Here is a 101,525-nt window from a genome sequence, read left to right on the forward strand (position 1 = left end):
TGAAGACGTAATACAAGATATTATGTAAGTCAGAACCAGGGGACTTAAGACAACAATTAAGTGGTTCAGAGAAAAACGGTTTCAAAGATTATGACTTCCGATTTTCTCAACAGAAGTATCTACAAAAAAAAAATTATAATTTTTGGTTTGCTGTGACTCAACAAGATAACTAACTATAACTATTCATCATTGTCTCCCAAAAAATATCTAATATTCACATTTTAGGTTAAAAATGTTACTATTTACTGTTAATGCCGTACAATAAAAGCAATGTTTCTCTTTTATGTGAATATGGCACAAGAGTCCAAACTTTCTGAAGCCGGTGGGACTATGGTATTCCCGAATACAGAGTTTTCCAATAAGAGGTGTTATTTTGATATTCAATCGTAAAAGATCAATGGTTTCGTTGCTTGTGTGGCACGTAGCGCCGTCTTGTTGAAAGTAAACGTTGTCCAGATCAATACCATCCAATTCCGGCCATAAAAAATCATTAATCATCTCTCGATAGCGCAATCCATTCACCGTAACTGTTGCTCCAGCCTCATTTTTGAAAAAGCAAGGTCCAATGACTCCGCCGGACCATAAACCGCACCAAACAGTCACACGTTGAGGATAGAGAGGCTTTTCAACAATAACTCTTGGGTTTTCCGAGCCCCAGATGTGACAATTTTGCTTGTTGACGAAGCCACCGAGGTGGAAATGGGCCTCATCACTCGAGATGATTTGCATTTGATTCACTCAAGTGAATTTTATTAATTTCAATGCGTTGTTGAAGCGTGTATCGTTCCATTTTTATTAATGGCGTAGTTTCTACTTGTCAAATGTCAAAAAATGACTGCTTTAAAAGTAACATCTACCGAAATAGCGGTAATTCAAAATAACACCTCTTATTGGAAAACCCTGTAGAGGTATGTTGTGAGTTGGAAAGGGAAGCTTGCGAAGTACTATACTTTATCTTTGCAATTAATACATATATGTTTTGTTAATGTGGCAGGAAAGAAAGTGGCTGAAAACAGTATTATCGTTTTCAATTATTTGGAGTCGTAAATCAACAATTTAGAGTGAAGTACATTATTATTCCAACGTAAACTTCTCCGCAAGGTGCGATGGAATCATTTTCACATAAACTTGGTTTGAACTTCAATACTTCTCATCAAATACCAGTCACCTGTATAGTGTATATGATTAGATATAATTATTATCATCACATGGTTTAAATGAAAATTATTGTAAATGTCAAATTGGTACAGCGTGAGAAAAATAAAATTACTTTGTCGTAATATATTAAAGGTGCAGTTTTCATATTGACACTGATTCACAATATATTCAACGTCTGTCTTCTGTAGCAAAAGGAGAAGAGAGAATCCTTCCGATTCCATATTTTCATCTTTCCTCATGTACATTATTGAAAATGTGGCCAAGATGTGCAAAAATTTATCTATTTTGATTTTAAGAAAGAAATCCCTTTCAAACTGCATTCCAGATAATACTCCTCTGTTCTTAGAAAATACTTAAAAAATAAAGATAAAAAAATGATATTTGAATTTTAAGATTTTTCAGAATAGCACAGCAAAACTTATGAACAGAGGGAACAGTGTTTTCATATGAGACTGACAACTTTAGGACAGGAGATGGTCATGAGTTAGGTATTAAAAATATTTACGAACGATAGAAGGTAATATTGTCCCGAAAACTACATATCAGCTACACTTAACAACAAAAAAAAACATTATTTAACTTAATAATACATTTAAGCACAATCATTCTTTAAAAAAATGTATAAAACATACATATAAAAATGCTAGAAAAGCCTTAAGTCTCAAATTTATTCGTCATTACTTGACTTGACGGTAAAAAAAATATTACAATTTAAAACACAAAGCATAATATCTAAAGTTGGGGTGTTTCATGAAACGGTCAATCAGCGCCATTTTGTATTTTTCATTTGAAAGGTCCCAAAGGTTTTACAAGCATAACAATGTGAAGTTGTGCTTGTCAGCTGACCAAATTTTTTTCAAAAGCTGAAATGTAAATAGAATCGGTGTTTAAGAGGGCCTTTTAAATGTCACTAATTAGCCATTTGATCAATGTTACATTTGAATTTCTGAGACACCCCAACCTAATTTGAGGATATCAAATAATTAAACTGGCTTAATTTTGCGTGGTCAAAGTTTTACATTAATTATCAAAAAATATCACATAATTTCTCTTTTTTTAAAGGGGCACGAGAAAATTGACATTCAATTTATAATTGAATTGTTTATATACAATTTAGGTATAAAAATTTGAGAGGGGAAGTAGTAGAATTGATTCAAATCACATTTAGTTCATTACGTTGTCACAAATCACGGAAATATCAAGGAGATTGGAAACACTACCAAACATGGCTAAACTTACAAATTAAAAAGCACATTTTACTTAAAACTAAGGAACAATTCATGTTTCATAAGCGCACACGCATACTTAAGAAATATGTATAATATGTTTATAAAATAACCATTATAATTTTGTTCATTATATTTGTATAATATTTTTGTCTAAAAATCTACTTTACCGATTCGTCAAGAGTAAATCATCTACATTTTAAATTGAGTTTGAAAATTTTCATATAAACAAATAATAATTGATTGATTCATTCAGTAAAGACTGAAAATAATATCAAATTGTGAGTTCAAAAATAATTAATTAGTAGAGAATCTGAAATAATCCCCACTGGAATAAACCAATTTTAATTCATTTTAATGCAAAAATATGTATGTAATTTGTAATGTGTAATTTTGTCATTAGATTTAGACAAATAATGTGGAATTTCGTCAATTGTACACAAATCTAAACAATCATAATGCAAAATATTATTTATTTTTAAAGTCGTAAAAATCAGGATAATTTATGTCAAAAAAAAATTTAATATATATATACATATATATTTTGTAACAAGAATTTCAGGTCTCCTGTTTTTGTGGTCTCAATGGGGTATTGTGGGATTCGATGGAATAGATTTTGGTTTATTAAAACCAATACTTTTGTTGTAAAATTTCATAATCTATCATTACATATTTATTTGTCCAAACTAATTTAAGCTCTTTTGAAAGATTCTAATCTACACATACATACATATGTATATATGTACTAATAATACATTGAGAAAATTGTTTTTCAGAGTAACATTCTTAACTTAAACAAATGGAATATCAAAACAAAAAGAGATACATATTTCTATGCAAAAAAAATACAGACACTTATCTCTGCAGCTAAAAGAGGAACAAAGAACAAACTACTTTTTAGATAATATTGTTTTAAAAAAATCTACAATAGCAACCCCTACCAACTGCATAGATAAGTATTTCAAGCTGTAATTACATTGTCATATTTAATGGTTCATTACAAAAAGGATTGAAACGGTAATCATATAATAATAAATTGACATAAGATACAAAACATCCATCGAAAGCTTGTCTAAAATAGTTATATTTTCATTAACGTTAAAATAGTTGTTTCTATGTAGAAATTTATACATATTATTTTTGGCATCTAGAGTACAAACATTGAGCAAAGGTTATATTTTAAATTTAATTGTTAATTTTTGTAAAAATACATTAAGCCAACGACTAGTTTACCACATTGACATTTATAATTTAAGTACGGTACGTTCCAAGTTGTACGAAGGTCAAACGTTAAGATTATAATAGAAACCTTTAAAAAGTCTAGGTTATACTAAAAATATTGCCGAAGGTATTATCATTCTAAGCTATAGAATATAGTTATGTCAAACCTATATCTGGTCCCTTATTATGGGCACTATGTATGTATTAGTATTTTATCATTACAAATGTTCGGTATATTGTCAGATTAACCTTTTCACCGCATTCCCAATGTAAATAGAATAACAGTAATTTTTTTACGAGTCGTACATTACTGTTAAAATAATGCACAGATGTTAGAAAAGGATGAAAAAAAAAACACCTATTCAAGTAACATCCTTATTGTAAACATTTACAAAATACAACGATTTCATTAGCTCCTTCTTTAACCTTTCCCTTACTGTGCTAAAAAAATACACGCATTCCGGTGCTGTGTAGTCAATACACATCTCAAAATAAACGATTTAATATCGGAAAAATATGAATATTCATAGCTAATCGATTATGTTTATTATATTTTATATCAAAAGTGATAATAATTGTAATTTAATTGCTGAAAACATGAAAAAACCATCGGCAGATGCTAAAGAAACATGCGAGGGGTTCACGTCTAACGACGGTTCGCGGCCATCTGGCTAGCGGCTGGCACAAACACAGCTGTACAGTCGTAGGTATCGATGGTCTAAATCAAAAACTAAAACTGCAGAAGTGTAGATGTCTCATGTTCAGAATAGCGAATTAAAGCGGGACATCAATAGCGTGTCATTTCCTCGAACACTCTTCGCGTATTAGTATCACACGGTTGATTGTATTGGTGTATTTGTTCCCGATTTTTAACAAAAAACTCTGATTTTAATGGAATTTGAAAACTATGTGATATATTATTTTTTAATTCAGTGCATAAATGTATAACGGAGGAATACCTAAAATCTGAACCCAGAATTTATTATATTTACAGAGTTATTAAAGTTATTAGAAGCAATGTGTAGTAAATACACACCACAGATAAGGAAAGGTTAACCTGTAGGGACTGACAAGAAACTTCATTAAATAAAAAGATAATTTTCTTAGAGCCAAGACATAGATAATACGATGCTTGATAAAGCGACATTTTTTATTTTTGTCTTTAACTAACCTAGAAGAGGTAATATCCAAAGGCAAAATGAATTTAAAGGTCAACACTGCAATTGCAGTGATTTGTATCTTTCTGCACAATTCTCCAACACTGCAAATACAGGAGTCCCTAGACGAGAAAGAGGGAGAGGTTACAACGGAGTCATATTGTGGAACTAGAAGACATCGCTAAACACCCAATGGCAACCTTCTGGGGCAATCGACTGGGTTACTATCAACAGAATAAGGGGACACATGGGAGATGGTATAATGGACATAGTTCATATGAGTTTTGCAGACAATACATTATCAACAATAATAAAAAATATGGGCAGCGGTGAATAGAATAAACATCGACCAATGCAGTAAAATGAAATTACTACTTATACAATGAGTCACATAACGACGTGTCTGCTTCTTTGTCACAGTGTAAAAAATACACCCATTACAGTTGAAGAGATCGGTAGCGAGGGATTACACATATGTTTTGTGTAGAGCGGCACATCCGAATGGATGACAGAATGAGAATTGGGAGGCATTTTGGTGAAGTAATGTTGTAACATCTATTGCCGGCGAGGCGGACTCGGGATGGGAAGCGCCATATCAAAGCACCAGACACTTGGGGAACACTCCCATCTCAATGTAGTCATCTACCACCTGGAATAAATACACATTTGATTAAAAAATACATTAAAAGTAATGCTTCTTTATCTAACTACCTGATAAACCTTTCAAAAAAAGATGCAAAGAAATATTTTAATTTAATAATAATAATAATATATATGGGAAAAAAAAAATTATTTAGGAAAGTTTACACATTACATACAACTATAAATACATATTATGGTGTACATTAATTTGTAACTTTTATTTTTAAGGTTATAAAATTAGCAGAAAAATACAAACATAATATGGTGAAGGTAAAAAGAAAATAAAAGTATAGTTAGTTGAGGTTTCTCAAATACCGCCTCACTAGGCTAGCCTGTGTTGAGGCAGAATTTTTTGTGTTAGTTCCTAATACCTTTGAACATACCTATACATACTTGTATTATGTTGTATTCGCTCAATAATGTGGTGACTTCAATAACTGCGAATTTGGGTGAATGCACCGGTGAAGGCCCTATTCTTATTTTTGATCCAGGTTTTTACATTATCTTTGAAAGTTTTTTGTGAATCACATTGTTTTATGCTGTCTGGAAGTATGTTGTAGTCTTGTCGCAAAGTATTTAAAGTTTCGTTGAAAAAAACGTAGTATGTGTTATCGGTATTTGTAGTAAGTTTTTGTAAAGAAATAAAGACCGTTTCCATTTTAAAAATCAGGAAAATTTTACTAGTATAAAATTTGTATATGGCATTGTTCGTACATGTCTACACTATTTTTCTGCATAATCCCCGGCAAGTTCAATGCACTTTTTGAGTAGGGAAACAAGGTCCATGATCTCTTTGTCATAAAAATCACCCGCCACGGTTTGCAACCCTCTTTGCTTGACATCTCTTCCTGGACTTCCTCGCCCATCATGAAGCGTTTTCCGACCAAATGTTGCTTTAGCTGAAGGAAGAGTTGAAAATCACTGGGCGCCAGGTCAGGGCTAAAAGCAGGATGGCTAAGGACATCACACTTAAAAGACTGCAGGAGCACGGTGGTTACAGCTGCCACATGGGGGCGGGCGTTGTCATGCAACAAACAAACGCCGTTGCTCAACCTCCCTCTTCGCTTGTTTTATATCGCTCTTAGAAGTTTTTTTAAGGTTTCACAATAACGATCAGTGTTGATTGTGTTCCCTTTTGGCAAAAAATCAACTTTCAACTGGGCGGATCTTCTCCACATTCCGCTTCTCACATTTGGCGGGAGACTGCAGTGCAGCGTCCATCTCTAAAAGCAGCCACAGCCAGACTGGATAAACTACGTAGCCGAGCAACCGCCTGTTGTGGAAGGCGAAGTACGCGCTACTGGCTAATGTTGCCAACTATGTAGTGAAATATTTCATTCATACTACTGCAAATGACAAACGGTCATTAATTCCGTTGGAGAACCCTGGTACATGGAATATTATCAGATAAGGCCGAAAATTTGTCATAAAATTACGTTTTTAGCTATTTTTTGACCTATTAATGTAACCTAATAATGGCGTTAACACCTCGACTCCGGTGATGGGTCTGATTTGACCCAGTGTTTTTTAAATAAAAGATTTTGCCGCAAATATCTCGTTTAGGCTAATTTCCTTTTGTCTATTCTTTCATCAAATATTTACCCACATTTCGACTCAAAAATGATTAAAATCGGACACGTTTTAAAAAAGTTATTAGAATAATTTTGTATAAAAACACGCAAAAATTCCATTTCCTCTCAGTTGAATTCGAGCAGCCGATGAAACAGCATATCTCTTGCTCTGTCCTTCCGTCTTTGTCACTCACAGTCCCGCGCAGATGTTGTCAACCATTCGGGCACATTTCTAGTATTGTGATTTTTGTTTGTGACTTTGTTTAAAAAGCCTTTTAATTTCATCATTTCAGCCCGGGTCAATCTGGACCCACCATCGCCGCATGTGTTTTATTTTGAACCTTCGGGTATTACGTGTTAATGTGGAGTTTAATAGTTAAGTCAGGGATATGTTCACCTTCAAAAATGTGAAAACTTTGTCACACGTGTTTTTCTATGAAATATGATGGCCATTCAGCGTCATTTTGTTTTTTGAGAGTTGAAAGGTTCCCTTGAAGATGCCGATTCTAAGTTCATTCAGGAGCGGACAACTATCGTATTCTAAGCTTCTCGTGCTTACGCACTTTGATTCGGCGTTCAACGGGAACCTTCAAATGTCAAACAAACAAAATGGTGCTGAATGGCCATGAACTGCCTGAAGACAATGTTAGATTTGAATTTCTGCGAAATAAATCGGCCTATGTTAACGCCATAATATTAGTTAGGTATTTACAACTCCAAAAATAAAAATGCTTTACATACGAGGGTTGTCCGTAAAATAAGGTCTCCAAGTTTATTTGCAATGAATAATACATTGTTGGAAAGTCTGGACTTTCTACTATTTTTCTACATAATCCCCATTGCTATCGATGCAGTTTTGCATGCGGTGTAGCATTTTTACACTACACCGTAGCGTAAAACCTCTTCTTTCAATTCCTCGTCGGTCCTGAAATTTGTCCCACCCAGAAGTAACTTCAACACAGGAAAGAGATGATAATTACTTGGTGCTAGGTCTGGGAAGTAGGGGGGGGGGGGTGTGTGATGTTATCCCATTTCAAATGGTTGATAAGGTCGGTTGTTGCACGGGCGGTGTGTGGGGACGAGCGATGTCCTGATGAAAAAGCACTCCCTTTTCATCAACAACTTTTGTTTTGAATTGTGATAATGCAAACGTTCTGTACAAATCTTGTCAATATTAGTCAGGTATTGAATTGCACAACTAGTATTAGGGATCAATTTGCATAACTCCCAAATCGTCACCCGTTGTCAATCGTCATCTTCAAGCATTCCCCTCTTCATTGTTGCAATTATTTCGTTTGTAAATAATGGCCGTCTGGCACGCTGTTCATCATGGACATCTCTACGCCCATTTTTAAATCCTCTGCACCATTCACTCAGCTCGGGGATTTGTAGGCGGAGAACCATGCCACACGCCAGTGTTGCCGGAACCTGCGTTAAAGCATTCCTCACGACTCCGGCACCTTAGAGAACTTATTTTACGGACAACCCTCGGTATTTGTATCAATACATATATCAGTAGAATGCTACCAGCATACATTCCTTACATATTATCAAAGAGATTAATGATTATATTCAAATTAAAAAAACATTTCCAATACATAAACATTTTTATAAACTAAGGTTAATATTTCTATTTTTAACACTGTTAATTCATAGTGGAATTGCATTATAATTATTTAAAAAAACTATTTTTTTACTTTTTTTAGAATAAATTTAAAAAAACTATTTTTTTACTTTTTTTAGAATAAATTTAAAAAAACTATTTTTTTACTTTTTTTAGAATAAATTTAAAAAAACTATTTTTTTTACTTTTATTAGAATAAATTTAAAAAAACTATTTTTTTACTTTTTTTAGAATAAATTAAAAAAAACTATTTTTTTTACTTTTTTTAGAATAAAGTTAAAAAAAAGTTTTATTAAATCAGTGAATGTATCTGAACAACATTTTTTTACATAAGAATAGTAAACTTTGTATAGAAATAATAATAAATCATTGCATCACTACTGCAAATCGACAGTTAGAATTAAATAGAAGAATGTACAAACACAATAATTAAACAACAAACGAACCTGCTGCAATTTATCCTTGGTTGGTCGAGGGTGCTCCAACACGAAGCCCAGCTGCTCCAGCTTGGAGCCGTCCAGGTGCACGTGGCGGTTGAGCAGCAGCTCTGGGTTCATGGTGGGGTCCAGGGGCGTGTTAGCGATGCCCTCAGCGGAGCACGCCTCGGCCCACGACGCCAGATGCTTGTCGTTCACCTCGTCCACGACAGAGTTCAAGTCGGTCTACACGGAGAGAAACGTTCTTGTTATTATGAATTAATTGACTGAGCGTAAGTCTTGTTTTAACTCGACCGTTTTGCATTTCTTTTGCCTCTAAATTTGTTTGTACGTTCCGTTTCTGTCTCAAGTTGGTGACTGTTTTAATAGTTCAGTAAAGATTATTTTTTCAAATGTGAAATCGTTGAGTTTATTTGTACTTTCTATTCACATTTTTTTTCAATATGAAGGTTTGAAAAAAAAATTGTCATTGAAATAGTGACGTTTCTTTAGACTTGAATTGTGTAATTCCATGTTTGAAATAAAAAAAATTTAGACAAAATATATGATTTACAATTAAGTAGGTAGTTATTTGAGTACCTACTTACAAATCTTATGATTTAAGAGGAAATTTTGGTTTACTAAATAAGAAAATTAGAAGCAAACTTTTTTGGACGAGAAGTCTACTGTTACTACCAGTTACTAGGTACCTGAAAATTAAGCATTATTTTTTGGGACGTGTTACGTTTCGGTGAATTTCAGTGTTATTTTTCAGTAATAGTGATTTTATGTTACCTTTTTCAGTATTTTATAGGAAAAAAAAGCATTTATTAGTTTTGAAAATCAAAAACGAATGACAGTAGGCGGAGTTCTCAATGTGAAATTAGCTGCATGTCATTTTATGGCAATTAAAGCTTTTTAAAACCATAGACAAAGAAATATTTAAGGTACCAGATAATCATGTGAAAAATTTGAATATTTCCACTATGGATACTGGACAGTTTGGAGCAGTTGAGACTCTTCATGTTATAGATATGAAGATGGATAACAGTGACTCTTTATATCATAGAAACCAAGATAGATAACAGTGACACTTTATAATATCATGGAAATCAAGATAGATAACAGTGACACTTTATATCATAGAAATCAAGATAGATAAAAGTTTAAATTTATATTATAGAAATCAAGATAGATAACAGTGAATCTGTATATCATAGAAATCAAGATAGATAAAAGTTAAACTTTATTTCATAGAAATCAAGATAGATAACAGTGAATCTGTATATCATAGAAATCAAGATAGATTTATTTTTATTTTATTTATTTTTTATTATTTATACCCGCTAAACTGCCAAAGCAGTTTGTCAGCAGTGACTCTTTATATCATAGAAATCAAGATAGACTCTTCTTATCATAGATATCTGGGTAAATAACAAGATACATAGCAATAACATACTTTAGCAAGACTGGACATGGTGGTGCCCCAGTAGTCGTGATTGATGTTGAAGATGTCTGAGATCAAGTCGGTAACGGAGCCCTGCGTGGAGTCGCCCTTGTCCACTAGGTTGTAGATCTGCCCCACTGCCTCAGGTTTCCCGATCAAGAACCAGATGGCGCGGGCCACGTCCAGCACGGATACGGTGTTCAGCTTCAGGTCGGCGGTCCACATCAGCTTCATCATCTCACCCATCTGTTTGTAGACTGCGCCGACTAGTATCCTGGGAGCTGTAAAGATAAATATTTTTAGTAACCACTTAACTCCTGAATAAATAAATAAATGTTGAATCACTACCAAGACATGATCCCTTGCAACCATAACGCAGTATGAGGGAGACCAAGGTCTTTCCAATACAATACCAAGCAATTTACGCCCGGCTTGGAAAAAACAAACTTGTGTGGGCCTTACGCCATGCTGAGATTCTCCCATCGGTGTAGGAAAAGACCTTAACTCGTTGGGTCTTTTTATTCCTTTTAATACACAATACATCGATAGCAGTAAAAGAGTATTCTCGAGTACTTTACGGCACAAACTGAAACGGACTTCGTAATACAAACGTTATTCTATATCCTTTTGTATTACTGTGAGGTATACAATTTAAGCAGTGTTAGTAGATGGCAACATCACACTTTGCATTTAAAAGTTTACCATAAGCAATTCTATCGTTTTTGAAGGGCCCTGTTGAAAAAAACAATGAACACGGGAAACCAATGGATGTTTAAATGATTAATATTCTAAAAAAACAATACTTATTTCACATATAACTAAATATGTTTACTAAAAACATTTATTCATTACTGGTCTTTCTTGTTTTCGAAGATTTTCTGCATTTTCCTATTTGCTCCCGAATTTCATTTTTCTTTATGTAAATGGAATTCAACATGGACTCCACGATTCCTAAACGCTTAGCTGAATCAATGCGTTTTTTAGTATAATCTTTTTCCACTTCTTCGATAATTTTTAATCGTTCTTGAAGAATGCACCCTTTTTCACCGGACGGTTCATTTTGAAATGCTCGGACCCTAGATAAGTAAAAAAATATAGCATGCGCCCATACTACTGCTGTTTGAATGTTTGACGATAAATAGACGAATGCCAGGAGCAGCCGCTGGCGGCAGAAGCGACTGAATCGTTATCTCTCTCTCTCTTTCGCATGTTCCCCTCATTGTATACAGTACTGTTGATCGAAACCAAGCATTTACCTATGAAATATGGTTTTAAAATGTATGTTCATATTTTAATAACAATCGTGCGAGTAAAATTGTGTACAAAAAAACTGCACGATTTAAACGATGAATGTGGTAAGATGATGTAGAGAGGAATGATCTCTAATTGCATGCTTTGTTTGACATAAATCCAGTACTAGAAGAAATAAACGATAAATGCGGAAAAACAATCATTTGAGATTTCACTGTACATAATAACTTAATCTTAATTATTCAGTTTGTACAAATTTGAGTCTAAATCATTATATTGTACCATTTATACAATGTATAAGCTATGCCATAAACCATGTAAATTCATCATACGATATAAAAACATATTGAATTTTTGATCCACTAAAATTTTGAAAGTATGGAGATCTCCCGACGAGTACAGGAGGTTATGATGATGTCCTCGAGCGTGAGACTCTGGTACAAAGAAATTTATTTGAGCTAGAATCTGATTGTTAGACATACATATATGCATTTATTAGAAGAAAAAAATATTTAAGCAGAGCAACACCTTAGATAGATGGATACATCCAGAGTAACGTCCGTAGAGATGTTTTTTTTTTTTTTTGGAATCTAATGTACATTAGTTTGCGTGGGGACATCCGACTCCAAAACACTTAAGACCAGTGTGCTATATGATAACCGCAGTGTTTGCATGTTATGAAACAAATACGAATTTCTGATTACGAAGCCTAGAAGCTTGTACACTCTACTTATTAAATTGTTGATGTTGAATCGAAACTTACTTAAGCTCCTCCTATCTCCTGGGCCGTAAACGACAGCCGGCCTCACAATGGTATACTTCAAATCTGGTGCAAGACTTTTGAGCTCGGTCTCCACTTGACTCTTCCATTTGGAGACATAGGTCCACGGCTCTACCGGGCCGTCTTCTTTGTGACATACCTGAAATAGAATTTGTATTTAATTTCTCTACAATATCATATTTCTTTGACGTGATGCAGCTATGATTATGCGCACTATTCACAAACGGATCTGCTCGGCAGACAGATCACACACACGCGGATATCCGGAGTGTTTTCCAAATCTTCATATAGCAGTGATGGCATGTCTTGCGGTGGAAACTTCCATAGATCTTGGGAAATTTTTGAATTTTGATTTTGTGAATCTAAAACGAACGTCGCCCACCCAAGGATACGAAAATATTCAGTGGGAATTCAGTACCTGAGTACTCCTGTGTCGTACCTCGTGTCGGACACATGGACAGAGCGCCGATGGACCGAGCTGATCTGTCCGTCGCAGGAATACAGGGGCAGATGTCCGCGTGTGAGTAGATCCGCAGATCCGTGTGTGAATTAAAGATAATGCTCAATCATTTTTATATCTTCTATTTCAGTTGATCACTGTTACTGTTCAAAGCTTCAAGGTGACTGGTGTTAGTGCGGTTGTGAACTGTGGCCTACTAATTGATAATGTAACCTTTTCACTGCTGTACATGCAGCCCGAAGTGACCTCCACATAGCGGGGGACTTTGAGGCGCGCGCTCTCGCGGGCAGCGTTGAGGCTCAGCGTGAGAATGCCCTCCTTGTAGACGGGGTCCGTCTGGCCGGGCTTGGTCTCGCCGGCGCAGTTGATGACGGCCGCCCACGTGGTGAAGTCGGGGCCCGGTTCCAGGGCGGCTGCGCATGATGCTGAAACAATTTTTTTTCATATAATATGTGCCAGTAGCAGCTCATGACTTTTAGGTTTGATAGAGTGCTAAGATAGAAAAATTTGAAATTATTTATGTTGTTTAGTTAAAAACGTTTCTTTTTTTGTTTGAAGATTTTCAGGAAATTTCAGTTCGCTGCATCGTTTTCCTAAAATCTTCATACAAAGAACACAATTTTCGAAAAAAAAACAAAAAGTTTTTGGCTACAACAATATCAATAATACCGAATTTTTCAATATTATCTTTCAATTTTTTTGTATAATTATTAGTAGGCTGACAGCTGTTTCGCCTTCCGAAGGCATTATCAAACTGTGATGAAGCCATTTACAGAGAATCTATTTATATTACTAATCAATAAGGGCATTGGTAATAAAAATAAAAGCAATTTGATTTTCATTATAATGAAAATAATGTCTTCGGAAGGCGAAACAGCTATCACGCATAATAATAATTACACAGCAGAAATTGTTGGATTTTTTTTTTTTTTTTAATAAATTAATTAATAATACTATTAAATTGTAAAAAACCCAAAATTAAAATGGTGTTCTGCAAATTAAATTTGAAAACAATAAATTATTTAAAAAAAAATTATGCACATAATTTATTATATGTTGGCCTTGTTGTGGTTTTACGACAATAAGCCTCGGGGATCCCATTTCTACAGCTATCAGTCTACTTTCATTTGTAACTTCATTATTCATTGACAGGAGGCCCTGAGGAAAATAATTTCCCTTAGGTCAATCTCGTCATCTTTGGGGAAGCTGTGTGGAGGATCTTTTGGAGAAGGAGAGAATATGGGTCTTGAAGAGCAAATAGCTCAACACCTAATCTCATGTGACGAATATCAATTTATCATGTTTCGAGAAGGAATCAATGTTCATCGGAGCATCTTCCATTGAAATACCGGTAGAATAAGAACAGAATTCCCACCCAACACCTCTGCTCTAAAGATTGCAATCCATTTTTTAAGGTAGGGGAATCTACCAAACGGACCCCCCGTTTCTGCGATTCGATAGTATTTTGGATTTGGGGCTGATAATTGTCCAAACAAGCAAAGCTAACAGTTCACAATGGAGTGCTGGTATCAACCCTTATGTATGGAAGGAACATGAAGGCATGGAAATAGCATAGGAAGGATGAAAGTAGATTGAACCCTGTTTGAGGTTAAGAAGTTGCTGAGACAATTTTCAAGAGAAGCGTCATTAACAAAACTAATTTTGTGAAAGCTAGTATGGAAATGGTTATTAGGTGTCAATGACTACAAATAATTCCATCATAATAGCACATTTTTAACATATGTATTTAGGCAGACCTTTCAAGCTGCTGCCACACGCAAAGCTCACATCAAAAGTTAATGTACAGCGCATCATCTTTTCTACCGACACACAACGCTATCAAATATTTCTTCCTATGGTAGGAGAGGGGGTCAGTTGCATTCGAGAGCGGCCGAGGAACATAATTTCATCTGTCAAAGTGACAACTTTACTTACTGACAGCTTGAGCACGTTTTCGAAATGGATGATACTTGTCGCCTATTGCTGGATCTGTTGGACAGCTCATCCTCAGATGATGATGCCGCCAACTATATAATTATAAATGCTATTTATAAACTTTTTAGATTTTAAACAATCTGCGCGTAAATAGCGCATTTTCACATAGCCTGACATAACCTCTCCGTCGAATCAGGAAATTCGCAGTTCGCACGCCGATCGACGAAAGCGACATATAATAAATTATTGTAAAATAAGCTCACGTCGATTTCCAAAAATATCGAAGGCAAAGGCGGCAAGGACCAACACCAGGGCAGGGAACGAGAAGAGAGCACGAGAGCTGACGAGAGCAAACCAGATTACCCAGGAAAACAATAATTGTTTCAATTATTGAAAACAATCAACAAACGAACAAACTAGAAGCTTCTCTATGTAGGTATCAGGCCGTCCAACTTTATCAAAAACCGAATGATATTACCATATAAACATACTGAGTTAAAAATATGATTAATTTTGAAAGGGCGAAAATTTGTTTACTTCAAATTCAAATATTGATTATTTATTTATTTATTTATTTATTTAAACGCCCATTGGGCTTTTACATACATTGTTATTAGTGTTATTACATTAACTATGTGACATTGACATTGACATTTTAAATATATGTTAAGTATGTTTGCCAAATAAGGTTTTTTTTATGTTTCTAAATTTACTAGCACACATGACGATATGAGCTAACATAATAAATAAGAAATGCATTATTAGGCTGCTTATGTCATGGCTGTCAAAGGGAACACGGAACTTAGTTGGTAGCTCCGTAATTAAAATGACCCCCTCTCCTTTTTACGACGGAGAGGGGGACGCATAACTTTTCAAATATCGCGTCGGGAGCGGTTACGTAAAATAAATTCGGTTAGCGAAGTTCAGAACCACACTTATAGCGCGTTATCTTTTTACGTGTGTCGGGTCTGTATGGGATTGTATGGCGAGCGCTATTGTGCTTTATATTATCTGTTGATGTGAGCTTTGCGTGTGGCAGCACCATAACCCATTAGAATAAACTAATAACCTTCAAAACAATATGAATATTATAATGAGAAAAATTATTATAAATTCACATCACATAACAAATTGACATACAAGTCATGTGTATCAAACAATTGCGCTGCCATTTTATATACTATTGTTTTAAGTATAATCTTCTCGCCACACGTGAATGAACAATAATAATCAACGATAATTTAATGTTGTGACTTTCATTGAACCACTTCAAGGGCACACATCAGATCAGGGTAGTGCCCAAACATAAATGAAGAAAATTAAAACATCTTAACCTGATCGAGCTGAAATTCGACAGAGAGACTTATTGTCGATGACAATGCATTCTATCAACTTTTGTTGGCACACACACACACATTTGGATGACATTATTAGAAAAGATTATATTAAGTAAAATCACTTGATGAAACTTTTAGAAAAGATTATATTAAGTAAAATCGTGCATCAAATTAAACCAATTATATCAACATTTCAACATGGTTTTATGCCAGACGTCATCTAACTTATTGCTTTACGAAAATTTTATTTCTAATGCACTGTCCAAGGGTCTTCAAGTTGATACAATTTATACTGACTTTAGCAAAGCCTTTGATACTGTTTCTCATCGCATTTTAATGGAAAAATTAGAACACTTGGGAATAAGCGGCAACTTTCTCGAATGGCTTAGAAGTTACTTATCATACAGAAAATTATCTGTAAAAATTGCTTCCACAACTTCTTACACTTTTTTTGCCTTAAGTGGGGTCCCCCAAGGTTCCCACCTAGGACCAATTCTTTTCCTACTATTTATTAATGACATTTCACTAATTTTCGATAATATTCACTTTCTTCTATTCGTTGACGATCTAAAGATGTTTAAACGATCGGTAATTCTTTTGATTGTTTAACTCTACAAATGAACTTAAATAAACTTTATGAATGGTGCATCGTAAACAAATTACATCTTAATATCAACAAATGCCAAACGATCAGTTACCATAGATCTAAAACCCCTTTATTATTCGACTACTCAATTAACAATGCCAATCTAAAAAGAGTCTTTGAATTCAATGACCTTGGAGTTATCTTTGACTCCAAATTACGCTTCTTGAATCACATTAATAGTATTACCAGTAAGGGATTACAAATGCTTGGATTTATTCTCAGAATCGCTAAAGACTTGAATAACATAAAAACTATAAAATTACTATACACGTCTCTGGTTAGAAGTCAGGTTGAATACAATTCAACCATTTGGTGTCCTCATTTCAACCCTCATTGTTTACAAATTGAAAAAATTCAAAATAAATTTTTACGTTTTATCAATTTCAAAATTGGTATTCCTATTATTGAAATCAATTATGTCAATTTACGCAGTAAACTTAACTTATCGAAATTATCTGAAAGGCGAAAATATTTGATCTCCTTTTGTTATATAAAATTGTTCATTCAAGGTTGGACTGCCCTGACACTATAAATTTGCTATCTTTACATATATGTACCTCCAAAATATACTAGACGGAATATTTTATTCTACAACAATAACTTCGCTACGAATTCTGTGTTAGAAAGAATACATAGGTTGGGCAATGAACTAAGTCATGTCACTGACATATTTAATTTAAACTTCAATACATTTAAAGCCAAATTAGTCCCCCACTTTATGTAAATAATGTATGAGAAATCATTATATTTTATTTCGATTTTCTATTGTTTGTTTTATACTGTTGTTAAAAATGAAATTTGTAATTGTTATGTACTTAAAAGCCCAATAGGGCATCAATAAATAAATTATAAAAATGTACAGCAATTAATGTTATGTCTGCGTTACTACGCAGATTTTGGTGTTGGAAACTCTTTGTAAAAAGTTCTTTATTATAATTGTGTTTATTTACGTTACAATTAATAGGACTGGATTCAGCTACACTGTTCATTATCCGAGGGTTGGTAATTCTCTGGTTCGAGAAGCTTGTTCCCTGTCAATTTCATCTCACAAGTACTTGTTACACTCTAGCGACATCTGACGGACTCTGAAGTAAGCTTTATGACTAGCGCCATCTATTGCTTAAATACTCAACCTTATTACCATACATCACACTAAATAAATCATCAATTAGTATTTTGGCTTGAGTGATACCGTGGTTCACTCATTTTAGTCAGTCCCTGGGGAGGAAGAATTTATTTTTAGTTTTAAAAGACATTTTAAAATTCATGGCAGTTAAAAGCCAATATCTGGGGAGAAAGGTTTAACCCTCAGTCAAACAAAAAAAATAAATATATCAGATTTATCTTAGTAAAAAAACAAAGTTTTGATTGATTGAACAGGTTGATTTTAATAAACATACACTCTGCACCACAAAAATCGCACATCTTCGAAAATATGTTTTAAGCGAGCTAAAAAATACATCTAACCCAAACAATATTGATATCAATTGAAATAAAATTTAACAACCTCTTATCAGACAATTGTTTCATTTCACAAACAATACAAATTTTCCGAGGACGGGACATTAAAAAAATATTGCGCATATACTCTTTACAGGTGTCTTGTGTCATAATAATAATGATTGGATTATTTATATAGCGCCTTTTTCATGAGAAAACCACCTTAACCCATTGGCCTCCGAATTGTTTGGCTAAAAAATTGTCCTTCACATCCGAATTAATTTTGTACCAAAAGTTTTAAGTGCAGTGGTGTACTAAATCTTACATAACTTTTAAACTAAACATGCAAACGAAACAATCTTTTTTAATTTACTTGCGCATTGAATCAAGGTATGTAAAAAATATATGCATTGTTTAAAAAAAAAAATAATATGATTAATCGAGGATATGAAATTTTTTTTTTTTCAAAAACCAATTTTTTTTCTTCATTTTTTTATAATTGGATTAAGAAAAGTTGTACATTAATCATACTTATTACTATAATATATATTTTTTGCCATTTGGGCTCTTGTTAGCAGCCCACCATGCGTTTTACGAACAAGCTTGTCAATTCCCGAACCACACACCATTTTGAAAAAATTCAATGAAGCTGAAATATAACAAAATTTCAATCGTAAATATCAGGAAAAAATTGTACCAACGGAGTCCTGCCAATTACTACGAAATGAATGCTTAATTATCTACAGAGCGATTGGCATTTAAAATTTTAAACACAGATGTCAATAATGTATTCCTTTTACGTTTTTAAGCCGACAGACATCAGAACCTCAGTCGTTTGATTTTAAGACACATCGCCGTACACACGCCGGGACGGCGTCGTTTGAGGCCAATGGGTTAAGGGCGCTTAAAAACTTAATTTATACATTGATCACTCAGACTTACTTCCCGTGCTATACAAGGAGCAGTTTAAGTCAAATGTAGTTCATTCACTATCCGAACATTGAACAGTTTTTGCAAAATCGTCTATTTAAAACCGAAAAGAAATAATGATCTAATAGTCTCATACTTAAGTCGCAAATACAGAGCACATAAATATATTTAATTACAGTTTACAATGGTCAAATTTCAATACTTTACGTATGTTTGTTGTACAAAGGAGAAACAGAAATTGACAAAAAAAATGTCAAAAATGTTGACAATGAAATTTAAAATCAACACGGGATAAAGTTTTCATATGGTGGCGAGTTTTTGAAATATCAATGTTCCAAGTTATTCACACAAACAACAAAAGATAACAATGATGTATTGAAAATGTCCAACAAAAATTTGGGATAGATATTTTCATGGATGGATCAATTTAAATTTAAAGAAATCTATAGGTTGTGCACAATTCTATGATGCTTTAGAAATTATTTTGTGAAATGTCTAAAAAACAGATTTAAGGTAATCTAAGGTAAGGTAAGGTAAGGTACTCTATTTAAGGTAATTTAAGGCAGATCTAAGCTATGGTGATTCTCAAATAAAATTAATAAGTATCAACATAATAATTTTCACTCAGAAAGCAGTGACATGTGCAGATTGAATGGAATATTGAAAAAATATATATATCTTCGCACATTGCAATATGTATTGTAATTACGATACATAAACCACTCATATAATCACTCTACATAAAATAATAAAAGTACAAAGGATAATTTTTATCAATTTATTATGAAAGGAAATAGAAGTAGATAAGAAATGAACAAAACAAAGTGTTTTCCAGAGATTCTCAACAAGTTTTGTTAGGATTTGTCGCAGAATTAAAATTAAATGTTTAAAAAATAGAACAAACAATCTTTAGATTGGTAGTTACGAAAAAAAATTAAATGATTTCCAAAATTGAAACAGTTTCACCGTTCACACGGAAATAAGGCGTAAAGCTCCTGGATTATTTTTCTAGAATTCTAGCCAATAATAAATCACAGCATCAGCAGAGGTAAAAACTGTTAGGTCATATCGCTGGGCAACAATTCTTGCCGGTACCATAAAAAAATAGAACACAGAAACAGATATGTTTATTATACATTGATATGCATGGCGACTGCTTAGATCTTTTGATATAAACAGTATTGTAAAACTGTGGTATTACATTCTAAATTCTGCTGCAATATCAACGTTTTTTTTACAGAATGACGTCATGTTGTCAAGTTGCCAACCATTTCAATATTCTCACCAGTAAGATGTAAAAATAAAATGGAATCCAAACTTACCAGGATTGATTAGATTTGCGCTTCTGAACTCGACTTTGGGGCTTTCAAATATCAGGGCGTGTTTCTTGTTCAGCCACGCAGTTTGCGGGGGGACTTTGTCGATAACACGGACTCCGCTAACCAAGTCATTACTAATCAAGTATTCGACGAGGTTGCGACCAATGAAACCGCATCCTGTAAAAAAGTTCCTACACTTTAAAATAAAGCAATTTGACAAATAAAAAGATGAATCTAGGTGTAAAATATGAACACTTTTTATTCTACATAAAATCCAGACTCTTCGGCTGCAATATCACAGCTCTATTAGATTAATCCAATAAGTCGGGAAAGTGAAATCGCCCAATGGTGATTGTAGAATTTTATACTCTGGCAGGTAGTATACCGGGCACCTGAAGATTTAAATGTGAAGACAATTCATCATTATAAACATTTTTGAGAAAATAATAGTACAATTACCTCCTAAAACAGCAACCCAAGTCATATTATTATCGCCGGCTTCCTGAGCCATGCCGCTGTCAGATATCGGTTGTCATTCAAATACCATAGACAAAATGATGAAAATGAAAAATATTTTTTTATTGTCGATTGTTAAATATTTATTTATGGCTATAAATTATACAAATAGGTTGACAGGGGTTAAAGTTTGGTTGGGTTGGCAAAAAAGGTAAGATTATTGCGATTTTTTAAAAACAATATCAATCATGTAATTCAATGCACTTACCTATACTCCGTATACTATAAAACATATATTTATATTAAATACAAAAGCAGTAATGATAATGGACTCATTAGATTCCTTAAAATTAGTATAACAAATGCATGGCTCTTTGTTTCTCTTTGCTGCAACATCATATCTTTAAGACCCAGGTACATTATTTTCACTTTCTAAAAATACCCTTCATTGATCCTCAGAATTGACTTACGCATGCCATAAATAATATAGATTTATATAAGGCGTGTGTTGTCTAGACTATAATAAATAAGAAATACCATAAAAAATATTGTAGTAGGAATTAATCTAAATGAATGTAGGGTACACCCTTTTACCCATAAGTTTTCTCTCCACCTTTGTATATCCACAAACAATAATTGTGTTTGAACTTTCTCCATCATTTCCTTGCTACTAGAATCAACATCATAACTTAAGTCTAGCATTTTTATGAGTTTGTAGCCTTTGGACTAATTTGCTTACTTCCCTTAATTCTTCCAATTAAGTAATCAAATTGTTTGCTTTGGAAATGTAAATGGTCAAGTTTGTGGCTTCTTTGCATTGCGATTTGAAGAACTAATTCAGAATGGAAAAGACTTTCCCTGTGAACGGTCATTCATATTGCAGAACAAAGATCCTCTATTTATTTCCAGATCTAAAATAACTAAATATAATGGGACATAAAAGGAAAAAGCTTGGTACTTTTACGATTGTGTAGTCTTATTATAGACTAAACATGTATTAGACAACGGACTCACTGTAAGATTAGTGATAATGATCAAGTTTTTAATATTGTGTTTATTTTCAGAATTGAAATCCAACACGTTAGAAGAAATACAGTTGAGAGAGCAGTTTATATGGATCGAAACCAGCAACTACGAAGTGTCGTTGGATTTAACAGGTTAGCACATCCAATACTTGAATTTTTATTTTAGTTGGTCATCTAACTAAGGTGTTTTAGGTTTAAACAAAATTAATTTAAGCCCTAAGATTTATAAGTCCGAACCTGCTGTGATCATCTAACTCAAACCGTTTGATTATTAGATGAACATTCTACCCATCAGGCTATCAACCACTAGATCTTTCACTCCTGGGATCTCGAGAGCCGGGATCCCGGACCTTTATCGGCACCGTAATCCCGGTGCTGCGCACATGCGACATTACGACATCGTAATCCCGGGATTTTTGTTGGTTTCACCGTTTTAACTGTGGGAATGACTCTTTTTTATCAGCAGCATGTCATTTATTGCGCAATATTCTTTTTATTAATAGATTTTGGAGTAGGTTATATTTACTGCACTGTAAGGAAAGTTTAGTTGAAGCCTGTGTAACGTTGAATTTAGTATTGTGACACTACACCGCGATTTTTCAGGCAGTCATTCTTTCACTTCTCTTTGTTTTGCACATGCAATTCATATGGCAGCTTTAGACGTTCTCTAAAAAAAATCTAAGCCTAAATCCTTATCGGAAGGTGAAGATGACAGACGGTTGTTGGATTGCTGAAATCAGTCGAAGAAAAGATGTCTTTCTCCATGTTGGAATTAGACAATGAAATTGTTGAGGAAGTTGATTTAAATCTGTCTTTAACCTTTGGAATACCAGTCCTTTTTTGAAGGAAACCAAAAACGAACTCTAAAGAGCAAGCGATTCTGTTAAAATTTTTATACACTTTCTCATTGCATATATGTTTTAATTGCATTTAAAAAAAATCCAGCTAGGGCGAAATTCAAATGCCAGCAGCACATAAACGGTTTTCCAGAGGTTAAAAGAAAAGCTCAATAGAGCTGATGGACGCAATTTCAAAATCTCAAATATTATATACAGGGTGTATCGGCACTAACCCGACAAACTTTAACCAGCTATTCCTTAGCACATTTGGAGTAAAAATGTTATGGGCACTTTGCTGTTCGGTATCATTTTTTTTTTCAATTAAAAACAAAAAAATGAAAAATTTCCACACTCCATCACTGTCATTGGCATTGCTTTTTGTGTTCAACAGCTGTTATAAGCAAGTATGTCGAAAAGCGTCTTCGCTCTTTCGCACACACAAAATAATAATAGTTAAAAATGAGACGAATGGTGCCGTGCCATTTCGTTGTGATTGTAAAAGCGCGCCAATATAGGTACACACGTACATTATTCAACGGAATTCGAATAAAATATTGCCAGATGGGTTTTCAAACTTTGACAAAGGATAAAACAGTGGTGACATGTTGTGAAAATATGAATAATAAATTTTTTATTAAAAAAAAACGTTACCGGATAGCAAAGTGCACATAAAATTTTTTACTCCAAATATGCTAAGGAATAGCTGGTTAAAGTTTGTCGGGTACGTGCCGATACACCCTGTATATATTTTTTTTAAAAGAAAGACAAACATTCCCGGGTTACGAATAACCTGACAATATTTGAAAATCTCCTACTACCACCACAGTAAGCGGAAAATGTTGCTTGTGTTGTGATGGAGGACTTAGCCAGCCGAGTAATTGAACACACTACGTCCGGGTGGGATCCAAACGTGATGTCAACTCAGCCACAGATCGGTCATATATTTATCAAATATTATGAAAAGGAGTTTTAAATTAATACCACTGCTGCTTTCGGTATGTGGGAAAACAGCGACTAAAATAAGATCATCACGAAATGTTGAAAACTTGAAATGTCAACACTTTGATCCTATTTAAGTCTCAAAATAATGAATGAGTTATATTTACTGTATCATGTATATTTGATTTTTTCTTTTTTATTTATTTAAGTTTTAATCCAGCAGGACTGGGAGGGTAGTGCAATCCCAGTCTGCCATATTACATGAAATGCAGTAAAACAGGGAAACAATAAAATAAAGTAAAAAAATTATAAAAATGGAAATAAGATAAAACAGAGAGAAAAAAAAAAATTAGGCAGGTACCTAAACATAAAATTAAAATATAAATCTAAAATAAAATAGTCATATAAATAGGTAATACAATAAAAACAATTAGATTAAATTAAATTAAACTGTCCATCAGGGAGGTCGTCGCATCATCTGCATCCATCGCTCATTGAGTGGGGAACTGTGAATATTTATTGGCTCCTTGTTGTATTTAAAAACCACGATTACTGACTTTTTTGCATTGTATGTTTTGCAGATACCTTTATGCTAGTAGAATTAATAGTGTATGTTATTACCTAATCAATGTATATTACCTGAAAAATAAAAATAAACATTTGTTACAATTCTTATTTTTTTTAATAACTTAAATTCTAGCGGATCCCGGGATTGAAAAATGCCAGCACCATAATCCCAGTTCTGAAAAAATTCCCAGTATTGAAAGCATTATCAACCACCCTTACTATAATTGCTAGTTTAACTCTTGACAGGCCAAGATGCCAAACAAAACGTCTGTAACCAAGTGGGTCTTCGGACGAACCCATGCATTTTTCTGTCTTATTGGCTTTTAAACTATAGAAATCCCAATTATTCAGTCAATTATTAATGGTAACTTATGTATTTGCGCAGGAATACGTAAATTACTAAAATGATATGTCAAGTATTTAAGCTAATATAAGGAGGATAGTAATTTTTGGTGCTACCTACTCCCCCACTTGGCTGCGGGATAGTTAAAATAAGTTATTTTAATAAAAAGCTGTATTTAAAAGAAGTATTTCTTACAGGAAATGGAAAGTTCAGTCATATGGTTCTATCGGCATGCGCATTTGGGCTACTCGCAGTTGGATTCCAAAATGGAGTCACAGCATACTTGCTCCCATCAGCTAAATGCGATCTGAACATTTCTACAAATCAAATTGGATATGTGAATGTTGCCTTCATGATAGGTATGCAAGAGGCTTTTATAAGATACTTACCCCCTTCCTTATAAACGCGGTGCCCAGTGGAGCTGTCCTAGTTTTATCAATCTAGTTAAAGGATTCCTACTGATAGCTCCGTTGTAAGATCTCCCGTTGCATTGTACAGACAGGGGAGGCTCTAGTAAGGTGTCACATTTAAAAAAGATTACCAAACTTTCTTACAAAACGGAAAATAAATAATAATAATGATTGATTTCAGGTGGAATATCAAGTGCATGCCTATGGGGAATAACTGCAGACATGATCGGGAGACAAAAGATACTTCTAACGACTCTGATAGCCGATTCTTTTACCACAGTTCTCTCGGCTTTATCCCAGGATTACAGCATGCTTCTGATAATGCGTTTCTTCAATGGATTCTTCATTGGCGGGCCCGGCTGCCTTGTGTTTACATATTTAGGGGATATGATTCCACTAAAAAGAAGAACTAAATATATTTGCTACATTGGGTTTTGCTTCATCTTGTCATGGATTTTCCTGCCAGGTAAGAAATAATGCATATTTTTATTTTAAAAAATCCCGTGTTCATAAGACCTTCAAGTAAAAGAGATAGTACAAAATAGAGCATAACTCAAATACACAATATTGTAGTCCTTTTCAGTAAAATGCACATTTTATGACCGCACTTGCGGCTTATTTGCGCCAAGGATTTTTTTAAAAAGTAAATCTGGGAGGGGGTGGGGGAGTAATTTTGTCAAAATTGGATAGAAATGATTTAACTGTTAGAGTTGCCCACGAACATTGCGACATGGCGTTATCGTTGGCACGTGTCTTGATAACAGTATTTATTGTTTATCCTTTTTACACCCTAAAGTGAATCGATATTTTTCACCATGTCGGATATTGCAGACGATGTATCAAATGATAGCGACACTATGGACGATGAGATCTTTGTTTGACAAAAGTTTTTACAAAGGTTTTTTTGTAAAAACATTTTAATCTTAAAAAAAAACTTAAATCCTTACCAGAAGGTGAAGATGCAGACGAAGAAAAGATGTCTTTCTCTATGTCAGAATTGATATCAAAATCTCTTCAAAAATATGAAAAGCTGGAGATATATCAAATATTATGGAGCTGGTAAATTTTGGATTCGAAACGCAGCTTGGGGTAAATGTAGAAAAAATTCTACAAGGATTTCAAAATAATACCATTTTTTGTGGTATGTGGGAAAATAACGGCTTAAATAAGATCCGAAACCTTGAAATGTTTACACTTTGATCTTACTGAGGACACATTTTAAATCTCAAAACAAAAACATGTTTTTTTTTTAAATAGACCTAGATGCTCCTCCTTCTGATACAAAACCAACAGCCTATTTAAATTTATTTTTCGCCTTGTACTTCTTGAAAATATTGTCAAAGAAACCAATGGTTTCTGCTGCACGATTTTCGAACACAGGAAAACCGAATTCAGGGGCAAAAACTAACTATTGTGAATGAAATAAAAACATTTATTGCTACTATTTTTCTTATTGGAAAAGGGATTCCAATGAGATAAGGCGATCCAACCTCATATGTACTGGCTGTATAAAGGGACTTCGTGGACTTTGACAGGAAAACACAATTGTGAAGCAACATAATTTTATATGTGTAGTGTGTAATATGTAGTTTTTTTATTGGAAGCATAAAATGTCAATATTTAGTTGTTTCAATTGTAAAAAGAATCATCAAAATTTGTTGATATTTGTTTAAAATAAGTTATTGAATTTTTATTTAATACCACAGTACGTAGTACAGTTTTTCTAGGATTACCTTAATTATGGAGTATGTGATGTAAAACACATCTTAGATATAGCACACAACTCTCGTTTGGGGGAATCATGGGGGGGGCCACCCCTCCGGTGCGGGAGGGTTTAAATGTATTAAGTTTTGCCAATTCTTAATGGCTATCTTTATCTGTGAGCGACCTCTGATACATTTCCATTTTACCCCATCTTCCAGGATAAAGGACACAATCTGATAATCTGTCTATATAAATATATTTTTTTTAAATGTTTGCTTGTTCAAAATACGCACTCGTTTTTATATACCTCTATTATAGAGATGTCACTTCTGGCTGGTAAAAACAAGTTTTTTTAAACAACGCCGTTGACATAAAAGCCACACGCGCTATTTATTCTCTATCTGCACAAACAGAGTGAGCCACAGCAACACATGGCAGGGTACAGCTTGTGTTACAATAAATTCAAACCGTCATCTGTTAGTCGTGCTACGTACCTAGAGTAGTCACAACTTCATAAAATTCAGAAGTTACAACTTCTTTAATTTTATTTTGTGAATATCATGCACAACTCCACCCAATCGTTTGGAGCCAGTGAGACTATGGCATCCCCAATTGGGAATGCTGTAAGGCCCAAGGTAGTGGGGAAGGGAAGGAGACGGGGAAGAGGAAGGTAGGGAAGTACCTGGCTATTCAGATCTGGTCACCAAACATAGCTAGTGCCATAAAGGTTTCTTCAAACTAAAGTATTTCCATCTGTGAAATTCAGCAAAACTGATCTTTCATTTATTTTTCAGCTTTAGCGTTCCTTATAATGCCGCTGAAATTCCAAATCTACTTAACGGGCAATGTGAAGTTCAACTCCTGGAGACTGTACCTGTTGCTATCTTCGCTACCCAGCATGATGTCCGCCTTTCTGTTCTCCAAACTACCCGAGAGTCCCCGACTCCTCCTGGCCAACAAATGCAAGAAGGAAGCTACCGATGTGCTGAAGAGCATGTTCAGTATCAACACGGGTAGATCGGATAAGGAGTATTTGGTAAGGAAATTAACTAAATTAATGTTACTTTATAGCTAGGTCGTACAGTCCATAGAGGCTGAAAAGCTGTGCATGCCCCAAGAAAAGAAGATAATAAATTACAATAAATTGTGAAAAAGTCTTCTACAGGTGGATACCGTGCATATTTCATATCTATGTTCATGGCTTATCACAAATAAATGCTTCAATATAGATTTAGAAAATAAATAGTAACAAATTTGTGGGTTCATTTTTCTAATGTGCATTATGGGATACAAACACAACATGTTTGTGCGCTTAGTTTTTCTTAACTACGCAACTGATTTTGGTAGGGTTTTCACTATCATTTAGCTAATTTCTTCCGGAAGGCTTATATATATAATACATGCATATTATATTTATAGAAAGTAGAGAAAAGTCAATGTTTTGTAATCGAGACGTAAACAAAATATTTGCGGGCACTTACCTTGCTAAAACTGGCTAAACCTTCAAAGGATACATCAAAATAATGTACATCTTAAAAAGGCCTAGAGAAAGGTCCGCGATAATACATGTCCATCTCCTAAGGATAACCCATGATAAACAAAATGATATATGTAACTTGTTTTGAGAACCCAATAAATTCAAGAAGTTACATTGAATATACAGTTTGGAGGGACTCGACTTATAATTCAGGAAAATAGTACTAAAATGGACAAAATAAATTTCTAAATTCGTACAATAATGAGTATTTGGTCATGCATTAATCTTGGCAATATAAATGAACAAAATGCGAAGTCCGCCAAAAAAAGGGATAAAACCAAAACCTCCTAGATCACAATGTCATTGATTTTTGTCATTATTTATCTACATGAAATGAATATTATGGTTATTGTCCTCAGGTTCTACACGCAATCAATTGTCCTGGAAAGCGCAGCATTACACAAAACAGTCAAATGTCCATCATCCTAAATGGAGGGCGGGTGAGCCGACTGCTGAGGGACATCTTAACACAGATCACAGCCATCTTCAAGAGACCCTTCACCATTAAATCCATTATCGTCATGTTGATATTCTTCGCAAACATGTTTGGGTAAGTGGCAATCGGGTCACATGATGCTATAATCTGTGCAGGCACAATTGAAGCGGTCTGCTTCGGCGCTGACTTGCCAAAGCGTCAAGGCGCTGATAATATCTAGCACAGAGCCTTTGAGGTTTTACTGCAGGTTTTAAGGCACCAGTCCCGGCTATAACTGTCATCAAACCACACATCCTCCCAAACCACTTTTTCTATTATATTCAGACATATAATGTAAACAAATTTAGAAAGAGAGAACACCAAGCTTTCACTTTACGTTTAAAAGTTTACCATGGGGTAATTGAAATAATTCTATAATTCAGAAAGCCACCAAACAATTCACCCAGGCAAGGTTTATATTTATTTATTAATTCAGACCATGAAGGCTTTTACACATATGCAATATTTGAGATAAGCTGATCAGTAGTACATAGCCCAGTCAATGAAGGTTTTGTGTCGGAACTAATTCCCCGGAAGCTGAATTTTTTACAGATGTTAGAAGACCTTTAGACATGTATTTTTACAAAAGTCCCCGACTTTCCCCCTTGTGCTTCCTTCCCCACCCCCTCTTGAATATATTTTTCAAAGCCTTTCGGAATACGCTAATATCTCTTTAATGGTTTTATAAAAACAAATTATTTATTTTTTATTTAGTTTCTAATTAGTTATTCTAAAAAATTGTATTCTTTTATTTTGCGAAAAAAGCTATACAATCTCTACAATTTATTAGTAAAGGAAAAATATCAGTTTTTAAAATGGTATTTCAGAATATATTTGCACATAACTTTTTTCTGAGCCTGTTAACGAAAAAAAATAAATCAACAAAACTTGTAGACAATATTTTAAACTATAAAATTATGTATATAATGATGGATTTAAATTTATAATAAGGTACGTAGGCTGTTAATAAGGAGCACGGCGCGCGGCGGCTCGAACGCGCAACGGTTCGCGGCTCAGCGAGAAATTACAAAAACCTAAGGAAAGTAATGATTAATTCATGTGTTTGCTTGTTTTTTTATAACAAATTCATTTAACGTTGAAGAGTTTTATTGTTATTTACCAGTTTTAGTTCGGAGGGGAGGGGGGGAATATAAATATTTTCCGCTGCCCAATGAAGCGCTTTCATTATCCACCAACCGCCGTGCCCCGGTCTGGCTAAACAGTCATATTATGTGGTATGATTGTTTGTTACTTATTATTTAAATAAAGGTATGTGGGAAATTTATGGGAATCAGTTTACGCGTCCTCAACAGTAACCCACATGCTCCATGGACATGAATATTCTCGGGCAAACAGAGCCTACACTTTAACAGCAGCGTCTCTTGTCCACGTAATGAGAGAAGAATACCGAGATATTGATGGGAAATTAAGAAAAATAGAAAATATGTATCAAGATTTAGTTACGTGGAAAAAAGATATGGAGGAGGTTAATAATGATGACAATCTGAAAGAGAAGATTCCATATACTGAAGCAAGTGAAGACAGGATTAAGGAATCATCGAGTAGGACTGCTAAGTTGTGGATTTACCTTCTACATTGCATCGACCTCATGCTTAGATTTATATTTGCAGAGAAGTCCGGGAATCGAAAAATGCACCTCAATACTATTGTTGATATGCTTCCATTTTTCCACCCGGCAGGACATTTACCATACGCAAAATCAGCACCTATGTACGTTCAAAGTATGTTGCAACTCGAATCAAGAATAACTAAAGAAGAATATAAACTATTCACTGAAAATGGGTACTTTACAATAAGAAGAAGTGACAGATATTGGTACGGTACGTGGACGGACATGATCATCGAGCAGTGTCTCATGCTACCAATGAAGTCAGTAGGAGGTTGACACTTGGGCGGGGAATCACTGATAGCGCTTTGTCAAAGTGGAAACTTGGAACCACTTACTGCGTGAAAGTGCAAGAGAGCATTGAAGAATTCATCGGTATAGAATTTAATTTTACTGAACAGCATGTCGAGCTGCGCGAATCACGGAAGAAAAGGGATGAGCTAGATATAGGAAAATATACATCATGGCTAAGACAGCACAGCCTGTCCACCAAGCTCTCGGGGGAGCTGGTGTCTTTATCTTCAGGGTTTATTTCAGATAATAGTGTCAATTGTGATAACGCTTATGAGGTGGGCCTGGCAGCTATTCAAAAAATGAAAGGATTTAATTTTGGAGATATACGACTGAAAAGGAAAACATGGTGACTATCCAGCAATATTCAAATCCGCATTTTTTAGGACGAGACAAGTTGCAGTTAACTCCCAGCAGCTATTTAACAGAATACTGTGCATTAGTGATAGTCCTAGCAAGCTTTAGACTTACTTAGGATATGAATTGGCTTCAAGACCCCTTTTATTTTTGATGAAGTCTCCCTTCGTAAAGGAACAAAATCATGTATGGCGAAAGTATTTAGCGAAATTATTTATAAATTGGGGATGGAAGTATGAAAATGGTGGAAAGAAGACATTTTTGAAACCATTTTCTCCCGATGACCTTCTTTCTCTGGTGTCCTGTTCCTGCAAGTCTGGATGTGGAAATTACTTTGGCTGCAGAAAATCTGGATTTACCTGCTCTGCCATGTGCTATAACCGTAACGGATAATCATGTGTGAACACTCCCCAGTATGACCAATAAATGGAAGACTCTCTTGACTAGAAAATTATTTGAATATTTGCCTAATTTTGTCATAGATAATATTGATAAGTATGTAATATAATATACAAACCGTTTTGTCATTATAATATTTTTTGAGGTATATTTTAAGAAGCTTTTTTGAAAGTAAACCATTTTAGAACTATGCACTATTTGAAGTGATTTGTTGTTTCGGTATTTTATTGTTGATAGGTGCACATAATAAAACAAGTGAGAATTTCCACAAAAGATTTTTTAGAACTTCGCCATAACATAAGGTCTGCAATATTTTAATGTTGTGAAAGGTTAGTCCCACGCTGTTGTAGGTATTTTGGCTTATTTCACATAACTTTATTTAAATAATAAGTAACAAACAATCATACCACATAATATGACTGTTTAGCCAGACCGGGGCACGGCGGTTGGTGGATAATGAAAGCGCTTCATTGGGCAGCGGAAAATATTTATATTCCCCCCCACCCCTCCGAACTAAAACTGGTAAATAACAATAAAACTCTTCAACGTTAAATGAATTTGTTATAAAAAACAAGCAAACACATGAATTAATCATTACTTTCCTTAGGTTTTTGTAATTTCTTGCTGAGCCGCGAACCGTTGCGCGTTCGAGCCGCCGCGCGCCGTGCTCCTTATTAACAGCCTACGTGCCTTATTATAAATTTAAATCCATCATTATATACATAATTTTATAGTTAAAAATATTGTCTACAAGTTTTGTTGATTTATTTTTTTTCGTTAACAGGCTCAGAAAAAAGTTATGTGCAAATATATTCTGAAATACCATTTTAAAAACTGATATTTTTCCTTTACTAATAAATTGTAGAGATTGTATAGCTTTTTTCGCAAAAATAAAAGAATACAATTTTTTAGAATAACTAATTAGAAACTAAATAAAAAATAAATAATCTGATTTTATAAAACCATTAGGGAGATATTAGCGTATTCCGAAAGGCTTGGAAAATATATTCAAGAGGGGGTGGGGAAGGAAGCACAAGGGGGAAAGTCGGGGACTTTAGTAAAAATACACGTCTAAAGGTCTTCTAACATCTGTGAAAAATTCAGCTTCCGGGGAATTAGTTCCGACATTGGGTCTTTTTTTCCCTTCATTGACTGGGCTAACAATAATGAGTGCACATTACATAGCATAATAGGTAAGTATGGACAATATAAGCAGGTACAACACTAGTTATTGTTGAGAGTTGTTGTATATTGAAGTAATAGTTGTTCAATAAATAATAATAAAATGCAAGATAAAATACTTATAATACTATTAAGATACAAGTACTTTAGGTACTAAATAGTAGCGGAACAACATTGTTGATATTATTAATATGAAAAGTTTATTGTTAAGCATTTAGCAAACCTTTATAATGTCAGATTCAGTATTATACAGAACATTTGTTGTAAAACAAATTTTTAATCAACAAACATATATTACGCCCGATAATATAATAAGTTTGTTTAACTAATTTGTATAAATGTATTTTTTAGTTTAGTATAACGTGGTAAATAAAGTTTACAAAAAAAAAACACATTAGTAAGTGATTTTACTTTGAGCTTTAGCTATAGGTATATGCATAAAAAAAAATTTAATTGCATAATTGTAATATTAAAAATATTATATAATTACAAAATGATGAGTATTATTTAATTGCATTATCATCTTGTAATATTATTTCTAAATAGTATAAAAACAAAGTCACTATCCGCGTCTGTTTGTTTGTGCGCTTAGTTCTTCTAAACTATGCAAAGGAGTGTGATAGGGTTTTCACTATGATTTAGAGAATTTCTTCCGGAAGGTTTAAATATATAATACATGGATATTATATTCATTATAATAGCATAATAATAATAAAAAACTGAAAAAGTTTTTAATCTGCTTTCAAAAACAGTATTCTTAATTTTGGAACACATTTAAAAAAAAAACAACAAAGTGAGCAATTTTTATCTACTCGCGTTATGGGATCTTTATAAAATAAATGCCTTGAGTGATGGAGATTTCCGTGCATTCGGTTTTGGATCCGACAGTCTCATTAAAAAAATCATATCTCCGAATATTAACACAGAAGCATATAAACTGCTTACTGTGGTTTAAAGCCAACGAGTTCACCTTCCTTTTATAGTTTATCTCATATTTCTAGGTTTTATAATTGAGCTGTTTGCGGAAATCAATACAAATAAAAATGTAAATGTTCATTTGTTCAAAATCTTAAATTTACTTGCTTTGAAATTTTGACACAATGTTGCATTTGAATACTTGTGTGGTTTAATATATCTATATTATCACCTGTGGCAGGTAAAAACATGCATGACGTAAAAGCAACACGCGCTATTCTTTTTCTAATTGCACAGACAGATTGAGCAACAACGCGTGGTTGGGGTACAGCTAGTTTAAAAATATTCGAAAAAATTGTCTACCTAAATCATCTGTCATCGCTCAAGGCCTAGCTATGAGACCAAATGTGGGTAGCCATTGTTTGAGTGGATAAGCAAGTTTTGAATAAATTGCAGGTGTTATGGATTTGGACTATGGATACCAGAATTGTTGTCAAGGTTCAGAAAATACAGCAACTTAAATACAAATTCTGTGACCACAGTTTGCCAACTGACAAATTCAGCTATTTCGGCAAGACCCAATATAACGGCTTCACATATTATGGGAAACAACACCAACTTCAAGGACTTTGACTTCTATTATGACGCAGGAGATGTTGCGGAGAAAAAATGTGAAAATGTTATGGATTACCAGGTAAATAATATCAATTCGTAGTGAGAGATACTCTCAGTATCGCTCTAATGTAAGACCACCATTCCGAATTGAAACATTGCTTGGAATGGCTTTAGCCGTGTTTGGTGACCAGAACTGAATAGCCAGGTACTCCCCCACCTTATTCTTACCCGTCTTCTTCCCCATCTGGGATGCCATAGTCTCACTGGCTCCAGACGGTTAGGAGTAGTTGGGACCCTTGTGCGGTATTCACAATGCCTTTTATTTATCACCTGTTACTATTAATTGTGTTAAGTACTACAGACTATAATTCCGCCACCATCCTAAAAGGGCTAATGTCATTGATTCTTTTTTTTTCCTCAAAAAAAATTACAATAATGGTGGTATTTGATGACATTCCGGATTTCTCCCGGAATAAAGCTGGTTTTCAGCAGTGCCTCTAATATACATTATTATTATATAAATAAAAATGTAAATGTTCATTTGTTCAAAATCTTAAATATCCCAAAGTTCTTAACCGATTGCTTTGAAATTTTGACACAACGTTGCATTTGGATATGTGTGTGTTTTTATATACCTATATTATATAGATGTCACCTGTGACAGGTAAAAATATGCTTTTTTATGTAAACCAGCATCATATGTTGGAAAAAACATGCTATTTTTGAAAAACTGAGACATCACATTGTTTCTTTATCTACCCTGACAGACTGACCGTGGTGCAGCTCATATAATAAATAATTAAAATTAAATTAAATCAAATGACTAAAATTCTAACTAAAGCAAATTAAATTCCGATTAAATAATATGTTCACAAACACAAGTATACATTTCATTACAAATTCTATCAATTAAGATGTTGTGCGGTAGAGTGTGCAGTCAGCAAACAATCACAATGTCCATATTCTACTAGACTTTGGTATTTTATTCCAAAGTTTTGATGGTGAATAGCTGTAACTACGCTTAAATACAGCAGTTTTAAATTACATTTAATTTCCAGGGTTTTAAGGATACAATGACGATAGGTATGGCTTGCCTACTGTACAATGTGATATCAGTGTATGTATCGGACTGGGTAAGCGCCAAAGTTTTGCCGGCGATATCGCTGGCCATCGCTGGCGTGGCCGCTGCGACCTTCGTCTGGGTCAGCTCGCCACTCTACTGCCTGACTGCGGCCAGTGTCTTCCAGTCCGCCATGACCACTGGGAATATCGTAATTGTGGGATTGGTAATGGATGCGTTCCCGTCCAACGTGAGGTAAATAAATAAAATAATAGTATTATTCACATCTTATTCAAATATTAACCTTTGGAACACCGAGTTCCTGCAACCTAATTCCTCCGTCGTGTCCCGATACAAAATTTTTCATAATAACTTACTTGCATTTTGCAAAATTACAGTTTTATAAATTATACTATCTTACCAGATAATGTGTTTATATATTTATAAAAACAGTACATACTCTACCAAAAGTACTTTATATTCTGATAAATGTTTTTTATCTCTCATGTTACAAAAAAATATTTTAACAAAATGCGAAAATATTCTTAAAGTTTTAATATATTTTCTATAAAGAGCTAAATAAGTGTTTTTTCACAATAAAACACACAACAAACTAACATCGCTTTAGGTGCGCATGTTGGAGAATGACACAGTAATAACTTTGTCATTAAAATGCTCCCTTTAGGAAATGCAAAGCAAGAACTCATTATGTATATCATTGTTTATTCTGATGGCAAGGGCATAAGATTTATTTTAGTAAACTACCAACACTTTTTAGAATGCAAAATCCCATGTAAAGAAAGTATGTTTTGGTTGTGCCTACTGGCCACGGCGGCGTTCAAGGTATATATTTTTCATGGCCGATAGGCACTTCTGGTACTCAAAGAGTTAATACCTGAATTTGTGAAACAATTTTTTTATTAGTTTCAATTGCAAAGTTATATATAAGAATAAATTCAATTTTTTTTTTCACAGTTTTCCTCACTAGGTTTATTGTTCTGAGGCGGCCTGTAGTTATTAAACATTTGTATTTAGTTTCAAGTTGTCTTTACATCGTCTTCATAATATGTATTTGTAAGTTGAATACCACTTTGTTCTTTCAGCCATGTTTTTTTTTAATTATAAATATATTCATTTCTGTTACTTTTTTTGTTTGATTTGTAATTAACCTCACATTTTCAATATTGTGAGAAAAAAATAAGATTTTAAAAAATCACACGCGTGCTATACAAAAGAATATAGTGGAAATTTTGAATTCGAAATGTTGCCATTCTCAGCTGGAGTACCTACTACATTACATATATCATGTACCTAAACAGAATTAAAAGTACCTAAAGGGCTCTTTAGGTCAATGACAAACATAAGAAATGTTCTTTATAACAATAATGTGGCACACGCACTAAATTGTATGGATTTCCAAAGATAAACAAATATACATACCATATGCCAACAGCCATAAACAGAACTTTTTCTTTGCATTTTGATTTATTCTTCAAACATAAAACTGGAAATGTCACTCTAACCTCAAACTGTTTTCTAATAAAAATATAGTTTTTTTTAAAGTAAACTGAAAATGGAATGCATTCAAATATGAAAGAAAATAATATTATAAAGTAGTAACTACCCCAATTGCATCACAATATGATTCAAATAATTAAACATGGATTATTCCATAGTGATATTATTATGCAACAAGGTACGAAGGGGTAATCAGTTGAATATTATTTAATGATTACAGTTCAATGGCAGTTTGCATCGCCACATTGGCGGGGAGGGTGGGATCTATCTGCAGCAATCTCTTCTTCGGATCCTTTATGGACTTCTCCTGTCAAATACCCATCTTTCTGGTTGCCGCACTTTCAATGGGTAATTTATATTATTATGAAATCACTTTTACCACCATCTTTTTACAATTTATTTTAAATAAATGCAGAGAAAACAAATTGTATTTCCCCTTTACAGCATATATTTTTTTTTTTTTAAAAGCGGAGATGGTTTACACATAGTTCCCGTGAGCACTTAGGCCATAGGCCCACTGTGCTATCTCCCATTTTACCTCAATCCTTTAACAACCCAGCCCTTTAATAAAGTTCACCAGGATTGTCATTGGGTATGTGGCTACGTCTTCTGGTTCTACTGTATGTCTCCCGAGGTATCTGCGCCCAGTTCCCACCAGGGCAGGACATTGGCACCATAGGTGATTTTAGACAGTAAAATGGTTATGGAAATAACATAGTGGGCTGATGATAGTTGTGTTAACCTTCAAATTTATTACTGAAAACCCATGCAAATTTCACGATGCCAGAACTCACAGTATGAGAGCTTTTACGGCATCATTTTAAAAATATAATCCTGGTTGCAAAGCTAGGAAAGAATGAGCTGTGACAAATCAGCGACATTTTAAATGACCCTTTAGCAGATCACAATTTCCTGGCCCTTAAGGCTACTCTTACAGGTCTACGAGGAGTCAGCAACCCAACAGCTCCAACAACTCCTCGGAGAGCAGGAACTTGGTGACCAGAAGCCATCTCCTGCGGCGGTTAGTCAATAGTACTTCTCGATTATGTGTTATTGACCAGATACTCAATTGATAATGATCAGATATTCAATTGATACAGGTGCAGACATTTCAGTTTTATCATCCAGAAAAATGCATCAAACAAATCACCCTTCCCAATTGGTTCGACAGCAGAGAACTCGCAGAAGAACAACAGCTAAAAAAGCTAGATAATCTTAATTTTAAACTGATTACTATGCCAGATTCAAACGAAATATCAGCGGCGTGGCGTGTAAGACCATACCTACCACTTAAATTCAGAGAAAGAGCACTGAACAATGGTCATAGCATGTGCCACGTTGGCATCAAAGCAACTCAACGTTAAATAACGTAGCGATACTTTTGGACTGCAATGAACAGAGACGTAGCAATGTGGGTATAAAAATGTTTACTTTGTCAAAAGCAAAAGTCAATAGGCATACAATATCGCCACTCTGTGAATTCCATAATGTATCTCGTTTCGAACATATACACATCAATATCATCCAACTGCTTCCAACCTCACAAGAAAACTGAAATTGCATACAAATGGTAGACAGAGAAACCTCCTGGCCAGAAACAGTGCCAGTTAAAAAATCTACGCTGAAATGATAGCTGACGTTCCGATTATTGGATTTCGAGATTTGGCTGTTCAACTTATATTACAATTGATCAGGGTCGCCAGTTTCTAGTCCGACTTATTTAATCAACCGGTAAAAAAAATGGATATTTAAAAAATAAGTCAGACTGCTGCTGACAATCCTAAAGTCAATGGTAAGGTAGAACGCTACCACCACACACTTAGAGTTGCTATCATGGCAAAATGTGAAGACAACACTCAGTGGGTACAAGAATTACCAATCATTCTATTGGGCCTACGATCAGCCGTCAAGGATGATAAAGGCTAGTCCAGCACAGATGGTATATGGTACAACTTTAACATCACCTGGAGATATTTTCGTACCTTTGGAAATGAAAATTAATGACAAAGATTTCAACAAAAAATTTTATGGACCTTTTCCGAAACTTTTCATTTCCAGATGGAAGAATAACTACTGACAAAAGACATCTCTTTATACACCCAGATTTAAAAACAAGCTTGCAATTTTTCCTTAGAAACAAAGTAAAGGGAACCCTTACTCCATCGTATAAAGGTCCGTATGAGGTCTCTGAACGAAGAGAGAAAACTTTCTGCATCATTATGAAGTCTAAAATGGTCAACGTATCAATGGACAGATTAAACCAGCATTTTATCAACTTGAAGACTGTGATGCAGAGCGACTACCGACTCAGCAGTAGACGAACCAGTTAGACTTGCAACACAAATTCAACATGAACTCGGGTTCAATCTCGTATCTCGGGTCCTCGTCAGTAAATTACGTTACACAGGTTGGGCGAATAATAAAAAAACCAGTACGTTTCGCTTTAATATTATCAATTGGATCAATAAATAAAATAATACCATGTGTGCAATCTCATTATTTTTGTGTTGTCAGAAAACTCGATTTACCTCGAAGAATCTGATTTGTTTAAAATGTAATATTTAATAAAATAAAACAATTATTTTGTTTCAAACCACGATTTTTTATTAATTTATTGACTGACTGGTTTCGTTTCGCTCAAACAGGTCAGTCAATAAATTAATAAAAAATCGTGGTTTTAAACATAATAATTGTTTTATTTTATTAAATATATCAAACCACAAAGTGATTGCTTTCTACAATAATATGTTTAAAATGTATTTTTCTAGGACGATTTTAACGTATTCAGAGAAATTTTAATTTCTCAAAAATATGATTTTTTTCTCACCGATGAATTTTAACATCACGTTGGTCCAAAATGTTTTTTTTTTACAATGTATTTTTCTCAACTGAATTTGTTCAAAACGTTTTATAGTATTTTTCTCAAATGATTTTTTTGACTATGGAATGCAATTTAAGGTTATTTTACAAATGTGTTTTCTTGAAACATAATTTTTTCTAAAATGTAACTTTTTATTCAAATAATTATATGACCATTTGACTAGGTGGTGGTTACGTCACATCTCGCTGCTCCTACATAAACATTATTTTTACAGCAACTAATTAATTTAAGTAACGAATTTGTTAGTGAATCTTTAAATAGTATAAAATAAAGTCACCATCCACGGCTGTCTGTTTGTGAGCTAAGTTCTTCTAAACCATGCAACGGACTTTGATAGTGTTTTCACTATCATTTAGAGAATTTCTTCCGGAAGGTTTATATATATAATACATGCATATTACATTTATAGAAAGTAGAGAAAAGTCGATGTTTTGTAAACAAGTAGTAAAAAAAATATTTTCAGGCACTACATTGCTAACGCTGGCTTAACCTGATGAGATACATCAAAATAATGTACCACAAAATTGTATATCTTAAACAGGCCTACAGAAAAGTTTAGAATGGTATATATATAATAAATGTATTTCAAGATGAAGCCTAAAATAAATAAATGTTTTTTTTTATATTCCAGGAGGATCCACTTTGGTATTTTTTGTCAAACATCGACCGAATGAAGATGAGAATTTGAATGAAATGGACAATTTCAAAATTGAAGGCATCGAAGGATTCAAAGATTGCAATATACATGTGGACTTGAACCAAATAACTGAACATATATAAAATATACACCATAACTAACTAACTAACAACCAAGCCGTTTCCGCAGGGGTAGGCAGAGGATGGTCAACTACACAACTTTGTCTTGGCACATACTCATTGCTCCATTCGTTCATACGTATGCTTCTGTTATTCTGACTCTTGACATGATCCGACTTGAGTGTTTGATTCACTTGATCATGCCGTGTCTTCCTCGGGCGTCTGACTGCTTTCGGATCTCCACATTTTTAATACCCTGGAATATTAATAATACGTCCAACTCAAGCAAACTAACGTAGTATATACTGCCATCAGAATGTAAGGGAAATGTCAGGAGTTGTACGTATTTATAACTATTCTACAGTATTTGATTATATCTGTACACAATTGAATGGAAGTTGAAGTTGATTCAACATTGAGTGTTTATTTCTATCGGGCGTTCTACGGCGTAGAAAACCTGGATCACTGATCTATTTCATAGATTCCATGGAATAGATCATAGAATATATGAGGTGGGAACATACCATTACACAAAACAGATATTACAGTAAAACCTGCATACATATAAGGTTCTAATTATGCTTTTATTTTTTCGGTCCCTTGAAAAACCTTATTTAGTAGTCGCAGAGAGTGGTCGTACTTGTCATTGATGAACGTCCCCTTTCTTGTATGAAAACAAAAAAGACAGAAGATACTAGAACGACGACATCACATACTACCTGTCTCCGAAACTACTATAAGAGAGTTTACAGCACTTGCTCCACACCATAGATAATAGAAATAAGGGAGATGAGCCATGAAACATCATTAAAAAAAACCGTGTGGACAAAAGTGTGGCCAACATCATTCGCGTTGTTTCTATTATCTGAGGTGAATGCCTTAAACCGGAAACGTCGACCTTATTCAATAAATTTGTATATTTTTATTCAGGTTTTTTTAAATTGCGTATTTACCCTCGTAAAATTCACATTGTACTGTTACTGTAGAAATGACATAGGAAAAAAGTAGGTATTTTAAAAGGTATCTTGTATTAGAAAAAAATATGTAAATTAATAAAATAGTTTATATTTTGATTACCAATTTATTGTTTTACTAACTGAAAATACATTGAAAAGGGTTAGCTCTAGGTACAAGAAAGATGTAATAAAATTTTTAAATTTTATAAACAAAAGAATGTTTTGATAAAAAGAGTTCAATATAAAAAAAAAACTAGGAAAGTGAAACTGAGAAAAACATATATTTTTTTAAATAAATACTAAAAGCAGAAAGTTTATATAAACACTCGAGCATCAACTCTTTAAAAAATGCTTCAGGGATTTCCGAAAGTTTGGTTTGGTAATCGTTTGCACTTATTCATCTGAATATTAATATGGAAACATACAAACTGCTTGCTGTAGGTTTAAAGCTAAGGAATCCACCAAGTTTTCACTGTTTATTCCATACTTTTAGGATTTAAAAAGATTTTTTTTTGAAAATCGTTATTTATAAATGCATAAATTCTGTATGTTAGTTACCAGAAATTTCCCTATTTGGGGCAATATTGAATATTGAAAGTTCTGTATGTTGTCTATGGTCAACTAGAATTCACAGATACATAAAAAAAATTCAAAAATATTAGCGGAACACGGCAAGTTCGAAATATATTAATTTTATATCATAAAAATCACCTACCCAAAGCGCTTTCATCTTGCTACCCAAATTTGACTAGCTGATACTCGAGTGGATAAGAATAATAATTACTGAAGATAAGAAACTGGTAAAACAAATCTTACAATAATTTTTTTTAAAACAAACTACAAATAGGATGTTTTGTATGAAAACAAATATTATTTGCCGAAGATAAGATAAAGAGAAGGTGAAACCTTCACTGGATGATGGATCGGTATGTATTTTACTTTTTCCTGCCTCCTCTTTCCTTGACCTGAAGTTGCACCACACAGCCTGGAGACACATTGTAGAAGGCCAGGGTGTTGGAGTCTTTGAAGAACAGACCCTGGAAGATGATATTAGTACAAATAAATAAATGAAAATACAAATTAGTATCACATATGCAATAGGTAAATTGAGGAGCATTTTTCAAATCTCGATAAGTGCATTTACCCAGTTTCACATATTCCATATTTCTAAAATTTTGTTTGTGGTTAAACTGTATGTGAAAATTTGTTACGCTTCTTGTACATAAGTTCAATTTACATTGAGCAATTGAAAAAAAAATCAACCTGCGAAAAAACAAACTATAAAATATGTATATCTATTTTAATTTTCAACCTAGCTGCGCCATCTCTTGGGCCAGTTAGTAGCCAATTTCAAGGATTTTTTTGGCTAGGCTGAGGTTCACCGCAAAGCCAAATGCTAATTGGACAGTACCAACATTTATTTAGTATATTAACCAATGTAAATTTTTAAACATAATAGCGCCACCAAAAGTTGATAAAATACATTGTTATCGAATTTCACAGAAATGCGTATACATCCACGTGTGTGTGCGTTATTACCACCAATGTCAATACAATGAGTTTGAAACACAACAAAAAAAATAAAAATAATAAAATCGTTGTCGCGTATGTTCCGCTCACAAACTACGCAGTGAAACGCGGTACATGCGCAAGTTTTGCAATGTGCCCCTGCATAAAGGAAAGTGTTTCTAACGCTATCACACATTGAAGTACTATTAGGTTATAGTTTTTTTAATATGTATTGAAAATTTGTATGAATAAATTTCGATATGTTATTTCGATTATGAAATACTGTTTTTTCTATGATTCCCAAGAAAGTAGAAAGTTTTTGTGCATAAAAAAAAGGAATTACACATACATTGCTAAGTAAATTAATAGATACATCTTTTTAAAGTATAACACTGAAAGTTTCATCGAAAAATATCAAATAGATCATAAGATATGAATATTTTGCGGAAAGTCTAATTTTGGCGTTAAAATTTAAAAAAACACCTGCGCTTCGCCCCCAAAAATGCACGACCATATAGTGTAAAATTAGAAAACCTTTCAGACAGATAAATATGTATTGGTAAAGCTCTAATTGGTAATGATTTGTTAAGTTTATGAAAGTACCATTTACCTCCTCAGCTCTCTGGATAATAAAGTTTCAGATACAGAATGGAAGATACTTTGGTATTATCCCGATGAGAGAACATCAGATAGGATGGAAACACTTCTACAAACTGCAATAGTTACCTCCATGTTGAGCTTCTGCTTTGCGGGCTGCATGCCCAGCGCGGAGTGCAGGCGCGCCTTGAGCGTGGCCACGGTGGAATTGCCGGCCAGACGCAGGGGGATGCGCTGGCCCGACAGGCGCCACTCCGGCTTGTCGGGCATGTTGGGAGCCAGCACCGTGAAGGAGATTGGACCCTGGAGAAGAGGAAGAATGACAATATTATAGTGTTCAAATGATGGAGGAATTTTTGTTAAGACTAAATGTTGCATCCGAAACTGGATATTAATTATAGAGCTTCAACTTCAATTTCTAGTTGAAAATAACGAAACGAATTTTTGTTTGATGGAATTGGGTGTTAGTACAGTAGAACCTCGTTAATTCGAAATCCAGCGGACATCAAAAATCAAATTTCGAATTAACGAATTCCCACGTAATTCGAAATTTTATGAAAAAAAAAAAAAAAAATACGCCGAAAATCGATTTTCTCGGCCGCCTCTTGAAATCCGGGTGGTATTTTAGTTGTAAATTCGTATTAATACCAATTATTTCTTTATTTTCGCGGTCGATTACCGTAGCGGCCGGCCCTGTAAATTCAGATATTCGCAATAAATTCGTAAAAATGCTATATATTTACGCGTAAATCGAGATTTCGCTGCCGATTTCGGTCGCGGCCTACCCTTTAAATTGAGATATTCGTAAAAATACGATATATTTCCGCGTAAATCGAGATTTCGCGGTAATTTTCTGTCGCGGCCGGCCCTTTATTTCAAATATTGAGAATTTGAATTCGTAAAAATACGATATATTTCAGCGTAAAACGAGGATTCGCGGCCGTATTCTGTCGCGGCCGGCTCTTCAAATTCAGATATTCGAAAAAAAATCATAAAAATGCTATATATTTACGCGTAAATCGAGATTTCGCTGCCGATTTCGGTCGCGGCCTACCCTTTAAATTGAGATATTCGTAAAAATACGATATATTTCCGCGTAAATCGATATTTCGCGGTAATTTTCTGTCGCGGCCGGCTCTTCAAATTCAGATATTCGAAAAAAAATCATAAAAATGCTATATATTTACGCGTAAATCGAGATTTCGCTGCCGATTTCGGTCGCGGCCTACCCTTTAAATTGAGATATTCGTAAAAATACGATATATTTCCGCGTAAATCGATATTTCGCGGTAATTTTCTGTCGCGGCCGGCTCTTCAAATTCAGATATTCGAAAAAAAATCATAAAAATGCTATATATTTACGCGTAAATCGAGATTTCGCTGCCGATTTCGGTCGCGGCCTACCCTTTAAATTGAGATATTCGTAAAAATACGATATATTTCCGCGTAAAACGAGGATTCGCGGCCGTATTCTGTCGCGGCCGGCTCTTCAAATTCAGATATTCGAAAAAAAATCATAAAAATGCTATATATTTACGCGTAAATCGAGATTTCGCTGCCGATTTCGGTCGCGGCCTACCCTTTAAATTTAGATATTCGAAAAAAAATCATAAAAATGCTATACATTTACGCGTAAATCGAGATTTCGCTGCCGATATCGGTCGCGGCCTACCCTTTAAATTGAGATATTCGTAAAAATACGATATATTTCCGCGTAAATCGAGATTTCGCGGTAATTTTCTGTCGCGGCCGGCCCTTTATTTCAAATATCTGAATTTGAATTCGTAAAAATACGATATATTTCCGCGTAAAACGAGAATTCGCGGCCGTATTCCGTCGCGGCCGGCTCTTCAAATTCAGATATTCAAAATAAATTCGTAAAAATATGATATATTTCCGCGTAAATCGAATTTTGTCGGCAGTTTTTCGTCGCGGCCGGCCTTTTAAGTTCAGATATTTGAAGTAAATTCGTAAAAATATGTCATATTTCGGCATGGACCGAAATTTTTCGGCCGATTTCCGTCGCGCCGTATTTTTTCTTCGCGGATATTCGAAGTAAAGTTAGTAAAAATACGATATATTTACGCGTAAATCGAAATTACGCGGCCGAGTTTCGTCGCGGCCGACCCTTTAAATGCAGATATTTGGCGTAAACTCGTAAAACTACGACATATATCCGCGTAAAATGTATTTTCTCGGCCCTTTAAACTCGGATATTCGAAATAAATTTGAAAAAATACGACATTCCAGTGTAAATCGATTCAGATTTCCAAAATAATAATACTAATTAGGACGATGTATAACCACGTAAAAATACATTTTTCGGCGTTTTACCGCCACGGCTGACTTTTAGATTCAGATTTACGAAATATTATGATTTATTTTCGAAAAATCAGATTTTTTCGAATTACACGAACAAATTTTCGTGCGCGGACAAAAATAAATTTCGAATTACGAATTAACGAATTTCGAATTAAAAAAAATTTTGTATGAAAAATTTTTTCAGCGGAATTTTTTTTGCGAAAATTTCGAATTACGCGTTTTTTCGAATTATCGGGGTTCGAATTAACGGGGTTCTACTGTATCAGTAAGATAGAACATTTCTAAATAGTATAAAATAAAGCCGCTATCCGCGTCTGTCTGTTTGTGAGCTCAGTTCTTCTGAACTACGCAACTAATTTTGATAGGGTTTTCACTATCATTTAGAAAATTTCTTCTGGAATGTGTATATAATACATGCAAATTATATTTATAGATAGTAGAGAAAAATCAATGTTTGTAATGTCCTGAACGTTCATCGTCTCCCAAACTCTTACGGCCACGTTTAAATCCAGCTGCCCAAAATTTCACTGTGGTAAACGATGGTGCAGAGTCCCCATACACCGAGTCCAACTCATGTTTGATTTGCGTAGGCGTATTGCCTTTAAAAAACAAAAATTTAATAACAGCTCGATATTCAATTTTTTTCCATTTTTACAAAAGCACACACATCGACTTACTCAAACGACTGTCAACTAAAAACTGCGCGTCCAAAATGGCCGAAACTTTGGTGAGTAGCTGTCAAAAGATGCACAGCTACATTCACTAGCTTTTATTGACGAGTACCACCATCTTTGCGTTGAGGTCGGAAACTTTTGAGACCACCCTCGAATCGCTCTCCCCAGTGAGAGTTGCTCTAAAATACAGGAGATAGTGATAAAACCCTCAAGTGTTCTGCTTGGATCGAATGTTTGTTTAGATTTGCTAATATTATCTTATTCTTGAATGATTAAATACATGAGTTTCACTTATGAAAATGTAGAACTATAATAAGTCTAAAGCCGAATGACGTTGATGAAATTGATAAAAAAGTTGTTTCTTACCGGATGTAGTTGCAAGAAGTGCTGTTCTGGCAGCAGCTGATCCTCTGTCTTGGCCTTCTTAGCCGGGGGCTCCCCGGAATCCTGTTCCCTCTGCGGGGCCGGCGGGGGCACAGGAGGGGGCTCCAGCTGCTGGGGTGGCGCTGGGGGGGCAAAGCCTGGGAAACCACCTATGGGAAAAATCAGCAGATTAATTAAATTATAACACATAAATTATTTTCACGGTTATTCTTGTCTTCTTCTTCTATTCTACGTGGCTACAAAGTGGTGGTTTTAACCTCTCAGACAAAGACTTTTATCTACTATGTGTTCCTTTGAGAACTGTCAAAACGTGATAATTTTTGTGTTATTTACGAGTTTTGCTAAAAGCTTCATAACTCACGTTTTGGGAAACGTAGCCTCATTCTAAAAAATGTTTTGGAAAGATTATGAAATTCACTATAGCATTGTGTTGTTATACGTAAATATTTGCGTTTCTAAATATACATTTTATGAAAACGTCAAAAATATGTAAAAATCTCTTACAATTATTTCAAAGCCTTGAAAAATGTACTTTCTTCTGAGTATCATAAAGAAATAACACTTTATATATTGAAGAAATATAATTAAAAACTATTAGTCACCTCAAAATATTGACCGTCCAAACTAAAATATTTTTAATAAATTATTTAGAAACGCAATAAATTATGAACGAACAAGATGACAGATTCAATCGGCTTAGATAATGCAACTCTACGTTCCATAGATATTCTTGAATACAGACGCGTAGCGTTATTCATTATCGATACTCTGTTTTTTAAATCATGGCAATCCGTATACTAGTGATGGAAATAAATCGATTTTTGTAAAATCTTGCGCGTTTACGTGAAAAGACGTTCTAATGTCTTGACCGCTATTATCATATTTACGTCTTTTGACGTTCTAATGTTCTCAGTGGTTAAGTAGGCAGGAACTAAAATAAATCAAGGTAAGAACTAACAGAGTATCATTTTCAAATCATATATTATATACAAACAAAAATGTAACCTAAAATAATGTATTGCTGTATAGCAGAGGTTCCCAAACTTTTTTGTCCCGTAGACCACTTGCAAAATTTTTTTTTTTCCGTAGACCCCCTGCCTGCCGAATATTGAATTTTCCTAAAACTATTAAGGTCCCATTTGATAATCATTTATTTTTTCGTAAAAAGATTCCCTTTTCTTGCCTGTCCAACAACCGGGTGGCGGTATAGTTCCTCTGTATTTGCATTGTGCAGACAGGGGCGCCCTTGTGAAGTATTACACCAAATGAAAATCCAGCAGGATACGCAACGGGAATTTCTGTCTGTAGCTGGCCCTACAGAACTGCCCCTTAAGTTCTTTATCAGTGCTTATTCCGGTCATTTCTTCTTGTCACATGATTTCCGATTCTTCGAAGTTCCATTTCCATAGTTAAAATGTCCTCAAACTTAGTTTTTAAGTCTGTGTGAAGTACAATTAAATGTTGATAAACGTTACCCTGGACGTTTTTCAAAAACATGTTGGGGATCTAGGAAAATTTGCGGCTTCCAATGTGCAATTTTTTTGCTTCATTATATTAATTCTGACGAGAAAAGGAACATAATATATCTCTGTTTATACAGGGTGTCCGGGGGTAAAGTGCAGTAACTTCGTGGGGGGATTCTACATGATCGTAGGAGTAAAAAAGATAAATAACTTTTTCCGAAATTCCAATTTTTTATTTTTCATACAAAAAGACATACCTGCTAAAAAGCCATAGTGTAGGTGCAAACTTACCCGATAAATTCGCAAGTGTGAACGTGGCAACGTTGCATATTTGTGAGTGGCGCGTATCCATGGAAACCGCATGTGAATTGTAAACAATAACAACACAGAGTTCGCCGTATGTTTTGATATTTTACCAAATTCAAAAAAAGAACTGCACTAAAATCACGTTACACTTTTTATTATAAAAAATATTAATAACTCATTGAACACTTAACTAATTTCATTGCTTTTTACTAATAGGCCACTTGCATCATATTTTTTAATTTTTTTTTCCGGTTAAGGAAAATATTCTAAGACATTCTGTATTATTATTATTTTTTTAATCGTATTTTTGAAACCCTGGGGATTTTTTGAAAATTTCAATCCGAAAAATCAGACCTTTTTTTATAAACCGGAAAGACGGGACATAATTTTATAGGTGAGAAAAAACAATGATTACATAGCCGAAAATCATTTTAAAAAAAAGAACGTTTTCCACACGAATGACACAGCAGAATAACGAGGCATACCAAAAATATTACATCTCATAAATATTTTTTTCCTTGATCCATCTTATTGATCATAAATCATTATAATGTACAACGTCTATATTAATAAATCCAATGTAATATACTTGTACTTGTAAATTATAATAATAATAAGAATATTATAAAATTTGATTTTGATAAAATCAGCACCATAACCATTATACCTCTAAAACACGTACCGACATCTAAATTGTACGGGGTTCTCTTCACATCTGTCAAAAATTCAAACCAAATGAAAAGTTCGCAGAGAACAAACAATAAATCTAGTGAACGAATTCAAAAATTCTTATATAAATTAAATTTTCAAAGTTGTTTACTCCGCCCGTCAAATTTTGTGACACATTACATTCAAAGCATGATTTACTAATAGCGGGGGGTGCAGGAGGGGGTGCGGGGGACAGTTTACCAGCTGACCGACTGAATTCGGGTGCCGGGGGTAGCGGGGATTAGTTATCGGGGGGGGCGCGGGATGTAGATTTGGCAACGACGAAAAAAATAATGCCGTCTAGGCACGTCGGAGAAATTTTTCGTTATTAGCTTAAAAGTACATCTAAAAGTTGGAATTTCAGAAAAAGTTATTTATCTTTTTTACTCCTACGATCACGTAGAATCACCTCCCGAAGTTACTGCACTTTACCACCGGACACCCTGTATACCTCAATAAACAACTTTACGAAATATAAAAATACAAATATCGAAGAAGTAATATCTCAGTCTATTATTACGTAAACTGTGTTATTTGTGTTAGGTGTATTGTGTCATTTACGGAACTCCTAAATGTTGACTTGAGGTAAATGGGGGTCGGCTCGTATGTACCCCCATTTGAATCTTGTGGACCCCTAAATTTTTTTCTCGCTGAAATGGACCCCAAGCAATCCGATATCGACCCCTGGGGGTCCATATAGACCACTTTGGGAACCTCTGCTGTATAGGAACCTATTTAAACATTTATAAGTAAACCATAGACAAATAATTAACTAAAAATTCTGCCTCAATATAGGTTCGCCTAGTGAGGCAGGTTATGCACAAAATAACTTAAAATATACTATATTATGCCATTTCTATTTAACACTCTTACATACATATTTACTTTTTCTTCTATTAGAAACTGCTCTATTATTGTTACTAACTTACATATACAGTAGAACCCCGTTAATTCGAACCCCGATAATTCGAAAAAACGCGTAATTCGAAATTTTCGCCAAAAAAATTTCCGCAGAAAATTTTTTTCATACAAAATTTTTTTTAATTCGAAATTCGTTAATTCGTAATTCGAAAATTATTTTTGTCCGCGCACGAAATTTTGTTCATGTAATTCGAAAAAAATTTGATTTTTGCGAAAATAAATCATAATATTTCGTAAATCTGAATCTAAAAGTCAGCTGTGGCGGTAAAACGCCGAAAAATGTATTTTTACGTGGTTATAAATCGTCCTAATTAGTATTATTATTTTGTAAATCTGAATCGATTTACACTGGACACTTTTTCAAATTTATTTCGAATATCCGAGTTTGAAGGGCCGAGAAAATACGTTTTACGCGGATATACCTATGTCGTAGTTTTACGAGTTTACACCAAATATCTGAATTTAAAGGGTCGGCCACGACGAAACTCGGCCGCGAAATTTCGGTTTACGCGTAAATGTATCATGTATTTACGAATTTATTTCAAATATTTGAATTTAAATGGCCCGCTGCGACGGAAATCGGCCGCGAAATCTCGATTTACGCGAAAATATATCGTATTTTTGCGAATTTATTTCGAATATCTTAAATTAAAGAGCCGGCCGCGACGGAATACGGCCGCGAATTCCCGTTTTACGCGGAAATATATCGTATTTTTACGAATTTAAATTCAGATATTTGAAATAAAAGGCCGGCCGCGATGGAAAATTACCGCGAAATCTCGATTTACGCGGAAATATATCGTATTTTTACGAATATCTCATTTTAAAGGGTAGGCCTCGACCGAAATCGGCAGCGAAATCTCGATTTACGCGTAAATATATAGCATTTTTACGAATATATTGCGAATTTCTGAATTTAAAGGGCCCGCCGCTACGGTAATCGGCCGCGAAAATAAAGAAATAATTGGTATTAATACGAATTTACAACTAAAATACAGTCCGGATTTGAAGAGGCGGCCGAGAAAATCGATTTTGGGCGTTTTTTTTTTTTTTTTTTTTTCATAAAATTTCGAATTACGTGGGAATTCGTTAATTCGAAATTTGATGTCCCGTGGATTTCGAATTAACGAGGTTCTACTGTAGTTATATAACTTACTAATGATATATTATATATTCTGTAATTTTTTAAAGAAATAAATTAATTTAAAAAAAAAATCAATATTTTCAAAACAACTGGAGTAAAAAAAACAGAAATTGTCTTTTTAAGGTGATACGAAAGGGACCATAAAAAAGTTTGGTGTCTTACCCATCATAGGAGGGCGCTGAGGCATAGGGTTCATGGGGGACATGACCATGAGCGAGGGCATCATGCTTCCCATGGGGGGCACGGACTGGGGTGGCATCTGTACATAAAGAGAGATCAAATAAATAATTACAATAGCCAAAGTGAAAACAGGGTATGTATGATTATATCAGTTAATGTCAGAAAATACTTTTGAAAACTTCACTAATTTAGAAACACATTTGTTTAGGAAAGACTACCTACCTACAATAGCCAATGTAAAGCGCCGTCACCCAGAAGGTGAGGTGATTTTGCACAAAAACGGCGCTATACTAATCATTCAAATATTATTAAAGTGATTTTATATGATGCCAGAAGTGGAAATGATAAATAACTTGTTTCCACACAAAAATATTTTTACAAAGAAGAATTTTTATTTCTCGATACATACAAACAAATCGATTTTTTTAAACTTGAAACTACCTTAAAACGTTGAAACTGTACTACATATCATGTAGAATCATCCCCGGAGTTAAGGCACTTGATCCCTGGACACCTTGTATAAATTTGAGCATTTAATATTAAATCAATGTGTTACTCACAAATTGGAATTCTATGGATAATGTTAATCAGACTTTTATTATGTGTTATATAGCCACCTCTAGTCTGGAGCCCCAAAACACGTAATATTCGCTACATGGAAATGGGTCACTTCTACAAATCAATCTTATTGTCACCCACAACACATACAGGCATATCTCACTTTTGGAAATTATTCATGGGAGCCAAAAACTGTTTTTATGCCAGATTCTTATATAATGGGGTAAAAAAAAAAAAAAAAAATACCCGTCTCGAGCGATTGGTTGTACATTTATAGATTTAACACATTATTTAATTAATATCATTCCTCAAAATATTAATATATGGAAACATGTAAACTGATTACTGGGGTTTGAAGCCAAAGAACCCACCTAGATTTCACCGTTTTTAACATATTTTTAGGTTCCATAAATTTGGCCCATTATGACAAACGTTTTGTCATAATGGGCCAAACATCGCTCAAGTGGTTAGTGAAACGTTCAATAAAATGTATAAATTTCCAAATAAAAGTTTGTATTGTGGGCGGCATTATGTTCAATAGCTCGGCTGATTTGGCAATTTCCGTGTTTCTTCCCTTCTAGAACATGGGCCATAATCCTCAAAAAGACCTTCCATACATCATCACCAAAGATGACATAGACTCCAAGGGAAATTGTTTCCCTCATGGCCACCTATAGTGAGTTAATGCAGTGATTATTTACAGAACCACTACAAAGGTCAAATATAATATATTTGACTTTTGTACTCTATTATATGTTTATTTATACAAGGCAGTATAGCCGTTTATGTATTTAAAATAAAATAAAATAATATAAAATTGTCACCATCTGCGGCATCTGCTGCTGCTGTTGCTGTTGTTGCTGTTGCTGTTGCTGTTGCTGTTGTTGTTGTTGTTGTTGCTGTTTCTGCATCATTTGCGGAGGCTTCCCGCCTTGACCGCCCCCTCCACCACTCTGGTTGCCCCCGCTGCCGCCCGCCACCGGCTTGGGCCCAATCTTCTCCTTTTCCTCGTCCGGCAACAGCCCCTTGACCTTGTGGATCTGGTGAATCTGCTCCTCCAGGGTGATGTTGGCCCTCGCTGCGCGGGTGGCAGCCTCCACCGAGGAGGTGTGGCCGTCCCAGGTCACCTGATCAAATTAATAAATTCATTACTTTACTGAGAATTGATACACTAGTACAGGGCTTCCCAAACTTCCCCCCCCCCCCTTCCCCCCCGGTGACTAAAAATCTAAGCCCCCCGCCGCTCATTTGTACCAAGCGTAGTATTTTGAAGCCCCCCCCCCTGAACGGGTCACGTAGTATGGGTACGTTACCTAATAACAATTTGTCATAAAAACTCCAAATAGTATCTAAATTTTTTATTAGAAAATAAAGAATACAACATAAAAACAAAAATGGAAGCAAACAAAAAAGATAAAAAAAGTATTTTTTTCTTTGGTATTAATGAGAAGGATGTGCTTGCTTTTCTGAGCATAGTTTCTCAAAACGAGGTTGAAGTTTCGAAATCGCCACTCTCGTCTCTGCCTCTAAATTTATTTTTGATCTTTACTTATTTTTAATTACTGCAACTGCAGAGAAACCTGTCTCACACAAGTATGATGTCGCAAACGGTAATAAATCCCTCAACGCTGCAGTGCTGATGGAACGATATTCTTGATAAACTGAGCTCCAAAATTCAAGTAGCTTATCCTTATTATATTGCAGCTTAAGGCTGGAAGTCACAGGACAATTCTACTAACTGTTCTTCTTCTGCTGTCGAAAGTGTTGATGGTGAGGTCGACTGGAAAGGGTTTCTAACCCAGTCATATTGCTCCAGATTTTCGGGAAAATATTTTTCAAAAATCGCGTCAACATAGACAGCTAACCTATTAGCGTCTCCCACACGCAGACTTCATAGCGACCGATTCCCGCGCCACTTCAGGCGCAGAAAAGTAAAGACTGATAGGTTTACAGCGCAGTTCACTGTGAGACTTTTCTGCGCGGCGGCCTGAAGTGGCGCGGGACTCAGTCGCTCTGAAGTGTGCGTGTGGAAGACCCTATAAAGATGGCCTCACGACGCCCCTGAGATGATCCCGCGGCGCCCCGGGGCGTCGCGACTCACAGTTAGGGAAGCCCTGCACTAGTAGTTCTGTGAACTGTAGACCAAACGTCCAAAAAAGTATGTTTCTAATTTTCTTTTAAAAAGTTGAACGTCAAAGTAGGAAAAAGTCAAAATACCCCCAACTGGTGGGCAAGAAATTTTCAGAACCATGTGCTAATTACTTTGATTCAAATACGAGGATAAAAACTAGGTTCTTACTTTTTTGCGAACTATTCTAATTTTAGGGCTAAAAGTCAATCGCAAAAAGCTCCAGGCATGGACGGCACTAGAGTTCACAAATGTGAGTGCTCGAAAAACAGTTCACTAGTTGATTAATAAATCAAAACCAAAATTTCCTCTGAAATCATACGATTTGTAAGTAGGTACTTGAACACCTACCTAATTTATTATAAACCATAAATAATTTGTACTTCAAATAAGGAATAATACAATTTGTCAGGGGGTATAACTCTGATTGAAAATTGAAAGTGAATATTGTGACGTCATATTGTTTATATCCACCAATGAAACACTCCGAGTCTATGGGATAAAGTTTCAGAGGTTTTTTATTGGTGTATAGTATAATAAGTAGGCTCCAAACGAGAATTGTACTGTCTATAAATTGGCATATTTATGGTTTTTCAGGACCAATCTGTTTCATACAAAAAGTCCGAAGATATCGCTCTAATGAGTGGTTTATTTATGCAATTACACAATTGTTTACAATAATGGGGACTAAGCTAGCACTCGGCTACTAACCAGTTAAAATATATGTGTCTAGTGTGCCCGAAGTGAGATCAATTTTCCCTTACTTAATATGGCATGTATCTATGAACGAAATAAAAGAAAACTCACCCTGTCATCCTTGCGAACTTCTTCCTCTCCAATCTTTTTACCGATGGCTGTCTCTTCATCTCCCACACCGAAGATATCCGTACGCCTTTCAGCCAACTGCTTGAGGGAAGCCTCGATAGCAGACCCTACACAGAATGACAACAATTTTAGTAGAAACCTAATAGGATTATATAGATTATAAACAAAACAGTAATTATTGATGAAATATCATACCTTGTGCAAGCACAGCGTCCTGTGCTCCCCGGTCCCCGAGAGCCCTGTCCCTCTGCTCCAGCCAGCGCGGGTCCAGCAGACCGATGCGCATGTGCTCCTGCACCTTGTGCGCTGGGATGCGCTCGCCCGTGATGGGGCTGATGAGCCACTCCTCGCCGCCGCCTGCCCCGGGAGGGCCGGACTCGCGTTTCACTGGAACCATCAAATGGTGTGTTATTCATTTTGATTCAAATTCAAAAAACCTTTACTACGCAAAATAGAAAATTCAATTTTCATAACATTACAAAATATTTAGACATGAGGAAAACGATAAGGGCCCTACTAATAAATGCATTCACTTTGTATCGTAAATGGTCATTTATCAGCCGTGCAAAATCCAAAATAGGCCCCATCAGTAAGGTAATAAATACATAAAAGCAGATTTTACACTAGTAGCAACAAAGCTTGCTAATATAAATATCAATATCTGAGAGATTCTATAAGGCAATCTGATCAGATAATTTGTATTATAAAATCTAGTCCGTACCTTGTTTGGGATCATATTTCTTGACCACCACCTTGTCCAGCTGCGGTGGCATCGGCGGAGGCTGCACGGCCGAAGATCCCTTCCTGCGCTCTCCGTCCGAGTCCGAGTCAGAGTCTGAGTTGTCTGACGAGGAGCTCTCCTCTTCCATGTCTTGGACCTGCGGGGTTGGTTTACTCATTAGAAGGAAAGAGAAATATGTAACTGTATTTTCCTGTTTGAAGCCAGTGGAATTGAGGAATCCCAATTTGGGGAATGTTACCAGTATGAATGTAGTGGGGAAGGCAGGAATTTGGGGAATGTCACCAGGCTGAATGTAGTGGGGAAGGCAGGAATTTGGCAGCCACCTCTGGTATTGAGTCCCAAAATACCAGAAAAACCTTGACTGTGACAGATTCCCCTTTCTTAATAAACTGATTGTCGTCTTTGAAGCACAGACATCGGATGTTAATGCTGTCCTTGTTCTACCGGTATTTCAATGGAAGATGCTCAGAGAAACAAGCGTCATTGATCCCTTCGGCACCGGTGTAGTCAGGAAACACATGCACAACATTTGTACACAGTTATCTGTGTTTTCTCCCACCTACAAGATGAAATTCTTCAATACCCAGGTTAACTTCTACCTTTATCCTGAAAGACCCCTCTAGGCAGCACCCCCAAAATGACATAGCCATACTTATTTAGAATTTAACCTGAGTATTGTCGGGCCTGCTGTCTTGGCGATGGTGCGTGCGGTCCTCCATTTTGGAGAGTCCCTCCTCCTCGCTGGAGCTGTCCTTCTCTTCCCTCTCGTCGTCTGACTCCAGCTGCATCTCGATCTCTTCCACACCGCCGTCTTCAATGCGTTCCTGTAATAAAAATCTAATCAAACAAAACCATTCCACGGCTCTTCTTTCTGTTTTTAGCTCGTAGTGTCATTTCCATTAAATTAACGAAAATTAACGACTGTATGAAAACTGTCTCAACTTACATGCACAATAAACCACTGATAGTGATGACATTTTAAGGTAAATTTTAGGTTAAAAAAAAGTTTAATTGTTGGTATGGGAAATATTTTTCTATGGAAAATAATTTATCTTTTTTACTTCTGCCATCATGTAGAATCACCCCCCGAAGTTAGCGCACTTTATACACGGACTCCCTGTATAAGATTATAATTGGTCAAGTTCGCCAAGAGTCACTAGCCGGGAGGTGAAAGACTTAAAAGTGGAAAGTTAGCGAGGCAATATAACATTGATAATCCACAGTATCCAATTTGAAAGATAAATGATTAAAATTTTCGACTGTAGCTTCCATGTTAAAGTTTCGGAAAACATCAATCTCTCAAATATTTTGAAAATCCAGCTGATTTTTAAAGATTCCGGTATTTCAATAATTCGTTAAAACGAACAGGGTCAGTTTTTAATTATTTGGATTATAGAGACGATACTACAATTTATTTTTAAATTCCTACCGAGGTAAAGGAATATTTTACAATTACACAATAATTATTATAACATAGTAATCGATTGAATCTTGTCGAAGGCATAGAGTTACACATGAGTACAAATTTACTTATAGATATCAATCAATATTTGCTTAAATCAAATGCAATAACATCCAAAAAATGAAATATAATAATTTTAAATATGCCCAGCTAAACGACGCTATTTTCGGAAGGTCGAAGACAATATAGCGTTAGCAATAATAAAATGTTAAATAAATGGTTTTGATAAAATATAATATTATCTTCATTGTCTATGACAATAATAACATATATTGCGCATTGCGCAGTTCAAAATCCCAGCCGTTGGCTCATGGCCGATGGGACGGGGACTGCCTCTTCCCGGGTGTCCAGCAGGTCCAGCCAATCCCTTCTTTACCGGCCGATACGCACGACAGCTGGAGTAGTTTCCCTGTTTGCCGACAGAGCGCACCTCTGGCGGCATAAGAGCAAACCGAATGACTGTGGAGCCAATATTTAAATATGCAGCAGATAATAGCGCATAGAGTTTATTGTTGAGTAAAGATGTGATAATTCGAATTATATGTAGCAAACAAAAGCAAATAAAAAAAATATGTCTAGGAAATTTAGTGACCTGCATAAGAACCCTGGCTCCAACTTCATCCGGAGTAGTGGGTGGTGGGAAGGAACCCAGCTCCATGGGCTGATAGTCCACAGTTTCCACAACCACAAAGTCATGCCAGTCTATGGAAGCGTAGGCAACTGGAACACAACATAATATGTATCAAGTTTCAATTGGTTTGCAATCCTAATAATACGCCACTAACTTCCATCCCTCTCCTTTCAATTCAATTTATTATTTCAAAAACGTTACAAAATTGTTCATGGCGTTTTTTAAATTTGTAAATGGGAATTACATAAATATAAAAAGTGGGTATCAACTATACTAGTAGTAACAGAGCTTGTATTTTAAAGGCAGATTTATCGAAGCTAAATATGTCGACATCCAAACAGTTGCGGCATGTACTCACGAAAATGGGTGTTGCGCTAAAAATATTGCCAGTCTATCCGTACATTCCGTACGTCAGGCAAGGCAAACCTTTAGCGGTAAAGGAAACTAGCAAATAGAAATTTTTAAGCTTATACCGACCTGCTAGGTATGCGATCTGGAAACTAAAGTGTCGCCATCTTGCCGAAGAATTTGAGGCATTGGCGAGCACCGTTCACGTTTCGGAGAAATTTCAATACTATGGTCATAATCCAGGCTCAGCGCGTTTAGATAATCGACGTTTCTCGATGAGCGATATGGAATTCGCTCGCTCCACGTGACTTATGACACGTGACACAAAGAACGAAAATTTGAGCCGGTTGAATTCAACTTAATTCTTATGGTATTCTTAGAGCAACAATGTATTAATCTTATTACGGTTGCTTGCTTTGATTATCGGTGATATTATCATTTTTAGATTGACCGATATTTTGGGAGTGCGTTGCTCCAACGCTCCTTAGAGCCACTGCATCCAAATTGATTCTGTTCAACAGTAAGATTGTTCTCCCTACTGGTATGACCATTGGAGAGTTAGTCTGCAGTCTGGGAGAGATAGAAATAAATGCTCCCACGATAGCCGAGTTTTTAAACCATCCACCAATCAGTCAGATAGAGTCTTGACAAGGTTGAGCACTGTATTCTAAACACCATAATATAATAATATGAGTAATGAACTGACTTCTCTCCCTCTCCATGCGCTGCTCCTCCTTGTGCTTCTGTGCCAGCTGGTGGGCGAGCCATGCGGCGCGGGTCTTGGCCAGGTTCAGCACTGTCTGAGTGGATCCAGCCTCTTCCGTCAGCTTGGGCAGCAACTCTTTGGGGGGGAGGAGAACCTGTAAAAAAATGGAATCAAATTCATTTTGATCATGCTAGATTTACATTATTGTGTAACTATATTTTAACATGAGAACTTGTTAATGTACTGCCTTGATTTAGCTTCAGCTTAGGTACAAAAAATGTGAGCAAGTTCAAGCCTTTTTTATGATGTTGTATTTGTATTTTTTAATGTTCATTATACTGACACAGTAGGTAGGACAAGATTATTTTTTTAATAATTACAATTACCTCACAAAAAATTACAATTACCTCACGAAAATTGCCAAAGTTTCCTTTAGGCTAATTTGTTCACTTTTGGAAATAACTCATATGGTCTCACATAAATCATTGTCTCCCCTACTGTTGTGGTGAGAAATATGATCTAAACGGTGTAAGAGAAAATACAACACTTTATATTCAAATCTAGAAGTTAACCACAGTAGAATTAAAATGTGCACCTTTATGAAATTAAAGGTTCCAACCGCAATAAGAAAGAAAAATAACTTTTGATACTTGTGAATTTTTAATGAATTCTTTTTATATGAAACGAAAAAAAGCGAAGTACCAGTAATATTTGTAATACATTTGGCTAATGAAAATAAGAATGTTTTAATTTTTTTTTTCGTTATCAGTGATTTTAGTTATCTGATATAGTTTTTATGTTTGCATTAAAAATTTTAATATTTAAAAAATTATATCTTCATTTTTAATAATAAAATTTGAAAGCATTTTTCATCACCTTTCAAAAACAGTTTTCATTTTTCGGATACCTTGAAAAATATTCCTTTTATTTGTATTTAATTGCAAAGTGTCCAACTTTCTGACAGAATAGGCCTGAGGAGTTAACAATAAAATGGCATATATCCGTACTAGACATTTGGTGTACCTTTGATTAAAAAAAAAATTTTCAGTTTGGTTTGGTATTTTGGCCTCAAATCTAAATTAATATTTTTTGTATGAAAGAGGTCGCACAGCCATACCTCCGTAATATTTTGACAAGAATTTAGTGGCAGTTAAGATCAAATAGAAGTGTTAGCGTACCTTGGTGTACTGCTCCAGCAAGCGTGTAAAGTAGTGGAAGAGAGAGTGCTGGGGGCGCAGGAAGTCAAACTGATAGTTTCTCTGCTCCCGATTCATCAAGTTTGTCAGGAACTGCCGCCCGTTCCTGGCCACAAACTGGGCCGTCAGCTTTACTATGTCGCTGGAAAATACACACAAAATCGGTACACATTTTATAGCAATAGGTTATAGTTTATTTTTACGGTTCTACGGGCCGCGGCGTAGCCGATGAAGGTTGGTGTGTAGGTAGAAACAACGACGGGGTGTGATACTTTTAGAAGAATTATGTCACTAGTAGGGAGGGCCTTTAAACGTAGGGATGCAGGACTTTTTTTCAAAAAAATTTAATTTTAATAATTAGCTAATAAGGATTTTTTTATTTCACAGGTCACATCTCTAAAGAAATCATAACTAAGAAAGTAATCTCCAATTTGAAGAAATTAGTAAAAACTGTGCACATATATGAAGGGGTAGAATTCGAGGTCTTAATGTCAAACAACGTTTTCTACAACAACAAACAAAACATACCAATAATTCGAGGGCCAAACAAGGTTATCGACACAGACATAGGAATTAATAGACGAGAAGATAATGGCGAGGGGTAAAATCAACTGTTGAAGAACGAAGGGAGTGAAGCTGACTGTGATTCGTCAATAAATCAATCTGACAGTAAATAGGCATCTCGCATTATAATATCACCATTTACTTCTTAAAAGTAAAATCTGCTTTTGAATGAATAGACATTTTTACATGGGAGCGCATATTACTCGCCACGTTATGAACAAATTTGCGAAGTCCAAATTCGGCAAAAAAATTCGGTTCTATTTTCAGAGTCGAATATTTCGTTTAAGTATTTAGTTAAGACACTTTTATAAATGTTCATAATTTACTTCCCAGCAACCAACCAGCTTTGTGTTTCGCGTCCAGACGTTTCTCGATGTGATAGTAACAACTGATTCATATTATACGATGTGAATATGTTTAAAATAAAGTAAAATAATGCTTATATATGGAATGTAATACGAAAATTGGGTTTATTCTCTTTTTCACATCTATTTTTACAAGTTTTCATAGTACAAGTCAACATTTTGCCGTGTTATTTCGTAAAATGAACCGATGATGCCTCGACCATAGTTCGCACAAGAATGATGACGTCACATTTTCAAATTTCACTTGAGGCCATACGCGAGCACAGCCGGCTCCAATGGAACCGGTATGGGGAGTGGGGATAATACGCTTTTAATCACTTAGGGCAGGTCTACTAATATTCATATGTCTATGGTTATCGAGAAAAAGACATGCCAGTTATTAATCCTTAGGATCCGACCAACTACAATAGCAGTTCAATGAAATCATGACTTCCTTCGGGTGCACTGCAATGTGCAGTGTGTAGAACTAGGTTTTAGAAGTTTTGAACGCATTTCAATACTGTCCATGAAAATTCCTAAGTAAAACGTTGATATTGTAGATGTCTGTCAATTATTTCATGCATAATTTTCAATATTAAATTCAACTTTGACAAATGTACAAAATATTACCCGGCTTCTGAGGGTTAATATTGGTACGTTTATTGTAGATAATGTTGTTTGACTTTATACCCTAGAATTACTTATATATATATTTTTTTAGATAAAGTTTTTTGACATTAAGCCCTCGAATTGGAGCAGAGCACTAACTAAGGAGAGTTATATTGAGACAAGAAATCGAGGTGATGACATACAAAAGGTTAACCTTTCTCTTACTGTGCTAAAAAAATCCACGCTTTCCGGTGCTGTGTAGTCAATACACATCTCAAAATAAGCAATTTAATTTTGGAAAAATATGAATATTCATAGCTAATCGCTTATGTTTATTATATTTTATATCAAAAGTGATAATAATTGTAATTTAATTGCTGAAAACATGAAAAAACCATCGGCAGATGCAAAAAAAACATGCAAGGGGTCCACATCTAACGATGGTCCGCTTCCGACTGGCTGGCGACTGGCACACACAGAGCTGTGCGGTCGTAGGTATCGATGGTCTAAATCAAAATACAACTGCGGACGTGTGGATTTCTCATGTTCCCGCGTAGCGAACTAAAGCGGGACATCAATAGCGTGTCATTTCCTTGCACACTCTTATTATTAGTATCACACGGTTGATTGTATTGGTGTATTTGTTTCCGATTTTTAATAAAAATCTCTGATTTTTAATTGAATTTGAAAACTATGTAAAATATTATTTTTTAATTCAGTGCATAAATGTATAATGGAGGAATACCTAAAATCTGAACCCAGAATTTATCATATTTATAGAGTTATTAAAGTTATTAGAAGCAATGAATAGTATATACACACCACAGATAGGAAAGGTTAATAAAGCGTTTTGCATCATCTACTAATCGGGTTGAGGATCAATCGCCTGGCGCGGCGCGTTCAGACGTCCCTGTCCTGTGCTATTGCAGCGACCTACGTCCGTAGTAAACCCCGCAAGCCCTGTTCTCACACAGCCTTTGGTATTTTTCTACCAAATTTGCCTGGTATGTTCAGTAATAAAGTGCGTTTATAAAAATAATTCTTACAGGTCTAAAGCAGAGATAGAAGGTGGGTCGGCGATAAACTCAAAGTCTGGGGGCGCCTCAGTGGGCGGCGGGGGCTCGGCCGCGGCAGCCCTCAGCAGCTCTTGCTGCCTCAGGGCGGCCGCGGGGGTAACTGCCAGGCGCTGCATGGCGCCCCCCAGGCCTCCGGCGCCGGAGGGCTCTTGGGCTGCGGACAAATTAATCAATTAGTTAGGTTATGTTTTTATGCTCCACTTTCTATAAGGAGGGTTTAAAAAAACAAAAGCAGCAAAAAACTACTTTCATGTGTTTTTATGGGAAAACTGCACCAAAGACCCTGCAGCCCAGAGCCGGTGGGACTATGGCATACCAAATTGGGTTGTGTGTAAGGTTGAAGGTAGTGGGGAGGTGAACGAGATAAGGTAGAGGAAGGTAGTACCTAGCTCTTCTGATCTGTCACTAAAAGTCTTATCGTTTCAAGCAATGTTTTAATTCAGAATGATGGTTCTTTAACCGTGCAGCGAATATACTTTTGTATTCAAAGAAAGTGTTTACTTAGTGGCTTATCACAATTACAATATAAACGGATACATTAGTTTAAGACCACTTAATCGTAATAATGTTGCTCTACCGGTTTTGGAAGCGCCTTTGCTTCATCAGTTTTAATATTCTTCTGATGAAGGAAGGGCGCTTCTGAAACCGGTAAAGCTATTATTAAAATTTTTATTAAAAAGAAAGACAAACATTTCCGGGTTACGGATAACCTGACAATATTTGAAAATCTCCTACTACCACCACGGTAAGCTGAAAATGTTGCTTGTGTTGTGATGGAGGACTTAGCCAGCCGAGGAATTGAACACACTACGACTGGGTGGGACCCAAACGCGATGTTAACTCAGCCACCGACCGGTTGATTTAATTAAATTAAATTAAATTTTCTAATTTTTGTTATTAAGTTTCGAATTAGGTTTTGAATAAATGTACGTGTTTATATTGTAATACCTACTATATTTTACTGTTACTTTTAGTGTGAAATATGTAGAGCATACAAATTAAATTAAATTTATTTGCGCATTGGCGGTCTGGAAAACCGCAACCTCTGGATTTGTAGTATAGGATTTAGCCGTTCGGTCAAAGGGGAAGACGATGCAATTTATCGTAATATTTTAAGTGTATTATATTAGTGAACGTATTTGTAAACAAAGTCAAAAGTTAACCTTATTATTAGAAACATGTTGAATGTTTAGACAAACCTTTTCCCTCGCGGAAGTCCTTGACCTTGTGCTGGTAGTAGGCATGATAGGGGTCCCCAGAACTCAAAAAGTTGAACTTAGGATTGCCTAACTCATTCTGCCGAATACGAGCCTCAAACTCCGGCCCATTTCGGGCTACGAAACTTGCAGTTTTGTCGACAATATCTGAAAAAAAACGTTCAGGAAAATACTTCGGAACCACGAATTAACTCAAAATATGTTTTGAAAGTATTTCAGAATCCTGTAAACAAATAATAAAGGTATATAACATATTTTTAAAAAAATGTCAAAGGATACTCCTAACCTCCGGAGGAGGATAGATAATGCCGATAACCGGCCCGATTGGTGGAGATTCTTCTTCTTGTTCATTGTCAGATTGTTTGTGAGCCGTTTCAAGAACAGGCATTTTGGATGTTATGCCAGTATAAAACGAATTAGACGTTTATTTTTATGTCGATCTGCAACGAACAATCGCGTCGCCGGAGAACCACACTTTTTCTGACAAGACACAAGATAGATGGCGACCATAAATGAACCTACACCATGGGGGTGCGCCTGTTCTCACATTGCTGGAGGATTGGGGGCGGAGCTACGAAGTTTGCCGAGTGAACACGAAGGCTCAAAGCGGCTCGGAACTACGAAGTTTGCCGAGTGTACACGAAGGCTGGCAACAATCAACTTGATTTTGAATAATTTGTTTGAAGTCTTGAAGTTTGACTGTGGTTTGACGTTCGAAAATCTCTCAAGTATGAGGGAGATTTTGAGTTGAAAGAAACGAAACATGGAGGTCGTTATTAGTAAACATTTACAAGACATAATCAACCCTACGGACATTTTTTTTTAACCTAACCTAACCTTACCTAACCTAACTTAACCTAACCTAACCTAACCTTCTACTTCCTGGTTACGAAACCATTACTAGGATAGGTTATTGTACTTTTTATTACTAACCTCCAACTTACCTAGCTCTGGTAGTTTGTATTGATATATTTTTATTTTTTTTATTTATTGTTTGTTTGTAAATATTACATAATACAATTAATGAACTTAAAATGTCCAACTAGGCGATTGCCCGTTTTAGGACATTCTAATATGATAATGTTTTTACATGTAAATTATGGTACATTATAGTGTTGACTATTCTGTTGTTAAAAAAAATACATATGTATATTCATATTCTAGAATACTTCCAGTTATATCACGACATATTTTACTATTATTTAGCTGACATAATAACTGAATTAACATAACATAAGCTGAATTAATAGATAAAAACAAGAAAATGAATTTGAAAATGAAACTGAATTGAAGAAATTCTGTTGGTAAAGTAATACAAATGCATATTCATTTTTTTTTTTTACTATTGTTTAGCTGATATATTAAACTAAAGAAATATTAATATATAAAAAAAGGAAATGAAAAATAACAAAAAATAAAAAATGAAAGTAAAGAAGGAACTTTTCCTTTAAGGAGAAATATCACGAAGAATTGAACAAAATTGAACAAAACAAAAATTTGAAGCTTATGTTTGTATTATTTAAGCTTTCTGCCAGAAGCCTGACCTCACAATTGTTATTTAATCTTATATATTCTAGGTTTTCCGAATAAAATCACAAAGTAGAAGAAATTTGTGTTTAATCCGTGACCCATCCTGATATTCCTTTACGATAGGCCTACTTCACTAGTAACTCTTAAGATCATTTAAACTTGAATGCACTACTTGTATTTTTATGACAAAGTGCCTTCTTCGATGTAATTGTTATGCAGTCTTATGGAGAAATAACAACCAACTAAGAAAGCCAAGTTCTCATTGTCACAGGTTTAAATTTGCCGGGCAGATATGAAGTGAAGTTCGGATGTCGTAGCTCCGCCCCCAATCCTCCAGCAATGTGAGAACAGGCGCACCCACACCATGGCGACCATAAATAAGTCGATGGTAAAAAGATTTCTGCTTTACCGGCAAAGAATCCGGCAAAGCTTTTGGGGCAAAGCAAGATTCGTCATCGAGGGATAGAGCGGTGATTGGTTAGAAAGTTGTGACTTAGTTGAAGTTCATTTTCCACCGGGAGATTTGAATTTACCGCAAAATTAAAGTAGTGTCAAGGGATTTTGAATGCATTTGCAAATGATTTAGTTGGTAATATTATACTAATTATTTTATTAAAACTAATATTCAGAACAAAAGGGAAAACTCCCAGGATTTTTTTCGTGTTACATCTACATAACTTGTAGAATCGAGGTTATTAGCGCCTTTTACTTTTATTGCCTTTATAGACATTCAAATTTTCCAATTGAAAGTCTCATTTTGCAAATTACACACCATGACAAGGATAAAACAGGAAAAGTGTTGAGATGAATTTTATTCATAAAAAGTGTTAAAAAGGGTGGTAGATACTCCTGTGAAAGTCGTAAACGACCACCATTCGGAATCGAAACGTTGCTTGAAATGGCTTTAGCCGTATTTGGTAACCATATGTGAATAGCTAGGTACTTCCCAACCTTCCTCTCCCATTTCATTCCCCCCCCCCTATATCGAAATAGCCTTGTAATAACTATTTACATCACAGCCATGTGAAATAATATAATATATTTATAATACATAATAATTATACCGAAATATCTCAAATTTTAACATGGGCAAAGATTTTATATTTAATTTAATTTTTGTTAATAAATTATACAAATTACAATTTTTAGTTATTTCCTCATCTACCATTCCCGTATCATGCCCGTATTATAGGAGGCATCCATAATGGAGGAAACACATTATTAAAACGCGACGCGACGCCACGTCTCGACACCCGATGTGCACCGTGCACATTACCAACACGCGACGCCACGACATACTAGCAATTTCTGAATACAGTTAGCTAACAGCAGTGGAAGTGAATGGTTTTGTACAATGGATTTAATAAATAACGAGTCAGATGAAGACTTTGAAGAAGATTTGATGCAAATTATGGGTACATATATGATATTTTAATGACTCAAGAAAAAGAGAATAACTAGGCGTTACTGGGTTCATGAAATAAATCAAAAGAGGAGTATGTGTGGTGAATATCATATTCTGTATCCAGACTTACTTTAAGATATTGAAAGATTTCATATGTATTTTCGGGTTACTAAAACACAATTTGAAGAAATACCCGAATTTATTCAAAGTGACATACACAAGATTATTTCTCACAGTATGATCCCTGTATATAGCTTAATGGTGGAAACACATTATTAAAACCCGACGCGACCCGATGAAACGCGATGCGTGTTGAGTCGAATCAAATGTATTGTTTTCTTATGACCAGAATCACACTATGAACATCCGACGCGACGCCATGCGCGCACACGCCACCCGATCTAGACGTGCCAGGTCGGCGTGTTGCCCATGGTGGGGGTAAACACGCCACCCGACGCGGCCTGCGCAGTATGTTTCTAGACAACACCCGACGCCACGCGTCAGTCGTTCGAGAACTGTCACCGAGCATATACGGAATTTTGGCCAATTTAATATTATTTTTGCATTTATTTAGCGAAATGACCGACGAACAATTAATTGAGTTGGTAAAACGTTTGGTAAGCGTTTTAATAATGTGTTTCCTCCACTACTCATGTCATATAGAACAGGATATTCTCACAGTATGATTCCTGTATATAGCTAAACTCATGTCAAATAGAACAGGATATCGTTTTACCAACTCAATTAATTGTTCGTCGGTCATTTCGCTAAATAAATGCAAAAATAATATTAAATTGGCCAAAATTCCGTATATGCTCGGTGACAGTTCTCGAACGACTGACGCGTGGCGTCGGGTGTTGTCTAGAAACATACTGCGCAGGCCGCGTCGGGTGGCGTGTTTACCCCCACCATGGGCAACACGCCGACCTGGCACGTCTAGATCGGGTGGCGTGTGCGCGCATGGCGTCGCGTCGGATGTTCATAGTGTGATTCTGGTCATAAGAAAACAATACATTTGATTCGACTCAACACGCATCGCGTTTCATCGGGTCGCGTCGGGTTTTAATAATGTGTTTCCACCATAAGAGTACGTGTTTACGGTAACATTGTAAAATTTGGTTAACACGGGTTAATCGTGGTAGGTACCCAGTACCCATCCAGAAGAGTACGTGTTTACGGTAACATTGTCAAATTTGGTTAACACGGGTTAATCGTGGTGTGTACCCAGTACCCATCCAGAAGAGTACGTGTTTACGGTAACATTGTCAAATTTGGTTAACACGGGTTAATCGTGGTAGGTACCCAGTAGGTACCCATCCAGAAGAGTACATGTTTACGGTAGCGTTGTTACATTTTGTTAACACGCAATTTACACAATTTAATGGCATTTTTATGAGAATAATGATCAGAGCAGAAAGATAAGATACCATGAACGACGACAACATTACAAATTAACGTATCCGATTTTTATTTATATGAGTTTATTTACTTTTCTACAAGTCTATTAATTATTTACTTATAATTGATGTGATAAATCCATCAGCTGACACCACTTAGTAAGACATTGTGTTTTTCTCATTGAGATAACAACAGTATGGAAATACCTTTCTTTGTAAATATTATAAACCCTTCTATTTGTTCAGTTAGAAATAGAGTCAAATGCAAGCAGTTTAATTTCGAGTGAAATTAATTGAAATCGATAAGATAAAATGCGAATATTTATAATATTTTCTCAACACTTCAAAAGTCAAAAGTAAATAGATATTTTATTAATGTATTTGATCCTTCAGTAACTCAGGGTTAGCCCGAAATAAAACTTTGTATTAAAAAAAAGGTTACATATAAATTTAAATCGTTTTTTAAAAATTACTCCAACACTGCAATGTAACGAAAAGGTTTCCTTTCAATTTTTTTAACGAATAACACAAAATCTAGATTAGATTGAACATTTGTTACCCATGAAAAATTACGTGATCTAAATTGATTTTTCTAAAATAAATTCTGAGAAATTTTGTTTCTACCCGATAAAAAATTATTATGTACACATTTCAAAATTGGAACAAAAATTATAAGTTGTACTGGAAAATGTTGTATTAACCTTGTCTAACTTTAACTGATATGTAGGTAATTAATCGCTTGGATTTGAAATTTTGAACAAACATTATAAGTTGTATTGGAAAACATTGTATTAACCTGACCTCACTGTAACTAGGCAGATAATAAAAAACATCTGTCTTAATTTTGAAAATGTCACACCGAACGCTCAAGGAAAATATATCGTGATTCTACTAGTTCAGAAACAATAGGTTGTAAATCATTTCCAGTTCATATTTCTAGACAAATTAACATTTCTCTCTAATGATGCAATTTGAGTGAAATTAATGAATTTCTTTTAATTGTTTGCTAAAAAACGTGAGGGTAGAAGAACTACATTTGCTAGGGGTATGATAATTTTATGATAGGTACTGATCTTTAAAATACTCTTTTCTGTACCCGTTTCTATTAGATTAGTGTACAAGAAAGACAATCATTAATATAGCTGAGATTAGGTTTGTTTTTTTCAGTGGAATATTTCCAAATGGAGTACCTTTGTTATTAGGCTGAAGAAATCGGGATATTTTTTTAAACTTAAGATTAATTTCATGAAATTTTATTTAATAATTATTTTTTTGTGTGAGGATGCGTCGCAGGCGAAATTTTTGCTGGGTTCAACCGAAAAAAGCATGCCAATTTTTATAATTCGGAAAGTTCTGTTTCAAAAAATTTTGCTACGTAATAATAATAGTATTTAATAAAATGAAACCTTTAAAATGTCCCCAATAAAATGCACCGCAGGCGCAAAAAATTCTTGCTAACTTAAAAGTTAAGATTTTTGCTATTTTTTCTCGGAAAGTCGTATTTTAAATAAACAGATGTTTCAAAATATTATTCATTTTTGATTTGCCCATTGACCTTGATAATATTAAAATGGCCCACCTGTGGCGACACACACTCAAGTTGAGAAACACTGAATTAGATCTGCGATTGAAATTCATAATGCAACGTATACATCCGCGAGTTGAACTGCCGAACTGAACCTCAACTTATGGGAAAGAAAGGAAGTAACCGCAAATGGCGCGAAACGCCGCTGGCAGTTGATTGGTTCATTTCCCGTAATTCGTGGTATGGTTCGCATTTCGGTTCGCAAATGTATACGTACCCTAATAATTGTACAATAATTTGGTCGCTAGTTTATAGGACCATCAACCAAGGAACGCGGCTGCCTTTTAAAAATAAGTAGATGAATAATAATGATAATAATTATTGATAATTAACTAATAATTATTGCTAATTATAACGACATTAGTTTTTTTGATCTTTATACATTAGTATATGCTAGTGCTATCACTATACGTAATAAGTTAGGAATTAAATTATCGCGATGATATATAATTATATATATTATATAGTTATAGTAAACCAGAATGGCAGATTAGATAAGAAAATGATGTAGAATTTTAAATAAGTAACATAGCTAGAGTTATAGAATATAAAAATGGAAATAGAAGTAGGAATATTTTGAGACATGTAGATGAAATTGGGAGAAAATTTGGTTATATCATTGATAATAATAATAATGAAAATACAATCAGTGGTTTATTGGATTTGTTAAAACAAAAATTAGATGTAAAAGCTAGTGGATTAAAATATATAATTATACGTATAACAAAAATATAATAATAAATTATTCGAAAAAAATTAAAAAATATTTTATTCTAAACTTGACGATAGACAAAATATTATTTCGAATAATAATATTCCGTTGCCATCTAAATCAGATATGCGCTATTTTTGGACTAAAATTTGAACAAAAAAAATCATACAAATAATAAGACAAAATAACAATAGATACATAGGTATATAAAATGATGTATTTATTATCTTTGAAGTACCATAAAATGATATATTTTCAAGAAATTTATTAATTTAATAAACTTGAACACAAGATAATAGACCTTAAGTATCCTACAATAGTATAAAAGGCTCCACATGTCATCAGAGTTTAGTTTCAGTTTTTCAAAGTGTTTCAGTTTTCGCTTAGCGTTCATTTTAAATTTGAATCGTCTGTCTTCTGACAACGAAATTAAAATGTTCAACAACATCCTCATCGGAGTTTTCTTATCAACTGTTTTGGTGGTTTGTAATAACATTATAGATTAATCTTACATTTTTTGTCTTTTTATGTACTATATTTCCTACTTTTGCGTCACGTTCCAGAGTGGTAGATACTCTCAGTATACCCCGGTAAAATACCATCATTCAGAACCGTTTGCTTGAAATGGTAAGCAGCTCATTACTTTATTTTATGGATGTGTTTTGATAAAAAGAAGAAGAAGAAGTTTGTCTATTTCATAAAATTACCCGCCTTGAAGCAAATATTGCAACATTTTCGATTCCCGGGCGCACCCAAGAATCTCAATTTTTGTCTCATTTTTTCTAATTTTTTTTCGAATGTTGAGTGATACTTTTTAATATTTTCCCCTTCCTATCTAATTAAAACAGTTTTAATATAAAGTACTCTATTGTAACCCGCCGTTCGGTTATCTGACAAGTAGGTACTATAATTCGCCGTTTTTTTTACTGGTTGAAAACACAAAATAAAGCTCTAGAATTCGCTGGTATTCGTGTATCAAATCCAATAGTCCGCCGCGTTCTTGACTTGACGGGTTGGAATATTTTACTCTTAACACGCACAGTTCCGTGAGTATCTAATCAGTGTATTCTAACTTTCTGTGTGTGGGCAGATTGTGTAAAATTTAGGTAGTATGGAGTAAGAATGATGTATACGGTACATGGTATATATATTAGAGTGTTTCGTGAACACCTCAACAGAAAAACCAGTGCTAAGGTGTTCATTATAATCCGCCGCTTCGACTAATAATTGGACACTTGACCGGTTTTTGGGGTGGAGGATTAATGAGAGAGTACCTACTGTATATAAATATTTCTTTTTGTTTTTTTTTTCAGGTCAATGGTATAGCGGTACCCCCATCCCATATCCACAATGACGTAGTGGACCAGTACGAACAAGACATCTCCCAGGTGATAGACGGATCTGATCTCCTAAGCCAGCCCCTCGATAGTCTGACACTTCTAAAAGACATCAATTCTAACGAATTGGAAAGCAATTATTACAACGCGATTGACTTTGAGAAAGTCAATAATTCGGTAGGTGAAAAGATTTTATTTGACCAACATTGCCCAGAATAATCTTGTATCCAACAAAACTATAAATGTTCAGTTATTGATGGATTAATGTTGGTTATATATTTTTTATTTATTGAAACATATAAACAAGGTTACAATTTTTTTAACAATATAAACACCAATATATCAATCACTCTCCTAATAAAGCAGCTGCTTGTGTTTAGGAGAGGACAACAAAAATATTTTTACATTTGTTTAAATTAAACAAAAAATATTAGTAATAAAACAAAAAATAACACAAAAAATAACAATAAAAGTAATAAAAATATAGGTTAGTTAATAAATGATTCAAAGAATTTAAAAGGCAAAAACATATTTCTAAACAATAAGTAAAGTTATGAGGTGGTACAAGAGTATTTTAATTTAATTTTTTTTTAATATTTTTCGTAGTTTTCTTCCGATCGTATATCAAGGGGTAATTTATTAAATAATTTTACACCCTTGAATATATAGTGATGTTGTGCTGTTGTGGTTCGTGCTAGTGGCACGGTTATTCCTCCAACAGATATTATTCTTTTGCTAATATTCAATTGTGGTAAATTATTTTTACTAAAGAAATCTTTATGTATTTGTAGAAGTGCAATTTTGTCATAAATTTTTGTAAGTGGGGGAACCGGGAAATCTTGAAAAACATTTATAGTTGGGTAGTAATATGGCTTTTTTAAGATGATTTTTATTAGTATTTTTTGAATAGTTTCCAGTGGGAGTAGGAATGATTTATATGCACCCCCCCAAGCCACGATTCCATATTGTAGGACAGAGTGCGCCAGTGCATAATAAATATCTTTTAATAAGTATTTTTAATGATACAATATTTCTTAGTCTAAAAAATATATAGATTAGTTTTCTCATTCTGTCTACTGTGGAATTTATTTGACTTTTCCATTTAATGTTATTATCAATAATTATTCCAAGATATTTTATTTCTTTTTTACTACTAATGTTTATACAGTTTGAATTACAGGGTGCGAATTTAAGGAGGCAATTTCTTTCGTGAATTTTTATGTTTAGATTTACATTTGAGTTATTCCCTGTTAGGCTATAAGGTATAAAATGGGTTTTTTCGACATTCAGTGTCAATAAATTTTCGTCAAACCATAGTTTAACGATATTTATTGCATTATTAGCTGATACTACGACCTCATTCCATGAATTTCCTTCAATAGTTATAACTGTATCATCTGCGTAAGATATGATGTTTCCAATGATTGGGAGTTGAAAAAGTTCATTAACATATAATATAAAAAGTAAAGGTCCCAAAACAGTTCCTTGTGGAATTCCAAAATCTATATTTTCTATTTCACTTAATTCGTTGTTTACTTTAACCTGTTGAGTTCTTTGATAGAGATAACTTTTAACCATGTTTTAGCTTTGCCAGTAATTCCTATATTATTTACTTTATTAATTAATTTTGAATGGGAGACACTATCAAAAGCTTTACTGAGGTCAATGAATATACTTAAGCATTTTTGCCTCTATCTAATGTTTTGTAAATAAGCTTAGTTAATTCTGCAATTGCGTCTTGTGTGCTAAGTTTATCTCTAAAACCGTATTGATTAGGGTTAATACTTTTTTGGTTATCTGTATAATCAGTAATTTGTTTTTTTATTACTTTTTCGTGTATTTTTGCAATGTTGGATAATAAGGATATTGGGCGGTAATTGTTTACTTCTTTTGGATCTCCGGATTTATATACTGGGATTATAATGGCTTTTTTGTAGTTAGACGGGAATATTCCGTATTTATTACTTATATTAATTATATGCGTAATCGGTTTGGTTAGAAAATTTCAGTATTTTTTCAAGATTTCTGTAGTTATACCGTCGTATCCTGGCGCACTACCATTTTTAAGTGATTGTATTATGTTTTCAATATTTTTTTCTGAAGTCGGTTTAAAAATTAAAAGATTGCTATTTGTTATTTTATCTTCATGTATGTCATCAGGTTGATAATTTTGGTCAATTTTATATGCAAGTTTTTGACCGACGGTAGCGAAAAATTTGTTGAAAATATTTGCGCACATTTTTGGTTCACGGATAGCATTTATTTTAGTTCCATTATTGTTTATGACATTTATTGTAGACTTATTTTTATTATTTTTATTCATTATTTCATTTATAGTGTTCCATGTTTTTTTAGGGTTTTCTTTTGTGAGGATTATTTTCTCCCTGTAATATTTTTCTTTTGTGTCTTTGATAATTTTAATGAGTTTGTTCCGGAATATTTTGTATTCGTTTTTTACTTGGCTATTGGTAGGGTTTTTTTTGTGTCTATGAAAAGTTTTTCTTTTTTCCGGATAGATATGAGTAATCCTTGCGTAATCCATGGTTTGATTTGCCTTAATTTAGAACTTGGTTGATTATTTATAAAGGTTGTACAGTCTGCGATATGAGCATTTAAAGTTTCTTCAAAGAAGTTTGCGCACATGTCTGAGTTTTGGCAATTTAGTATTGAGGACCAAGATTCGTTACTTAATTTATTGTTTAATTTTACATTGTTCAATTTGGAAATTATGTTAATATTTTTTCTAGAGTCATTTAATCCTAAGTTTTTATTGAAATCATAAATAAAAATATTTGTATGGTGATCTGTTATATCATTTTTCCATATAATAGATTTAATTTTTTCTGTGTGTTTAATATTGCTCCATATGTGGTCCAGGCATGATGGCGATTGGTTTGCAAATTCTCTTGTGAAATTATTTACACATGATATAAAGTTCATTTCATTCATAGCATTTATATAATCTAATTTATTTTTACAGTGGTTATTAGGACCAATATTAATATTTAAATCACCTATTACGATACAATTTAGATGGTTTTTGTTACATAGTATTTTTTTAATTCTTCTATAAATAAAGGTACATCAGAACTGTGTGTTCGATATATTGCGATTATATTGAATGGCATATTATTTAAAACAAAATTTAATGACAAACAGTTTGCTTTGCATATGTGTATTTCGGTAATATTGATATATCAGTAAATTTTTCTTTAGCGTATACTACAATTCCACTATTTTTATTAATCTGATAATTTGTATTGTAATTTTTGTAGTTTGGGATGATTGGTATATTTATGTTTGCATGTATGTGCGCCTCGGATAGTATTATGAAATCTGGCTGTGAACATAATGTATTTAGGGATACCAAAAGTTCATCCATGTTTTTATTTATACTTCTAATGTTTAGGTGCAAGATTGTTAGTCTATTTATTATATTGTCATAGATCTTATTGCATTCACTGGCTGCTTCACATACGTATTCTTCTATATTTAGATTTTTATCAATTTCGCTTAAGTTAAAATTTTCCATTGTATTTATTTAGGTATGATAAAATATGTATATAAAATTCTACGAGTAAATGAATAAGTAATAATGCTCATAATTAGTGTAACACTATTCTTACAATAATTACAATAAAAAATAGCGTTTGTAAGAATATATCAATAGTACAAGTGAACATATAGTGTAGAGATTTATTGCATATAGAATATTGGCAGCATGATATATGGGTTAGTAATGTATATAATAATAATTTTGACAAATTAATATATCTATAATTAGACTTTAGTATTCTGTAATTTACTAGCATTCGATAAATGCAGTTGTGGATTGTTATTGTATTTTCTATTTTCTGGTAGGAATATACAAATGTAGAACGTAGATGTAATGAATTGTAAAAATAAACATAAAAGTGTAGTAAGTAGAGATGTGTTATCATGAAGAAAATATTTAGGTTTTTTATCTTCAATATAGAGAATGATTTAAATTTTTTGGTTTTAAATACATATATCCTGACTTTAAAGTATGTAGAATGATGAAAGATTTGTCGGTTTTTTAATGTATAGACTATATTATTATTATTTTTTATAGCTTGTGGATATTCAAAAGTACATGCGTATTTGTAAGACATTGAGAATAGATATGAAATATTTTTATAGACATCTTTAAAATTAACAATATTCCAGTTTTTGTTCCGTGAGAGCAAGTATTTTTTTGTAATATTGACAGTTCGTTTGATTATGGACATTTTTTTTTAATTGTTAGTTTCATTTTTGAATATTTCTTAGAATTTTCAGTTTTAATAGTAAGTATACTTGTTTTATATACTGGAGATTGATAGGGAACATCATGTTTTTTTAAAGAATATGTCATAGCATTATTAATTTTGTTAGTTTTTAAAATTTTGAAAGTGCAGGTACATGCATAATATATTGACAATAAACATGAGTTACTATGAAAAATATACCTTGAATCCAAATTAGTATTCAATTTTCTGTTGTGCGAATGCCAGCATTTTTTATAATATAAACAGTTGGTTTTATCATTCGCATTATGATTGGTAGGAAATGACAGTTGAAATCATCAAGTCATTTTGAAAAGTGCAGTTTACACACCTCGGTTGATTTGTTGAGGCACATTCTTTGAACAAGTGAGCAGCTCCACAGTGCGAGCAGGAAGGCGAATTGTTTTTCTCTTTCTGGTTGCAGTTTCTTGATGTATGTCCGTAACGTAGACAGAAGTAGCATTGTATTACTGGGCAGGCGTCGCCAACCGTAACTCGCTGGTAGCCAATGTTTATTTTTTCTTTATTTAATAGAATCTTCCTGGTTGTGCTGTCTACTTCTACTATGTAGTTAGCGGTGTCATTGTATTTGTTTTTAATTATTGCTTTTATGTTAAAAATAGAATTTTTTTCTGTTTCTTGCGTTACAATTTTGATATCCTCATTTTTGTTCAAGATATCGTCAGTAAAATCTTCTTTGATAAAGTCGTTGAAAATTCCCTTGAATATCATTGTTGGTTTTTTCTTTGTTAATTCTTTGCAGTCAATATCATGTAGATCTTTAGAAATTAAAGTTTGTAGTTTTTTAGCGTCTTCTTTATTAACACAATCGATTACAATTCGATTTTGGGAGATTTTTTTAATGCTGTTCGCGCAATATATATGGGATTGTTAGGTATGCATCCACAGGCTTAGTGGACAAGTATAATGTCAATACCAATTCCTGCAAATGTCCTACCTACCCTTTTACCCATCCCAAAATGTCACCATATTAAAAATATTGTTGCGACACATGAAAAATCTGACAAGTGGAGTCAGTTGCTTATCAGAGTTCGGAGTGATAATTAATATCAGACAGGGCGATTATACATATATTTTGTGAAGTGAAATCAACCAAAACTCCTGGAGACGTGTGATAGTCATCAACGGGTGAGTCCATCTTTCCTGCATTCCAATCTGGGCTTATCTTGTGCTCCAGAAGCCCAGATTTATACCTTTTGATTATTGCACTGTCCATCGAGTTCGTCGGATGCATAAATCGTCCCATAACCTAACATTTCGGTGTAGTTTGGGACTGGTCCTTTGGGCGTGTGGCATAGCACACCACCTCTAAAAATAATATAGTGGAGTCGCAGCTTCGCGACACCATTTTTGGTTCTTTCGAGCCGGATTACCAACGGGGTATTTAAAATTAACATATTTAAAATTATAAATAAATATTATTTCCTCTTTATACTTTGTTAATTTGTATGTACTAGGTTGCATTTGTAATTATTGTTGTGTTTAAATTCCTACATACAATTAATCATGGCGACTAGCGATAGTACTCAGGATATTAAAATCAAGTTAGTAGAATCGAAGATTAATTTGATGCATAATCGTGTTAATGAATTATACGAGAAAGCGAAAAGTATTGCGGACAGGGAGACGAGAAGTTCGGAGGATTTTCTTAAACAAACGGTTAATATAGCTACATATTATGCACAATTTAACACATTTTGTGATGAATTTCATACACTTCAGTTGAAAAAGGATTCAAATTACAATATGAATTTCGATTTATGGAGTAAATTCGAAAATAAGTACTGTTTTGTAGTTTCTATACGCGAAAGCATTATAGCAAAGCAAGATTCATCACGTGATCGACAGAAGTTAAATAATTCACCATTAATTAAACTCCCACCGATCGAGATGCCATCGTTCGATGGTAATCAAGAGAATTGGTCGATATTTTATGAAGCTTTTAAATTAAACATTCACTCAAGTGAAAATTTGAATACGTCGCAAAAGATGCAATATCTGATAGGGAAACTCCAAGGAAAGGCGTTATCAGTTTTTGCGGGAATACTTCCGAACGAACAAAATTATTTTTTAATTTGGGAAGCTCTCGAAAAGAAATATCAGGACAAACGCGTGCTAGGTACCTTTTATCTGAACAATATTTTGAATTTAAAATTATTGGCACCTAGTAACCCAAATGAGTTAAATAATTTTATCGAAAGGTTTGCGTCTTCCATAGCTGCACTCAAGGAATTAGGTATTGATGACCTAACCGATTTTATAATATTACATGTTGCACTGAAAAAATTAGATATACAGTTGGTGCAAAATTTCGAAATGTCTATACGGGAGAAAGCTATACCTACATATACCGATTTAATAGAATACATTCGGTCGCATGTCAAAATCCTAGAACGAACTGGGCAAAATGATAATAAAGTTGTTAATAATAAAAACAAAGTTACGCATTCATTCGCTGTGGTCGAACCGAAGTCAAGTAATAATAATCGTAACAGGTGTCGGAAATGTAATCATTCTGATCATGTTGAATTGTTTAAATGTGAACAATTTAACGAATTAAGACCAAATGCTCGCTTTCAGTTTGTGAAATTAAATAATTTATGTGTAAACTGCTTAAGCGATAAACATAAAACTGTGAAATGTCCATCTAAATCGGATTGTAGAATTTGTAAAAAACGACATCACACCGCTCTGCATTTTGAGAGCACGGTGAATACTGAAAGTCAATCGAAAAACGAAGCCATTACATTAATAGCGCGTAATAATAAACATTATAATAATTTTTCTGCGGGTAATATAGCTACGAATGTACTACTGTCAACCGCGCAGTTATTTGCTTATGACAATAAAAATAATCAAGTAACCGTAAGGTGTTTAATTGATTGCGCCTCGCAACAAAATTTAATCAGTTTAAACACTTGTAATGAATTAAATCTTAAAATAATTCCTTTAAATAATTCAGTAGTTAAAAGTGTTGGTTCAGTAGAGACACCAATATTGGGACACGTTGCGTTAAAAATTAAATCCCGCGTTTCAGAAGATACTTATAAAATTAGTCTATTAGTTGTCGATAAAATAACTGATAAGCTTCCTACACAACATGTTGACACAAAGTCATGTGAGCATTTAGTAGGTTTAAACTTAGCGGATGAATCCTGGAACGTTCCATCCGATGTTGATATCTTATTAGGTGCACAGTTATTTCCATATATTCTGCTGGGGAATAAGGTTTTATCTAAACATAATACGAATGCACCACCGGCTATACAGACAGTATTCGGGTATATTGTAATGGGTGAAATACCTACGTGTACGCCGGAGGTTTCGTGGACGTTCGGCCCCATAACCAATGTAGATTTATATAATGCGTTATCCAAGTTTTGGACGATGGAAGACATGCCTATTAAGTCGTTGATAAGTGCTGAAGATGCAGAATGTGAGAAAATGTACCTCGAGTCAGTCCAACGGGATGAATCGGGAAGGTATATTGTATCTTTACCGTTTAAGATAGATCCTAATAATTTAGGTGATTCGCGCCGTGTCGCGCAGCGTCGATATGAATATTTAGAACGGAAATTTAATACGTCGCCAGAATTGCATTGCAGTTATAATGAAGTAGTTTCTGAATATCTGGAAAAGGGATATATGAGGGTTGAAGTTCCGTCTTCATCTAATATTGATGAGGGATATTTCATTCCTCATCACGCAGTAATTCGTAAAGATAAATCAACAACTAAAACTCGTGTTGTATTAGATGCAAGTACAAAGACCAGTTCAGGGTTATCACTTAATGATATTTTGTATACAGGTCCAAATTTGCAATCTAATTTATTTACACTTTTAATTAAATTTCGCTTATTTGCTGTAGCATTAACCGCAGATGTTAAGCAAATGTATCTACGTATAATGGTAACGGAAAGCCATCGAAAATATCAAAAAATTCTCTATAGATTTCACAAAGATGAACAAATTGGAGTTTATCAATTTAATTCACTCGCGTTTGGGTTGAACTGTTCACCATTTCTAGCAATGCGAACTATACGGCAGCTAGCGAGCGATGAAAGAAATCGTTATCCGAAAGCGGCGGAAGTTGCAATTAATGATTTATATATGGACGATTTTGTATATTCTGTAAATACTATAAGTGAAGGCATCACTTTGGCTACAGATTTAATGGCGATGTTCAAGTGTGGAGGATTTGAATTAGTCAAATGGTCGAGTAATTCTCCTCATTTACTGGCCCAATTACCAGAGTCGCACCGCGTGACAATGGATTTTTCGGATAAATGTAGCATTTTAGGATTAAAATGGGATCCGATATCTGATTGTTTTCAATTTATGATATGTCCGACGGAGGAAAAAACTATATGTAAAAGATCAATTCTTTCCACAATAGCTCGTTTATTCGATGTATTAGGTTTGGTTGCTCCGGTAATTTTATATGCCAAATTACTTTTACAAGAGCTGTGGTTAGAGAAAGTAGGATGGGACGAGGAACTACCCCAAAGTATTGTTAATAGATATGTCAAATTCAAGGAAGAATTACCGATGCTTTCTAATTTAAATTTACCTCGATATTTGGGAGTAAAGGAGGACTGCACGATAAATATTATCGCCTTCGCAGATGCGAGTATGAAAGCATACGGTTGTGTAATATATCTTCATGTCACGGATAAGGGTGGCAACACTACAATGAATTTGATATGTTCTAAATCCAAGGTGGCCCCTCTGAAAACAGTGTCGCTCGCTCGATTGGAATTATGCGCTGCGCTTATTTTATCTAGACTCGTTAGATCTATTATAGATACTTATAGAAATCGCGTTTCGATAAACGATATATTTGCTTTTTCAGATTCAAAAATAGCACTTTCTTGGATTCACTCGTCCCCGCACCTGTGGCAAACTTTTGTAGCTAATCGAGTTAGTGAAATTCAGGAAAATTTACCCGCGAAACATTTTTATCAAATAGATGGCGTTACCAATCCTAGTGATTGTTTATCACGAGGACTACTGCCTGCTCAGCTGGTCGATCATTCTCTTTGGTGGCACGGTCCGCCCTGGGCTGCAAGCCCAGTATCCGAGTGGCCTGTCGAAAGATTTTCCCCCTCACGAGAGGAGGAGAATACTTTGGAATTGAAAAAATCGCATACATTTACGATAACGTCAATAGAGGAAAATTCTCCGATATATATCTCGCTTTAAAAATTTCCTCATGGCCAAAACTGCTGAGAATTGTGGTATATATTTTACGATTTATGCGAAAGTTATCACGCTCAACAGTTATAAGTTCCACGGAATTAAACATTGCTGAAATGAATGTATTAAAAGCTTTACAGAATAGGTATTTTAGTGCCGATATACAATTAATACAGAGGGATAAATTATGCTCACCTTCAATCCGAAAACTAAACCCGTTCTTAGATCATAATGGCTTGTTACGTATAGGTGGTAGATTAACAAACGCGAATATACCTTTTGAAAACAAACATCCAGTACTTCTGCCAAGACAGGATCATATTGTCGATATAATTATAGACTTTCACCATCGTGTGAATTGTCATACTGGTGCACATCTCCTTATGTCAATAATTAGACAGCGTTATTGGATCTTATCGGGGAGAAATCTAATACGCAAAAGAGTACATGCTTGTAATTTCTGTTTTAAAACTGCACCTTCTAATATTATACCGCTAATGGCAGATTTACCTACAGCTAGAGTTCAGGAAGCAAAGGCATTTACACATACGGGTGTAGGTTTTGCCGGACCAATAAATATAACCCTTTCTAGGCGTCGTGGGGTAAAAAGTCAAAAGGCATATATATGTCTATTTATTTGTTTAACAACGAAGGCTATACATATGGAAGTGGTATCAGATCTAAGCACGGACAATTTTTTAAACGCATTTAAGCGTTTTCTATCCAGACGCGGACCGGTTTCGTGTATGTACAGTGACAATGCGACAAATTTCATAGGCGCAAAGAATTGTCTGGATGACTTATATAATTTTTTAGAGGCAAATTCAACTAAAGAAGTTCTTCGCAATGAATTTAACAATCGGAGAATTGAATGGAAGACGATTCCACCCCGCGCTCCTCACTTTGGAGGATTATGGGAGTCAAATATTAAATGCATTAAATCGCATCTGTATAGGGTTGTGGGTACTCAACTTTTATGTTATGAAGAGTTTCTCACAGTTCTGACACAAATAGAGGCTGTACTTAATTCACGACCATTATGTTTATTAAGCAGTTCTCATTATCCAGAAGCTCTTACTCCGGCTCATTTTCTGATGTCTACCCCGATTCAGCATCTACCTGCTTATGATTTGACTAATGAACGCATTAGTATACTGAAAAGGAAAGAGCTTTTGGACCACCTCGTTCAATCTTATTGGAAGAAGTGGCATATAGAGTATCTTCACTCTCTGCAGATGAGAAAAAAATGGAATAGTCCCGCGAATAACATTCAAGTAGGTACCATAGTATTGGTGCATCAAGAGGATGCGCCTCCACTTTATTGGCCGGTGGGCGTTGTTGAGGAGGTGTTCCCTGGTAAAGACGGAGTGGTTCGTGTCGCACGCGTAAGGACCCCTTCTGGGAACTTTAAACGACCAGTCGTAAAATTGTGTCCTTTGCCTACACAATAATTATTATTTCTTTATTTCATTACTATTATTATTTTTTTTTAATTTTTCGTTTTAACTTTGTAATATTAATAGCGTATTGATAAGAATATTTATATTTCATCTTACTTCGTTTGACATTTAATTCTTTACTTTATTTGAAAGTACTTAAAATTTCGGAAGGTACTTTCAACGCCGGGAGAATGTTCGCGCAATATATATGGGATTGTTAGGTATGCATCCACAGGCTTAGTGGACAAGTATAATGTCAATACCAATTCCTGCAAATGTCCTACCTACCCTTTTACCCATCCCAAAATGTCACCATATTAAAAATATTGTTGCGACACATGAAAAATCTGACAAGTGGAGTCAGTTGCTTATCAGAGTTCGGAGTGATAATTAATATCAGACAGGGCGATTATACATATATTTTGTGAAGTGAAATCAACCAAAACTCCTGGAGACGTGTGATAGTCATCAACGGGTGAGTCCATCTTTCCTGCATTCCAATCTGGGCTTATCTTGTGCTCCAGAAGCCCAGATTTATACCTTTTGATTATTGCACTGTCCATCGAGTTCGTCGGATGCATAAATCGTCCCATAACCTAACATTTCGGTGTAGTTTGGGACTGGTCCTTTGGGCGTGTGGCATAGCACACCACCTCTAAAAATAATATAGTGGAGTCGCAGCTTCGCGACACCAAATGCCTTCAATGCATATTCCTAATTGGCTGGATTTAAAGTGCCTTTGAATTTTATTTTGTATTTCTGTTGATGTATCTTTATTTTTTGGAGTAATTAAGATACTGTACTTGTTTTTTATATTTTTTTGTTTTTTTATATCAGCAGGTTGATTATTCTCCAGAAAGCCCATTTTGGTAGCAACAAGGCTTATATTCCCTAGCAGTTCTGTAAGTTTTGGTGACAATTTCCCCATTTGTTCTTTTGTAAACTTATTGCTTGGGTCCATTATAGTATTTTGTAAGGAATTTATAATTTGGTTTGCCGCAGAGATGAAAGAAAAGGTGTCACTGGTGTCCATGGTACTGCTTCGAAATGTAGAGCGGTAAAAGGTTTCTCTGCCCTGCGTGGACGATGTTGGTCGGCGGTCGAACGTCGTAGCACGTACACACACACACACACAAACTGAGTTCAACACTGGCCTATTACCGAGTAATCGCTGTTTATCAAATGTTTTGAGAGCAAACTTTTTTTTCAAAAATTCAAATTTAGGTTATTACAGATGTACTAGTACAGCTTGACACTTCTTTACTACACTGCTACTGCAATTCCGTATATATTAGTGCACTATTTTTTGTCAAATACGTTTAGGATATTTACTTGTTTGATTTTAAACAGGAACGAAATTCACAGCGTGTTTCTGTACAGCGGTATTATTGTTGTAATTATTATTTTATTTACACATTTTAAGGTAGGGACTGTAGTAATGTTTATTGTACATTTATTCTCTTTTAAATATAAAATATAACTGGTTTCGTATTTTCCATATTTCTCCAAACAATAATATTGTAGGACACAATGTTAATCTGGGCAAGGGCTCATTTAGTAAAACAATTGCTTACAAAGTTCAATTTTCCTTTGTAAGCAAATTTGAAAATGGAAATTAATCCAATATTATCGTCAAATGACCAATGAACACCATTTTGTTTGTCTTTTTTATACATTTGAAAGTTCTTCTTAAATCGGTTCCAACTGTATTTTAAATTGGTTTTTGTTTGTTTATTATTTGAAGTTTCTGTCAATCAGCTGACAAGCATAACAACCTGACAGTTGTCCTTTTCTGCTGGTCACGATTTGTTTAAAAGCTGAAACGAACCAAATGCGCTAGTTGGCCATTTGGTAACAATGGTACATTTGAATTTGCGAGAAAAACTCCCACCCTTGTTGTGGGTATTTACCTATGAAAACATTACTGGTAAATTAATCAATGCGCACTCAGAACGCTGCACTACTTAGCACAATTCAGAAATATAGAAAAACATATACTGATTCACCACATTTTTTTATGTATCGTTTATCTTTATTTCTAAAACCTTGTAAATTGTTAATCCCTCATTTTATCTACGTACTGTTTGTTTCCAAGATAATAATAAAAAACTAGCAGTTAAAAACCCGCTCCGCGGGTTTTTGCTGCTAGGCCCTGCGGGCGGCACTTGCTTGGGCTGCGCCCAGTTTAAGTGATATTAACAACAGTTACATTTAATAGATAGATATTAGGTCATTCACAGAGAGAGGGTGAGTATATATTGTTAAAACACGGAACAGGAAGGAGTTAATGAATAATAACATGCTCAATTTAGGCATAATAAGAATGACAGTTGTTTGAATAAATGAAATTTTACGTATTTGTGATGGATTATTTCAAATGAAACACTATTATTGACTACATGTCTACAACTGATATTAACTGTTATGGTACCTAATATAATTTGCTCATAGGAGACTTGCAGTGCTTAAATATGTGTTACAACCGTCAATGTCTATAAGTTGAATCAATATCGTATAGTTTGTCACAACAATTAAAGATAGTTACAACAAAGTTGACTGAAATAATACATTATTACATATTGATTAATTGTACCCGTGTTTATGGATAAAAGGAGGGTAATTGTGCAATGTGATTAGCAGTCGGTTTAATTAAAAGGTGTGAATTTTACTCCAACTGGTGGTAATTCTTTTCCTAAAACTGTTACTGTATCTAATAAAGTTTAAAGTTAGATTATATATACACCTTCATCAGGAGAGTAAAAATCTATATATAAAGGTAGATTATTACAATATAGCGCCCCTGAGGTGATATCTCACAAAAGCGGCGCCATGCAAATTGTCCAATTAATAAATAAATATAATGTTTACATTTTATTATGTACGTATGCATTGATATACAATGGAAATAGATAAAATAATGTTATCCGACTAAACTTTATTTTATTAAAAAACAAATAACTTTTTTAACTTCACTTTATTATATACAACCAATACATGTTTCATGAACGAAGTATACACCGAAGTCAAAAATTAAATATAGATTACAATTGGAAAAAAGAAGTGGAAGGAGGGGGGAGGGGTAAGAGTAGGCTGGGTTTATAAGAATTAGGAATTACAATATGAAAGACCAGTTAAGTGGGAAAATATTTAAAAGAGAGTTTATAAAAAAAAATTCTTGTTAATTACATCTACTTTTATAAACATGTTCTCTTATTTCTAAAATTTCGAAATTATTTATTTGTGATGCTTTATATCCTGTGTGAAGTATTTTAAGACCTGAAATTTTTTTTTGCATATAACCATAAAACAATATATTCATAAGACAAATAACATTTAATAACGGTTATTCTAATAAATTGATAGTTGAAATACTAAATAAAATAATTAAACATATTATCTTCAAACGGTATTTTTACCCTAGTTCTTAAGATATAAATAAACAATGGCGTAGAATTCTGTTTGTGGATAACGACACTTCTAAAATTATATATGTATATAAACATTCCTGGTACTATTCAACCGGCGTTTTACACTAATAACAGAATGAATAAATATATTCTTAATAATATAGATTGCGAAAATCAAACAAAAAATCAGGAGTTTATAAACTCAATTCGGCTGGATTGTAATTTATTTTACAAAGGTAGAACCAATAGAAACTTTGAAGTCAGAACTAAAAAACATCTCAGGGTTCTAAATGGAAATAGTGAATATGAGTTTGCAAATCATCTTTTGAATCACACTTTCGATAAAAATTCAGGTCTTAAAATACTTCACTCAGGATTAAAACATCGCAAATAAATAATTTAGAAATTTTAGAAATTAGAAAACATGTCAATATAAAATCAGATGTAATTAATAAGCAAAAAAAAAATATAAATAATAATGAAAAATGCCATTGCAAAGTAGAACTAAACTTCCAGAAGAAATCTTATTATTAAACACTTGATGTTCAAGTAATTTTGCATATTTAAATATACGCGCCAGTCATTTGATTCGTTTCTTCACCGCCAGAGGGGCGCTCTGTCGGCCACCTAGCCGCGATGCGTATTCGGGTATCGGCCATATTGAATTAACGCTTGCTTTTTTCGTCAAACGTCAAACGTAATCACGTAATTGTGGATAATTTTCACTGTAATGTAATTAATCCAATGGATTATGAACTTTCTAAGACATATTTTCTTCGATATTATCCAAAAATTGTATAAGCAGAAACGATATTTTTTAAGAAATATCGTATTACATGTGGCGATTCTATTTCAGTATGAAATGGTGTCTTAATCTTTAAAGTCTTATTTAAACACAATTTGAAATTGACCAATCACAGGGCCTACACCGTCCAGACGCTGGAGTAATAATATTATCAGATAATAAGATTTGCAAAGATTACTTTAATCTTTATTTCTAAAACCTGATAAATTGTTTATCCCCAATGATAATAATAAAAAAAAATAATAAGATTAGCCAAGGTAACTTAAGGTTATAGAAAATATTTTGCTCTTTTTAATGTTTGTGTAATGATTACAACTTACAACCTTTTGGCTATAAACACAACCGTAGTACAAAGGGTATAGCTTATAGTTACATCCTATTTCTTAGAGCTAACCCGATTGACTAACGGAGTAAAGAGTCAATTTTAAATAGGTGCGAGATTTTTTTTGAATTGTGGGGAAGAATAACATAAGTGGTATTGATTCAGAAATTCGCTCTCTGAGTGCAAATTCAAAATCAAATGGAATGGAATGTGATGCTTTGTAAGACAGACTAGGTCTAGAACCAAAAGATGGCTATGTGCCATCTATGGGTAACCTCTTTGACTACCATCTAATGCTATCTATGAATAACCTCCTAAACCACTCTCTAGGATATCACAATACTCAAGCGCGGATATAGATCATTATTTATATTCCTAAGTTGATAAATATGGCGTGTTATTTGTTTACAGACCATTGAATGCATCACGGCGCAAGCTATCATTCTGAAGGCGGCTATTGAGACAGCCAAACAACAGCTTCAAAAATGTCTCGATGAAGGAGCCGAAAGGTACGGGGATGCTATCCAGCCAGTGGAGGAGGTCAAGAAAAAGGTAGTTTATTTCTTCTTTGGATCTAACAATTATATTTTTTTGAGGATCGTAACCCCCACTTCAATTTCCCTGGTGTAAAGGCTTCTCCACTTCTCGTGGTCCTGCGCTGTATGGATGTGCACCACTATTATGATCCCTGATCTGTCCAACGCATCGGTGATCATCGAAAATGATGTCCAACGGACTACGTACAACTATAAGCTATACCAAGGGCTATGAGGAACGCACAATATCGTTGCGAGAAAAGTTTTTTTCTCCGCTATATCGGTAATTAGGCAACATTCGCAAGAATGGCGCCAGATAGCTAACAACGTTTGACAGTAGTTCACGTCGACATCGATAAACAATGCTGCTAAAATTTCGCGCCGAAATCAACATGCACAGGCTGCTTTTTAATGTACGGAGATAGATTTGAACTTGATGAAAAGTTTAATGTTTCGATAGGCATTCATGATATTAAGGGTAATGTACTCGTATAACGAATATCGATAAAACAGTTAGTAAAAAATACCAAGAATAAATCGATAGCCTAGTATTAGACTGCAAGTCCATTTGTGTTGTTTTGAGACAGTAAATATTTGTTTTTTTACTAATGTCTTTATGTCAAACAGTTTTCACTGAAATTTTTTTTTAATGCACGGATACAATTTTTTGTTCTAAATGAAAACATTTCGAAATGGATTTCTATAAAACTGGTTACATCGAAATATTTGGATATTTTCTAAGGGATTTTTCAAATATTAAGGGCCCGTTCCCACTTCCGTTTTAAAAACGGAGGCGGGTCCCGTTTTAAAAATGGATGCCCTAGTGGCTGTAGTGGATGTATAGAGCTGTTCACACTTGTCCGACACGATTTGAAAACGGATCCGACATTTTTTGTCGGATGTATCGCCAGCGCAGCGCGTCCGTTTTCAAATCGTGTCGGAACACGCTCGCTCATAGTGTTGTATGGAGCTGTTCACACTGACTTGTCGTCTAGTCGTTCCGGCAGAGTCCCCGCCACACCCCGCTCCCAGTCGCAAGGAAGCAGGCACGCTGCGTGCTTGTATTTGGTTATTTTGTTAAGTAAATAAATCAAAACTACAATAATGGATAAGGAAATAAATCCCGAAAATTTAATACCACCGGTCGAAGAAAGAGTATAGTAATATTTTATTTTTAACTAAATAAAAACAAAACACTTGGTGTACACAACTTTTGTATGTCAAAATTTATATTTTAATTTTTTAAAGTTTACTTTTTTTTAAATTTTAAAGCTTTAATAAGATGCATGATGCACGGAAGAGCGTATTAGTTTAATAAACACATAATAAAAAATATTTGAGTTGTTATTGTTTTCTTTCTTTAAATTATCGATAGCCTTTCTTCAGGACAAATGCACTCTCTCAATTTTGTATTTTGATATGTTAAGCTCTCTGAAACTCATTCCAGTAGATGGTTAAAGGAAGTGATAGACATTCTCTTAAGCCATTAAGCGCCCTCGAGGTGATTTTCTCACGGTGAAAACGGCGCTATATAAAGAATCCAATCATTATTATTCTAAAATAATTAAAGAACTTTAGTTCATCACTTCTCAACTCACCAATTAACACTTGGAAAATTCCCATAGAAAATCATTCAGCTATGATTGGGTGTACCCAAAATTTTCTTTTCACTTTTTTCCTTCTTTTTAATAAGTACCACATGACAACAAGAGCTTCATCGTCGTCCATTGCGCACCATTACTGAAGAATGAGCAAATAACGTGTTTTGGTTGAATCGACAATTATTTTTTTTCGAATTTTTTTCTAAACGGATCCGTTTTTAAAACGGAAGTGTGAACAGGGCCATTGGCCATCCGTTTTTAAAACGGGACCCGCCTCCGATTTGAAAACGGAAGTGGGAACGGGCCCTAAGGTATCAAACATTTGAATTGATTTTTTTGCTGTTTTAAACAGAGAAGTTTCTCTAGTTTTGGCGAATCTTATAGTATAATCATATCGTAATTTGTGTTTTTCGGACTAATTTCCGTTTACTTATTAAGCATAGAAATAATAAAATCAGATTTTAATAAGGAATACTCTGAATTTGACGTTTCAATAGCCTAACCAAGAGATAAAACTCTTCCTTGTTGCAATCGGGTGATTTTTTCCGATGTTAGTTTGATTCATTTTACTAAACGACATTTTTTAGTTTTTTTTTCATCAATATGATCGAACTTTCTCAATCTTTCTCTACTATTGAAATATTTATTGTCGTTTTTTTTTAAATTTATTTTTGGTATAACTTAATAAGTAAAACCTCAGATTGTAATATTTAATCATTGAAGACAATATTAGCAACTCTCAGAGAGAAAAATCAGAAAAAGATTCGGTCGCACATAGGAATTCTTAGATACTGGACCGAATCTTTTTTTGATTTTTCTGTTTAAAATTTTGGTTTGAGATATGCTAATATTGTCTTTAATTATTAAATATTTATTTTCTGGTTCAATTGACAATGTAAATTTTACCTAAGCGACAAACGGACTAATGTTTTTGTGTAAAGCTATCCTATTTAGGATAATTTAGGTATTTGGTACAGTTTTACATCCAACATAGTCTTAGGTTCGATTACCAACACCTATATCTTTTAATTTTATGTTTTTGTTAAAATTGGGCGTGTAAAACAATCCCAACGTCACAAAGCCGGTTGCGATTGTGGTACACTAAAGAATGACTTAAGCTAAATGAAATATAAAAGAATATAATAAATTCCACTTTAAAAAAATACAGATAGGTACAGAGGAAGAACAACACATTTAACACTTTGAAAAAATACTTTCCAGCCCAATACTTTTTCTCATTTAAGACAGTTTTACGCCAGACAGAAGATTATATATGTATTATTAGCCACTCGAGCGATGGCTAACCAAATTTAGGTATGTGATTTTTATGAATTGTCAATCCCGGAAATCTCCATCGCTCGAGTGGTTAAAGTATTTTAATTGCTTATATTATTATAGATCCAGATCCAAATAGAAGCTGGAAGGGAGATTATCAAGAATTGCTCAGCTGAAAATGCCGGAGACGTTATCGCCATCTTGAGGTGCATTGAAGAAAAGGTGAGGACTATCGACGATTTTATAAATATTTTGCGTATGACATAATATCTGAAGAATTCAAAAGATTCCAAACATTTCCTAGTAAGTGATTGTCTACCACGCAATTGCACACCGAGTATTTAAGCTTTTTTCTTAAATATTGGACTTTAATATGTATTTAAGTACCTACTTAGTATGTAGTTGATTCTTCGTGGATTTGCGTAGTGCATCTCACAGGCTTTCAAAATTAGCGTTAACCCAATGCTGATCTTCTTTTTAGGTTTATGTTTTCATGATATAATTAATTTCTTTGGGTTATTTTAACTATTTATGAATACCGTTAAAATGAATGAAAAAAATATTTATTTGATTATATTATATAACATGTAATTTTAATATTTTCATTCATAATTATTGATTTCATAGACAGTCTAAATCGCACATTCCGAAATGGTTCCAATTGGCTACAACGTGAATATGACACGGAAAACGCAAATGTCTGGTAAGACGTCTGATACCAACGTCATCCGGTGTGAGGTCAACGGTGCCGACTTCGAGTTTGAAAACGAACGTGTTGTGTCGGCAAATCGAAAATGCCACATTTTAAATCGTTAGAGAAAGTTTATACTTTAACTTTAAAATAAAATAAAAAAAGTTCACTATCGTAAGTGAAAAAAGATGTATAAATTATTTTTGTCTTACCTTCGAGTTTTTATTTTATTTCTGTAGTTACCCATTTAAAAAAACGAATAAATTTATTTTCTCTTTTATGTTCTGTTCTCTATAGTTTTTTGATAATCTGGTTTATTCACTTTCAACATTTGTCAATCTCTGAAATTTATTCTTACTTAGTTTCTAGTTTTAAATTCTAAAGAAATGTTCAACCGATTAGCATTTAATTGCTCTATTTTTGTGTTCTTAAGAACCGTTTTCCATATTTTCTTAACTCCCTAATTTTACGGAAGCCGTCAAACCTAGAAAATATATTTGTACAGCACGTTTAATTATTAATCATCGTAATTCTTAAACGTAAGTAATCACTCACGCAATAATCAACACGGCTGTCTCCGCTAAACGCTTATTGCGAACTGAAGAGTGGGCCAACGTGTGAACGTTGATAGCGGATTGAGGGACAAGATCCTTTGATGTGATAATCGGGTTGACCGTCCAATGTTGGCGGTCAACGCATACAACGGCCAAGTTGTCCTGTATACGTTGCGCCAACGCATTGGCCCAATGAATTGTGCCAACGTAACATGGACTAGCCGCATAAAATTCAAGCGAACTCCTTTTATTACTATCTTGACTCACGTCAAGCCTTATCCTCTCTGTCATCATAGTTTTTATTCCCTACTTAAATTACCTTAGTTTTCTAATTACTACTTCTTTCAGGGAAAACCTGTTCGCGAAGCCTTGATCATCTTGGCCGGAGAATTGAGGGACGAGATCCACAAAGCAGAGGCTGCGATTGCTGCCATCATAGAAGACACCAGACAATGCCTTAGGACGGTTGTGGAAGAGGCAAAGGTCATCATCCACGACATTATCGCAGAGATCAAGGAATGCATTGCTAACCCACCTACCCAATAATTTTACTGTATATTATGCTTTTTCTTATCTATAAATATCTTTATCAATGGCTATTCTTGCGACCTACATTTTGACTATGTCAATATTTATCTACTGCAGTCATACTGCAGTGATTCCCAATTATATTTTCCTGAGCACCAATTCGAGAAAGTGCCCAAACTCGTGTACCACTTGTAGCCAAAATATTCTCACAGTCCGTACCGCACAGTGTTCAAGCAACGTCACGTCGATCCGCGTGCCACTAATTGGGAACCACTGATCTTTGGCTGTCTTCACCTACGACATATTATTTTCTTTTGCTATCTTTAAATACATGGTGTCCGGAAACTCGTAGAGCAAGCGAAAAACTGGTTAATCTGCATCACACAGAGAACTGATTCACTGGTTAACATCACACAGAGAACAATAAGTCCTAAAAATTTCCTAATTCTGAATATCACCCTAGCTGTCTTCATTATCTACTTGTTTCTTATTGGGAATAATGATTAATAATTAGTTATGGTTCAAATATTGTTATAATATACTGTCAAATTAACCAATATGGTAACTCATCTAATACACATTTTTTCTTTGTTTTTGAAGTATTTTGCGTTTGTATGTAGTATTACTTTATGTTTGTGATTACTCTTCGTTTGGTTCACTCAAATATAAATTGTTAACCTCGATACAGGCTTAGTCTAGGACTAGGTGAGGTTGATTTTTATGAAAAAAAACATGATTTATGTAGTGTGAGATGCAAGTTTTTTTTTAAACGTATTCTGTCACAATGTCTTATAGAAATATCTAATAAACTATATCTGGAAATGTAATAGTTTTTTTGTAGTCTGCAACTCTAAAAGCTCTGTATTAAATATGTGTTTCTTGCCGATTGTCATAATTGTTATAATACTAGTTTTACTAACAAGTTTTAAAATTGTTTTTCTAATTATTGAACAAGCCACAAAATACCTGAAAAAACCTTTGACTCACTGCAGTGATCCGTTGAAAGATCCCCTCTCTTGTAATCCTTGGAGCACATGCGTCAGGTAGGTATGCTGTCCCTGTTCTACCGGTAGTACAATGGAAGATGTCCCGAGGAACTGGCGTCATTGATCCCTTCTACACCGGTACATAGTCGGGAAACATGCCAAGCGCCTAACATATGTACACGTTTCTACGACCCGTTCTTGAGTTAAACGATCGACTATGAGACGATTTGCCGGTCTCTGTGTTCCCTCCCTCCTACAACATGGGTCTCTTCAAGAACCATGTTTACACCTTCCTCTCCTCAAAAAGACCTTCTAAACAGCATCTCCAAAGATGACAAAGGCCCTGAGGGAAAGTAATTTCCCCATTATCTCCTATGTGAAGTTAGTTAAAAAAAAGCAAAATATGCAACGAGCAGTATCGAATCTTTTCCTTGGATATTTCATAGCGTCTTAGACCATGATAAAAATGCCTTTACGACATAGTCAAGAGATTCCATACAGAAAAAGAAGTGCAAATTTTATTAGGAAGACTTTATATATTTTAATTAAGATATTCAGAAATCTTATTCTCTACAAATACCTGAATATTTTTGTGAAAAATAATTTTTGACTACGACGATTTGAAAAATGAATCTAGCTGAGCGCTAATTACAATCTGTAGGTATATGACTAAATTTATTAGGAAGAGAGACTAGTGTATTTGATTTTGTCTTACATTATTATGTGGTGATTAAAATTACAGTATGTTTTATTACTATTAGTATTATGCATCCGCGTTAATTCAACATACTCAACACTTAATAAATATTTAGACTTTAGACGCAAGTACATACTTATTAATAGCATCTAGTAGGAAAAGCTACTAGGAATTCAGAATACATTATCGGTCACAATAAATTGTATACAATTCAGGGGCCAGCCAAGGTTCGTAGAAAACAAGGTTTGTCCATACGGGCACTTTAAGGGAAAAAAAAGCATCGGGCCGCTGACAAGCGCGTGACGTAGCTTGAAGTCCAGTTGGAGTCAGAAAGAAATATATTTCTTGGTAAATATTAGCTAATTTCCCATGTTAGCACATAAGAGTTGAATTTAGTCGACGAGTTTAGAAAAGACAAAGTTTTTTTCAAGTTCAAGAATTTTTAGTAAAGACTTAAAGCGAAGCTGTTCAATAAATATTTTCGATTAATCTTTATGACGAATTGGTTTACATTATAAATAACAAAAAATATGTTTTTAATAAATTTAAAGTTTTCCTATCGTTTCCCTTGAGTAGAATACAAATAATTTTTTTAATTACTATTGAGTACTAATTGTATTGACAAAATATAAATTTAAACTACTAAATTTTTTTCAATCGAAATTTATGAATGCGTTAAAGAAACAACTTTTAAAAATACAATATTATAGCCAAAATTGTCTGTGACAGTTTCCCTTGATTAACTTTTTTCCTTTCTTATAAAATTATTTACAAAATAAATAAAAACCACTTTTGTGCTTGAAATCGAGCGTTTATATTCTCCATTTGTCAAGGGATTTTAGTGCCTATTACCTACATTCGTGACGATATAAGCCATACTAAGAATATACACATTTATGGCTTGTAGCTTCCTGTAAAGCAATATCTCTGCATTGGAATAATATACGAATTCGAAGTCGATAGAATGTATTTTTTTAACAGTAACAAATTGTATTATTTCATATAGCTGTGTTGAAAAGAGTTTCTATTTCGGAATGGGGAGGGGAAGGAAACGGGGTAGAGGAAGGTGGAGAAGTACCTGGCTATTCACGTGGGCCATCAAATAATCCATTTCATGCAACGTTTCGATTCCGAATGGCGGTGTTTCACGACTTTCACCAAGGCAATACTGAGAGTATCTACACTAGTGAGTTTCTAGAAGATTCTAGAGTGTCTAGAGTGTTCACTCTGTCCTATCCTTGTCATGATACCTAGTTTGGTAAAAGAATAAACATTCATTTTTTATAATTTAAATATCTACAAAGGCAACATATTGGTAGATTGGTAGGTACAAACCGCTAATAACCTCGATTCTACATCAAAAATGTATAAGTAACACTGCACATATTCCTGGAAATATTGTTTTCCTTTAATTTTATTATTATTTAATTGATATTGTATTAAATACGCAATGCAATATAATTAAATTATTTCCAAATGCAAACAAAGCGGCTTATCAAAAAATATTCTCATATCTCGGTCCTAAAATATATAATAAAATCCCCTCTTAGCTGAAACTGTGTGAATTGTCATCCTTCGGTCCAAGAGTGACAAAATGGTTGTTGGATCTAGGCAGGACTGATTCCGAAATGATACTAAAAATGTAATTTGAAATCACGAACGTCTTTATGTATCTTCGTTTTAACATACTTATTTTAGCTAGTCTTAAATCCTGTATTCGTCTAGGATAACTTGAAACCTGTACATTTGACTGTCCTGAAACGGGAATCCTTCTTAGTTGGACAGTCAAATTCATAAAATGTAATCAATATTATATTATAAAAATAAATAAATAAATTAAATAAAATCGTTTGACGCCACTTGTATTGCAGTAAATTCAAATCTCCCAGTAGAAAATGAACATCAAACTACGTCACGATTTTCTAACCAATTTTGCGAGCCAACCTTGTTAAATATATTTTCCACAAACGTTGCAGTATCTCACTCATGCAGTCCTCATAATTTCGAAGTTGGAAATTGTACAAGGGGACAAATTTGTAATTTATGTGGTATATTTAAATGGTAATTTTAACAATATTAAAAAACTAGCACAAAATATACCAAGCACATAATGCTGGATGAATTTTACCATTTTAGCTTTTACATTAACAAACATAGTATCTAATTTACCATAAGTTTCTCGGGAATATCTACATACTATTTTTTTTATTTATTGGATAATTTGTATAGCGCCGCTTTAGTGAGATATCACCAAAATAATATTACAAAAATAGAGTGAAGTTAAGTTTAGTAAAATGAAGTATAGGAACAGGTGACTCAAAGATAGAAGATGGAGACTCTGCAGCAAGAATCCTAGGTGGTGAAGAAACTGGGCCAGCTGCTGTAGCGAAAGAGTCCACCGCGTCCACCAACAGTGCCAGCACGAGGTTTGCCATCCGTCCAGGTGTGTGTCTGCTGCTAATAAAGCGCTGACACACTATCCTCTCACAGATACCAGACCTTGGCAGCACCGCTGTGAGGTTCTACGAAGATAGAAGATGGAGACTCTGCACCAAGAATCCTAGGTGGTGAAGGAACTGGACCAGCTGCTGCAGCAAGAGAATCCACCGCGTCCAACAACAGCGTCCAGGTATGTATCTGCTGCTAATAATAAAGCGCTGACACCTCACATAGATAAGAGACCCTGGCAGCACCGCTGTGACGTTCGGCAAGTCCATCATTTATCTCCATGTAATCCTGTTCCTGGTAATTGTTGAAGTGGTGCAATCTGGGCTTAGTAAAAAATTTGCCAGGGTCCAAACTTGCCCAGTTTCTGAGAATTTTGTTTAAAACTTCTGGGTGCATTTACCGATCGCCGTTCGTTTCGAATGTTTAATATTTTTGAGCAAATTTCCGAATATTCACTTTTTAAACACTGCACTCAAATCACATATTATAAAGTTCTAATAATTATTAAGTTTATTTGTATTTAAGTTCAAATGTTGATTGATTGATTTTAAAAATAATTTCAAAGGAATGTTGCTTCAGACTCTACTATTCTTTACGATTCTATTATTTATTCAGAGAAATGTTTTTTCTCTCACGTGTCATAAAAAGAAATTAAAAAAATATTCACGAAGTTTTATTATATTTTCCATAAAGTTATGAGCATTTTTCAAAATAAAAAAATACACAACAAACTGCACAAACTTTTGTGCGAAAAGGGGGCGTTGAAGAATCACGTAGTAGTAACTTTATTATTATTTTTAAATGGTTGATTATTACGAAACGAATAGCAAAAACTCTTAACTCATTATTATTTTGCTGCCAATCGAATAAGATTCATTTTAGTAAGAAGCTACGAACATGTTTCGATAATGGCGGCGTTCAACGGGTACAGATTTTAGATTTTTCGTGGCCGATAGTCACTTTTGGTACTCGAGAATTAACTCATATTTTTTTTGAAAATTTACCATTGCCAGGAGCACATAAACTGAAAGACGTATAAAATATTAACATATGCACCTGTTGTATCTCACTTATGTAATACTCACAACTCTGGTGCCATGTTTATTGCAGAATCGTACATATTAGGTGTCCGCTATCTTGGTACACATTCCTTGCTTCATTCACATTTACACATCATCTCCTCATAGATACTTTTATTTATTTCTCAATAAAAAAATCCATTAACACCTAGTTTGCTGGAATAATTATATACAACCTCAAAACTTTATTTCAAACTTTCATAACCCCGTACTCGGGGTTATGAAAGTTATGAGCGATAAATGCTCCCAATATCTTTGGGAATTTGAGGGGTAAGAGGAGACTGCGGGCGGGTGTTCCAAACTAGTTTGGAAAAAGTTTTTGAAACTTTCGATACCATCAGTGTCAGTGTGTAAATAAAATTCCTAAGAAATCCGTGTGCACAAATGCACTCAAACGTGTTCTCTTTAAAATGATTCGCCTGCAACTTACTATAAAACGTTTTGCGATGGGTTTCCATTTCTTTATGTGTTGAAATAAAAAAAAAACTCGGTTTATTTTTTTATAAAATTTTCGATTTCGTAGTTGAGATAATTTTTAATTTTTAAACATTTCAAAGCCCGACAAAAATATTGAACTCTGGCAGGGTTCGCATGACGTCATACGCATCGCTGTTTTTACGATTTACAGTAAAGCCATTCCCACACAGGTCGAATAAATAGTTAACAAGATAAGTTTAAAAAATCAAAAAAACACGAATTCCTACTTTCGAAATAATTTGTATACCGCAGAACCACGAAGGAGCTGTCTAAGTTCTTTTAGAACCCGCCGAAAAGATCACAGGGCGTTTAAGTCCCGTATAGCTTTAATCGTTTTTAAATGATGATTGGTTAATATACTAATAAGGTTATAATACCAATAAATTAGTCTTCTTTCATTAATCAATTTCAATCTATAAATAATAACACCACCTAGGAATAATAGGTAATTACAAAATTATAAAAATTAAGGAACCTGTGCACAATAGTAGTTTTTTGTTATTTAAAAGAAACGATTTTTCCAAAATTAGAAGCATTATTTTTTAAAAACAGTACCATGAAATAAATATAAACAAATACAATAAAAGAATCAAGAAAAACATACAATTTCATAAAGAATAGTGTTTTAACTCAGTCAAAATATGCAGAGTTGGGATTAGTGAAAATAAAGATGAAAATAGGAAACTGAACAAATGTATACAAATGAAAGTGAAAGAAATTTTGTTTATATTTATTATTATGGTCAGATATTAAGGCCATTTTTATGAATAAATTTTGCCAACAAATGGTAAATTTCAGGAGTGTTTAGACTAATAAGGCAGGGTATACTGGTAGGGAATTTAATATAAAGTTTTACCAATTCATGCATCAAGTTTGGAAATTGGACATTGATAAGACACTCAAAAAAATTATGGTCCAGAGTATCCTCTGACCCACAATCACAGTACGGCGAACTGACTATGTGGAACCTGGCAAGATGGCTAAGACAACAAGTGTGACCCAGCCGCATTCGGATTATGGAAGAAATATATTTTTTAGGCATGGTAGTGTATTTGTGAAACCAGGGCTTAACAGGAATAGAAGGTTGAATTAATGAGTACTGGTGACCTTTTATCAGAGAGGATTTTTTCCATTCAGAAGACCATTGGAGTTGGTACTTAGTTTTTAGAATAGGGAAATGGTCTCTGACCGGAATAGGGATATCACTTAACGGACCATGGGCAGTGGCTTCCTTAGCAATATAATCAGCCATGTCATTCCCAGTAATACCGAGGTGTCCCGGTATCCAGGCTAGGACCACTGATGCATGAACCAGTGACATGGAATGCAGTAGGTCCCTAATCGAGCAGATTAGAGAGTCACTACTGGAATTGAGTGGGGATGCGCTTATTTTTTGTAGTGAGCTAAGCGAGTCTGAAAGGATGAGTGCGTTTTTAATATTTAATGATTTGACGAGTTGAAGAGCTTCTATGATAGCTATGCATTCAGCAGAGAAAATGGAGCATTCTTTGGGAAGTTTGTGTGGGAAACACAATTTTCTGTGAGGAACATAGACACTGGCCCCGCAATGGGAGTCCTGACTGAGTTTGGAACCATCTGTGAAAATTTTTATGTAATTTGGCCAGTTGTTTTCAATAATTGTGTTAAATTCTGCATTATTTAATTGAGTTGAGTTTTTAATGTTTTTTTTACTTATTCCAATAAATTCGGATAACCTTAATTATTATGATTAACCTTCGGATAGAAAGTAAGGCTTTCACAGGGGCATGAGTATAAGGGAAGAGATTCATTGAGATAGGTGTTTGTAGATAAATCCAGGAAAGAGTTGTAGCAATCATAGAAAAGGGGAGGGGAATGATTTTTCCAAAAGGGATTTGAATTAACCTCATACTTTAAGGATTGAAGTATAAGAATCAAGGGATGGGATGTTATTGAACATATTTTGAAAACATATTTTTCTGCCAGGCATCGCCTTCTTATATGTAAGGGAGGTTCGCAACATTCCACTTGCATTGCGTTGATTGGAGAAGATTTCATGGCTCCTAAGACAAGGCGAAGAGATTTTGACTGGATTTTATCTAATTTATGAGAATTTGAAGTGGACATTGGCTCAAACAGACAAGATCCGTAATCGAGATGGCTTCGGATGAGGGCATTGTATAGAAGTTCTAAAGAAGCTGTGTGGGATCCCCACCACACTCCGGCTAGAAATCTAAGGGGATTGATGTTTGAACGTCACCATCTCAAAGATAATTCTTTTTTCAAACTTTCTTCTGGCCGGTACGTACCTACTATTACTGTTTATTCTGATTTGACACCTCGTTGTAGGAACAACGACCATGCGAATTCTCTCGAGATAAAAATGTTACGTTACGTGTATCCAACACGGCAACCATCTTGATCCGGAACCGAAAGAACCGAAACCGGGATGAAAGAAACAAATTTACAGGCAGATAAAATGAAAAATGGTTGAGTTAAATACATTGTGTTGAGCGTAAAAGCTTGCAAACTTCTTGCGAATGGCGTACACTGTTCTCGATCATAAACTTTGGAAATGCATGTATGTTAAAAAACGTCGGTTTGTATAGAAATTAATTTGCATTTTAATGATCGTGTAGCAATTTTAATCGATTAATGGACGCCTTGGGGAATGTTTAAATCTGCTAATGACCACTTTATGTTATGAATTTTGAGAGATTAACCGTTATTTAATGTTTACTGCATTTACATTCTTAGAATTTCTGTGTTAGCGCCAGCAGTATATATTTATGCAAAACTAATAGAATAACTGAAGGCCATCGACTAAGTGGTTGATTTTCACAAAGGAGCAATGGGCATTTGTAAAATTTTCTGTAAAATTACGGTCTGAAATAGTTTATATGATTGAATTGTTTGATGAATCACGTGTAACTACGTTTTCCTCATTTAGAGAACGAGGCAGAACAGTACACTTCTTGAATATGGTACTAGGGATCACGTGTTCAAATTAACCCATTTCATCATTACAAGTTGAAAATGAATTAATTGAAATTCCCTCGACACAAAAAATCACAAAGCGGGGTCAGAAAATTAGCACTTTTCTGTTATATCAAGTTATAGGTATGAAAAAATTAAAAATGCTTCTGTAAATATTACTTAAAACATTTATTAATATTTTCAGTTTTTTTATTTCATTTTTGTTTGT

The 101,525-nt window shown here is 34.4% G+C and overlaps 3 protein-coding genes across 3 annotated transcripts; 1 reads left to right on the forward strand and 2 right to left on the reverse strand.

Annotated features, from left to right (window-relative positions):
- Positions 1-2,909: 2,909 nt before the first annotated feature.
- On the reverse strand, positions 2,910-21,103 carry LOC149417946 (uncharacterized). Its single transcript, XM_089639562.1, has 7 exons — positions 21,021-21,103; positions 20,565-20,738; positions 13,168-13,379; positions 12,477-12,633; positions 10,475-10,743; positions 9,046-9,261; positions 2,910-5,411 (listed from the first exon to the last, which is right to left on the reverse strand). Exons 1-7 carry the CDS (start codon positions 21,070-21,072, stop codon positions 5,358-5,360), a joined length of 1,134 nt encoding a protein of 377 aa, XP_089495688.1. The 5' UTR covers positions 21,073-21,103; the 3' UTR covers positions 2,910-5,357.
- A 756-nt stretch (positions 21,104-21,859) lies between these two features.
- Positions 21,860-40,877, forward strand: LOC149417947 (synaptic vesicle glycoprotein 2C-like). Its single transcript, XM_089639868.1, has 11 exons — positions 21,860-21,884; positions 22,082-22,174; positions 22,338-22,405; positions 24,900-25,089; positions 25,322-25,606; positions 27,639-27,880; positions 28,741-28,931; positions 34,084-34,321; positions 35,301-35,557; positions 37,041-37,168; positions 40,333-40,877. Exons 1-11 carry the CDS (start codon positions 21,860-21,862, stop codon positions 40,479-40,481), a joined length of 1,866 nt encoding a protein of 621 aa, XP_089495994.1. The 3' UTR covers positions 40,482-40,877.
- Positions 40,878-41,539: 662 nt separating this feature from the next.
- Positions 41,540-64,545, reverse strand: Sf3a1 (splicing factor 3a subunit 1). The gene is made up of 15 exons (XM_089639250.1): positions 64,307-64,545; positions 64,010-64,174; positions 62,781-62,964; positions 60,200-60,359; positions 59,022-59,175; positions 57,929-58,056; positions 56,543-56,698; positions 55,854-56,010; positions 55,328-55,519; positions 55,115-55,239; positions 53,004-53,306; positions 51,604-51,700; positions 46,882-47,048; positions 43,649-43,822; positions 41,540-42,450 (listed from the first exon to the last, which is right to left on the reverse strand). The coding sequence occupies exons 1-15, from the start codon at positions 64,413-64,415 to the stop codon at positions 42,349-42,351; spliced, it is 2,373 nt and encodes a 790-aa protein (XP_089495376.1). The 5' UTR covers positions 64,416-64,545; the 3' UTR covers positions 41,540-42,348.
- Positions 64,546-101,525: the final 36,980 nt, after the last annotated feature.

This window comes from Hesperophylax consimilis, chromosome 14, assembly GCF_061612785.1.
Source record: "Hesperophylax consimilis isolate HC1 chromosome 14, BYU_Hcon_1.0, whole genome shotgun sequence".
Lineage (NCBI taxonomy): Eukaryota > Metazoa > Arthropoda > Insecta > Trichoptera > Limnephilidae > Hesperophylax > Hesperophylax consimilis.

Excerpts from the sequence above, each read along its gene's own strand:
- Sf3a1 (XM_089639250.1), bottom strand. The coding sequence starts at position 64,415 with ATGCCTGTTCTTGAAACGGCTCACAAACAATCTGACAATGAACAAGAA. Across the intron at positions 62,965-64,009 it reads GGACTTCCGCGAGGGAAAAG|CCCAAGAGCCCTCCGGCGCC; the intron begins GTTTGTCTAAAC and ends ATTTGTCCGCAG. Across the intron at positions 43,823-46,881 it reads ACTTCTTGCAACTACATCCG|GGTCCAATCTCCTTCACGGT; the intron begins GTAAGAAACAAC and ends CCTCTTCTCCAG.
- LOC149417947 (XM_089639868.1), top strand. The coding sequence starts at position 21,860 with ATGGAAAAGACTTTCCCTGTGAACG. Across the intron at positions 22,406-24,899 it reads CCCGGACCTTTATCGGCACC|CTGTATTTAAAAGAAGTATT; the intron begins GTAATCCCGGTG and ends TTTAATAAAAAG. Across the intron at positions 25,607-27,638 it reads GTCATGGATTTTCCTGCCAG|CTTTAGCGTTCCTTATAATG; the intron begins GTAAGAAATAAT and ends TTTATTTTTCAG.
- LOC149417946 (XM_089639562.1), bottom strand. The coding sequence starts at position 21,072 with ATGGCTCAGGAAGCCGGCGATAATAATATGACTTGGGTTGCTGTTTTA. Across the intron at positions 13,380-20,564 it reads CGCAAATCTAATCAATCCTG|CATCATGCGCAGCCGCCCTG; the intron begins GTAAGTTTGGAT and ends AAATTGTTTCAG. Across the intron at positions 5,412-9,045 it reads CCAAGGATAAATTGCAGCAG|GTGGTAGATGACTACATTGA; the intron begins GTTCGTTTGTTG and ends TATTTATTCCAG.